Source organism: Heteronotia binoei, chromosome 9 (genome assembly GCF_032191835.1).
Source record: "Heteronotia binoei isolate CCM8104 ecotype False Entrance Well chromosome 9, APGP_CSIRO_Hbin_v1, whole genome shotgun sequence".
Classification (NCBI taxonomy): Eukaryota; Metazoa; Chordata; class Lepidosauria; order Squamata; family Gekkonidae; genus Heteronotia; species Heteronotia binoei.
Genome location: NC_083231.1, coordinates 123,074,192 through 123,189,052, shown reverse-complemented (window position 1 = coordinate 123,189,052; position 114,861 = coordinate 123,074,192). Strand labels below are relative to the sequence as shown.

General features: G+C 50.5%; 1 protein-coding gene across 1 annotated transcript; it reads right to left on the bottom strand.

Annotated features, from left to right (window-relative positions):
* Positions 1–514: 514 nt before the first annotated feature.
* ADISSP (adipose secreted signaling protein) lies at positions 515–72,049 on the bottom strand. The gene is made up of 5 exons (XM_060246101.1): positions 71,931–72,049; positions 58,303–58,445; positions 35,348–35,486; positions 3,767–3,889; positions 515–756 (listed from the first exon to the last, which is right to left on the bottom strand). The coding sequence occupies exons 1-5, from the start codon at positions 72,019–72,021 to the stop codon at positions 656–658; spliced, it is 597 nt and encodes a 198-aa protein (XP_060102084.1). The 5' UTR covers positions 72,022–72,049; the 3' UTR covers positions 515–655.
* Positions 72,050–114,861: the final 42,812 nt, after the last annotated feature.

Genomic DNA, 114,861 nt, shown 5'->3' with positions numbered 1-114,861 from the left:
CTCCCTACCCCTCACCCCCCCAAAAAGAAAACAGTTTTCACAACTGAAAAGCTGATCTGTTCTGCCCCCAGGTCAGAAGAGCACCCGTTTGCCGTTCTGCACCGGCATTCCCTGTTACACTGTCGAAGCACCGCGCGGCTGCTCTTTCTTCTTCCCACAGCAGCTGCACAAACTTTGGGGGAGGTTTGCAAACAAGAGAGCCACGCTAAAGCAGGAGAGAACACAACTCGGCTCAGGGGACGGTCTCTCTCGACACTGCCTCCCCCCCCCCACTTCCTGAGGTCCGCAGGGACCCAACTCCGGCACGCCGCAAAACGCAGCTCGGAGGCCAAAGAGACGGCAGAGAGCCAGTCTGTGCCTCGCCTGGAGCTGCAACCATCCGTTAAACCAAAGGGGGAACGGTGCAGAGTTTGGACGTGAGGGGTTGAGAAGGCGGAGGAGGGTGGAAGTAAACAGAGCACCCAAACCCACAAGACAAGCTCCATGAGGCCGGCACAAAACGAGGACGCCCTGCGATTGGCAGCCCGTAAACAGCTGAGGCGGGGCTTATATATATTTTTAAACTTCAAGCTGAACTGGAAAATATAGATGTAGATATGTATAGAAAACCCTAGAAAGTCGACCGGGCTTTGCAAGGGCAGGGCGGAGATCCAGCCTAGTCGAAGCCGCGCCATTCGCTTTGCTCCGAGTCGTACTCCAGCTCCGCCCCGATGCACTTTACGCCTTCCAGTAGCATCGGCGTGCCGTGGTGGCGATCTGAAAGAGAGGAAAGGAGGGGGGCCGGAATTAGAGGCAAGCCCTTAGGGGCACAAAAGCAGCAGCAGCAGCAGAAGAGGTGGCTTTTCTACCTCACTTTTCTCTACCCGAAGGAGTCTCAAACCGGCCTGCTATCACCTTTCCTTTCCCCACAACAGACACCCTGGGAGGGAGGTGGGGCTAAGACAGCCAGTTTGGTGTAGTGGTAAAGTGTGCGGACTCTTATCTGGGAGATCCAAGTTTGATTCCCCACTCCTCCCCTTGCACCTGCTGGAATGGCTTTGGGTCAGCCAGAGCTCTCTTATCTGGGAACCCGGGTTTGATTCCCCACTCCTCCACTTGCCCCTGCTGGAATGGCCTTGGGTCAGCCAGAGCTCCCTTATCTGGGTGAACCGGGTTTGATTCCCCACTCCTCCCCTTGCAGCTGCTGGAATGGCTTTGGGTCAGTCATAGCTCTCTTATCTGGGAGAACCGGGTTTGATTCCCCCCTCCTCCACTTGCAGCTGCTGGAATGGCTTTGGGTCAACCAGAGCTCTCTTATCTGGGAGAACCAGGTTTGATTCCCCACTCCTCCACTTGCAACTGCTGGAATGGCCTTGGGGCAGCCAGAGCTCTCTTATCTGGGAGAACCGGGTTGGATTCCCCCCTCCTCCACTTGCAACTGCTGGAATGGCCTTGGGTCAGCCAGAGCTCTCTTATCTGGGAGAACCGGGTTTGATTCCCCCCTCCTCCACTTGCAACTGCTGGAATGGCCTTGGGTCAGCCAGAGCTCTCCTATCTGGGAGAATCGGGTTTGATTCCCCACTCCTCCACTTGCAACTGCTGGAATGGCCTTGGGTCAGCCAGAGCTCTCTTATCTGGGAGAATCGGGTTTGATTCCCCACTCCTCCACTTGCACCTGCTGGAATGACCTTGGATCAGCCAGAGCTCTGGCAGAGGTTGTCCTTGAAAGGGCAGCTGCTGTAAGAGCCCTCTCAGCCCCCACCCACCTCACAGGGCATCTGTTGTGTGGGAGGAAGGGAAAGGAGATTGTGAGCCGCTCTGAGACACTGCGATTCAGAATGAAGGGCAGGCGACAAATCCAGTATCACCATCTTCTTCCTTTTTTGCTCTCAAACATTTGACATTTGTTCTATGCGGCTCTCGCATTAAGCAAGTTTGGCCACCCCGCTCCGAAGCATCCATTTTCCCCCAGGGAAACTGATCTCCATGGTCTGGAGATCAGGTGTGATTCTGAGATATCTCCAGACCCCCTCTGGAAGTTGGCAACCCTACCCCACACCCCAGCGGAGCATCCCCATGGCAACGGCTAGCATCCCCTCCTTCGAGGGCGTTTTGTGATTCCCCCTTCTCCTTTTATTGCAATCCGTTGCCCGTTTGCACTTAGGAGGAACAATTAACGTCTCTCAGCAGCTCTTCCTTTTAATTTTGAGCTTCGGTCTCCCCCCCGTGGGTGGAGACCACCAGCTTATCACTGCCGCCAATACACCTACCCACCATCTCTGGCTTCAACAAATTGACAACCAGCAAGATTTAATTTCCTGGGCACCGGAGACACTTCACTGCGGCCGGATATTAAGCCAGATGCCAAGATAGCCAGAGCGTCTCCAGGCTGGGGAGTGTGTGGGCGGGGGCCAGCAAAGCAGCTGTTTGTATGAGCAAGCATCAAGGGCCTCCGCCCCCCTCCCGGACACCCCCTCCCCCAGCCTGCACAGCCGCAAGAGGCGAGTGGTGCCCAGCCCCACCTGAGGCACTCAGCCAGCTGTCAGGGAAAGGAGAACTCCTGGAGTTGCCAGACCTTGAGGCAAACGCAAATAACTTTGGATCTATTGGTTGCTGTAGGTTTACCGGGCTTTGTGGCCGTGGTCTTGGCATTGTGAGACCTGACGATTTGCCAGCAGCTGTGGCTGGCATTCTCAGAGGTGTAACCCAGAAAACTGGAGTTCTCTCTAGGTCAGACTGAGAAGAAGATGGTAGGCAGGTAATTTATATCTACTCAACAACCAATGGACTCTGGCTGTGAAAGCCTTCAACAACATATTGACTTTGGGTCTGTTTGTACAACTTGATCAGCAGGGGATCAAAAGTTGCCTAGGAGGAGGAGGAGTGTGACGGTATACCCTATCCTTCGCTACCCAAAGAAGTCTCAGAGCAGCTTACAATCTCCTCCAAACAACAGACACCCTGTGAGGTAGGTGGGCTCTGACAGAAACTGCTCTTGAGAGGAAAAGCTCTGCGAGAACTTGTGACTGACTCGAGGCCATTCCAGCAAGTGGAGGAGTGGGGAATCAAGTGGAGTGCAGTGCAAGTGGAGGAGTGGGGAATCAAACCCAGTTCTCCCAGATTAGAGTCCGTGCCCTTAACCACTACACCAAACTCCTTTAAACCCTGTGGAGAAATGGCGGGAAATACCTTTTCAATCAAAGGGAATGCCCGAATGAAAGGTCTCCAACCTTTTTCAGCCTGTGGGCGCTTTTGGAATTCTGACACAGTGTGGCAGGCTCAGCCGCAAAATGGCTACTGTAAGAGGCGGAGCCAGACACAAAACGGCTGCTGTAAGAGGTGCAGTCAGACACAAAATGGTTGCTGTAAGAGGCGGAGCCAGACACAAAATGGCTGCTGTAAGAGGTGGAGCCAGACACAAAATGGCTGCTGTAAGAGGCAGAGCCAGACACAAAATGACTGCCGTAGCTGACCTTCAGTCACACACTGCAGGTCCTTGTGCTGGGGTGGCAGCTGCTACCAGGGCAACATTTCTAAAAATTGACACAGCCAATCAAATCTCCAATGGCCAATCAGAACCTTTGCTGGGCAAAAGCCCCACCTACTTTCTTAAAAACACATGATGTCAGTGGGCGTTGGGGCACCCTTGGGCAGCAGGTTGGGGGCCCCTCGGTGACAGAGAGGATGGGACGGGGCCCCTTCTATGGGAGAAGGGGGGCGTCTCTCAGGGGCCCCCTGGAAGCTCTTCAGACCCTGAAAGGCAGGCAGCAGAGGGGGGGGGACTCACCCATCACCCTGGCCTGCACCACCACCCTGACGGAGGCACTGTTGTTGGCCACGCTGCAGAGCTCCAGCTCCTCCCGCAGGACCCCTTCTCGGTGGGCCGTGTACTCGCACTTGAGGTTGTAACCTGGAGCCAGGAGAGAGAAGCAGGCGGGGTCACGGAAGCATGCGAGTCGGAAGGGACTTTCACGGTCATCCAGCCCAACTCCCTGCACCGTGCAGGAACTTCACAAATCCCTCCCGCCCACCTTCAGTGGCCCCTGCTCCATGCCCAGAAGATGGCCAAAACCTCCAGGGTCCTTGGCCTAGAGAAAAACTGCTGCCTGACCCCAAAGCGGCCGTCAGCATTTCCCTGGGCATGTAAGAAAGGGGGAGGGAGGGAGGGAGGGAGGAAGGAAGGAAGGAAGGAAGGAAGGAAGGAAGGAAGGAAGGAAGGAAGGAAGGAAGGAAGGAAGGAAGGAAGGAAGGAAGGAAGGAAGGAAGGAAGGAAGGAAGGAAGGAAGGAAGGAAGGAAGGAAGGAAGGAATAATAATAATAATAATAATAATAATAACTTTTAATTTCTATCCCGCCCTCCCCGCCAAAGCAGGCTCAGGAAGGAAGGAAGGAAGGAAGGAAGGAAGGAAGGAAGGAAGGAAGGAAGGAAAAAAAGAAGGAGGAAGGAAGGAAAATGGAAGGAAGGAAGGAAGGAAGGAAGGAAGGAGGAAGGAAGGAAGGAAGGAAGGAAGGAAGGAAGGAAGGAAGGAAGGAAGGAAGGAAGGAAGGAAGGAAGGAAGGAAGGAAGGAAGGAAGGAAGGAAAAAAAGAAGGAGGAAGGAAGGAAAATGGAAGGAAGGAAGGAAGGAAAAAAAGAAGGAGGAAGGAAGGAAAATGGAAGGAAGGAAGGAAGGAAGGAAGGAAGGAAGGAAGGAAGGAAGGAAGGAGGAAGGAAGGAAGAGAAAGGAAGGAAGGAGGAAAGAAGAAGGAGGAAGGAAGGAAGAAGGAGGAAGGAAGGAAAGAAGGAAGGACAGAAGGAAGGAAAAAAGGACAGAAGGATGAAGGACAGAAGGAGGAGGAAGGAAGAAGGAAGGAAGGAAGGAGGAAGGAATGAAGGAAAGAAGGAGAAAGGAAGGAAAGAAGGAAGGAAGGAAGGAAGGAAGGAAGGAAGGAAGGAAGGAAAAAAGAAGGAGGAAGGAAGGAAGATGGAAGGAAAGAGGAAGGAAGGAAGGAAGGAAGGAAGGAAGGAAGAAGGAGGAAGGAAGGACAGAAGGAAGGAAGGAAGAGAAAGGAAGGAAGGAGGAAAGAAGGAAGGAGGAAAGAAGGAGGAAGGAAGGAAAGAAGGAAGGACAGAAGGAAGGAAAAAAGGACAGAAGGAAGAAGGATGAAGGACAGAAGGAGGAGGAAGGAAGGAAGGAAGGAAGGAAGGGAGGGAGGGAGGGAGGAAGGAAGGAAGGAAGGAAGGAAAAAAGGAGGAAGGAAGGAAGGAGGAAGGAAGGAAGGAAGGAAGGAAGGAAGGAAGGAAGGAAGGAAGGAAGGAAGGAAGGAAAAAAGGAGGAAGGAAGGAAGGAAGGAAGGAACGAAGGAAGGAAGGAAAAAAAGAAGGAAGGGAAAAAAAGAAGGAGGAAGGAAGGAAAATGGAAGGAAGGAAGGAAGGAAAAAAGGAGGAAGGAAGGAAGGAGGAAGGAATGAAGAAAGGAGGAAGGAAGGAAGAGAAAGGAAGGAAGGAGGAAAGAAGAAGGAGGAAGGAAGGAAGAAGGAGGAAGGAAGGAAAGAAGGAAGGACAGAAGGAAGGAAAAAAGGACAGAAGGATGAAGGACAGAAGGAGGAGGAAGGAAGAAGGAAGGAAGGAGGAAGGAAGGAAGGAAAGAAGGAGAAAGGAAGGAAGGAAGGAAGAAAGGAAGGAAGGAAGGAAAGAAGGAGAAAGGAAGGAAAGAAGGAAGGAAGGAAGGAAAAAAGAAGGAGGAAGGAAGGAAGATGGAAGGAAAGAGGAAGGAATGAAGGAAGGAAGAAGGAGGAAGGAAGGAAGGACAGAAGGAAGGAAGGAAGGAAGAGAAAGGAAGGAAGGAGGAAAGAAGGAAGGAGGAAAGAAGAAGGAGGAAGGAAGGAAAGAAGGAAGGACAGAAGGAAGAAGGATGAAGGACAGAAGGAGGAGGAAGGAAGGAAGGAAGGGAGGGAGGGAGGGAGGGAGGGAAGGAAGGAAGGAAGGAAGGAAGGAAGGAAGGAAGGAAGGAAGGAAGGAAGGAAGGAAGGAAGGAAGGAAGGAAGGAAGGAAGGAAGGAAGGAGAAGAAGAAGAAGAAGACGATGATATTGGATTTATATCCTGCCCTTCACTCCAAATCTGAGAGTCTCAGAGCGGCTCAAAATCTCCTTTGACTTCCTCCAGTTTGGAGAGAGCCAGTTTGGTGTAGTGGTTAAGTGCGTGGACTCTTATCTGGGAGAACCGGGTTTGATTCCCCACTCCTCCACTTGCACCTGCTGGAATGGCCTTGGGTCAGCCAGAGCTCTGGCAGAGGTTGTCCTTGAAAGGGCAGCTGCTGTGAGAGCCCTCTCAGCCCCACCCACCTCACAGGGTGTCTGTTGTGGGGGGAGAAGATATAGGAGATTGTAAGCCACTCTGAGTCTCTGATTGAGAAAGGCGGGGTATAAATACAACTAACAGACCACACAAACCATCGAAAATTGCTCAACGGCACATGAATCTCTTTTTAACAAAATGGCAAATAAAAACATTAAACTAATTCATACAGAGCAATCACCGCATAACATCGATTCAGTTGCTCAGAGAGTAAAATGAGCAGGACACCAAATGCGTTTCAGTTGCAGCCTTCCTCAGTGGTGCAATGAAGTATTTCCCAGCTAAAAGCCTCTGATGAATCCCATCGACATCAGATCGTATCTATATACAGATGTCTCCACAAATATCTCATCTACAGGAAGATTTCCTGTTTAGTAGATACTGTAGATACATCACCTGCGACTCCTTGAGCGCTTTCATCAGCGCTGCCTTCGCACCATCCTCAACATCCACTGGAGTGACTTTGTGACCAACACTGAAGTCCTCAAGCGGGCAGAGGTTACCAGCATCGAGGCACTGCTGTTGAAGACGCAGCTGCGCTGGGCAGGGCATATTTCTAGGATGGAAAACCACCGCCTTCCCAAGATTGCCCTGTATGGCGAACTCTCCACCGGCCATCGAAATAGAGGGGCACCAAAGAAGAGGTACAAGGACTCCTTGAAGAAATCCCTTAGCACCTGTCACATCAACCATCACCAGTGGTCTGACCTAGCCTCAGATCGCAAAGCATGGAGGCACACCATCCACCAGGCTGTCTCTTCCTTTGAGAACACACGCATAGCTGGTCTTGAGGACAAAAGGAGATTGAGGAAGAATCGCACTGCTACAGGACCAACCCTAAATCAGACTTTTCCCTGCAGCCGCTGTGGCCGGACCTGCCTGTCCCACATTGGTCTTGTCAGCCACCAGCGAGCCTGCAGCAAACATGGACTATTGCACCCTTCTTAAATCTTCGTTCACGAAGCCAAGCCGAGAGAGAGATACTGTAGACTTGTAACTGGTTAGCAGGAGGAAGTTTGCATGGTCACAGAGTCATAGAGTTGGAAGGGATCTCGAGGGTCATCTAGTCCAACCCCCTGTGTCAGGCTCTGTTCATTCATAACATCATTAAGCAATGCTACTAACCATGATCAAATATGCAGGGGGGATTCTTACTAACCAGAAACGGGGTTAACTAGGAGGGAGGGGGGAAGAGTAGAGAGCCGTTTCCCAGGACTATCAAAGGTTGCCAAGAGTCTTCGAAGCCAACCGTAGGTGCCAGCTTCTCACCTCCTCCCCGGAGGCTCCAAGGCCAGCGCCTCTGGGAAATGTAACCACCAACGGAAAAGATAAGGGGGGAAGCGCTGGGAATGTCTCATATGCAAAAGCAGCCTTTTGTTTTGGGAACTGTAGGGTAGATGTGAACGCTTTGAAGTAGGGGGATAAATAACCATAGATTGAAACAATCCCTATCAGTTCCAATTTACCTGCTTGCTTGGAGTAACGCTGACGCTTCCAATAAATGCAACTTTGTTTAAAATCACTAAGTCTGCGTTCTTGTGATCTTCAATGAACCCACGCCTGACCCCCTGCACAAGGCAGGAAACTCAAAAATCCCTCCACCTAACATCACAGGATCTGCATTGCTGTCAGATGGCCATCTAGCCTCTGTTGAAAAACCTCCAAGGAAGGAGAGCACTGGGATGCCTGCGCATGCCCGTTGGTGCTGAGTGCGAAAAAAATCCCAGGCTTTTTAGGTACCGATCTGAGGATCGGCGCAGGCACTCTATCCCATGAGTGTGAAGCACAGAGACCACGAAGAAGATCGTGCCTTTCTAAGACCACTGGTCTGGCTGCTAAAGCTCTCTGGCCGAGCTGGGTCTCCCCAGGTCCTGTGGCCGGACAACCTATCCCCTGGAGGTGCCGGGGATTGAACCTGGGACCTTCGGCATGCAAATCGGGGCTCTGCCACTGAGCTCCAGGAGGCCCTCCCAACCAGAAGAGGAAAGCAGGTCAGGGGAGGTCAACTTCTGCAAAGCGGCAAAGCCTGAAAAAATGAAAGGCCGTCCAATTCCTGACATTTTGAGAGGTAAACATTTGGAGCCAGGGACTGAATTTCAAGTAGACTGAAAAAATTACACAGCATGTCTGGAGGGGAAGGGAGGGGAGGGGAGGGGGGACTAGCGGGCTCTGCCAAACCGGCACAGAGAAAGAGCCACGACCTTCCCACAGCAATCCAGTTGCAAGTCCTAGCCTGGCTCGAAGGAAACCCACCTCCAGCCGACTGTTGAAGAAAGGCCATTTAGAAGTGCTCCAAATCAACCTTCGAGTGCCCTCCCAGTTCATGGACGAAGAAAGGGCCGGTTATTATCATGAAGAAGAAGAAGACTGCAGATTTATACCCTGCCCTTCTCTCTGAATCAGAGACACAGAGCGGCTCACAATCTCCTTTATCTTCTTCCCCCACAGCAGAGGCGGGTGGGGCTGAGAGGGCTCTCACAGCAGCTGCCCTTTCAAGGGCAACTCCTGCCAGAGCTATTACTGACCCAAGGCCATTCCAGCAGCTGCAAGTGGAGGAGTGGGGAATGAAACCCGGTTCTCCCAGATAAGAGAGCTATGGCTGACCACTGGCCTGATCCAACAGGGCTTCTCTTATGTTCTTCTGTGACACAGAGTGTTGGACTGGATGGGCCATTGGCCTGATCTAACAGGGCTTCTCTTATGTTCTTCTGTGACACAGAGTGTTGGACTGGATGGGCCAGTGGCCTGATCCAACAGGGCTTCTCTTATGTTCTTATGTGACACAGAGTGTTGGACTGGATGGGCCATTGGCCTGATCTAACAGGGCTTCTCTTATGTTCTTATGTGACACAGAGTGTTGGACTGGATGGGCCACTGGCCTGATCCAACAGGGCTTCTCTTATGTTACACAGTGTTGGACTGCGTGGGCCACTGGCCTGATCCAACATGGCTTCTCTTATGTTCTTATGTGACACAGAGTGTGGGACTGGATGGGCCAATGGCCTGATCCAACATGGCTTCTCTTACGTTCTTATGTGACACAGAGTGTTGGACTGGGTGGGCCACTGGCCTGATCCAACATGGCTTCTCTTATGTTCTTATGTGACACAGAGTGTTGGACTGGGTGGGCCACTGGCCTGATCCAACATGGCTTCTCTTATGTTCTTATGTGACACAGAGTGTTGGACTGGATGGGCCATTGGCCTGATCTAACAGGGCTTCTCTTATGTTCTTATGTGACACAGAGTGTTGGACTGGATGGGCCAGTGGCCTGATCCAACAGGGCTTCTCTTATGTTCTTATGTGACACAGAGTGTTGGACTGGATGGGCCACTGGCCTGATCCAACAGGGCTTCTCTTATGTTACACAGTGTTGGACTGCGTGGGCCACTGGCCTGATCCAACATGGCTTTTCTTATGTTCTTATGTGACACAGAGTGTGGGACTGGATGGGCCAATGGCCTGATTCAACATGGCTTCTCTTACGTTCTTATGTGACACAGAGTGTTGGACTGGGTGGGCCACTGGCCTGATCCAACATGGCTTCTCTTCAGTGCCAGATTAAGCCCTGTGGAGGCCCCTAGGCAGTTGGAATTTTGGGAGCCCCCTTGCAAATTATCTCAGAGTCTGAGAACCCACCTCTCCTGCCATGGCCCCCGCTGCAGCCTGCTGGCACCTTCTTAAAAACCCCTTTTATTAAGCTGCAGGGGAGAGGCAAACACGGCAACAATGCCAGTAGCAGCCACACCAGGCAAGTCGAGCAAAGAGCAACAGTCAGAGGGTTTGTAGTGTCCTGGCCCCACTGATGAATCTCCTGATGGCACCTGGATTTTTTGGCCACTGTGTGACACAGAGTGTTGGACTGGAGGGGCCAGTGAACCGATCCAACAGGGCTTCTCTTATGTTCTTATGTGACACAGAGTGTTGGACTGGATGGGCCACTGGCCTGATCCAACAGGGCTTCTCTTATGTTCTTATGTGATACAAATTGTTGGACTGGATGGACCATTGGCCTGATCCAACATGGCTCCTCTTACGTTCTTCTGTGACACAGATTGTTGGACTTGATGGGCCACTGGCCTGATCCAACATGGCTTCTCTTCTGTTCTTCTGTGACGCAGAGTGTTGGACTGGATGGGCCACTGGCCAGACCCAACATGGCTTCTCTTATGTGACACAGAGTGTTGGACTGGAGGGGCCAGTGAACCGATCTAACATGGTTCTCTTATGTTCTTAACAAGAGTAGGGATTCGAACCCAGGTCTTCCGGATCTAGTCTGGCATTCTTAATTACTCCCCGGCTCACTTTCTCTACTAGGCAACAGATTGAAGAGTCGTTTCAAATTGCACGTCTCTTTCGCCCAAATCCCTTTGCCTTCCTCGAACAGCTGGTTCACCCGAGTCGGGAAGGGAAGTGTGGCTCGGAGTGGCAGAAAACCACTTCTTCCTTTTTTTCACAGATGCGCCTGGCCCTCACAGACGGCAGCTGTGGAGAGGATCTCACCACGGGGCCTCGCTGAGGAGGCAGCTCAGAAGACCATCTGGCAGTAACCTCCGGAGGGAGAGGAGGAGGAAAGAGGCTCCTTCGGTGTTGGCACTGCGTGTCCAGGACAGAGCCTGCAAGTAGCAAGGTCACTCTCAGGGCTCCCCGTGAGTCCTCTTGTGCTCTCCGCTACCCATTTGCCGAGGGGAAGGGAAGCAATTCCCTTCTGCCTTTGCTGTCAGGACGGCCCCGTGCAAATGAAGAGGGACCATGCAATGCTAAACAGGTCCGTTGATTGGTGTAGTGGTTTGATGTAATGCAGGGGGCGTCAAACATGCAGTTCGGGGGCCAAATCAGGCCCCCAGAGGGTTCCTATTAGACCCCTGAGCAACTGGCTGTCATCTGCTTCTTTCTCCCTAAATATATCTTGCTTCCTTCTGCATCACAGCTTGCTTTGCAAGGCTTGGTCAATTGCACAGGAGCTGCAGAGCAAAGCTTCTATTTTCTCCATTGGCTGAGGCTCCCCCTCAGTCATCTGGGGAAGGAAGGAAAGAGCCAGAGCTTCCTTTGCCCAGTTCCCTAGATCCCATGGGAGAAATACAAAGAAAGCACCCTTAAGACCAATGAGTGCTAATGTTTTAAGCATGTTTTAAGATTTTTTAAGAAAGAGATTCGTGTTTGTCTGTGTCCTTTATAAAATTTATCTCTGCTACCTAATCTTAAATAGATACACACGTGGCCCAGAAGGTAGGACCAGAACCAACGGGTTGAAATTAAATCAAAAGAGTTTCCGGCTCAACATGAGGAAAAACTTCCTGACAGTTAGAGCGGTTCCTCAATGGAACAGGCTTCCTCGGGAGGTGGTGGGCTCTCCTTCCTTGGAGGTTTTTCAACAGAGGCTAGATGGCCATCTGACAGCAATGAAGATCCTGTGAATTTAGGGGGAGGGGTTTGAGAGTTTCCTGCATTGCGCAGAGGGTTGGACTAGATGACCCTGGAGGTCCCTTCCAACTCTAGGATTCTATTAGGAAGAACTTCCTGACGGTTAGAACGGTTCCTCAGTGGAACAGGCTTCCTCGGGAGGTGGTGGGCTCTCCTTCCTTGGAGGTTTTTCAACAGAGGCTAGAGGGCCGTCTGACAGCGATGAAGATCCTGTGAATTTAGGGGGAGGGGTTTGTGAGTTTCCTGCCTTGTGCAAGGGGTTGGACTAGATGACCCTAGAGGTACCTTCCAACTCTATGATTCTAAGATTCTATGACATGGCTTGGACCAACATGACTTGGTCTGGACCCTCAAGGTCTCATTAATGTCAGATCCGGCCCTCGTAACAAATGAGTTCAACACCCCTGGTGTAGTGGTTGAGTGTGTTGACTCTTATCTGGGAGAACCGGGTTTGATTCCCCACTCCTCCACTTGCAGCTGCTGGTATGGCCTTGGGTCAGCCAGAGCTCTCTTATCTGGAAGAACCGGGTTGGATTCCCCACTCCTCCACTTGCACCTGCTGGAACGGCCTTGGGTCAGCCATAGCTCTCTTATCTGGGAGAACCAGGTTTGATTCCCCACTCCTCCACTTGCACCTGCTGGAATGGCCTTGGGTCAGCCAGAGCTCTCTTATCTGAGAGAACCAGGTTTGATTCCCCACTCCTCCACTTGCAGCTGCTGGGATGGCCTTGGGTCAGCCAGAGCTCTCTTATCTGGGAGAACCGGGTTTGATTCCCCACTCTTCCACTTGCAGCTGCTGGGATGGCCTTGGGTCAGCCAGAGCTCTCTTATCTGGGAGAATCGGGTTTGATTCCCCACTCCTCCACTTGCAGCTGCTGGGATGGCCTTGGGTCAGCCAGAGCTCTCTTATCTGGGAGAACCGGGTTTGATTCCCCACTCCTCCACTTGCAGCTGCTGGGATGGCCTTGGGTCAGCCAGAGCTCTCTTATCTGGGAGAACCGGGTTTGATTCCCCACTCCTCCACTTGCAGCTGCTAGGATGGCCTTGGGTCAGCCAGAGCTCTCTTATCTGGGAGAACCGGGTTTGATTCCCCACTCCTCCACTTGCACCTGTTGGAATGGCCTTGGGTCAGCCATCGCTCTGGCAGAGGTTGTCCTTGAAAGGGCAGCTGCTGGGAGAGCCCTCTCAGCCCCACTCACCTCACAGGGTGTCTGTTGTGGGGGGAGAAGATAGAGGAGCTTGTGAGCCGCTCTGAGTCTCTGATTCAGAGAGAAGGGCGGGGTATAAATCTGCAGTCTTCTTCTTCTCTCTCCCAGTGACAGCAGCACAGTTCAACGAGCTGCCCCACATTCAAACCCCAAACATGGTCAAGGGGGTCTCTCTCTCTCTACAAAGAGCAGGGCAAACATGAGCTGTGTGGTCAGAAGATGATCTGCGTTCTACTCCAGCCCTGTGGGCATAGCACAGCCACACCAGTGGACTGGGGAAACTGGTACAGGGAGGCCAACTTGGCACCTTTTAAAAGCAAGGTTCTAGCCCTCAAGGGCGATACTCCCTCTAAGCTGTGGACTCTTGTGAGCAGAAATTTTACTTTGTGAGCTGCTGGCACTAAAGCTACTGCATAAATTAGTTTGCTCCGGGGCTATCTCTCCTGAGCTAAGACAAAAATGTATGAGCCAGAGGCTGCAAAACTGTGAGCTAGCTCGCACGAACTCAGCTTAGAGGGAACAGTGCCTGTGAGCATCGTAGACTCCCGCCAGCTACAGAACAGCGAGGGGAAGGAACAAAAGGTCTTTTCTTGTAGCAGGAAGAAGAAGAAGAAGAAGAGCAGATTTATACCCCACTCTTCCCTCTGAATCAGAGAGGCTTACAATCTCCTATCAGGGGTGGCCAACGGTAGCTCTCCAGATGTTTTTTGCCTGCAACTCCCATCAGCCCCAGCCATTGGCCATGCTGGCTGGAGCTGATGGGAGTTGTAGGCAAAAAAAAAATCTGGAGAGCTACAGTTGGCCACCCCGGTCCTATATCTTCTCCAGTGGTCCCAGGAGTGGGCCAGTCCTAAGAGTGAGGACTGGACCACAGAGAAGGAAGACTTCACGGTAAGTGAAAAGAATCTTCCGTTCTCCCCCAACAACAGACACCCTGTGAGGTGGGTGGGGCTGCGAGGGCTCTCACAGCAGCTGCCCTTTCAAGGACAACTCCCGCGAGAGCTATGGCTGACCCAAGGCCATTCCAGCAGGTGCAAGTGGAGGAGTGGGGAATCAAACCTGGTTCTTCCAGATAAGAGTTCACGCACTTAACTACAACACCAAACTGGCTCTCTTACAATTAACTTCCCTTCCTCCCCCACAACAGACACCCTGTGAGGTGGGTGGGGCTGCAAGGGCTCTCACAGCAGCTGCCCTTTCAAGGACAACTCCTGCGAGAGCTATGGCTGACCCAAGGCCATTCCAGCAGGTGCAAGTGGAGGAGTGGGGAATCAAACCTGGTTCTCCCAGATAAGAGTTCACGCACTTAACTACAACACCAAACTGGCTCTCTTACAATTAACTTCCCTTCCTCCCCCACAACAGACACCCTGTGAGGTGGGTGGGGCTGAGAGAGCTCTGACAGCAGCTGCCCTTTCAAGGACAACTCCCACGAGGGCTCTGGCTGACCCAAGGCCATTCCAGCAGCTGCAAGTGGAGGAGTGGGGAATCACACCCGGTTCTCTCAGATAAGAGTCCGTGCACTTAACCACTGCTCCAAACTGGACCTCCTTTGCATATTAGGCCATACCCCCCTGATGTAGCCTATCCTCCAAGAGCCTACTGTAAGCTCCAGGAGGACTGGCTGCATCAGGGGTGTGTGGCCTAATATGCAAAGGAGTTCCTGCTACGAAGAAAAGCCCTGAACAGCCCCAGCAGGGTCCTGTAGCTGCAAAACAGTTTTCCCCAAAAGAGCAGCCTGCCGCAGAACACAGCGTTCCCGGCACGTTCGGCCCTCTGCAGAAGATCAATGTCTGTAAGTCAAATGCCAGATGCGAGAGCCTCCAATGCCCATCTCCTCTGCCCCGGGGAGGCTGGAGAACGGCCCGTGCCTCCTTAAGCAGCTCCCATTGGCTTCTGCAGAAGCCGTGCGCGCACACGCACTATTTCTACTGCAAGAAGCCGCACAGAGAGAAAAGCAGCCGCAAGATCAGAGTCACAGTAACTCTCCCGGCCCTCTTTAGGAGCCAAGCAGACCTCCAGCTATGCGGGCCTGATTCTTGATGATGACATTGGGTTTATATCCCACCCTGCACTCCGAATCTCAGAGACTCAGAGCAGCTCACAATCTCCTTTACCTTCCTCCCCCACAACAGACACCCTGTGAGGTGGGTGGGGCTGAGAGAGCTCTCACAGCAGCTGCCCTTTCAAGGCCATTCCAGCAGCTGCAAGTGGAGGAGTGGGGAATCCAACCCGGTTCTCCCAGATAAGAGAGCTCTGGCTGACCCAAGGCCATTCCAGCAGGTGCAAGTGGAGGAGTGGGGAATCCAACCAGGTTCTCCCAGATAAGAGAGCTCTGGCTGACCCAAGACCATTCCAGCAGCTGCAAGTGGAGGAGTGGGGAATCCAACCCGGTTCTCCCAGATAAGAGAGCTCTGGCTGACCCAAGGCCATTCCAGCAGGTGCAAGTGGAGGAGTGGGGAATCCAACCCGGTTCTCCCAGATAAGAGAGCTCTGGCTGAACCAAGGCCATTCCAGCAGGTGCAAGTGGAGGAGTGGGGAATCCAACCCAGTTTTCCCAGATAAGAGAGCTCTTGAAGACCCAAGGCCATTCCAGCAGCTGCAAGTGGAGGAGTGGGGAATCCAACCCAGTTCTCTCATATAAGAGAGCTCTGGCTGACCCAAGGCCATTCCAGCAGGTGCAAGTGGAGGGGTGGGGAATCCAACCCAGTTCTCTCATATAAGAGAGCTCTGGCTGACCCAAGGCCATTCCAGCAGCTGCAAGTGGAGGGGTGGGGAATCCAACCCAGTTCTCTCATATAAGAGAGCTCTGGCTGACCCAAGGCCATTCCAGCAGGTGCAAGTGGAGGAGTGGGGAATCCAACCCGGTTCTCCCAGATAAGAGAGCTCTAGCTGACCCAAGGCCATTCCAGCAGGTGCAAGTGGAGGAGTGGGGAATCCAACCTGGTTCTCCCAGATAAGAGAGCTATGGCTGACCCAAGGCCATTCCAGCAGCTGCAAGTGGAGGAGTGGGGAATCCAACCCAGTTCTCTCATATAAGAGAGCTCTGGCTGACCCAAGGCCATTCCAGCAGGTGCAAGTGGAGGAGTGGGGAATCCAACCCGGTTCTCCCAGATAAGAGAGCTCTAGCTGACCCAAGGCCATTCCAGCAGGTGCAAGTGGAGGAGTGGGGAATCCAACCCGGTTCTCCCAGATAAGAGAGCTACGGCTGACCCAAGGCCATTCCAGGAGCTGCAAGTGGAGGAGTGGGGAATCCAACCCGGTTCTCCCAGATAAGAGAGCTCTGGCTGACCCAAAGCCTTTCCAGCAGGTGCAAGTGCAGGAGTGGGGAATCCAACCTGGTTCTCCCAGATAAGGGAGCTCTGGCTAACCCAAGGCCATTCCAGCAGGCGCAAGTGGAGGAGTGGGGAATCAAACGCTGTTCTCCCAGATAAGAGAGGTTTGGCTGACCCAAGGCCATTCCAGCAGATGCAAGTGCAGGAGTGGGGAATCCAACCCGGTTCTCCCAGATAAGAGAGCTATGGCTGACCCAAGGACATTCCAGCAGCTGCAAGTGGAGGAGTGGGGAATCAAACCTGGCTCTCCCAAATAAGAGTCCGCACACTTAACCATAACACCAAACTGGCTCTCTCCCTCCCCTCTAAGCCCCTAAATGTAGGGCTGGCCCTAGACTGTGTGGCACGCTAGGCAAGGTTAACTTCTGGTGCCCCCAATTTGGCGCCCCCAGAAGACTGGCACTCCAGGCAGTCACCTAGTTTCCCTATTGGCAAGGCTGGCCGGGCTTGGATGCTCAATTTAAGAAGTTTTTTCTTTCCAATGCCGATTTCACAGGAGATGCGGATATCGCTCGTCCTTGAATTCAGCTGGGGAATGAGTTTACAAAACCGGCCCATATCGATTGCTGGTGCAGCTTTGTACGGCATAATCCCTCAGCAGTACTGGACTAAAACTGCACTATAATAGCTACAAAGGAGGTTTATATAACTTCTTCGAGAGCAGTTCTGTTTCTGCGCCTCCCGGGGACAATTTTGGTCCCTGCGATTGCGCGACTCTGCATGAAAGACTCTTTACCATTGAAATATGCGTTTAAGAATCCTTACATTGGCATTTATACAGATATTTGCATTGATTTTATTATAATATTCCGTGCAGGGGTGGTTTTGTGTTGCAGCTACATATTGTGCCCCCCTGGGTTGTGTATAGTTGTTGGTGCAAAGACAGTTGGAAGCTGCAGAAAATGATAAGAGGTTTACAAGGTTGTGCACGGGATAGAGAAGGCAGAGAAAGAAGTCCTTTTCTCCCTTTCTCACGAGACGAGAGCTCAAAGAAATTGCTGAGCAGTCAGGTTAGAACGGAGAAAAGGAAGTCCTTCTTCACCCAAAGGGTGATTAATGTGTAGAATTCACTGCCACAGGAGGTGGCGGCGGCTACAAGCATAGCCAGCTTCAAGAGGGGATTGGATAAAAATATGGAGCAGAGGTCCATCAGTGGCTCTTAGCCACAGGGTATAGATGGAATACTCTCTCCGGGGCAGTGATGGTCTGTATTCTTGATGCTTTGTGGGGGGGCAACAGTGGGAGGGCCTCCAGTGCCCTGGCCCCACTGGCATAAGAACATAAGAGAAGCCATGTTAGATCAGGCCAATGGCCCATCCAGTCCAACACTCTGTGTCACACAGTGGCAATTTTTTTGTGTGGCTAATAGCCACTGATGGACCTCTGCTCCATATTTTTATCTAAACCCCTCTTGAAGGTGGCTATGCTTGTGGCCGCCACCACGTCCTGTGGCAGTGAATTCCACATGTTAATCACCCTTTGGGTGAAGAAGTACTTCCTTTTATCCGTTTTAACCTGTCTGCTCAGCAATTTCATCGAATGCCCACGAGTTCTCGTATTGTGAGAAAGGGAGAAAAGGACTTCTTTCTCTACTTTCTCCATCCCATGCATTATCTTGTAAACCTCTCTCCTGTCACCCCGCAGTCGACGTTTCTCCAAGCTAAAGAGTCCCAAGCGTTTCAACCTTTCTTCATAGGGAAAGTGTTCCAGCCCTTTAATCATTCTAGTTGCCCTTTTCTGGACTTTCTCCAATGCTATAATATCCTTTTTGAGGTGCAGCGACCAGAATTGCACACAGTATTCCAAATGAGACCGCACCATCGATTTATACAGGGGCATTATGATACTGGCTGATTTGTTTTCAATTCCCTTCCTAATAATTCCCAGCATGGCGTTGGACTTTTTTATTGCAAACGCACACCTCCTGATGGCACCTGGGGCTTTGGCCCCTGTGTGACACAGAGCGTTGGACTGGATAGGCTACTGGCCTGATCCAACATGGCTTCTCTTATGTAAATAAAGGGTTTTCAAGGCTTTTTGACTGTCTGTCTACTGATCGGTAAAAGGAGTGCCCAGCTTTCTGGGGGGGGGGAGTGTAGATGACTGGGGAAGGCAATGGCAAACTGCCCTGTAAAAAGTCTGCCGTGAAAACGTGAAAGCAACGTCACCCCAGAGTCGGAAACGACTGGTGCTTGCACAGGGGACCTTTCCTTTCCTACTGCTCTAGCGACCCCATGGCACAGAGCGGTAAAGCAGCTGTACTGCAGTACTGTGGTCTGAACTCTCTGCTCACGACCTGAGTTCGATTCCGGCAGAAGCTGGATTCAGGTAGCTGGCCTGAGGTTGACTCAGCCTTCCATCCTTCTGAGGTGGGTAAAATGAATACCCAGCCTGCTGGGCGGAAAGCGTAGATGACTGGGGAAGGCAAGGGCAAACCACCCCGTAAAAAGTCTGCTGTGAAAACGCTGTGAAAGCAACATCACCCCAGAGTTGGAAACGACTGGTGCTCACATAGGGGACCTTTCCTTTCCTACTGCTCTAGCAGCCCCGTGGCACAGAGCGGTAAAGCAGCTGTACTGCAGTACTGTGGTCTGAACTCTCTGCTCATGACCTGAGTTCGATCCCAGCGGAAACTGGTTCAGGTAGCTGGCCCGAGGTTGACTCAGCCTTCCATCCTTCTGAGGTCGGGAAAAGGAGTCCCCAGCTTGCTGGTGGGAAAGCGTAGATGACTGGGGAAGGCAATGGCAAACCACCCCGTAAAAAGTCTGCTGTGAAAATGTTGTGAAAGCAACGTCACCCCAGAGTCGGAAACGACTGGTGTTCGCACAGGGGACCTTTCCTTTCCTACTTCTCTAGCAGCCCCGTGGCACAGAGCGGTAAAGCTGAAGGACTGCAGTCGGAGCCCTCTGCTCACGACCTGAGTTCGATCCCAGCGGAAGCTGGTTCAGGTAGCCGGCCCGAGGTTGACTTAGCCTTCCATCCTTCCAAGGTTGGTAAAATGAGGACCCAGCTTGCTGGGGGGGAAGCGTAGATGACTGGGGAAGGCAACGGCAAACGACCCCATAAAAGTCTGCTGTGAAAATGTTGTGAAAGCAACGTCACCCCAGAGTCGGAATCGACTGGTGCTCGCATGGGAGACCTTTCCTTTCCTACTGCTCTACTGGAAAGAGGCCAGCAGCGGAAGCAGCGAGACCACTAGAGGACAGCCCTTCAAGTCCTTGAGGATGGTGCTCATTTCACCTCTCAGCTGCCTCCTCTCCAGGCTAAACAGGCCCAGCTCCTTCAGCCTTTGCTACGCTGAGTGCGAAAGCCGCCTTGCACAGAATCTGACCCTTGATCCATCCAGCTCAGCATCATGACCTCTGACTGGCTTCAGTCCTTCTGGGTCTTGAGAAGAACTCGGGCTTTCTTTCTGCCCATCAGCAGAAATTCGCAGGTTTGGGACCTCTGGCACACAGAACCCACAAGCGGCCTTTGAGTGGCGGCAAAGAACGTTCTTAAACACATGCGGGATCACCAGGCGCAGATTAGAGAAGGCCACGCTGCAGCCACTGAGTGGGTCTCCTTGCTCGGTAAATGTCACGGAGCAAAGGGACTCGAGCTTGCGCCCGCATGATCAAAGCCAAACGCTTTTTGCTCTGCAGAACACAAAACCGACCCCGTGCCATCTACAGCCTCCGAGTTTAGAAGAAGATGAAGACTGCAGATTTATACCCTGCCCTTCCCCCTGAATCAGAGACTCAGAGCAGCTTACAATCTCCTATATCTTCTCCTCCCACAACAGACACCCTGTGAGGTGGGTGGGGCTGAGAGGGCTCTAGAAGAAGAAGACGACCGCAGATTTATACCCTGCCCTTCCCCCTGAATCAGAGACTCAGAGCAGCTTACAATCTCCTATATCTTCTCCTCCCACAACAGACACCCTGTGAGGTGGGTGGGGCTGAGAGGGCTCTCACAGCAGCTGCCCTTTCAAGGACAGAGTCTCAGAGCAGCCTACGATCCCCTTTATCTTCCTCCCCCACAACAGACACTCTGTGAGGAAGGTGGGGCTGAGAGAGTTCTCACAGCAGCTGCCCTTTCAAGGACAACTCCTGTGAGAGCTATGGCTGACCCAAAGCCATTCCAGCAGCTGCAAGTGGAGGAGTGGGGGATCAAACCAAGTTCTCCCAGATAAGAGTATGCACCCTTAACCACCACACCACTCTTGATGCCACTTTGTTGCTTTTTCATAATATTTCCCTGACAACAATGCACTAAAGAGACAATGCTCTCTCTCTCTCGGCTTGGCTTCGCGAACGAAGATTTAAGAAGGGTGCAATAGTCCACGTCTGCTGCAGGCTCGCTGGTGGCTGACAAGACCAATGCACTCAATGCAGAATAGACATTTGTAAAATTACGCACAGGGCACAGAGAGTGGGCAGAGAACTTTTTCTCCCTCTCCCAAAACACTAGAACTCAAGAGCATCCAACGAAGCTGAGGGGCAGCGGATTCAGAGCAGACAAAAAGGAAATATTTTTCTAGACACTGAGTGATTAAAATATGGAACTGGTTGCCAAAGGATGCAGAGATGGCCCCAGAATCCTGGAGTTGGAAGGGACCTCCAGGGTCATCTAGTCCAACCCCCTGCACAATGCAGGAAACTCACAAACCCCTCCCCCTAAATTCACAGGATCCTCATTGCTGTCAGATGGCCATCTAGGCTCTGTATAAAAACCTCCAAGGAAGGAGAGCCCACCACCTCCCGAGGAGGAAGCCTGTTCCACTGAGGAACAGCTCTTCTTCTTCTTCTTCTTCTTCTTCTTCTTCTTCTTCTTCTTCTTCTTCTTCTTCTTCTTCTTCCTCTTCATAGAATCCTAGAGTTGGAAGGGACCTCCAGGGTCATCTAGTCCAACCCCCTGCACAAGGCAGGAAACTCACAAATATCTCCCCCTAAATTCACAGGATCTTCACTGCTGTCAAATGGCCATCCAGCCTCTGTCTAGCCCAGGAAGGAGAGCCCACCACCTCCCGAGGAAGCCTGTTCCACTGAGGAACCGCTGTAACTGTCAGAAAGTTCTTCTTAATGTTGAGTTGGAAACTCCTTTGATTTAATTTTAACCCGTTGGTTCTGGTCCTACCTTCCGGGGCCACAGAAAACAACTCCACACCATCCTCTCTATGACAGCCCTTCAAGTACTTGAAGATGGTGATCATATCTTAGATCTCCGCTGCCTCCTCTGCAGGCTTAGTCAAGCTTTAAAAGGGGATTAGATAGGTTAATGGAGGAGAGGTCTATCAGTGGCTACCAGCCATGGTAACTAAAGGAAACCTCCACGTTTAGAAAGACATTCAGCCTCTGAATCCCTGTGCTAGGAAGCAACATCAGGCTCTAAGCTTTGCTGTTGACCATCCTACGTGTGTGACAGGATGGACCACTGGTCTGATCCAGCAGCTCTTTTCTTATGCCCTGGACTACTGCCTTGCAGTTCTTAAAGCTGGATTCTTGCACCCAACACTGGCAGCACCTCAGACTCAAAGTCAACCTGCTGGAAGGCCCCTATATGCCAGGGGTGTCAAACCAGGGGTGCCCAAGGGCCAAATCAGACGCCAGAGTGCTCCTACCAGGCCCACGAGCAACTCACTGTCATCTGCTTCCTTCTCTCTCTCTTGCTTCCTTCCGCATCACAGCTTGCTTTGCCAGGCTTGCTCAATGGTACAGAAGCTACAGAGCAAAGCCTCTATTTCCTCCATTGGCTGACCGGCACATGAAGCAACTTATGTACAAAAGTTCGCAGTGCCCAGCCGCTTCACGTTCTCCCCTGGGACTTAGGCTCAAAGCGCTGACCAGGATCAACACCCGAACAGCATTCACGAGATTGCTTTAGCACAGACCATGTCGCCGGATTTTGAGGGGAAAAATCCAGAGCAAGACGTGTCAGTTAGCAGGAACTGTTAAATAAAATACTGCAAAAGTGCCAATCTTTTAAGCGTATTTTAAGTCTCATTTTAAATCTTCAATTGTGTTTGTCTGTGTCGTTTATAAAGTTTATAACTCTGCTACCTGGCATTGCATTTTATGACACACACGGCCCGGCCCGACTAGGTGAAGATCTGGCCCTCCTAACAAATGATTTTGACACCCCTGCTATAGGAACTGGTCACAGGGACTCACCTTGGGCTGGCAAGAATCATGCTGCAGTTTGTGTCCTGGCCTTCACCAGACCAAAGGAAACGCAACCTTTAGCCAAAAAGCGTTACTTACGCAACACTGGTTTCAGCGCGCGAACAATGCCGCTGGCAGGCGAACAAAGAGCATGCCCTGAACTCTGCCCTGCTTGAGGCAGCCTCCACTTGCTACCAGCTGCTGAGGGAAAGGGCAGTGCCAGCCCACGCTTCCCTTTCGTGCCACTCCTGCTCTTCTGCAAGGCAAAAATAATCCAGGGCGGCCAAAGACCACGTCAATCCCTGTCTCAGCTCCAAGGCTGGATTGTCTAGCTGCAGGGCAGGAAAATTCTGTATCACGAGCTGGAAGGGACCTCTAGGGTCATCTAGTCCAACCCCCTGCACAATGCAGGAAACTCACAAACCCCTCCCCCTAAATTCACAGGATCTTCATCGCTGTCAGATGGCCATCCAGCCTCTGTTTAAAAACCTCCAAGGAAGGAGAGCCCACCACCTCCCAAGGAGGAAGCCTGCTAGAATCATAGAAGAGTTGGAAAGGACCTCCAGGGTCATCTAGTCCAACCCCCTGCACAAGGCAGAAAACTCACAAACACCTCCCCCTAAATTCACAGGATCTTCACTGCTGTCAGATGGCCATCTAGTCTCTGTTCAAAAACCTCCAAGGAAGGAGAGCCCACCACCTCCAAAGGAGGAAGCCTGTTCCACTGAGGAACCGCTCTAACAGTCAGGAAGTTCTTCCTAATAGAATCATAGAGTTGGAAGGAACCTCCAGGGCCATCTAGTCCAACCCCCTGCACAATGCAGGAAACTCCCAAACCCCTCCCCCTAAATTCACAGGATCTTCATTGCTGTCAGATGGCCATCTAGTATCTCTTTAAAAACCTCCAAGGAAGGAGAGCCCACCACCTCCCAAGAAGGAAGCCTGTTCCACTGAGGAACCGCTATAACTATAGAAACATAGAGTTGGAAGGGACCTTTAGGGTCATCTAGTCCAACCCCCTGCACAATGCAGGAAACTCACAAACCCCTCCCCCTCAATTCAGAGGATCTTCATTGATGTCAGATGGCCACCTAGCCTGGCCTAAGTCATCTAGATGACCATCAATTTGTCCAGGTCAGTATTGTCAAGGGGCCCTGCAATAAGTATTGTTAGTTCCTAGAATCTAGAGTTGGAAGGAACCTCCAGGGCCATCTAGTCCAACCCCCTGCACAATGCAGGAAACTCACAAATACCTCCCCCTAAATTCACAGGATCTTCATTGCTGTCAGATGGCCATCTAGCCTCTGTTTAAAAACCTCCAAAGAAGGAGAGCCCACCACCTCCCGAGGAGGAAGCCTGTTCCACTGAGGAACCGCTCTAACCATAGAATCATAAGTTGGAAGGGACCTCCAGGGTCATCTAGTCCAACCCTCTGCACAATGCAGGAAACTCACAAACCCTTCCCCCTAAATTCACAGGATCCTCATTGCTGTCAGATGGCCATCTAGCCTCTGTTTCAAAACCTCCAAGGAAGGAGAGCCCACCACCTCCCAAGGAAACCTATTCCACTGAGGAAACACTCTAACGGTCAGGAAGTTCTTCCTAATGCTGAGCTGGAAGCTCTTTTGCTTTAATTTATACCCATTAGTTCTGGTCCTGCCTTCTGGGGCCACAGAAAACAATTCCACCCCATCCTCTCTAGGATAGCCCTCCAAGAACTTGAAGATGGTGATCCTATCACCTCTCAGCCGCCTCCTCTCCAGGCTAAACATGCCCAGCTCCTTCAGCCTTTCCTCATAGGACTTGGTCTCCAGACCCCTCACCATCTTCGTCGCCCTCCTCTGAAACATGAGAAATGCCAAGCATGGGCACTGCAGCGGCTGGCAGCAGCGAAACAAGAGGCACCAGGTGATGCCCACAGGGGAAGCAGGACCGACTGCAAGGGACAAGATCCCCACAGGTCCCCCTGGTTGATTTTCCACAATGCGCAGCCTGGTTGCAACGCATTCCCACATGCTTCCCCGAAACTGCTGATCTAAGAGCACAGATGCAATGAGGCTAGGGAAGGGGCCGTGGCTCAGTGGAAGAGCTTCTGCTTGGCAGGCAAAAGGGTCCAGGTTCAATCCCCAGCATCACCAGTAAAAAGGACCAGGTAGGTGATGGGAAAGACCTCAGCCTGAGACCCTGGAGACTAATTTTATTTTATTTATTTATTATTTTATTACTTTACATTTATATCCCACCCTCTCCGCAAGCGGACTCAGGGCGGCTCCATGGAGAAGGGCTGCGGCTCAGTGGCAGAGCCTCAGCTTGGCATGCAGAAGGCCCCAGGTTCAATCCCCGGCATCTCCAGTTAGAAAGACCAGGAAGGAGGTGATGGGAAAGACCTCAGCCTGAGACCCTGGAGACTAAATGGAGAAGGGCTGTGGCTCAGTGGTAGAGCATCTGCTTGGCATGCAGAAGGTCCCAGGTTCAATCCCCAGCATCTCCAGTTAAAAGGACCAGGCAGGAGGTGATGGGAAAGAGCCGCTGCCAGTCTGAGCAGACAATACTAACCTTTCAGGGGTCTGGCTCAGTATAAGGCAGCTTGGTTTTGTGTTCAGTTCTTAAGAACATAAGAGAAGCTATGTTGGATCAGGCCAATGGCCCATCCAGTCCAGCACTCTGTGTCACAGAAGAACATAAGAGAAGCCATGTTGGATCAGGCCAGTGGCCCATCCAGTCCAACACTCTGTGTCACAGAAGAACATAAGAGAAGCCATGTTGGATCAGGCCAGTGGCCCATCCAGTCCAACACTCTGTGTCACAGAAGAACATAAGAGAAGCCATGTTGGATCAGGCCAGTGGCCCATCCAGTCCAACACTCTGTGTCACAGAAGAACATAAGAGAAGCCATGTTGGATCAGGCCAGTGGCCCATCCAGTCCAACACTCTGTGTCACAGAAGAACATAAGAGAAGCCATGTTGCATCAGGCCAGTGGCCCATCCAGTCCAACACTCTGCATCACAGAAGAACATAAGAGAAGCCATGTTGGATCAGGCCAGTGGCCCATCCAGTCCAACACTCTGTGTCACATAAGAACATAAGAGAAGCCATGTTGCATCAGGCCAGTGGCCCATTATGTTCTTATGTGACACAGAGTGTTGGAGTGGATGGGCCACTGACCTGATCCAACATGGCTTCTCTTATATTCTTATGTGACATAGAGTGTTGGACTGGATGGGCCACTGGCCTGATCCAACAGGGCTTCTCTTATGTTCTTATGTGTCACAGAGTGTTGGACTGGATGGGCCACTGGCCTGATCCAACAGGGCTTCTCTTATGTTCTTATGTGACACAGAGTGCTGGACTGTATGGGCCAGTGGCCTGATCCAACAGGGCTTCTCTCATGTTCTTATGTGACACAGAGTGTTGGACTGGATGGGCCACTGGCCTGATCCAACAGGGCTTCTCTTATGTTCTTCTGTGACACAGAATGTTGGACTGGAGGGGCCATTGGCCTGATCCAACAGGGCTTCTCTTATGTTCTTATGTGACACAGAGTGTTGGACTGGATGGGCCATTGGCCTAATCCAACATGGCTTCTCTCATGTTCTTATGTTCATCAAGGTCAGTATTGTCTACTCAGACTAGTTGCAGCTCTCCAAAGTCTTAGGTGGAGGTTTTTCACATCACCTGTCGCCTGATTCTAAGGTAACCAATCGTCAACTAAGGGCAAGGGATCCCCTGGTTTGGAGGCTCTCCCCCCACTTCAGGGTTTTCAGAAAGCAGGGGGAGGGAATGTCTGCTGAGCACTCTATTATACCCTGTGGAGAACGGTTCCCATAGCGTATAATGGAGAATCGATCTGTGAGTATCTGGGGCTACGGAGGGGCATGTTTTTTGAGGTAGAGGCACCAAATTTTCAGCATAGCATCTGGTGCCTCTCCTCAAAGGGGGAAAAAAACCAAGCTGCAAAAGACTTGATGAGGGGTCCAATTCTATAAGTCCCCAAAGAATATGGAGCAGAGGTCAATCAGTGGCTATTAGCCACAGTGTGTACATATATATATATGTGTGTGTGTGTGTGTGTATATATGTATATATGTATGTATAAAAAAATTTTGGCCACTGTGTGACACAGAGTGTTGGACTAGATGGACCACTGGCCTGATCCAACATGGCTTCTCTTATGTTCTTAGGAGACACAGAGTGTTGGACTGGAGGAGCCACTGGCCTGATCCAACATGGCTTCTCTTATGTTCTTAGGAGACACAGAGTGTTGGACTGGATGGGCCATTGACCTGATCCAACAGGGCTTCTCTTCTGTTCTTATGTGACACAGAGTGTTGGACTGGATGGGCCACTGGCCTGACCCAACAGGGCTTCTCTTCTGTTCTTCTGTGACACAGAGTGTTGGACTGGATGGGCCACTGGCCTGATCCAACAGGGCTTCTCTTATGTTCTTATGTGACACAGAGTATTGGACTGGAGGGGCCACTGGCCTGATCTAACAGGGCTTCTCTTATGTTCTTAAGGTGCCCCTATCTTACATTATTTCCAGTGGAGGGAAGGCGTTTATAAGGAGTGCGGTCCCTTTAAATTTGATAGCCAGAGCTCCTTTCAGAGTTCAATCACGGCTGTCACACCCTTGCTTCTGGCTCCACCCCCAAAGTCTTCTGGCTCCTCCCCCAAAGTCCCCAGATATTTCCTGAGTCGGACTTAGTAACGCTACCTGATTTGTACTGGAGTTGCCAGGGACTGAACCTATGACCTTCTGCACACCAAGCAGATGTCGTATCACTGAGCCAAGGCCCCTCCCTAACTAACTGCAAAGTTTGAGTCCAGTGGCTCCTTTAAGACCAACGAAGTTTAATTCTGGGTAGGCACACTACTAAAGTGTGTGTACAAAAGCTTCTGCCGGGGTGGCCAAACTGTGGCTCAGGAGCCACGTGCGGCTCTTTCACTCATATTGTGTGGGTCTCAAAGCCCCCACCACCCTGTTGGCCGACTTGGAGAAGGCATCGCTCTCTTTAAATCACTTCTCCGAGCCAAGCCAGTCAGCAGCTTGGAGAATGCGTTTTAAGTTAAAATTGCTTTCTTTCCACCTCTCCCTCCCCCATCTATTTGCCTACCTTCCTTGCAGCTCTCAAACATCTGACATTCGTGTCTTGCGGCTCTCAAACTCCTGATGTGTATTCTGTGTGGCTCTTTGATTAAGCAAGTTTGGCCACCCCTGGCTTATATGAAGAATGAAACATTCTTGGGTCTTACAGGTGCCCCTCGACTCAACCTTTGTTCTGCTGCTTCACACCAACGTGGCAACCCACCTGAGTCAATCTTCATGGACTGCAGAAACACACACACACATACAAATACACACAGAGAGAGAACAACTCTGGGTTCCTACTGGGAGATGAGGGTTCCCCACCTTGTTAGCAAAGAATGCAGAGAGGAGAGAGAGAGAGAGAGAAGAAGAAAAAGATGATGAAGAAGAAGATAATGAAGAAGATGATGACGATGATATTGGATTTATATCCCGCCCTCCACTCCGAATCTCAGAGTCTCAGAGCGGCTCACAATCTCCTTTACCTTCCTCCCCCACAACAGACACCCTGTGAGGTGGGTGGGGCTGGAGAGGGCTCTCACAGCAGCTGCCCTTTCAAGGACAACCTCTGCCAGAGCTATGGCTGACCCAAGGCCATTCCAGCAGGTGAAAGTGGAGGAGTCGGGAATCAAGCCCGGTTCTCCCAGATAGGACTCTGCACACTTAACCGCTACACCAAACTGGCAAGAGAGAGAGAGACATAGAGACAGAGAGACAGAGAAAGAGAGAGACAGACAGAGACAGACAGAGACAGAGAGGAGCAGGCAGAGGATTAACTCAGAGATTAACTATTCCAAGAAGCCCTGGCAATTTTCGCTGGCAGAACATGCACGCCTCGTGCCATAGCTGCAGCACGTCCATCAGCCACGCGGGGGATAAAGAACGGTGCCGCAGCAGCCCCCGCCTGCCGCTGTGAGGAGGCTCTTGGTAGCTGCAACAGAACTGCCTGCCAGCAGGAAGCTGGAACAGAGCAGGGAAATGCAAACACCTTCTCCTTGCCTCCTCCCAGCCAGTATCCTTCCCCTGGGGCCGATTATTTGGGTCATCAGAATCCTCTTGGGAGCAGGCAGCCGCCCATGGGGAACTGCAGCTCAGTCAGCGTTCGCAACCGAAGATATTCTGAGACTGAAAAGCCCAAATCCATCAGGATGACAACTTTGATTGGCAAATTCCTGGAGATTTGGGGACGGAGTTTAGGGAGGGTTGGGGGGGGGGGTCGAGAAGGGGAGGGACTTCAGGAGGGTGTAATTCCACGCAGCCCACCCTTCAAAGAAGACAGTTTCTCCAGGGGCACGGATCCCTGTAGCCTGAAATCCCCAGGTCCTGCCTGGAGGTTGGCAACCCCACCGCTAGCTGCAGACTGAGGGGGCAGAGCGCTGGAAAACAACACTTAAAACCAAGCAAAGTGTGTTAAATAAAAACCAAGAGAAAACCAGAGAGATGACAGGGGGGGAAAATACATTCCCTGATTCTGCCTCATTTTGGGCAGCGGCTCACAGGAGCGAAGCTCTGAAACCTCTAAATTTTGTTGTGCTCTTTTGTTTCTTAATCCCCTTCCCGCAAAAATACTTGCTTCTGGGCTCCATGGCTTAAACCCCCCCCCCCCCGTGAGAATTTTGCTGGACTCTAAAATTTGACATACTTTCTAATATGTCCCCCCACAACAATGGGGAAATAACCCAAACATAAAGCAAGGCAGATGGAAATCTTCCTCCTGCCACTGTGGCCACAGAAGAGAAAGCAATTTTAAAAGTATGATGGGAGAAAGGTTTTATGATGACAATTCTAATTCGAGAATATTTTTAAGGGAGATGCTGAGCTGATAGAATTTAGTCCACCTTCCGGTGATGTCAAGGGTGTGCGGCACACACAAATGCAAAAGAAAGCCAGTTTAGTGTAGTGGTGAAGTGTGTGGACTCTTATCTGGGAGAACCGGGTTTGATTCCCCACTCCTCCACTTGCACCTGCTGGAATGGCCTTGGGTCAGCCATAGCTCTCTTACCTGGGAGAACCGGGTTTGATTCCCGTCTCCTCCACTTGCAACTGCTGGAATGGCCTTGGGTCAGCCATAGCTCTTATCTGGGAGAACCAGGTTTGATTCCCCTCTCCTCCACTTGCAGGTGCTGGAATGGCCTTGGGTCAGCCATAGCTCCTATCTGGGAGAACCGTATGGGATTCCCCACTCCTCCACTTGCAGCTGCTGGAATGGCCTTGGGTCAGCCATAGCTCTCTTACCTGGGAGAACCGGGTTTGATTCCCCTCTCCTCCACTTGCAACTGCTGGAATGGCCTTGGGTCAGCCATAGCTCTTATCTGGGAGAACCAGGTTTGATTCCCCTCTCCTCCACTTGCAGGTGCTGGAATGGCCTTGGGTCAGCCATAGCTCTCTTATCTGGGAGAACCGGGTTGGATTCCTCATTCCTCCACTTACAGCTGCTGGAATGGCCTTGAGTCAGCCAGAGCTCTCTTATCTGGGAGAAACGGGTTGGATTCCCCACTCCTCCACTTGCAGCTGCTGGAATGGCCTTGGGTCAGCCAGAGCTCTCTTATCTGGGAGAACTGGGTTGGATTCCCCCACTCCTCCACTTGCACCTGCTGGAATGGCCTTGGGTCAGCCATAGCTCTCTTATCTGGGAGAACCGGGTTGGATTCCCCACTCCTCCACTTGCAGCTGCTGGAATGGCCTTGGGTCAGCCAGAGCTCTCTTATCTGGGAGAACCGGCTTGGACTCCCCAGTCCTCTGCTTGCAGCTGCTGGAATGGCCTTGGGTTAGTCATTGCTCTCACAGAGCTGTCCTTGAAAGGGCAGCTTCTAGAAGAACTCTCTCAGCTCCACCCACCTCACATGGTTTCTGTTTTGGGGGAGGAAGGTAAAGGAGATTGTGAGCCGCTCAGGGTGGTGGGCGGAATATAAATCCAATGTCTTCTGATGCTGAGCTCCAGCACCTCTTCTTCTACATAATGACCCCCAGCCTGACTGACCCCCCCCCCAACACCCCCAAAGCACGCCAAGAAGGATGAGACTTAAGGGATGGGCTTCATTCTTAGTATCTCCCACTCTTTGGGGGAAGCTGTAAAACGGGCTGCAGTCTGGAACACCCCAAACTGGACTCTGCTGCCCCACAACACTGGATCCCTAGGGGTGGGGAGGGGGCAAGGTCAACCACCAAACTCAGAGGCATTCTCATGTACAAGGGAACGCCCCCTGCACAGCATTCCTTTGCCGGATGCATAAGAGGCCGATCATCGGCGGCTCTCACGCCACCCCCTTCTGCATTCTATGGGGCTGGCAAGCCTCTTGGCTCAGAGGAAGCGCCACCTGGATTGCCCCTGTCCGTCAACAAGTCCTGCCTGTCATAGCTTCCCCCTTGAAGAAAGGCTGGCCCACCACCAAGTATTTCCATCCAGGAACAGCCGGGCGAGTGCTTACTGAGAAATGCATAAGATATGCACCTCTTTTTTTGCACTGAACTTTTGCGTCCTGACTCCCTTTCTCTGCATCCTCCCCGCCCCAGTCTTCAGATGGGGCAAAAAGGGCTGAGGGATCCCCATCCCAACTTGTCTCTGCCAAAGGCAGTTTGAACATATGAACATATGAAGCTGCCTTCTACTGAATCAGACCCTCTTTGGTCCATCCAAGTCAGTCTTGTCTACTCAGACTGGCGGCGGCTCTCCAGGGTCTCAAGCTGAGGTTCTTCACGCCTACTTGCCTGCACCCTTCTTAGTTGGAGATGCTGGGGATTGAACCTGGGAACTTCTGCTTGCCAAGCAAGTGCTCTACCACTGAGCCACCATCCGCTTCTGCTCTCCTAGCTCATGCCCCCCCCCCCAAAAAAAATCTTGCTGGTCTTGATTCTAGCTTTTCTCCTGCAGACCTTTCACAGCTATATGTTGATGGTGATGCTATTGGATTTATATCCCACCCTCCACGCCGAATCTCAGAGTCTCAGAGCAGCTCGCAATCTCCTTTATCTTCCTCCCCCACAACAGACACCCTGTGAGGTGGGTGGGGCTGAGAGAGCTCTGACAGCAGCTGCCCTTTCAAGGACATCTCTGCCAGAGCTATAGCTGACCCAAGGCCATTCCAGCAGCTGCAAGTGGAGGGGAGGGGAATCCAACCCGGTTCTCCCAGATAACAGAGCTATGGCTGACCCAAGGCCATCCCAGCAGCTGCAAGTGGAGGAGGGGGGAATCCAACCCATTCTCCCAGATAAGAGAGCTATGGCTGACCCAAGGCCATTCCAGCAGCTGCAAGTGGAGGAGGGGGAAATCCAACCCATTCTCCCAGATAAGAGAGCTCTGGCTGACCCAAGGCCATCCCAGCAGCTGCAAGTGGAGGAGTGGGGAATCCAACCCATTCTCCCAGATAAGAGAGCTATGGCTGACCCAAGGCCATTCCAGCAGCTGCAAGTGGAGGAGGGGGAAATCCAACCCATTCTCCCAGATAAGAGAGCTCTGGCTGACCCAAGGCCATCCCAGCAGCTGCAAGTGGAGGAGTGGGGAATCCAACCCGGTTCTCCCAGATAACAGAGCTATGGCTGACCCAAGGCCATCCCAGCAGCTGCAAGTGGAGGAGGGGGGAATCCAACCCATTCTCCCAGATAAGAGAGCTATGGCTGACCCAAGGCCATTCCAGCAGCTGCAAGTGGAGGAGGGGGAAATCCAACCCATTCTCCCAGATAAGAGAGCTCTGGCTGACCCAAGGCCATTCCAGCAGCTGCAAGTGGAGGGGAGGGGAATCCAACCCGGTTCTCCCAGATAACAGAGCTATGGCTGACCCAAGGCCATCCCAGCAGCTGCAAGTGGAGGAGGGAGGAATCCAACCCATTCTCCCAGATAAGAGAGCTATGGCTGACCCAAGGTCATTCCAGCAGCTGCAAATGGAGGAGTGGGGAATCCAACCCGGTTCTCCCAGATAAGAGAGCTCTGGCTGACCCAAGTCCATGCTAGCAGGTGCAAGTGGAGGAGTGGGGAATCCAACCCGGTTCTCTCAGATAAGAGTCTGTACACTTAAGCACTACACCAAACTGGCTCTCCTGTAAGTCATAAGGAGATATCAAAGTTGGTTCCGAGCTAGGCTTGCCATTCCCCGGGCCTGTGAAACCAGAGAGCTCACGGGTATGAGTAAGGTATATAACTTAGAACATTTAACTAATACATAGATTGAAAACAAAGTTTTAATCCACAGTATTTTTCATATATTAATTTAGAATTATTTTACAGTCCACTTTACAATATACAATGTTTTCTCTTCATTTGCAGGACGTCCTGAAGTCCAACGCAGTTGCGACTGCAGTTCCCAAACTGGTGTGCCTGCTGCTGGACTGCTGCTTCCGTCAGCTTTCGGAGTGAATCCTTCCTCAGGCAGCTCACCAAGGGATTCAAAATTTCAACTTGGAGCTGCGCAGTCTTGAAACCGGCCCTTTCAAGAGAAGCCAAGGACACACAGAAGTGTGAGCCGAGCTTGATCCTTTGGTGACAGACAGAGCAGCACCAAATTGAAATTGGATCCCTTGGTGAGCTGCCTGAGGAAGGATTCACTCCGAAAGCGGACGGAAGCAGCAGTCCAGCAGCAGCCACACCAGTTTGAGAACTGCAATCACACCTGCGTTGGACTTCAGGATGAACTGCAAATGAAGAAGAAGAAGATACTGGATTTATATCCCGCCCTCCACTCCGAAGAGTCTCAGAGCGGCTCACAATCTCCTTTCCCATCCCCCCCCCCCCCACAACAGGAACCCTGTGAGGTAGATGAAGATATTGGATTTATATCCCGCCCTCCACTCCGAAGAGTCTCAGAGCGGCTCACAATCTCCTTCACCTTCCTCCCCCACAACAGACACCCTGTGAGGTAGATGAAGATATTGGATTTATATCCCGCCCTCCACTCGGAAGAGTCTCAGAGCGGCTCACAACCTCCTTCACCTTCCTCCCCCACAACAGGCACCCTGTGAGGTAGATGAAGATATTGGATTTATATCCTGCCCTCCACTCCAAAGAGTCTCAGAGCAGCTCACAATCTCCTTTCCCTTCCTCCCCCACAACAGACACCCTGTGAGGTAGATGAAGATAGATTTATATCCCGCCCTCCACTCCAAAGAGTCTCAGAGCGGCTCACGATCTCCTTTACCTTCCTCCTCCACAACAGACACCCTGTGAGGTGGGTGGGGCTGAGAGGGCTCTCACAAAAGCTGCCCTTTCAAGGACAACCTCTGCCAGAGCTATGGCTGACCCAAGGCCATTCCAGCAGGTGCAAGTGGAGGAGTGGGGAATCAAACCAGGTTCTCCCAGATAAGAGAGCTATGGCTGACCCAAGGCCATTCCAGCAGGTGCAAGTGGAGGACTGGGGAATCCAACCCAATTCTCCCAGATAAGAGAGCTCTGGCTGACCCAAGGCCATTCCAGCAGCTGCAAGTGGAGGACTGGGGAATCTAACCCGGTTCTCCCAGATAAGAGAGCTCTGGCTGACTCAAGGCCAGGACCCCTAGCCAAATTGGCCTGGAGAAAAACTGCTGACTGACCCCAAAGTGAAGTCAGCATTTCCAACCCGTTGTTTCTGGTTCAACCTTCCGGGGCCACAGAAAACAATTCCACACCATAAGAACATAAGAGAAGCCATGTTGGAACAGGCCAGTGGCCCCTCCAGTCCAACACTCTGTGTCACACAGTTGCCAAAAAACCAGGTGCCATCAGGAGGTCCATCAGTGGGGCCAGGACACTAGAAGCCCTCCCACTGTACCCACCCAAGCACCAAGAATACAGAGCATCACTGCCCCAAACATAAGAACATAAAGAAGTCCTGCTGGATCAGGCCAATGGCCCCTCCAGTCCGACGCTCTGTGTCACATAGTGGCCAAAAAAACCAGGTGCCATCAGGAGGTCCACTAGTGGGGCCAGGACACAAGAAGTCCTCACACTGTTGCCCTTCCCAAGCACCAAGAATACAGAGCATCACTGCCCCAGACATAAGAACATAAGAGAAGTCCTGTTGGATCAGGCCAAAGGTCCATCCAGTCCGACGCTCTGTGTCACACAGTGGCCAAAATACCAGGTGCCACCAGGAGGTCCACCAGTGGGGCCAGGACACAAGAAGTCCTCACACTGTTGCCCCTCCCAAGCACCAAGAATACAGAGCATCACTTGCCCCAGACAGAGAGTTCCAACAATATGCTGTGGCTAATAGCCACTGATGGACCTCTGCTCCGTATTTTTATCCAATCCCCTTTTGAAGGTGGCTATGTCTGTAGCTGCAACCACCTCCAGTGGCAGTGAATTCCACCTGTTAATCACCATCCTCTATATGACAGCCCTTCAGGTACTTGAAGATGGTGATCATATCAGTCGCCTCCTCTCCAGGCTAAACATGCCTTCTAAATGTCCCCTTCTCAAAAATGGCTACATTTATTTATTTTGAACCCCCACCTTTCTCTCCAGTGGGAACCCAAAGTGCTCTCCTCCTCTGTTTTATCCTCAGAACAATCCTACAAGGTAGGCTAGGCTGAGTGGGTGCGGCTGGCCCCAGCAAGCTTCCATGGCACGAGCGGAGGTTTCGCACCAGGGTTTCCCTGGTCCCCGTACAACACTTTTTCCCACTACACCACGCTGGCTCTCCTCTGCGCAATTCAAAGAGGCTGGGATGGAGGAGAGAGAAATGGCAGCAGAGGGGCAAAAAGGGACAAACACCTCCAAAGGTTTGTATGGTCTGGGGGGGTGGGGGTGAGGGTGTTTTGGTAACCGATTCTCTATTGCAGGCCAGCCAAGGAGGAGGCAAACACCTGGACAACATCCTTCCCCATTGCACCGCGGAGCAACCGACCGCAAGAGGGGAGCGCTTACCTTCGGATGCTGGCGTGATTTCGATCACTCGAAGGTTCGGGTTCGGCAAGGGCGTGGCAGAGACATCACTCCCCAGATGCTGCACGAAAGGCAGGAGGAACGTGATTTCGTACTTGTGCAGGATCTTCAGGAAGCCAACCTGAAAGGAGAAGGAAGGCCAGGCCCAGTGTCAGACCAGCACCATTGCGAACACACCAGGATCCAGAAGCGCGCGAAACGAAGCGGGCAAGACAGAACCCAAAGGCAGCTACTGGTGCTGCAGATTACGAAGGGCATTCGCCACCTGAGAATGAAAAGGGAAAGGCACTCACGTGCCTGCCTCGAGACTGTTGCCCTATAAAAATATTGCAAGAGTGCTAATCTTTTAAATATATTTTATAGGTTTTTTTAAAGAAAAATTAATTGTGTTTGTGTCCTTTATAAACTTATGTACAAAAGCTCGCAGTGCCCAGCCGCTTCATGCTTTCCCCTGGGTCTTAGGCTCAAAGCACTGACCATGATCAACACCTGAACAGCATACACAGGATTGCTTTAGCACAGACAATGTCTCCGGATTTTGATGAAAAAATTCAGAGCAAGACGTGTCAGTTAGCAGAAACTGCTAAATAGAATACTGCAAGAGTGCCAATCTTTTAGGCATATTTTAAGTCTCATTTTAAAACTTCAGTTGTGTTTGTGTCCTTTATAAAGTTTATATCTCCGCTACCTGGCATTGCATTTTATGACACATACGGCCCAGCCCAACAAGGTCTCATCTACGTCAGATCCAGCCCTCAGAACAAATTAGTTTGACACCCCTGGCTTAGAGGGAACACTGTGATATTGATGATATTGGATTTATATCCCACCCTATACCCTGAATCTCGGAGAGGTCACAATCTCCTTTACCTTCCTGCCCTGCAACAGACATTCTGTGAGGTGGGTGGGTCTGAAAGAGCTCTGACAGAAGTTGCCTTTTCGAGGAAAGCCCTGCGAGAGCTATGGTGACCCAAGGCTGTTCCAGCAGCTGCAAGTGGAGGAGCGAGAAATCAAACCTGGTTCTCCCAGATAAGAGTCTGTGCACTTAAACACTACACCAAATTGTCTGGGGCAGGGATGCTCTGTCTTCTTGGTGCAAAACATTGGGAGGGCTTCTGGAGTTCTGTCCCTGTTGCTGGGCCTCCAGATGGCCCCTGGGTTTGGGCTACTGTGTGACACGGACTGGATGGGCCACTGGCCTGATTCAACATGGCTTCTCATGTCCTTCTGTGACACAGAGTGTTGGACTGGATGGGCCATTGGCCTAATCCAACAGGGCTTCTCTTATGTTCTTATATGACACAGAGTATTGGACTGGATGGGCCATTGGCCTGATCCAACATGGCTTCTCTTATGTCCTTCTGTGACACAGAGTGTTGGACTGGATGGGCCACTGGCCTGATCCAACATGGCTTCTCTTATGTTCTTCTGTGACACAGAGTGCTGGACTGGATAGGCCACAGGCCTGATCCAAAATGGCTTCTCTTATGTTTTTATGTGACACAGAGCGTTGGACTGATCCAACAGGGCTTCTCTTATGTTCTTATGTGACACAGAGTGTTGGACTGGAGGGGCCACTGGCCTGATCCAACAGGGCTTCTCTTATGTTCTTATGTGACACAGTGTGTTGGACTGGATGGGCCATTGGCCTGATCCAACATGGCTTCTCTTCTGTTCTTATGTGACACAGAGTGTTGGACTGGATGGCCATTGGCCTGATCCAACATGGCTTCTCTTATGTTCTTATGTGACACAGAGTGTTGGACTGGATGGGCCACTGGCCTGATCCAACAGGGCTTCTCTTATGTTCTTATGTGACACAGAGTGTTGGACTGGATGGGACACTGAACTGATCCAACACAGCTTCACTTACGTTCTCCTGTATAGATTTCTGCCATTTTGTTTCGCTTGGGTCTTAAAGACTCAGGTTCATATCCTCAGTCTGCCAAAGAAACTCACTCAGTGACCTTGGGCCAACCTAGCTTACCTCATGAAGTTGTTGTGTGAGGATAAAATGGAGGAGAGGAGAATGAGGCAAGGCACTGTGAGGGAAAAGGCATAGTCTAAATGAAGGAAGTAAATAAAAACAAGCAGGCAACCCACACGAACGTGTGATGGTCACTTCATTTCCCACTGTATCCCATTCCTACCCTACTTCTTCTCTCTTGACGGTACACAACATCCCTCCCTCCCCTTAAAAAAAAAGAGATTTTAGACTTTATTTACAAGTCCAAGCCTTTTCTCAGGTTTGTAAAAAGATCCATCGTGTCTGTTCATGGCTTCGGTCTCCAGATCTAAATATCCACAGAAAAGGCTTCACTGAGAATTAAATACATTAATAGCAAGCTATACAATTTGCAAGGGAAACTTCATCCATCGTTGAGGTTTTCTGTTTCCTGTCAACCTTCCTTCCTGTTTCATCTTGGTACCTACAGTCTTCAAAGCATAATGTTTTGCTTGTCTCCTGAACACTTCCCCCACCCCCAATCGAGATCCGGGGAGGGGGACTCATTTTTAGACCCAGATCCCCTTTGGCCCTTCCCTTCTGACATTCTCTGAATTTGCTTGCTTTTCACACTCATCCCAAACTTTTCTGCTTATGAACTAACAAAATTTGTGGCAGGGTATGAGCTTTCTTGAGTCGCTGCTCAACAGCCAGTTTGGTGTAGTGGTTAAGTGAGTGGACTCTTATCTGGGAGAACCAGGTTTGATTCCCCACTCCTCCACCTGCAGCTGCTTAAATGGTCTTGGGCCAGCCATAGCTCTCGCAGAGCTGTCCTTGAAAGGGCAGGTCCTGTGAGAGCTCTCTCAGTCTCACCCACCTTACAGGGTGTCTGTTGTGTGTGGGAAAGGTAGAGGAGATTGTGACCGCTCTGAGATTCAGAGTATAGGACAGGATATAAATCCAATATCATCTTCATCTTCTTCTGATACAGCTAGAATGTGAGTCCATCTGTCCTTATATCTCACAGAGTGGAATCACTTCAAATGACAATAGCAGGCATTACTGGATTAGGTAGGTGTAATATGCAGAGTGGTTGTAGGCATGGAGAAATCAGCATTGGTAATGAGATAGGAAACCCAGATCTCAATTCAGACCGGGAGGATGCATTGTCGTGGGATAGGGATAGGTCTCTCTCTCTCTCTCGGCTTGGCTTCGCGAACGAAGATTTAAGAAGGGTGCAATAGTCCACGTTTGCTGCAGGCTCGCTGGTGGCTGACAAGACCAATGTGGGACAGACAGGTCCGGCCACAGCGGCTGCAGGGAAAAGTCTGATTTAGGGTTGGTCCTGTAGCAGTGCGATTCTTCCTCAATCTCCTTTTGTCCTCAAGACCAGCTATGCGTGTGTTCTCAAAGGAAGAGACAGCCTGGTGGATGGTGTGCCTCCATGCTTTGCGATCTGAGGCTAGGTCAGACCACTGGTGATGGTTGATGTGACAGGTGCTAAGGGATTTCTTCAAGGAGTCCTTGTACCTCTTCTTTGGTGCCCCTGGAATGGAACGTCTTGAGCTTCACTACTAGTTGCAATTCAGCAGTCTCTCTTCCTAATCTGAAATCACTCCACTCTCCAAGGTGTAACGACAGATGGACTCACACGCTGGCTGTATCTGAGCAAGTGAGCAGTGACTCACAAAAGCTCCTAACCTGGCCACAAATTTTACTAGTCTTTAAGGTGCTCCTGGAATCTTGCTCTTTAATACTAACATAGCTACCCATCTCACTCCTTGGAAACCCTTTTCCCTTCTCACAAGCAGGGCGCCTCTAGACTGCCTGGCACCCTAGGCTAGGCTAATTTCTGGCACGCACACACACAGTCACGATCCTGGGCCTAGTGAGGCCTACAGGCTCCAGAGAAGCCTGCCTCGGAGTTATACTGAAAAGCCTACATTTCCCAAGATCCCTCCTGTCCCTTTGAGCGGGTGGCAAGGTTTTGGAGGGACATGGGCCCAGAGAGGGGTGGGACCTGGGAAGAGAACATAAAAAGGCCAACCCAAGGCAGGGTGGGTTCTTTTCCTGGAAGGCTGAGCTGGAGGAAGGCTGTAGCCTAGAGAGCTTGCAGCAGGGGAAAGCAGTGAGTGCTGGTTAGTAGTCTAGGGACAGTAATTCCAGACACATTAGGGCATTTATTTATTTTCCCTTCACCCCTTTTACTGTTTAATGCACCTTGATGGTTTATATTGCACTGAACTGATCTTTTAAATAAACCTTTTGTTGTCATCGTTGTTCACTCTGCCTGGTCCTCGAGTCTATTATCTGGCCTAAGCTAAAGGAAGCCTGAAGTTGCCCCATGGTGCAGAGTGGTAAAGCTGCAGTCCTGCAGTCGGAGCCCTCTGCTCACAACCTGAGTTCAATCCTGGCGGAAGCTGGTTCAGGTAGCTGGCCTCAGGTTGACTCAGCCTTCCATCCTTCTGAGGTCAGTCAAAGGAGTCCCCAGCTTGCTGGGGGGAAAGCGTAGATGACTGGGGAAGCCAATGGCAAACCACCCCATAAAAAGTCTGCCGTGAAAATGTTGTGAAAGCAGCGTCACCCCAGAGTCGGAAATGACCGGTGCTTGCACAGGGGGCCTTTCCTTTCCTAGAGTCAGTGTGGTTTGACCTTTTTTTTTTTTAAAAGAAGCTCTGGACCTTCTCAAGGGGAACTCTGGGCCTTCTCAAGGGGAACCCTTGGGCCTTCTCAAGCGGAACCCTTGGGCCTTCTCAAGCGGAACCCTGGGCCTTCTCAAGCGGAACCCTGGGCCTTCTCAAGCGGAACCCTGGGCCTTCTCAAGCGGAACCCTGGGCCTTCTCAGGGGAACTCTGGGCCTTCTCAAGGGGAACCCTTGGGCCTTCTCAAGGGGAACTCTTGAGTGGTGGCAGCAATTGGTAATACCTCCCTGAGTCGTGACACACACACCCTGCACTGATAACATCTCCGATTCACATGGGGGTGCCCAATTTGGCGCCCCCAAAAGGCTGGAGCCCTAGGCAATCCCCTAGTTTGCCTAGGGGTAGGGCCGGTCCTGCTCACAAGGACCTGGGGGTGGGGAGGAGAGAAAAGCAACACACAAATCCTGCCCCAGCAGCTGGAGAGAAGCGGCCAGGATGTAAATTAGGCATAATTGCAGCTAAATGCACAATTATATTCGGAGTCAGTTAGGCAGGGATCAGAATAGTAACATAATTACTCCAAGCAGAGAGCTAAGTTTTCTAGCCAAATGACGCAGAGTTTTAGGGAATGACTCCCCCCCCTCCAAACTAGCTTCAGAGGGTTCAAATGAGGAAGGGTCACAACCCCAGTAAGTTTGGACACTTGTAGATTACAGAAGCTATTCCAGAGAATGACTGTAATATTCAACCAGCAGTGGGAAAATTCTGGGAGTATTTTGTTTTGGACAAAATAACACGTAATTTAGAAGGGAGACATACTTCCTATCGAAGGTCAACTATTTTAGCTAAGTGGTCCCCTTTTCTGGATTATTTTTCTTGCTGGAATTTTGGTTCAACTGCACATAATAAAGTAGTCTGGCATTAATTTGTTTTTAATTTGATTATGCACTGTTTGAACTTGTGGCTCAGTTGGACCACATAAGAGAAGCCCTGTTGGATCAGGCCAATGGCCCATCCAGTCCAACGCTCTGTGTCACACAGTGGCCAAAAAACCCAGGTGCCATCAGGAGGTCCATCAGTGGGGCCAGGCACTAGAAACCCTCCCACTGTTGCCCCCCACCAAAGCACCAAGAATACAGAGCATCACTGCCCCAGACATAAGAACATAAGAGAAGCCATGTTGGATCAGGCCAGTGGTCCATCCAGTCCCACACTCTGTGTCACATAAGAACATAAGAGAAGCCCTGTTGGATCAGGCCAGTGGCCCATCCAGTCCAACACTCTGTGTCACATAAGAACATAAGAGAAGCCATGTTGGATCAGGCCAATGGCCCATCTAGTCCAACACTCTGTGTCACATAAGAGAAGCCATGTTGGATCAGGCCAGTGGCCCATCCAGTCCAATATTCTGTGTCACAAAGTGGCCAACCTCCCCCCTCCCCCCCAAGAACAGGAGCAAAAGCAACACTCTTTTTTGGAAAGGCTAAAATCAGTGTTAAAGCTGCAGTATTGCAGAAGGAGCCCTCTGCTCACGACCTGAGTTCGATCCCGGCGGAAGCTGGTTTCAGGTAGCCGGCTCCAGGTTGACTCAGCCTTCCATCCTTCTGAGGTCAGTCAAATGAGTCCCCAGCTTGCTGGGGGGGAAGCGTAGATGACTGGGGAAGCCAATTGCAAACCACCCCATAAAAAGTCTGCCGTGAAAATGTGAAAGCAACGTCACCCCAGAGTCGGAAATGACCGGTGCTTACACAGGGGGCCTTTCCTTTCCTAGAGTCAGTGTGGTTTAGCAGTTATATTGTTGGACTTTGTGTCTGGAAGACCCAGGTTTGAATCCCCGTTTGTGCCATGAAAACTCACTGGGCACCTTTGGGCCAGTCACACACTCTCATCCTAATCTACCTCATAGGGTTGTTGTGAGGATAAAATGAAGGACAGGAGAACGATGGGAGGAACTGCTTTGGGCTCCCCATTGGGGAGAAAGGCGGTCGGGGTGGTGGCGGGACACATGAATGAAATAAGTGAAAGTAGGTGGATCTTCAACTTCTCAGAACAGCCTGTCAATACACAAGAAAAGTCATGTTGTATCAGGCCAGAAGTCATCCTGTCCAATATTCTGTGTCACACAGGGGCCAAAACCCAGGTTCCATCAGGAGGTCCACCAGCAGGGCCAGAACTCCAGAAGCACCCCCCCACTGTTGCCCTCCCCCCAGAACCAAGAACACAGAGCATCACTGCCCCAGACCAAGCATTACATCTATTTGTTGTTGTTCAGTCGTACAGTCGAGTCCAACTCTTTGCGACTCCATGGACAAAGCCACACCAGGCCCTCCTGCCTGTCTTCCACCATCCTCCGAAGTCTGCTCAAATTCATGTTTGTTACATCAGTAACACTGTCCAGCCGTCTCCTCTTTTGCCGTCCCCTCCTTCTTTTGCCTTCTGTCTTTCCCAGCATCAGGATCTTCTCCAGGGAGCGCTCCCTTCCCATTAGGTGGCCAAAGTATTTGAGCTTCAGCTTTAGCATCTGACCTTCCAGGGAACAGTCTGGGTTGATTTCCCTTAGGACTGACTGACTGGATCTTCTTGCAGTCCAAGGGACCCTCAAGATTCTTCTCTAGCACCACAGCTCAAAAGCATCTATTCTTCTGCGCTCGGCCTTAAGAACATAAGAGAAGCCATGTTGGATCAGGCCAATGGCCCATCCAGTCCAACATTCTGTATCACACAGTGGTCAAATTTTTTTTTATATATATACACACTGTGGCTAATAGCCACTGATGGACCTCTGCTCCATATTTTTATCTAACCCCCTCTTGAAGCTGGCTATGCTTGTAGCTGCAACCACCTTTTGTGGCAGTGAATTCCACATGTTAATCACCCTTTGGGTGAAGAAGTACCTCCTTTTATCCATTCTAACCCGACTGTGCAGCAATTTCATTGAATACCCACGAGTTCTTGTATTGTGAGAAAGGGAGAAAAGGACTTCTTTCTCTACCTTCTCCATCCCATGCATAATCTTGTAAACCTCTATTCTGTCACCCTGTAGTCGACATTTCTCCAAGCTAGAGAGCCCCAAGCGTTTTAACCTTTCTTCACAGGGAAAGTGTTCCAAACCTTTAATCATTCTAGTTGCCCTTTTCTGCACTTTTTCGTATGCTATAATATCCTTTTCGAGGTGCGGTGACCAGAATTGTACACAGTATTCCAAATGAGACCGCACCATCGATTTATACAGGGGCATTATGATACTGGCTGATTTGTTGTCAATTCCCTTCCTAATAATTCCCAGCATGGCGTTGGCCTTTTTTATTGCAATCGCACACTGTCTTGATAGTTTCAGTGAGTTCTCTACCACGACCCCAAGATCTCTCTCTTGATCAATCTCTGCCAGTTCACACCCCATCAACTTGTACTTGTAGCTGGCCTTCCTTATGGTCCAGCTCTCACAGCCATATGTTACTACTGGGAATACCATCGCTTTGACCATACGGACTTTTGTTGGCAGGGTGATGTCTCTACTTTTTATTATACTGCCCAGGTTTGCCATAGCTGTCCTCCCAAGGAGCAAACGTCTTTTAATTTCATGGCTACAGTCACCATCTGCAGTGATCTTGGATCCCAGAAATGTGAAGTCTGTCATTACTTCCATGTCTTCCCCATCTATTTGCCAATGTGTGATGGGGCTGGATGCCATGATCTTAGTTTTTTTGATGTTGAGTTTCAAGCCTACTTTTGTGCTCTCCTCTTTCACCCTCAACTAGAGGTTCTTTAGGTCCTCCTCACTTTCTGCCACTAGAGTGGTGTCATCTGCATATCTGAGGTTGTTGATGTTTTTCCCGGTAATCTTAATTCTGGCTTGTGAGTCATCCAGGCCAGCATTCTGCATGATGTACTCTGCATATAAAATAAATAAGCAGGGTGACAATAGACATCCTTCTCAAACTCCTTTTCCTATTCTAAACCAATCAGTTGTTCCATATCCCGTTCTGACCGTTGCTCCTTGACCCTTATACAGGTTTCGCAGGAGACATGTGAGGTGGTCTGGTACTCCCATCTCTTTAAGGACTTGCCACAGTTTGTTGTGATCCACACAATCAAAGGCTTCAGCATAGTCAAGGAAACAGAAATAGACGTTTTTCTGATACTCCCGCGCTTTCTCCATAATCCAGCAAATGTCGGCAATTGGATCTCTAGTTCCTCTACCTCTTCAAAATGCGATCCACTAGAGAAGGAAATGGCAACCCACTCCACTATCCTTGCCAAGAAAACCTCATAGTAACAAAAGTCTAAAAGATATTGCGCTGGAAGATGAGCCCCTCAGGTTAGAAGGTGCCCAGTATGCTACTGGATACTCAGCTGTGGCCTGTCCATCTTGGGTGGCCCTACATGGCATAGGCCACATCCTCACTGAACAGCACAAGCCCACAGAACCTCCCAATGAAGGCTTCTCTCTCTGCCTCCCTATGACCTTTTCCAACAAAGACTAGTTTGTGTTGATCCTTTGTTATGTATTTAGGGCATTTTTATCCTGGGATTATCCTCAAGCAGCTCAGGGCACCGTACATACGGTTTAGCCCTGCTTGTTTTAGCCTCACAACGATCCTGCGAAGTTGGTTAAGCTGAGAAAGAGCAACTTGTCCAAACTCACCCATGGAGTTTCACAGAGAGCGGCGATCTGAAACTGATTCTCCTTGGCTCTAAGTACAGCACACTGTACCCTCTCCCCACTCACAACAACCTTTTGGAGTTCAGTTCCAAGCCACATGATCCAAGAGCCCAGGCAGTCAACAAACAGGTTCTGCAGCAAAAACCCTGGAGGCTACCCCAGTCTATATACTCTCATGGGACTGGGCTGAAGTGGAGAGCTACTATCCACTGGCGGAGCAGGTGGTTTGCAAGCATGGAGTCCCCAGTTCAGGCCCCAACATGAAAGACCTCCAGTAACAGATGGGAAAGTTCTCTCTCTGTATGAGTCCCTGGACAGCCCCTAATTTAGAATAAAGTGGCCTCCAATGCTCATAGTACATGAAAATGCATGAGGACGCATGAAGCTGCCTCATACTGAATTAGACCATCAAGGTTAGTATTGTCTACTCAAACTGGCAGCTGTTCTGGGTCTCATGTGGAGGTCTTTCACATTGCTTAACACCTGGTCTTTTTAACTGGAGATGCTGCCGGGGATTGAACCTGGGACCTTCTGCATGCCAAGCTGAGGCTCTGCCACTGAGCCACAGCCCTTCTCCATTAGTCTCCAGGGTCTCAGGGTGAGGTCTTTCCCATCACCTCCTGCCTGGTCCTCTTAACTGGAGATGCCAGGGATTGAACCTGGGACCTTCTGCATGCCAAGCAGATGCTCTGCCACTGAGCCACAGCCCTTCTCCATTAGTCTCCTGGGTCTCAGGCTGAGGTCTTTCCCATCACCTCCTGCCTGGTCCTCTTAACTGGAGATGCCGGGGATTGAACCTGGGACCTTCTGCATGCCAAGCTGAGGCTCTGCCACTGAGCCACAGCCCTTCTCCATTAGTCTCCAGGGTCTCAGGGTGAGGTCTTCCTCATCACCTCCTGCCTGGTCCTTTTAACTGGAGATGCTGAGGACTGAACCGGGGACCTTCTGCAAGCCAAGCTGAGGCTCTTCCACTGAGCCACAGACCTTCTCCATTAGTCTCCTGGATCTCAGGCTGAGGTCTTTCCCATCACCTCCTGCCTGGTCCTTTTAACTGGAGATGCTGGGGATTGAACCTGGAACCTTCTGCATGCCAAGCAGATGCTCTACCACTGAGCCACAGCCCTTCTCCATTAGTATCCAGGGTTTCAGGCTGAGGTCTTTCCCATCGCCTCCTGCTGGTCCTTTTAACTGGAGATGCCGGGGATTGAACCTGGGACCTTCTGCATGCCAAGCTGAGGCTCTGCCACTGAGCCACAGCCCTTCTCCATTAGTCTCCTGGATCTCAGGCTGAGGTCTTTCCCATCACCTCCTGCCTGGTCCTTTTAACTGGAGATGCTGGGGATTGAACCTGGAACCTTCTGCATGTCAAGCAGATGCTCTGCCACTGAGCCACAGCCCTTCTCCATTAGTCTCCTGGGTCTCAGGCTGAGGTCTTTCCCATCACCTCCAGCCTGGTCCTTTTAACTGGAGAACCTAGGACCTTCTGCATGCCAGAGACTTTCCCTCTAAGTCACAGCCCCTCCCCACTTGTGGACATAACTTTAATGAATATTTTAGTGTTTGTGAAACTTCATTTAACACCTTTTATGATGGGGGAAAAAAAATCAGAAAGTGCTTTCTAGAGATGCCAAAAATGATGGGACAGTGATGATTTAAGACTAGAGGTGACATTCTAGATGTTTACAGAGCCTTGTCTTGTCATTCTAATGTACATTTTGTGTATTAAACCTTTTGCAAGCTCCGAGTCCGACTGCAGCCCTACCGGCAGAAACACAAAGGAAAGAACTCGCATTTTTGGCTCTTGAATCATGGTGTTGAAATAAAGAAGAAAATGCTAAAAAAAAAAAAAACCTAGCACAGCCAGCTGTCGAAAAGCAGGTTAAAATAGATCAAACTCTTCTGGGGAAAGAAAAGGACTCACGATGAGCTGAAAAAGGGACCGTGAAAATGTTCCAGCTCAGCAGCTGAAAGAAAAGGCAGAGGGCAGAGCGGAGGGGGGGGGGGCAGACCCCCATTCTCCCCCTCCCCCCATCCTCTTCCACCCTCTCGGTTTTTGCGCTTAACAAGAGAAGCCTCAAAGGAGGCCGAGCTGGAAATGGCGGCAGCAGCCAGGCTGTTACTGGAACGCAGCTCAGATAATTGGGTTTTACGTCCAAATCGCCCCAAGTCATTAGGCCTGGCGTAAGCGCCTCGCAGATAAAGACCAGCCAGCTGAGCAAGTGAAAAACGGGAGACTGTTGGATCACAAAGAGCCTCTTCAAGTTCCGGGGCTCTGCCCAAAGGGCATGGCCCTCCAAAGAACTCCTCAACGCAGACTCCCTCCAAGGCTCAAAGACAGACTGACACATCTAGAGACATGGCTTGCTGGGTAATCTGTGGGCACGTCGGTCCTTAAGACAATGACTAGCGCCTTTTCTCCAACCCTCTGGGGGTTCTCACCACTTCACCCTGGTCGTTCCGTTTTAATTTTGTATGATTTTACTCTTTTCAATGCCGGCTTAGGCTGTGAGCGGCCCCGTGGCGCAGAGTGGTAAAGCAGCAGTACTGCAGTACTGTGATCTGAACTTTCTGCCCACGACCTAAGTTCGATCCCGGCGGAAGCTGGATTCAGGTAGCCGGCCCAAGGTTGACTCAGCCTTCCATCCTTCTGAGGTCGGTAAAAGGAGTAACCAGCTTGCTGGGGGGAAAGTGTAAAAGACTGGGGAAGGCAATGGCAAACCACCCCATAAAAAGTCTGCAGTGAAAACGTTGTGAAAGCAACGTCACCCCAGAGTCGGAAATGACTGGTGCTTGCACAGGGGGCCTTTCCTTAGGCTGTGAATAAACAACTGACACACCATTGTTTTGTCTCCCCTTTGGGGAGAGAAGGCAAGACATATTATTGGTTGTCCAGTTTGCTGTAGTGGTTAAGTGCACAGACTTAACCACTACAGGAGAACCGGGTTTGATTCCCGACTCCTCCACTTGCAGCTGCTGGAATGGCCTTGGATCACCCATAGCTCTCTTATCTGGGAGAACCGGGTTGGATTCCCCACTCCTCCACTTGCACCTGCTGGAATGGCCTTGGGTCAGCCAGAGCTCTCTTATCTGGGAGTACCGGGTTTGATTCCCCCCTCCTCCACTTGCACCTGCTGGCATGGCCTTGGGTCAGCCAGAGCTCTCTTATCTGGGAGAACCGGGTTGGATTCCCCACTCCTCCACTTGCACCTGCTGGAATGGCCTTGGGTCAGCCATAGCTCTGGCAGAGGTTGTCCTTGAAAGGGCAGCTACTGTGAGAGCCCTCTCCAGCCCCACCCACCTCACAGGGTGTCTGTTATGGGGGAGGAAGATAAAGGAGATTGTGAGCCGCTCTGAGACTCTTGAGTGGAGGGTGGAATATAAATCCAATGTCGTCTTCTTCTAGGGAAAGCTGAAGGCTGCAGGAAAAGCGAAAGAGCTAACCTGGGACAGTCAGATTGCCTCAATGGAGGAAGCCACAAAGGCCCTCAGCTCGCAAGACCTGAGCAAGGCTGTTAACGGCAGGAGGACACTAATTCGTGGGTGGTATTCATTCAAACGGGCAGTCAGCTGGTCTGAAGCAGCAGAACAACGTTTGAGTCCAGGGGCACCTTGAGGACCGACACAGTTTCATTCAGGGTATCGGCGTTCACGTACAGGCACACGTCTTCAGAGGAACTTCAACGTGTCCCTGAACTTGAGCTTTGTCCTATTCATTCACGGGGGCTCCAGAAGCAACTTTCTGGCTTGCAGCACACACCAAAGTGCATCCCAGCCTGCCTTGAGTCAAGTGAGATATTCTCATTCCCAGAAGCTGCCCCGAGAGCTCCCTGCCCTTGGCTCGTGGGCCCGTTTCCCCTGCAGCCTGCAAGAGCCGGGAGGCGCAAAGAGCCAGACGCTAAAAATGAAACCATTAAACCTGCCGCCAAAGCCTCCCGAAGGGATTCTCGAGCTGGAAACATGACAGGCATTAGCTGCCACAGGGCACCAGGCAGCGTTATCAGAGTGTGTGCCACCTCCCTGGGGATGATGCTCTGGGAAGGAGGCTCAGGGAAAAGCCAGAGCAGAGCAAACCAAAGCAACAATTTAAAAACTGGAGGCCTCTTTGGACAGGAATACACGAACACAAAGGACAGCGAACAGCAAGGGGCGCACTCGGCTTCCTTTTGAATGACTGCCAGGGTGAGAGCAAAATCTGAGTCCTGTGGCACCTTTATGACCAAGGAAGTTTAATTATGGGGTATCAGCTTTGATATGCATGCACAACTTTACGAACAACAAAGTTTAATTCTGGGTTTCAGCTCTCATGTGCATGCACACCTCTAAGACCAACGAAGTTTAATTCTGGGGGTATCACCTTTCGTCTGTATGCACACCTTCAAGACCAACGAAGCTTAATTCTGGGGGTATCACCTTTCGTCTGTATGCACACCTTCAAGACCAACAAAGCTTAATTCTGGGGGTATCACCTTTCGTCTGTATGCACACCTTCAAGACCAACAAAGCTTAATTCTGGGGGTATCACCTTTCGTCTGTATGCACACCTTCAAGACCAACAAAGTTTAATTCTGGGGGTATCACCTTTCGTCTGTATGCACACCTTCAAGACCAACAAAGCTTAATTCTGGGGGTATCACCTTTCGTCTGTATGCACACCTTCAAGACCAACAAAGTTTAATTCTGGGGGTATCACCTTTCGTCTGTATGCACACCTTCAAGACCAACAAAGCTTAATTCTGGGGGTATCACCTTTCGTCTGTATGCACACCTTCAAGACCAACAAAGCTTAATTCTGGGGGTATCACCTTTCGTCTGTATGCACACCTTCAAGACCAACAAAGTTTAATTCTGGGGGTATCACCTTTCGTCTGTATGCACACCTTCAAGACCAACAAAGCTTAATTCTGGGTATCAGCTTTCGTGTGTTTGCAAAAGCTTATACTAAAAATTAAACTTTGTTGCTCTTAAAAGCGCCACTTCAGACCAGCATAGCTACCCACCTGAATCTACCAGAATAAGAGTCTGGCTGTATTCCACAAGTTGCAGGATGCCGGATCCCAACTTCAATTCTGGCTGGTCGAGGTGCAGAATCACTTCCCACGCACTTCAATGGCGGCCAGTCAACATTTTTCCACTCGGCCATTTGGAGACAGTCCCCAAAGACCACAAGCGGTCACTCACCCTTGTCTTTGTGCATTCCAATGGCTGTATGGAAAACATGTATTTATTCCAACAGTGATTCGGAAGGAATCAGTGGGCCTGGATCCAGTGCAGCCTCTTATCATCAGAAGAAGACTCCGAAAGCTGGAGGAGAGAGTGCCACCAAAGGCGGAGTGAAGGTGCCAGATCCAACCTAATGGATGCCAGTGACCGTTCTGTCATTTAGTTTAGTGCCTCCCCTGTCAGCCACTGGCAGCCCTGACCAGGAGTGGAATTCTAGCAGGAGCTCCTTTGCATATTAGGCCACACACCCCTGATGTAGCCAATCCTTCAAGAGCTTACAAAAAAGAGCCTTGTAAGCTCTTGGGAGGATTGGCTACTTCTGTGTGCATGTTTGAAACAGCAGGTGTTGTTCAAGGTCAATGCTTTGAACCTAAGACCCAGGGGAAAACAGGAAATGGCTGGGCATTGTGAGCTTTTGCTCATAAGCTGTACATAAGTTGCTTCATGTGCTCATCGGCCAATAGAGAAAACAGAGGCTTTGCTCTTTAGCTCCTGTGCGATTGAGCAAGCCTGGCAAAGCAAGCTGCGCTGAAAAAGAAAGCAAGAGAGAGAGAGAAGAAGCAGATGAGAGTGAGTTGTTTGCAGGTCTGATAGGAGCTCTCTAGAGGCCTGATTCGGCCCTCAGGTCGCATATTTGACACCAGTCCTTTATAACTGGAGATGCTGGGACAGTTCCACTGCAGCACAAGCTTTCAAGGACAAAAGTGACCTGTCTCTCCCTGAGCTCAGCTATAAAGAAGGGCTTGTTCGTTCCAACCGTCTCATCACCAAGGCTGGGTGATGAGGGAGACTTGTCTTAGCAGTAGTATGTGCGAAAAGGATCTCGGGGTCTTAGCAAACCATACGTTGAACATGAGTCAACAATGTGATGCGGTGGCTAAAAAGGCAAATGTGATTTTGGGCTGTATCAACAGAAGTATAGTGTCCAGATCACGTGATGTGATGCTATCACTTTCCTCTGCTCTGGTAAGACCTCACCTGGAGTACTGTGTTCAGTTTTGGGCACCACATTTTAAGAAAGATATAGACAAGCTGGAACGGGTCCAGAGGAGGGCGACGAAGATGGCGAGGGGTCTGGAGACCAAGTCCTATGAGGAAAGGTTGAAGGAGCTGGGCATGTTTAGCCTGGAGAGGAGGCGGCTGAGAGGAGATATGATCACCATCTTCAAGTACTTGAAGGGTTGTCCTATAGAGGACGGTGTGGAATTGTTTTCTGTGGCTCCAGAAGGTAGGACCAGAACCAATGGGCTGAAATTAAATCAAAAGAGTTTCCATCTGAACCTTAGGGAGAACTTCCTGACCGTTAGAGTGATTCCTCAGTGGAACAGGCTTCCTCCTTGGGAGGTGGTGGGCTCTCCTTCCCTGGAGGATTTTGAACAGAGGCTAGATGGCCATCTGACAGCAATGAAGATCCTGCGAATTTAGGGGGTGGTATTTGTGAGTTTCCTGCATTGTACAGGGGAGTTGGACTAGATGTTCCTGGAGGTCTCTTCCAAATCTTACGATTCTGTGATTCTATGAATCTATGGTCCAGAGGCTGCCTTTCTATCTAGGCCGCTCTCCTGGGAACAAAAGCCCAGAAATAGGTCACAGTTGTCTCCTGTGGGTGCCCGGAAGGAATTCCACTAATGAGGAGAGCAGGCTGAAGAAACCAAACAGCAGCCCAGCTGGATCAGAGCAGCGGTTCATCCACCCCTGCATCCTGCGTCACACTGTAGGCCAACCAGCTGCCCTAGTTTATCGCCAACCTATTCACACAGGACAGGCTGCAGCTCAGTGGAAAAGCCTCTGCTTTACCTGCAGAAGGTCACAGGTTTCACCCCAAGCATCTCCAGTTAAAAACGTCAGGAAGCAGGTGACAGGAAAGCTACAAACTAGAGCTATTCTGCTGAATCGGTTTGGATCCGACGGTCCTGGCCAATTACTGCCCAGTCTCAAATTTACCATTCCTGGGTAAGGTAATTGACTTTCTCGTGATAAGTTCACACAAAGAGTCCTGCTAGATCAGACCATGGAGAGTCCATCTAGTCCATCATCCAATCTCACACAGTGGCCACCCAGTTCCTCTGGAGGGCCAACAACAGGGCAGAGAGGCCGAGACCTTCCTCTGAGAAGAACATCAGAACAGCCCTACTGGGTCAGACTAGTGAGGGTCCATCTAGTCCAGCCTCCTGTCTCACACAGTGGCCAACCAGTTCCTCTGGAGGGCCAATAACAGGTCAGAGAGGCCGAGACCTTCCCCTGAGAAGAGCATCAGAAAAGCCCTGCTGGATCAGACCAGTGAGGGTCCATCTAGCCCAGCCTCCTGTCTCACACAGTGGTAAACCAGTTCCTCTGGAGGACCAACAACAGGGCATAGAGGATGAGGCCTTCCCCTGATCTCACCTCCTGCCTCTGGGATCCATAGGTTTAGTGCCTCTGAATGTGGAAGTTCCCCTCAGTTATGATGACTAGCAGCCACTGATAGACTTATCCTCCATGAATATCAGAAGAGCCCTGCTGGATCAGGCCAGGGAGAGTCCATCTAGTCCAGCCTCCTTTCTCACACAGCAGCCAGACAGTTCCTCTGGAGGGCCAACAACAGGGCAGAGAGGCTGAGGCCTTCCCCTGAGAAGAACCTCAGAAGAGCCCTGCTGGGTCAGACCAATGAGGGTCCATCTAGTCCAGCCTCCTGTCTCACACACTGGCCAACTAGTTCCTCTGGAGGGCAAACAACAGGGCAGAGAGGCTGAGGCCTTCCCCTGAGAAGAACATCAGAGGAGCCCTGCTGGGTCAGACCAGGGAGGGTCCATCTAGTCCAGCCTCCTTTTTCACACAAGGGCCAACTAGTTCCTCTGGAGGGCCAACAACAGGGCAGAGAGGCTGAGGCCTTCCCCTGAGAAGGACATCAGAAGAGCCCTGCTGGATCAGACCAGTGAGGGTCCATCTAGTCCAGCCTCCTGTCTCACACAGTGGCCGGCCAGTTCCTCTGGTGGGCCAAGAACAGGGCAGAGAGGCTGAGGCCTTCCCCTGAGAAGGACATCAGAAGAGCCCTGCTGGATCAGACCAGTGAGGGTCCATCTAGTCCAGCCTCCTGTCTCACACAGTGGCCGGCCAGTTCCTCTGGTGGGCCAAGAACAGGGCAGAGAGGCGGAGGCCTTCCCCTGAGAAGGACATCAGAAGAGCCCTGCTGGATCAGACCAGTGAGGGTCCATCTAGTCCAGCCTCCTGTCTCACACAGTGGCCGGCCAGTTCCTCTGGTGGGCCAAGAACAGGGCAGAGAGGCGGAGGCCTTCCCCTGAGAAGAACATCAGAAGAGCCCTGCTGGATCAGACCAGTGAGGGTCCATCTAGTCCAGCCTCCTGTCTCACACAGTGGCCGGCCAGTTCCTCTGGTGGGCCAAGAACAGGGCAGAGAGGCGGAGGCCTTCCCCTGAGAAGGACATCAGAAGAGCCCTGCTGGATCAGACCAGTGAGGGTCCATCTAGTCCAGCCTCCTGTCTCACACAGTGGCCGGCCAGTTCCTCTGGTGGGCCAAGAACAGGGCAGAGAGGCTGAGGCCTTCCCCTGAGAAGGACATCAGAAGAGCCCTGCTGGATCAGACCAGTGAGGGTCCATCTAGTCCAGCCTCCTGTCTCACACAGTGGCCAACCAGTTCCTCTGAAGGGCCAACAACAGGGCAGAGAGGCGGAGGCCTTCCCCTGAGAAGAACATCAGAGGAGCCCTGCTGGGTCAGACCATCTAGTCCAGCCTCCTTTCTCACACAGCGGCCAGACAGTTTCTCTGGAGAGCCAGCAACAGGTCTTAGAGGCCGAGGCCTTCCCCTGCTGTTGCCTCCTGGCTCTGGGATTCAGAAGTTAAGTGCCTCTGAATGTGAAAGTTCCCCTCAGTCACCATGACTAAGTAGCCACTGATAGACATGCTCAGGGATTTTTTTTTTGTAGCAGGAACTCCTTTGCCACACCCCTCTTGGGTAGCCAATCCTCCAAATAACTTATGGGGCTCTTCTTAAAGGGCCGACTGCAAGCTCCAGCAGGATTGGCTACATCAGGTGGGTGCGGGCTAATATGCAAAGGAGTTCCTGCTACAAACACACACACACATGCTTATGCTCCTATCCCCTTTTCAAATGGTTTACTTCTGTGGCCACCACTACATTCTCTGGCAGTGAATTCCGCATTTCAATCAGTCACTGTCCCCTCCCGTGAAGTGGATACCTCGACCTCCTCGGCACGTCACTCTTTGCAAAAAGTGCCGAAGGAGGAAGCAGAGCAGAGACCCAGTTTGCAAAGAGCCATGGAGGGAAGACTTGGAGTTCCCCAGCAGGTGGTAGCCAGGACACTCCCTTTTGCAGCACCCAAAAACCTCAGAATCATCCCTGCCCCAATCTCATGGGCGGCAATCTTTGCTCCATGACCTGGTGGTAATCCCCATTCAACAGAGTAAACGTACCCTAGGAACGTAAGAGAAGCCATGTTAGATCAGGCCAATGGCCCATCCAGTCCAACACTGTGTCACACAGTGCACAAAAACCCCAGGTGCCATCAGGAGATCCACCAGTGGGGCCAGGACACCAGAAGCCCTCCCACTGTGCCCCCCCAAGCACCAAGAATAGAGAGCATCACTGCCCCAGACATAACAACATAAGAGAAGTCATGTTGGGTCAGGCCAATGGCCCATCCAGTCCAACACTCTGTGTCACACAGTGGCCAAAAACACCAGGTGCCATCAGGAGGTTCACAAGTGGGGCTAGAAGCCCTTCCACTTCCCCCCCCCCCACCCAAGCACCAATAATACAGAGCATCAATGTCCCAGACTGTTCCAATAATATACTGTGGCTAATAGCCGCTGATGGACTTCAACTCCGTAAGAACATAAGAGAAGCCATGTTGGATGAGGCCAATTGCTCATCCAGTCCAACACTCTGTGTCACATAAGAACATAAGAGAAGCCCTGTTGGATCAGGCCAATGGCCCCTCCAGTCCAACACTCTGTGTCACATAAGAACATAAGAGAAGCCATGTTGGATCAGGCCAGTGGCCCCTCCAGTCCAACACTCCGTGTCACATAAGAACATAAGAGAAGCCATGTTGGATCAGGCCAATGGCCCCTCCAGTCCAACACTCCGTGTCACATAAGAACATAAGAGAAGCCATGTTGGATCAGGCCAGTGGCCCATCCAGTCCAACACTCTGTGTCACATAAGAACATAAGAGAAGCCCTGTTGGATCAGGCCAGTGGCCCATCCAGTCCAACACTCTGTGTCACAGAAGAACATAAGAGAAGCCCTGTTGGATCAGGCCAGTGGCCCATCCAGTCCAACACTCTGTGTCACAGAAGAACATAAGAGAAGCCCTGATGGATCAGGCCAGTGGCCCATCCAGTCCAACACTCTGTGTCACAGAAGAACATAAGAGAAGCCATGTTGGATCAGGCCAGTGGCCCATCCAGTCCAACACTCTGTGTCACAGAAGAACATAAGAGAAGCCATGTTGGATCAGGCCAGTGGCCCATCCAGTCCAACACTCTGTGTCACAGAAGAACATAAGAGAAGCCCTGTTGGATCAGGCCAGTGGCCCATCCAGTCCAACACTCTGTGTCACACAGGGGCCAGAAACACCAGGAGGTTCACAAGTGGGGCTAGAAGCCCTTCCACTCCCCCCCCCCCCCCAAAGCACCAAGAATACAGAGCATCACTGCCCCAGACAGTTCCAACAATATGCTGTGGCTATTAGCCACTGATGGACCTCTGCTCCATATATTTATCCAATCCCCTCTTGAAGCTGGCTATGCTTGTAGCCGCCACTACCTCCTGTGGCAGTGAATTTCACATGTTAATCACCCTTTGGGTGAAGAAGGACTTCCTTTTATCCGTTTTAACCTGTCTGCTCAGCAATTTCATCGAATGCCCACGAGTTCTTGCATTGTGAGAAAGGGAGAAAAGTACTTCTTTCTCTACCTTCTCCATCCCATGCATTATCTTGTAAACCTCTCTCCTGTCACCCCGCCGGCAACGTTTCTCCAAGCTAAAGAGCCCCAAGCGTTTTAACCTTTCTTCATAGGGAAAGTGTTCCAACCGTTTAATTATTCTAGTTGCCCTTTTCTGGACTTTTTCCAATACCCTGACCTGGATGGCCCAGGGTAGCCTAGTTTAATCAGATCTCAAAAGCTAAGCAGAGCCAGCCTGGTTAGCACTTGGATGGGAGACTCCCAAGGAAGTTCAGGGCTGCTACGCAAAGGCAAAAATGGGATGGGATGGAGAAAGTAGAGAAAGAAGTCCTTTTCTCCCTTTCTCACAATGATGATGATGATAATGATGATATTGGATTTATATTCCACCCTCCACTCCGACGAGTCTCAGAGCGGCTCACAATCTCCTTTACCTTCCTCCCCCCACAACAGACACCCTGTGAGGCGGGTGGGGCTGGAGAGGACTCTAACAGCAGCTGCCCTTTCAAGGACAACCTCTGCCAGAGCTATGGCTGACCCAAGGCCATTCCAGCAGGTGCAAGTGGAGGAGTGGGGAATCAAACCCGGTTCTCCCAGATAAGAGTCTGCACACTTTACTACACCAAACTGGCTCTCGTGGGCATTCAATGCTGAGCAGCTGGTTTAGAATGGATAGAAGGAAGTCCTTCTTCACCCAAAGGGTGATCCAACATGGCTTCTCTTACGTTCTTATGTGACACAGAGTGTTGGACTGGATGGACCATTGGCCTGATCCAACAGGGCTTCTCTTACGTTCTTCTGTGACACAGAGTGTTGGACTGGATGGGCCATTGGCCTGATCCAACATGGCTTCTCTTATGTTCTTCTGTGACACAGAGTGTTGGACTGGATGGGCCATCGGCCTGATCCAACATGGCTTCTCTTATGTTCTTATGTGACACAGTGTGTTGGACTGGAGGGGCCACTGGCCTGATCCAACAGTGCTTCTCTTATGTTCTTATGTGACACAGTGTGTTGGACTGGAGGGGCCACTGGCCTGATCCAACAGGGCTTCTCTTATGTTCTTATGTGACACAGAGTGTTGAACTGGATGGGCCACTGGCCTGATCCAACAGTGCTTCTCTTATGTTCTTATGTGACACAGTGTGTTGGACTGGATGGGCCACTGGCCTGATCCAACAGTGCTTCTCTTATGTTCTTATGTGACACAGTGTGTTGGACTGGAGGGGCCACTGGCCTGATCCAACAGTGCTTCTCTTATGTTCTTATGTGACACAGAGTGTTGGACTGGAGGGGCCACTGGCCTGATCCAACAGTGCTTCTCTTATGTTCTTATGTGACACAGTGTGTTGGACTGGAGGGGCCACTGGCCTGATCCAACAGGGCTTCTCTTATGTTCTTATGTGACACAGAGTGTTGAACTGGATGGGCCACTGGCCTGATCCAACATGGCTTCTCTTATGTTCTTATGTGACACAGAGTGTTGGACTGGATGGGCCACTGTGTCATGGGTGCTGGGGACCCTGCAGAAGAAGCCGAGCCTGCAGAGCCTGCAGAAGGAACTGTGCCCCTGCCACCTGCACCAGTGCCCCTGCCTCCTGCTGAAGAAGATCCAAGCCCCCCTGCCTCGCCCTCTCGGGTGCATGACCGCCTTCGTCGGGACCTCAGGGATCGGAGGAGGGCAGCACGCTCACAAGCAAGATGCTCCCTGAGCCCTGAGTGTTGAAAGGATTCTGGCCCTTCTAAGTGTGAGGATGTTTAAGTTTCGGCAGGATCCTGCTGCTGCTCTGAGACAGCAATTAGCCCAAATGAGCCACAGGCAGCAGAGGGCTATATAGCTGTGGGCTTTGGGAGGAGGCTTTGTGGAAGCAATTAGTCACATTCCTGACATCCTAGCATCCACTCCGGCTCTTGACTTTGGCTTTTGGATTCCTGACTTTGGCTTGGACCTCTGGACCCCCTGACTTCGGCTTCGGAACCTCTGACCTGTGATACCTGGATTACGATTCTGTTTTGGCGCCTTGGACCCACCTTGCTCACCAGTTGCAGACCCTGGACCGCCCCTGGACTTTGCCTGACTCAGCCCCAGCTCGTGACACACTGGCCTGATCCAACATGGCTTCTCTTATGTTCTTATGTCAGGACTCTTGTTTCTTTGCACCACCCTTTTCTGTTTCCATATTCACTTTAGCACTAAATCCTTGTCACCCACTTATTGTTTTAGAGCACTAATAATAAACTTCTTTTTGTTGTTCTACTGCCTGGGTTCTCACGTCTCCTTGGTCACAATTAGGAGGTATTTATTAATAAGGAAAACAAGGGCGGTTGGATGCTCCAGGCCCTCCATACAGACCCTGACCAGCATGCTGGCAGCCAGTGGAAGGTCCTGCTAGGCCCTGCTGTGTGACAGAAGCCCAGGGCTGCTCTACAGAAGCAGGCAATGGCAAACCGCTTCTCTTCACCTCTGGACTTGAAGGCGCTAATAGGGTCAACTCGCCGTAAGTGAGCTATGACTTGACAGCAAGCTCCCCAGCTCTTACCTTCACCAGGAAGTTCCCATCTGTCTCTTGGGTGACCATGACCACCGAATCGTGGAGCTTCTCGTCGAAGTGGACATGGCTGGAAGGGCCCTCCACCGTCTGGTTTGGGGCAAAGCGGACACCCCCCACCTTGGGCTTGGTGCCTGCGGAAAGGAAAGGAAAGCAATGCTTGGATTTATACGGACCATCTGCAGATTTGGGGGACAGCCTCTTGGCAGGCAGGGGAGACAGCACAGGCAGGTCGAAAGGGCAAGGAACTAACCGCCGACTTGCCCTTGGGGAGAACCACCCAGGAGTCTGACAGGGTTCTAGAGCCAGTTTTGGTGTAGCAGTTAAGCGCACGGCCTCTTATCTGGGAGAACTGAGTTTAATTCCCCAAGGCCATTCCAGCAGCTGCAAGTGGGGAATCCAACCTGGTTCTCCCAGATAAGAGAGCTCTGGCTGACCCAAGGCCATTCCAGCAGCTGCAAGTGGAGGAGTGGGGAATCCAACCCGGTTCTCCCAGATAAGAGAGCTCTGGCTGACCCAGGGCCATTCCAGCATGTGCAAGTGGAGGAGTGGGGAATCCAACCCGGTTCTCCCAGATAAGAGAGCTCTGGCTGACCCAAGGCCATTCCAGCAGGTGCAAGTGGAGGAGTGGGGAATCCAACCCGGTTCTCCCAGATAAGAGAGCTCTGGCTGACCCAAGGCCATTCCAGCAGGTGCAAGTGGAGGAGTGGGGAATCCAACCCGGTTCTCCCAGATAAGAGAGCTCTGGCTGACGCAAGGCCATTCCAGCAGGTGCAAGTGGAGGAGTGGGGAATCCAACCCGGTTCTCCCAGATAAGAGAGCTCTGGCTGACCCAAGGCCATTCCAGCAGGTGCAAGTGGAGGAGTGGGGAATCAAATCCAGTTCTCCCAGATAAGAGTCCGCACACTTCGCCACCACACCAAACTGGCTAAAGTTATTATTATTATTATTATAAAGGGTACGTCCTACATGGCATTATACCACAATGAGTCCCCTCGTCAAACCCCAGGCTCTGTCCCCAAATCTCCAGGAATTTTCCACCACTGAGTTGGCAACCCTAGAGCCTCCGCTGGGCTGCACCCAAGTCACCAGCTGCTGATTCGCCAACAGACTCTCCAAAGGCACTAGAGAGAAAGGCAGGTTGACAAATACCTGAAACGAACAAAATGGCAGGAAAAGGCATTTCCGTTTATTGATTTATATCCCACTTTCTCCCCTGTTAGGACAACAAAAGAACCTTTCAAAACCTTGTTCCACCCTCCTCTATATTCTCACGACGACCGTCCTGTGAGAGGCTAGGCTGAGAGCTTGTGATGGCCCAAGGCCATGCTGTGAAGTTCCATGATAGGAATGGGAATTCAAACTCATGTCCCCCAAGATCCTAGCCCACCATTCATCCCACTACCACACACAGGCTCCCAGGAAGCGATGGAACTATTCCTGGAGGCTACTATTCCAAAGAGTGATAAAGTGGTGCAAAGTGATAAAGCTGCGGTACTGCAGCCCTAAGCTTTGCTCACAACCTTGATCCCGGCGTAAGCTGGGTTCAGGTAGCAGGCTCGAGGTTGACTCAGCCTTCCATCCTTCCGAGGTCGGTCAAAGAAGTACTCAGCTTGCTGGGGGGGGGGGGGAGGGGAGTGTAGATGACTGGGGAAGGCAAGGGCAGAGCCAGGGAGAGCGAGTTTGGGACAGCCAGTTTGGTGTAGTGGTTAAGTGTGCGGACTCTTATCTGGGAGAACCTGGTTTGATTCCCCACTCCTCCACTTGCAGCTGCTGGAATGGCCTTGGGTCAGCCATAGCTCTGGCAGAGGTTGTCCTTGAAAGGGCAGCTGCTGTGAGAGCCCTCTCCAGCCCCACCCACCTCACAGGGTGTCTGTTGTGGGGGAGGAAGGTAAAGGAGATTGTCAGCTGCTCTGAGACTCTTCGGAGTGGAGGGCGGGATATAAATCCAATATCTTCTTCTTCTTCTTCAAACCACCCCTTAAAAATGTTGTCACCCCAGAATCGGAAACGGTTGGTGCTTGCGCAGGGAATGACCTTTACCTTTTTACTATTCCAAAGGGTAGACGGGAATATTTTGAAAAAGAGTTTCCCGAACACAGAACACAAGCTGCCAAGCAGAAGAGCTGCACGCCTCCCCCACCCACCCCCTGTACATATAATTTTTGATGGGGGCCCTCCGGATGCCACCAGACGCTTAGGAGCAAAGCAGGTCAGGGTGAAGACAGGGGCGGAAATGGACTTCAATCTCTCAAGCACTTCAGACAACCAATGCAAAACAAAACCACTGCTGACAAAAGACCGTTTGCTGTGATAGAGCTATTTCCTTCCAACCCATTCTAATTAGCATTCAGCAATGTGTCCCACGCTCTGGAGTCTTTATAGCAGATCCAGAAATCGACCCCAAAAAAGGTTAACCCAAATAAGGCTCCGGGAACGAGAACCGCATGCAAGATGAGCCGTGAAATTTCATTTCTGCAGTCTCCTCAGGACAGCTTGATGTGCGGAGGAAAGGAACATTTCACGGCGACCAAACGCTGGACTGGGTGGATAAGCAATGCTCACAGCTAACTGTGCTTCCAAGGAAATGCAAGTTTCCCCCCACCCCTGCTCCCTGCACAAGATTACAGGATTTTATTTATTAAGCCATTTTTTATATACCACTTTTCTCCATAAAAGGGAGTAAGCAGGCGCATTCCTCCACCAGAAGGCTTCCCAGAAAAATGCCAAAGTACGAATAAACGAACCGTTTGCAAGACACGTGCCCCTTCCTGATTGGGACCTGACCCACTAGGCGAAAGGTTGCCAACCTCCAGGCGGTGGCTGGGGATCTCCTGGGATTACAACTGACCTTCAGACAACAGAGATCAGCTCCCCTGGAGTACATAGCAACGCAGATCCTGTGAATTAATTGATTACAACTGAGAGGCAGTGAACATAAGCCTGTTCTACGGGAAGGGCAGGCTAAAAATCGAATCAAACAAACAAATAAAGAAGAACCAGTGCTTCAAACAGTTAGCAAAACAGCTTCAAACGGTTTGCGAACCGTTGTGCTAAAAGAAACTGACTAGTGACTTTTTGCATATGTAGTGTTTGAAGCACTGGATCCAGGTTGTAATTAATGGTAAGGTGTGGCTTTTGCCGCAATTAGGAGAACCGTTTGTGCCCGACGAATGAAACGGAGTATTGCTTGCATGTAGTATACAAAGCACTGGTTCTAGAAAAGCGATTAATCCTCAGACGAAGGATCGACCAAAACACACCTCATTTTACCTAGGAAGCGTGTCATTTTTAACTTGGAAGCTTGTTCCTATCTTGAAGGAATTGTCTGCACCTGTTTGGAATGGATACCGTTGTGCCGAAGGAAAAGAAAATTTCATCTGTGGACTCCATAGCCTTGAATGACTGAATGTGCATTACCATTCTATTTGTTATTGTAACTGATTTTTGTATTGAATGAATTCAGAAATACGTTTTTGTTAGATGATGTATAATATATGAAAGAGCACTGAACTGTTGCATGCCGCTTTTTTGACACAGTTGTCTCCAGCCTTCAACCCGTTTCCGTGTTTTTCCCTTATTTACTCCCCACCTGGAGGCTGGCACCCCTACCGGCAGCCTCTCAGTCTAAACTGAAGGCCCTCTGGAGAAGACAGGCTTGAATCCGGGTCTCGTTCAGCTCATGGGGGAGCCCTTCCAAGGGGCTGGGGGAGGGGGGGGGTGGAGAAACAGCAGAAGTCCCCCCCAAAAAAGCTCCCAGTCAGCCAAATTACAGTTGAGAATACAGACAGAAACCATCCTTTACGTGCTCAGGGACAAAGTCATGTGTGGAGAAACGCCATTTTGGGCCTGTGTTTGTCTGAGAGTCTCTCAAACTCTAGGCAGGCTTTGGGACCTAGTCTCTTCCTTCAGGGGTGGCCAACGGTAGCTCTCCAGATGTTTTTTTTTGCCTACAACTCCCATCAGCCCCGGCCAGCATGGCCAATGGCTAGGGCTGATGGGAGTTGTAGGCAAAAAAACAACAACATCTGGAGAGCCAGTTTGGTGTAGTGGTTTAGTGTGCGGACTCTTATCTGGGAGAACTGGGTTTGATTCCCCACTCCTCCACTTGCACCTGCTAGCATGGCCTTGGGTCAGCCATAGCTCTGGCAGAGGTTGTCCTTGAAAGGGCAGCTGCTGTGAGAGCCCTCTCCAGCCCCACCCACCTCACAGGGTGCCTGTTGTGGGGGAGGAAGGTAAAGGAGATTGTGAGCCGCTCTGAGACTCTTTGGAGTGGAGGGCGGGATATAAATCCAATATCTTCTTCTGCTGCTGCTAGAGTTGCACCCCTAGGGGTCTCCCAGTTTGCTGGGAAACAGTTTGGTGTAGTGGTTAAGTGTGCGGACTCTTATCTGGGAGAACCGGGTTTGATTCCCCACTCCTTCACTTGCACCTGCTGGAATTGCCTTAGGTCAGCCATAGCTCTGGCAGAGGTTGTCCTTGAAAGGGCAGCTGCTGTCAGAGCCCTCTCCAGCCCCACCCACCTCACAGGGTGCCTGTTGTGGGGGAGGAAGGGAAAGGAGATTGTGAGCCGCTCTGAGACTCTTCGGAGTGGAGGGCGGGATATAAATCCAATATCATCTTCTTCTTCTTCAGCCCTGTTTTATATTAGTTTTTGTTTTTCTGCGGGAAGCCTTCAGTTTGAGTTGGGCTTTGAGTTCAGTCAGTTGGGTTGGGGAATCTGCCTGTGCTGAATGGTATGGCCAGGGCAAGTATGGTGGAACAGGGAAAAAAGGAGCGCTTTCCCCTACTTTGATTTATTTCTTCTGTTCACTATTCTAAAAAGACCTGTATGTGGTTGTACATTTTAAATAAATGTTTTGTCTGTTTAAAAAAATAGTTCCTCTGTGCTACGTGGTTTCCCCAACCGCCTTAGACCACGCTACGGCAAGAGGGGAGTCCCGAGAAGGGGGAAGGCATGCAGTTGGCAAGGGTGCCAATCCTCCAGGGGACTCCCAAAGAAGGACTGTGGTCTCTCTGTGTTAACCAGGTGCTGGGTTGGCAGAGGACCTTGCCTCAGAACTGGAAGGAAGGGGGATTGGGAGTCCTGTTTCTCTCGGACAGGAACCCCTAAATTGAGCAGGTGGTGGCAGCGTGCCCTAGTGGCGGGAAGAAGATTTGCTCCCTTCAGGAGAGGGCAACTCAAAGGGGAGTTGACGCGACCGGGTCTGAAGGCAGAATCGGGCCGGTTCTGCCACATCACGCACAGATTTAAGGGTCAAAATCAGCACCTTGCATGGGGGCATGGACGCAAATTCAAAGCCAAGAGAGACTGCTCTGAGTGAGAGAATGAGAAGGAAGCAGATGACAGCGACTTGCAGGTGGGCCTGTTCGGAGACCTCCAGAGTCCTGATTCAGCCCTTGGGCCGCATATTCGACACCCCTGGTTTATACCTCTTCATGACTTCTGACCTGTCTTCAAGGGCAGAACCACACAAGAGCGTGGTGCAGAAGCCAAGTTACCAAGGCATGGGACGGGTAACTGTGGCAAGGTCTGCTTTCCCCAGGAAGAGTCACAGCTGGCAAACAAGCCTGTGTTCCAGCCAACATCTGGCATTTACTTCTTAAAGAGCCAGTTTGGTGTAGTGGTTAAGTGTGCGGACTCTTATCTGGGAGAACCGGCTTTGATTCCCCACTCCTCCACTTGCAGCTGCAGGAATGGCCTTGGGTCAGCCAGAGCTCTCTTATCTGGAAGAACCGGGTTGGATTCCCCACTCCTCCACTTGCAGCTGCAGGAATGGCCTTGGGTCAGCCAGAGCTCTCTTATCTGGAAGAACCGGGTTTGATTCCCCACTCCTCCGCTTGCATCTGCTGGAATGGCCTTGGGTCAGCCGTAGCTCTCTTATCTGGGAGAACCGGGTTGGATTCCCCACTCCTCCCCTTGCAGCTGCTGGAATGGCCTCGGGTCAGCCAGAGCTCTCTTATCTGGAAGAACCGGGTTTGATTCCCCACTCCTCCACTTGCACCTGCTGGAATGGCCTTGGGTCAGCCATAGCTCTGGCAGAGGTTGTCCTTGAAAGGGCAGCTGCGGTGAGAGCCCTCTCAGCCCCACCCACCTCACAGGGTGTCTGTTGTGGGTGGGGGGGAAGGCAAAGGAGATTGTGAGCCGCTCTGAGACTCTTTGGAGTGGAGGGCGGGATATAAATCCAATATCTTCTTCTTCATCATCTTCTTCTTCTTAAAGAACGAACATGGAGTCCAAAAGGAGCCTCTTAGCTGCTTGCCGAATCTTCCAGGAAGATCATAACCCTATGCCAAACCGGTCGAATCCAACTTTCTGGATCATTTTTGCCCTCACCCCGACCGCTTCCTTCTATTTGCCTGCATTAAGTTCCAGTTTATTAAAACCCTCTTCCAGCCCTTCCCTGAATCCAGACATTTGCTCAGCAATTCTGCTGTCCCCCTGGATTTTGACGGAGAAAGAATCAGAATCGTTTGCCATCAGCATATATTCCTCCAGCTGTCAAGCACTGTCAAGAACAAAATCTTTGCGGCACCCAACGAGGCCCTGAGCACCGTCTTCAAGGAAGGAATGAAGCCAGAGTTACACAGAGCCTTGAGGCAGACAAGGACACTTTGGTTGTTGAGAAACAAAGATGTAAGATAAGTTTTTGGTTTTTTTTAAAAAAGAAAAGGTAAAGGCAGTCCCCTGTGCAAGCACCAGTCGTTTCTGACTCTGGGGTGACGTCGTATCACAATGTTTTCACAGCAGACTTTTTACGTGGCACAGAGTGTTGAAGCTACAGTACAGCAGTCTTAAGCTCTGCTCACGACCTAAGTTCGATCCCCGGCGGAAGCTGGGTTTTCAGGTAGCCAGCTCAAGGTTGACTCAGCCTTCCATCCTTCCGAGGTCAGTAAAAGGAGTACCCAGCTTGCTGGGGGGAAAGCGTAGATGACTGGGGAAGGCAATGGCAAACCACCCCGTAAAAAGTCTCCCGTGAAAACGCTATGAAAGCAACGTCACCCCAGACTCGGAAACGACTGGTGCTTCCACAGGGGACCTTTCCTTTCCTTGCAATTGCCTTCCCCAGTCATCTACACAAGTAAGACAAGTAGGGGCACAGTCCCACCCAGTTCTCACTGAAGGGGTTCCAAGGTCATGGCTCAGCGGTAGACCCCTGGTATGTGGGAGGAGGGGGAGGATACTGGATGCATACTTCACTTTGAATCTCAAGAGTCTCAATCTCCTTTACCTTCCTCCCCCACAACAAACACCCTGTGAGGTGAGTGGGGCTGAGAGACCTCTCCCAGAAGCTGCCTTTTCAAGGACAACTCTGCGAGAGTTGTCTGACCCAAGGCTATTCCAGCAGCTGCAAGTGGAGGAGGGGGGAATCAAACCCGGTTCTCCCAGATAAGAAGAGGAGGAGGAGGAAAAGAAGGAGGAGAAGGAGGAGGAGAGGAAGGAGAAGGAGGAGGAGAGGAAGAAGGAGATATATCCCACCCTTTGCTCTGAATCTCAGAGTGGCTCACAATCTCCTTTACCTTCCTCCCGCACAAGAAACACCCTGTGAGGTGGGTGAGAGAGCTCTCACAGAAGCTGCCCTTTCAAGGACAACTCTGCGAGAATTATGGCTGACCCAAGGCCATTCCAGCAGCTGCAAGTGGAGGAGTGGGGAATCAAACCCGGTTCTCCCACATAAGAGTCCATGCACTTAACCACTACACCAAACTGGAAGGTCCCAGGTTCAATCCCTGACACCTCCAAGTAAAAGGCTCAGAAAGTAAATGATGTAGAAAACCCTGGAGAATAGTTGTTAGTCAGAGCAGACAATACTGACTGTGATAGACCACAGACATGGTTTATGGGGGTATTGAGAGACATTGGAAAACAGAGAGTTAGATTTGAAGCCACCTTCTACTGAATCAGACCCTTGGTCCATCAAGGTCAGTCTTGTCTACTCAGCCTCGCAGCAGCTCTCCAGGGTCTCAGACAGAAAAGGGTCTTTCCCATCACCTCATCATAGAATCACAGAGTTGGAAGGGACCTCCCAGGGTCATCTAGTCCAACCCCCTGCACCATGCAGGAAACTCACAACTACCTCCCCCTAAATTCACAGAATCTTCATTGCTATCAGATGGCCATCTAGCCTCTGTTTAAAAACCTCCAAGGGCGGAGAGCTCACCACCTCCCGAGGAAGTCTGTTCCACTGAGGAACCGCTCTAACGGTCAGGAAGTTCTTCCTAATGTTGAGCCGAAAACTCTTCTCAATTTCAGTCCCTCGGTCATGGTCCTACCATCTGAGGTCACAGAAAACAATCCCACAACATCCTCTATGTGACGGCCCTTCAGATACTTGAAGACAGCGATCCTATCACCTCTCAGCCGCCTCCTCTCCAGGCTAAACATGCCCAGCTCCTTCAACCTTTCCTCCTAGGACTTGGTCTCCAGACCCCTCACCATCTTCGTCGCCCTCCTCTGCTTCACTATAAAAGGCATAAGGATATGCTGGGAACATGGGGCATGAAAAGATATTCTCTTGAGGACATGATTCCAATTAGAAGAAAGGTCAAAGCATGATTTTTACCAGTTGAGAATTAAGTGGCCATGGGAAAGACAGACATTTAAGTTATTTGATTCTGCCAGCTATTTCTGCTTCCCCACCAAGTATGTCTCGAGTACATCTCACCTATGAAGAAATAAATCAGAAAAAAAAAATAATGACAGAGTAAGATAAAAGCCAGACTGACTGTCAATGCACGCAAATCAGCTTGTCTATGTCCTTCTTAAAATGGGGTGCCCAAAACTGAACACAAGACTCCAGGTGAGGTCTTACCAGAGCAGAGCAAAGCGATACCATCACTTCACATGATCTGGACTTCTGTTAATACAGCCCAGAATTGCATTTGCCTTTTTAGCCACCGTATCACACCACTGACTCATGTTCAGTGTATGGTCCACGAAGACCCTGAGATCCTAAGGACCACCCTTGCTGGTTATTAGGAACTGACCCTGCAGAGGAAGGTATGCCGAGCATCGCCTGCCGTTGTGTGTTGCAAACAAAGATGACAAGATGACATCGAGGCCCCAAGACGCAGGGCGTTTTCATTACAACAAAAGAGTAGCTATCAGGGGGCGCCGGCTCCAGCTTTCACCAGCTGAAAGCTAGCGTTGGCTGATAAGATGGGTGCCTAGGAGACGGCAGGAGAGGAAACAAAAAGATGCCCCGCTCCCAAGCGAAGGAGAAGCGCGTCAGATGGAATCCCATTTCCAGCATGCAAAAAGCTCAGCCGTCTCTGGCTTTGGGAAGGGAAGGGAAGGTTTATCTCTGCTCGCCACTGTTTTCTACCATGGAAACTTGATTATACAAAAAGAACTGGGGGGGGGGGGGTGTTGTTTTTTCTGCTTTTGAGCAAACTTGTCCTGGTTTGTAGCTGCAGCACAAAGGGACAGACCGCTCTGCAGCACACGAGCAAGGTAACAAAATAACTGTGCCTGAAAAAGAACTTTTATACGATTTCAATGGAAATCATAGAATCCTAGAGTTGGAAGGGACCACTAGGGTCATCTAGTCCAACCCCCTGCACAATGCAGGAAACTCACAAACACTTCCCCCTAAATTCACAGCATTGCTGTCAGATGGCCATCTAGCCTCTGCTTAAAACCCTCCAAGGAAGGAGAGCCCACCACCTCCCGAGGAGGAAGCCTGTTCCACTGGAACACTGTTCCACTGTTTCTACCAGTCCAATTGCACACTGCCTATTGGCCTGTTGATTATATTGACTTACAGCTGGAGCAACCTGCCCAGATCAGGCTGGACTGAATGCAGAGGACCTCATAGAATCAAAGAGTTGGAAGGGATCTCCAGGGTCATCTAGTCCAACCCCCTGCACCATGCAGGATACTCACAAACACCTCCCCCTAAATTCACAGGATCTTCATTGCTGTCAGATGGCCATCTAGCCTCTGCTTAAAAACCTCCAAAGAAGGAGAGCCCACCACTTCCCGAGGAAGCCTGTTCCACTGAGGAACCACTCTAACGGTCAAAAAGTTCTTCCTAATGTTGAGCCGTAAACTCTTCTGATTTAATTTTTTTGGGGAGGGACAGTGGCTCAGTGTTAGAGCATCTGCTTGGGAAGAGGAAGGTCCCAGGTTCAATCCCTGGCATCTCCAAAAAAAGGGTCCAGGCAAATAGGTGTGAAAAACCTCAGCTTGAGACCCTGGAGAGCCGCTGCCAGTCTGAGAAGACAATACTGACTTTGATGGACCAAAGGTCTGATTCAGTATAAGGCAGCTTCAAATGTTCAAATGTTCAATTTCAACCCAATGGTTCTTGTCCTACCTTCTGGGGCCACAGAAAACAATTCCACACCATCCTCTAGATGACAGCCCTTCAAGTACTTGAAGATGGTGATCATATCACCTCTCATATCAAAAGTTTCTTAACAGTGAACAATCACAGAAATAATATCAGTAATACCAGTACAAAACATACAAGCACAGTATCCCTTATAGCAAAAGTCAGAGCTTCTGTGTGACTCCTCTAAATTTTTTGTCATTAAAAAAAAACGTCACAGAGGATCCAATATTCAAATCCGAAAGAGGAGTCTATCCACAGTAATCGGCTGAAAAGGATAATTTCCCTTCACTTGATCGCCCGCTTGAAGATTCACATTGCGCTGAGCAGAGCTTTTTCCACGAGCCGATTAGAATATTTACTATAGAAAACCTCTTGCACTCGCCAATTTCTCAAAACATTCTTTTGAGAAATTTGTTGAGAAAACGTTTTGAGAAATCGGCCAGTGCAAGAGATTTTCGACAGTAAGCCAAGTTTGATTCTGTGTCTAAGCTTTCGTGTACAGCCAGAATTAAACATTGCTGGTCTTCAACGTTCCCCAGTACTTTTTGTTGGTCTTTAAGGAGCCAACATGAAGCCGGCGCCTCCCCTCCCATCTCCAATGCCAAACGGGGACGTTTTCCTGGCAGCTCACTCCCTCAATTAAAGAACCGGGTGGAAAATATCTCCACATATGTGACAAGCGTGGAGTGACAGCTGGTAAGACTTGCTGTTTTGCATATGCAACTCCGACCCACTCGACAAGAAAGAAGACTTAATTGCTGGCGGGAAAACAGCACAGCTGCAGTTCTTCTTTTCTGAGCTCAGGGCCAGGCAGGTTGGGGCCAGCTCTGGCTCCAGAGACCCCCAAAGCACACTGGGTCTTTTGAACACCCAGGAAGTGGCTGTATATTCATAGAATCATAGAGTTGGAAGGATCGGAGAGCCAGTTTGGTGTAGTGGTTAACTGTGCGGACTCCTCCACTTGCACCTGCTGGAATGGCCTTGTGTCAGCCATAGCTCTGGCAGAGGTTGTCCTTGAAAGGGCAGCTGCTGTGAGAGCCCTCTCCAGCCCCACCCACCTCACAGGGTGTCTGTTGTGGGGGAGGAAGGTAAAGGAGATTGTGAGCTGCTCTGAGACTACTAATGTTTTAAGTTTTTAAAAATATATATATTTGTGTTTGTGTTCTTTATAAAATGTACATATCTTAAATAGCTACACACACGGCCCAACCCAACATGGCCTGGCCCCGGAAGGTCTCATTTGTGTCAGATTCCGCCCTCATAACAAATGAGTTTGACCCTCCCGCTCTAGATGACAGCCCTTCAAGTACTTGAGGATGGTGATATCACTTCTCACTCCTCTCCTCTCCAGGCTAAACATGCCCAGCTCCTTCAACCTTTCTTCAACTTTCCTTCACAGATAGTATCATAGAATCCTAGAGTTGGAAGGGATCTGCAGAGTCATCTAGTCCAACCCCCTGCACAATGCAGGAAATTCACAACCCGCCCCCCCCCCCTAAATTCACAGGATCCGCATTGGTGTCAGACGATGATATTGGATTTATATCCCCTCCCTCCACTCCGAATCTCAGAGTGGCTTACAATCTCTTTTATCTTCTTCCCCCACAACAAGGCACTCTGTGAGGTGGGTGGGGCTGAGAGAGCTCTCTCAGAAGCTGCCCTTTCAAGGACAACTCCTACAAGAGCTATGGCTGACCCAAGGCCATTCCAGCAGCTGCAAGTGGAGGTGTGGGGAATCCAGAAGAAGACTGCAGATTTATACCCCGCCCTTCTCTCTGAATCGCAGACTCAGAGCAGCTCACAATCTCCTATATCTTCTCCCTCCACAACAGACACCTTGTGAGGTGACAGAAGCTGCCCTTTCAAGGACAACTCCTGCGATAGCTATGGCTGACCCGAAGCCATTCCAGCAGGTGCCAGTGGAGGAGTGGGGAATCAAACCCGGCTCTCCCAGATAAGAGAGCTCTGGCTGACCCAAGGCCATTCCAGCAGGTGCAAGTGGAGGAGTGGGGAATCCAACCCGGTTCTCCCAGATAAGAGAGCTCTGCCTGACCCAAGGCCATTCCAGCAGGTGCAAGTGGAGGAGTGGGGAATCCAACCCGGAGAGCCAGTTTGGTGCAGTGGTTAAGTGTGCGGACTCTTATCTGGGAGAACCGGGTTTGATTCTCCACTCCTCCACTTGCACCTGCTAGCATGGCCTTGGGTCAGCCATAGCTTTGGCAGAGGTTGTCCTTGAAAGGGCAGCTGCTGTGAGAGCCCTCTCCAGCCCCACCCACCTCACAGGGTGTCTGTTGTGGGGGAGGAAGGTAAAGGAGATTGTGAGCCGCTCTGAGACTCTTTGGAGTGGAGGGCGGGATATAAATCCAATATCATCATCATCATCATCATCATCATCATCATCATCATCATCATCATCATCATCATCTTCTTCTTCTTCTTCTTCTTCTTCTTCTTCTTCTTCTTCTTCTTCTTCTTCTTCTTCTTCTCCTCCTCCTCCTCCTCCTCCTCCTCCTCCTCCTCCTCCTCCTCCTCCTCCTCCTCCCCCCAGATAAGAGAGCTCTGGCTGACCCAAGGCCATTACAGCAGCTGCAAGTGGAGAAGTGGGGAATCCAACCCGGTTCTCCCAGATAAGAGAGATCTGGCTGACCCAAGGCCATTCCAGCAGCTGCGAGTGGAGGAGTGGGGAATCCAACCCGGTTCTCCCAGATAAGAGAGCTGTGGCTGACCCAAGGCCATTCCAGCAGCTGCAAGTGGAGGAGTGGGGAATCAAACCCGGTTCTCCCAGATAAGAGAGCTGTGGCTGACCCAAGGCTATCCCAGCAGGTGCAAGTGGAGGAGTGGGGAATCAAACCCGGTTCTCCCAGATCAGAGTCCGCACACTTAACCATTACACTAAACTACGTGGGATGGTTGTCCTTGGACAAGAAGTAGGAACTGTGCTCTGGGTGCAGTCTGCTCAATATTAGCAATATGCTGGAAATTGCTTTTAACAGCTAATTTATAATCAGAGTTATAATCACTGTTTTTTATTCTTTTGTTCCCCACCCAGAGCCCTGCTGTGCAGGGAAGGGCAGGTTATACATCTAATAACCTAAATAATTAAAGGAATACGATTTGGGGGGAGAAGGGATAGTGAGCATGGCAGCCGCTGCCTACGGACCAAGCCTGGAGTGACACAAAAGGAGGAATTACTCAGGTGAGACCACACGGGATGGATGCTCAGGTCGCTATGGTGACGAGCATCCAGAGACCCACTTGAGGACCACCCAGGTCTCAACACACCTTTGTTTGCCGTCGCCATCTCTCCCGCCAACAGTTGCTGCTCCGGTGACGGGTAGAACTTCTGCCGGATCAGCAAGAGGCCATCCTTCATGGGTACGCAGCAGGCTGCCTTTGAGGACAAGGAGGTGCAGAAAGGGGGAGAGAAAAGAAGAAGCCACAGTGAGACTTCCTAAGCAAGAGCAGAATCACACCAGCATCCCTGATCAGCGAAGAAGGAGAAACACTGGATGGGAAGCACCCATGTAAACATTCTCCCTGGGTCCTAAGGGCAGACATATCCTCAACCTCATGAATGTTTTAGGACAACATATGAAGCACCAACGGGTCCATCAAAGTCAGCAGCTCTCCGGGGTCTCCAGCTGAGGTTTTTCACACCTACTTGCCTGGAGATGCCGGGGATTGAACCTGGGACCTTCTGCTTACCAAGCAGATGCTCTGCCACTGAGCCACCGTCCCTCCCTCGAGGCGGAGACATAAGTGTTCACTTTTGACACAGCACTTCTGGTTTGTTTGCTCTGGTTTGATTTCGAGGGTCTCAGGCAGAAATCTTACACACTTGCCTCCCACCTGGTCCTTTCAACTGGAGATGCCGGGGATTGAAGCAGGGACCTTCTGGATGCCAATCAGATGCTCTACCACTGAGTCACAGCCCTTCTCCATTAGTCTCCAAGGTCTCATGCTGAGGTCTTTCCCATCACCTCCTGCCTGGTCCTTTTCACTGAAGATGCCGGGGATTGAACCTGGGACCTTCTGCATGCCGAGCAGATGCTCTACCACTGAGTCACGGACCCTTCCTGAATTCTACTGTCTTAACTTGAGTACATCAAGGCCATAATTGTCTGCTCAGACTGACAGCCACTCTCCAGGGTATCAGGCTGAGGTCTTTTCTATAACCTCCTGCCCAATCTTTTCAACTGGAGATGCTGGGGATTGAACCTGGGACCTTCTGCATGCTGAGCAGAGGCTCTGACCCTCAGCCAAAGCCCTTCTCCATTACTCTCCAGGGTCAGGTAGAGGTCTTCCCCCATCACCTCCTGGCTGGTCCTTTTAACTGAAGGTGCTGGGGACTGAATCTGGGACCTTCTAAATGCCAAGCAGAGTGAGGCCAAGAGCATACCACTCTTTAAGCTTGGTCTGGGAAAGGAAGAGCAGAGCCACCAATCTGCCTTTGAGACCACATTCTTTAGTAGCATGCACATTTCATTTTGAACTTTGGCAGAACTTTGGACAGGGTTCCCCCCACCCTCCTGTTGGCAACTCAAAAACATCTGAAGCTGTCTTCTGACTCAGGTGGGTAGCCATGCTAGTCTCAAACTTTGTTCTGTCTTCCACTGAGTAACTCAATCTGACCGTCCCCGCTGAGGACCCATCTTCTCTTCCCAACTGCAGCTCTCCAGGGACTCCCACCAAGAACGGGTCTTCTCCCTCCCCAGCACCTGAAGCAGCCTTCAGATCACGTGTCAATCTCACCCAGCATCTCTTATCAATAGCAGCTCTCCAGGGACTCCCACCAAGAACGGGTCTTCTCCCTCCCCAGCACCTGAAGCAGCCTTCAGACCACGTGTCAATCTCACCCAGCATCTCTTATCAATAGCAGCTCTCCAGGGACTCCCACCAAGAACGGGTCTTCTCCCTCCCCAGCACCTGAAGCAGCCTTCAGACCACGTGTCAATCTCACCCAGCATCTCTTATCAATAACAGCTCTCCAGGGACTCCCACCAAGAATGGGTCTTCTCCCTCCCCAGCACCTGAAGCAGCCTTCAGACCACGTGTCAATCTCACCCAGCATCTCTTATCAATAACAGCTCTCCAGGGACTCCCACCAAGTACGAGTCTTCTCCCTCCCCAGCACCTGAAGCAGCCTTCAGACCATGTGTCAATCTCACCCAGCATCTCTTATCAATAACAGCTCTCCAGGGATTCCCACCAAGAACGGGTCTTCTCCCTCCCCAGCACCTGAAGCAGCCTTCAGACCACGTGTCAATCTCACCCAGCATCTCTTATCAATAGCAGCTCTCCAGGGACTCCCACCAAGAACGAGTCTTCTCCCTCCCCAGCACCTGAAGCAGCCTTCAGACCACGTGTCAATCTCACCCAGCATCTCTTATCAATAACAGCTCTCCAGGGACTCCCACCAAGAACGAGTCTTCTCCCACCCCAGCACCTGAAGCAGCCTTCAGACCATGTGTCAATCTCACCCAGCATCTCTTATCAATAGCAGCTCTCCAGGGACTCCCACCAAGAACAGGTCTTCTCCCTCCCCAGCACCTTAAGCAGCCTTCAGACCACGTGTCAATCTCACCCAGCATCTCTTATCAATAACAGCTCTCCAGGGACTCCCACCAAGAACGAGTCTTCTCTCACCCCAGCACCTGAAGCAGCCTTCAGACCATGTGTCAATCTCAACCAGCATCTCTTATCAATAGCAGCTCTCCAGGGACTCCCACCAAGAACGGGTCTTCTCTCTCCCCAGCACCTTAAGCAGCCTTCAGACCATGTGTCAATCTCACCCATCTCTTACCAATAGCAGCTCTCCAGGGACTTCCACTTAGAACAAGTCTTCTCCATCCCCAGCACCTGAAGCGGCCTTCAGACCACGTGTCAGTCTCACCCAGCATTGCCTCCTTGTTAGGGCCTTCCCAAGCACTGACTAATAGAGATCCAATAACTACCCTACGCTTGATCTTGTCAGACTTTGGAAGCTAAGTAGGGTTAGCCCTGGCTAGTACTGGAATGAAGGGCCACCAAGGATGACTCTGCAGGGGCAAGAAATGGCAAACCACTTTTGTTCATCTCCAGCTGAAAGAGAAGGTAGAGAAAGAAGTCTTTTTCTCCCTTTCTCACAATACAAGAACTCGTGGGCACTCAATGAAAATGCTGAGCAGTCGGGTTAGAACGGATAAAAGGAAGTCCTTCTTCACCCGAAGGGTGATTAACATGTGGAATTCACTGCCACAGGAGGTGCTGGCGGCTGCAAGCATAGCCAAGATGGGACTGGATAAGCATACGGAGCAGAGGTCCATTAGTGGCCATTAGCCACAGGGTATAGATGGAACTCTCTGTCTGGGGCAGGGATGCTCTGTATTCTTGGTGCTTGCGGGGGTGGGGGCAACAGCGGGAGGGCTTCTAGCCCCACTGGTGGACCTCCTGATGGCACCTTTTTTTTTTGGCCACTGTGTGACAGAGTGTTGGACTGGATGGGCTACCGGCCTGATCCAACATGGCTTCTCTTATGCTCTTAAAGATGGAACTCTCTGTGTGGGGCAGTGATGCTCTGTATTCTTGGTGCTTGGGGGCCCCACAGTGGAAGGGCTTCTGGTGTCCTGGCCTCACTGGTGGACCTCCTGATGGCACCTGGGTTTTGGGAGCCCCTGTGTGACACAGAGTGCTGGACTGGATGGGCCATTGGCCTGATCCAGCAGGGCTTTTCTCATGTTCTTAGCCATGACCTGGACAACCTAAGTTAACCTAATATCAGATCTTTGAAGCTTTAACTCTGGTTTGTACTTGGGCAGGAGACCACCCAGGAAGTCCAGGGTTGCAGATCACTTCTGAGTGTCTCTTGCCTTGACTTGGGACGGCCCAGGCTAGCCTAATCTCATGAGATCTCAGAAGCTCAACAGGGGCGGCTCAGGTTTGTACTTGGACGGGAGACCACCACAGAAGTCCACAGTTGCTATGCAGGGGCAGGCAATGGCAAACCGTCTGTGAATGTCTAGAGCAGGGATGTCAAACATACAGCCCACGGGCTGAATCAGGCCCTCCGAGGGCTCTTATCAAGCCCCCGAGCAACTGGCTGCCATCAGCTTCCTTCTCTTTCTCCCTTGCTCCCTTCTGTCTCACAGCTTGCTCAATTGTGCAGGAGCTACCAAACATAGCCTCGATTTTCTCTATTAGCTGAGGCTCCTCCCTTGGGGAGGAAGGGGGGGAGGAATAGCTTGCTTTGCTAGGCTCTCTCAATTGCACAGCAGAGCTACTGAGCTAAGCCTCTCTTCCTTCTATTGGCTGAGGCTCCTCCTGGTCCCCTGAGGAAGTAAGGAAAGAGCCAGAGCTTCCTTTGCCCAGTTCCCTGGATCCCATGGGAGAGATACAAAGAAAGCACCTTTAAGACCACTGAGTGCTAATGCTTTAAGTGTTTTATTTTTAAATATATATATATTTAATTGTGTTTGTCTGTGTCCTTTATAAAGTTTATATCTCTGCTACCTAATCTTAAATAGGTACATAGATGGCCCGGCCTGAGATGTCCTGGCCCTACGAGGTCTCATTGATGTCAGATCTGGCCCTCGTAACAAATGAGTTTGACATCCCTGGCCTAGAGCCTTGAAAATTGGGTGTAACTTGACAGATTATATATAGGACACAGCAGCTCAGGGACCTTTTGCACAGTGCAAAGTGTGCGTCATTGCTGCAACATCAATGCCCTTCACAGGCCAAAGAGAACTCTATGCAAAACTCAAGGGCCCGCCACAGATTAAATATTCACTGTGCACTACCTCCGTCCTCCGCCAACACGGCACCGTCCTTACCCCACAGCCCCAAAGCAATCTGCACATGCCTCCCTCAGACGCTCAAGACTCAATGAGAATGTTTCGGGGGGGGGGGGCCCTTCCAATATTCCAGAAACAAGGATTTCATTAGCGCCTTTCCTCGCCCTGTTTCTCCTGAGCTTCAGCGCTCGATGCCTCGCACAAGATGTCACAAAACAAGCCTTTGGTGTCAATTTCGGGGGAGGGAGAGGATGGCTGAGTCGGGCTCGGAAATAAAAATAGAGGCCTGTAGCCCCTCTCACTCCTGGCCAGCGAACAGCATGATCGTTTCTGTGCAATCTCGTCTGAGACGTTTTTTTAAAAAGCAAGGGACGAGAGAAGTGCGAATGATCAAGATTGCAAAGAAAAACAAAACCACAGAAAGGTGTGGTGTGTGTGGTGGTGGTGGAGGGGAGAGTGTTAAAGAATCCAGACTAATCCAGTGGAAACATCTCCAAGCAGCCCAACCATCACATGCAACACAGCTCTCAGGTCAAAACCAAGCAAACTCTCCCTTGGAAGAAGCTGCAGATCTCTTGAGCTTTCTATGTCCGGTTTGTTTCTGTTTGTCATCCTGGTCTTTAACTGGAGCAGACACTTAAGAGCACATGAAGAACCCTGCTGGGGCACATGAACCCACAAAGCTGCCTTCTATAGAGTCAGGCCTTTAGTCCAGCGGTGTCAAACATGCAGTTCGGGGGCCAAATCAGGCCCCTGGAGGGCTCCTATCAGGCCTACGAGCAACTGGTTGTTATCTACTTCCTTCTCCCTACATCTTGCTTCCATCTTCCCCCAGGTTAAAACGCTTGGGGCTCTTTGGCTTGGAGAAACGTCGACTGCGGGGTGACATGATAGAGGTTTACAAGATTATGCATGGGATGGAGAAAGTAGAGAAAGAAGCACTTTTCTCCCTTTCTCACAATACAAGAACTCATGGGCATTCAATGAAATTGCTGAGCAGTCAGGTTAAAATGGATAAAAGGAAGTCCTTCTTCACCCAAAGGGTGATTGACATGTGGAATTCACTGCTGCAGGAGGAGGTGGCGGCTACAAACATAGCCAGCTTCAAGAGGGGAATGGATAAAAATATGGAGCAGAGGTCCATCAGTGGCTATTAGCCACGGTATGTGTATATTTGGCCACTGTGTGACACAGAGTATTGGACTGGATTGGCCATTGGCCTGATCCAACATGGCTTCTCTTATATTCTTTTGTTCTTATCTGAAAACAGCTTGTTTGCAAGGCTTGCTCAATAGCACAGGAGCTACAGAGCAAAGCCTCTATTTTCTCCATAGGCTGAGGCTCCTCCTCTGGGAAGGAAGAAGGAAGGAATAGCTTGCTTTGCCAGGCTTTCTCAATTGCGAAGCAGAGGTACTGAGCCAAGCCTCTATTCCTTCTATTGGCTGAGGCTCCTCCCCGTCCTGGTCCCCTCTGAATGTGGAGATTCCCCTCAGTCACCATGGCCTGTAGCCGCTGAAACGCCTCTCCTCCACAAATATGTCTAATCCCCTTTTAAAAGTCTGAGCCTATCACTGCATCCCCTCACAGTGAAGTACACATTTTAAACACTCGTGTAAAGCGGCTCACAATCTCCTTTACCTTCCCCCCCCCCCACAACAGACACCCTATGAGGTGGGTGGGGCTGAGAGGGCTCTCACAGCAGTTGCCCTTTCAAGGACAGAGTATCAGAGTGGCCTACAATCTCCTTTCCTTTCCTCCCCCACAACAGACACCCTGTGAGGTGGGTGGGGCTGAGAGGGCTCTCACAGCAGCTGCCCTTTCAAGGACAGAGTCTCAGAGCAGCCTACAATCGCCTTTCCCTTCCTCCCCAACAACAGACACCCTGTGAGGTGGGTGGGACTGAGAGGACTCTAGAAGAAGAAGACCGCAGATTTATACCCTGCCCTTCTCTCTGAATAAGAGACTGTGAGCCGCTCTGAGTCTCTGATTCAGAGAGAAGAAGAAGAATTGCAGATTTATACCCCGCCCTTCTCTCTGAATCAGAGACTCAGAGCGGCTTACAATCTCCTATATCTTCTCCCCCCACAACAGACACCCTGTGAGGTGGGTGAGGCTGAGAGGGCTCTCACAGCAGCTGCCCTTTCAAGGACAACTCCTGAGATTGCTATGGCTGACCCAAGGCCATTCCAGCAGGTGCAAGTGGAGGAGTGGGGAATCAAACCCAGTTCTCCCAGACAAGAGTCCACACACTCAACCACTACACCAAACTGGGCAGGGTATAAATCTGCAGTCATCTTCTTCTAAAATTTGGGCGAGGAGAATGGGCCTATGACAAAACCGTCTGGAGTAGAACCAAACTGGTTCTGTCGGCCCTTTAAAAGGGAAGGAGACGACATTCCAAGCCCCCGGGGGCATTCAGAACGCCCTAATGGATGCTCCTGTTTTTGACCACCTTTGATGTCCAGAACGCCATGACCTCAATGCTGCACGGAGGGGGGGGGGGAATTGGATTCAACACCAAAAGCTCCTTCTCGCCTGCCCGTTCAGAAGCCTTCCCTCTCAGGCTGCCTCGCAAATCCAAACAAGAGCAAGTGGGCAAAAAAAAAAGCCCTTTTAACTGCCAGAAAAGTTATCGTTTGCAGATTCTTTAGATTCCAGCATAAAACTTTCCCAAAGGTCATGCACGCTTTTAAAGCTGGGGGGGGGCGCGGGGGGGTGGAGGGAAAGAATAGGAACAGAGAGAAACAGAAGACAACTTGACCCAGAACAGACAGCCAGACGAGGAGCCTGTGGAACAGAACAGGCACATCATTTGTGCCTTTTATCAGAAAGAGAACGTTCCTCGTAAGCCGAAGCCGGCGGCTGCTTCCTCAGTCTTCATTCAGCACAGCACTGCACGAGCTGCCCAATTTTGCCATCCAAAAATAAGTTTCAGAGTACTCCCCACCATAAGAACATAAGAGAAGCCCTGTTGGATCAGGCCACTGGCCCCTCCAGTCCAGCACTCTGTGTCACAAAAGAACATAAGAGAAGCCATGTCGGATCAGGCCAGTGGCCCCTCCAGTCCATCACTCTGTGTTACATAAGAACATAAAAGAAGCCCTGTTGGATCAGGCCAATGGCCCCTCCAGTCCATCACTCTGTGTTACATAAGAACATAAAAGAAGCCCTGTTGGATCAGGCCAATGGCCCCTCCAGTCCATCACTCTGTGTCACATACGAACATAAGAGAAGCCCTGTTGGATCAGGCCACTGGCCCATCCAGTCCAGCACTCTGTGTCACATAAGAACATAAGAGAAGCCCTGTTGGATCAGGCCAGTGGCCCTTCCAGTCCAACACTCTGTGTCACATAAGAACATAAGAGAAGCCCTGTTGGATCAGGCCACTGGCCCATCCAGTCCACCACTCTGTGTCACATAAGAACATAAGAGAAGCCCTGTTGGATCAGGCCAATGGCCCATCCAGTCCAGCACTCTGTGTCACATACGAACATAAGAGAAGCCCTGTTGGATCAGGCCAATGGCCCGTCCAGTCCAACACTCTGTGTCACATAAGAACATAAGAGAAGCCCTGTTGGATCAGGCCAGTGGCCCTTGCAGTCCAACACTCTGTGTCACATAAGAGAAGCCCTGTTGGATCAGGCCACTGGCCCATCCAGTCCAACACTCTGTGTCACATAAGAACATAAGAGAAGCCCTGTTGGATCAGGCCAATGGCCCGTCCAGTCCAACACTCTGTGTCACATAAGAACATAAGAGAAGCCCTGTTGGATCAGGCCAATGGCCCATCCAGTCCAACACTCTGTGTCACATAAGAGAAGCCCTGTTGGATCAGGCCAATGGCCCATCCAGTCCAACACTCTGTGTCACATAAGAGAAGCCCTGTTGGATCAGGCCAGTGGCCCATCCAGTCCAACACTCTGTGTCTCCTAAGAACATAAGAGAAGCCCTGTTGGATCAGGCCACTGGCCCATCCAGTCCAACACTGTGTGTCACACAGGGGCCAATATATGTGTGTGAATATATACATACACGCACACACATATACATACACACACACACACACAAATATATAGTGTGGCTAATAGCCACTGATGGACCTCTGCTCCATATTTTTATCCAATCCCCTGTTAAAGCTGGTTATGCTTGTGGCCGCCACCACCTCCTGTGGCAGTGAATTCCACATGTTCATCACCCTTTGGGTGAAGAAGGACTTTCTTTTCTCCATTTTAACCTGACTGCTCAGCAATTTCATCGAATGCCCATGAGTTCTTGTATTGTGAGAAAGGGAGAAAAGGACTTCTTTCTCTACTTTCTCCATCCCATGCATAACCTTGTAAACCTCTATCATGTCACCCCGCAGTCGACGTTCTCCAAGCTAAAGAGTCCCAAGCGTTTTAACCTTTCTTCATAGGGAAAGTGTTCCAGCCCTTTAATCATTCTAGTTGCCCTTTTCTGGACTTTCACCAATGCTATAATATCCTTTTTGAGGTGCGGTGACTAGAATTTCACACAGTACTCCAAATGAGACCGCACCATCGATTTATACAGGGGCATTATGATACTGGCTGACCCCTCCCCCCGGGATACCCCAGCCTGGCATCTGGCCAGCACTTCACTTTCACATCGGGTTGCCAAGTCCAACTCAAGAAATATCTGGGGACTTTGGGGGTGGAGCCAGGAGACAATGGGGGTGGAGCCTGGAGCAAGGCTGTGACAAGCATCATTGAACTCCAAAGGGAGATCTGGCCATCACATTTCAAGGGACCGCACACCTTTTAAATGCCTTCCCTCCCTTGGAAATAATGAAGGATAGGGACACCTTCTTTTAGGGCTCATAGAATTGGACCCCCTGGTCCAATCCTTTTGAAACGTGGGAGGTATTTTGGGGAGAGGCACTGAATGCTATGCTGACAATTTGGTGCCTCTACCTCAAAAAGCAGCCTCCCCAGAACCCCAGATACCTGAGGATCCATTCTCCATTATACCCCATGGGAATCGTTCTCCATAGGGAATAATGGGGTGCCCAGCAGACATTTCCCTCCCCACCCCCTGCTTTCTGATGACCCTGAAGTGGGGACAGGGACTCCAGACCAGGAGATCCCCTGCCCCCACCTGGGGATTGGCAACCCTACTTTTGCAGAAATCTTGCCAAAGGGCGATGCCTTCACCTCAAGTAACAGGGAACATCCTGATGAAAAAGGAAGAAGAGGGGAGTCTTCTTTACACCTCCAAGGAAGTGTCAGGTTAAGAATCAGGGGTCAGAAGAGTGTCACACAAGGAAATGGGGGATCCGGGTTTTAATCTCCGCTTTCCCCTTGATGCTTTGCTGGGTGTTCTTGGGACAGTCACACACTCAGCCTATCCTATCTCACAAGGCTGTTGTGAGAATAAAGCAGAGTTTAAAGAAGTAAATCAATCAAAGATAATCACAAGAAGACTCCCCCACCCAAAGCTTCACTTCTGTGCAGTTCACAACATGCTACAGAGATGCCCCCACAACTAATTTGAGCCAGTTTGGTGTAAAGGTTAAGCGCATGGACTCTTATCTGGGAGAACCGGGTTTGATTCCCCATTCCTCCACTTGCATTTCCTTTCCCACCAGGTTTCTTCTGGAACATAACAAGATCAAAAGAGCCCTTCTGGATCAGATGTGATCCTGAAGGGCTCTCTTTATGCTGATGTGCTAATGTGACCTTGAGCCAATCACAAGCTCATTTAGAGCTGTTCTCTCTGGAGCAGTTCTCTCCAAGCTCTCTCAGCACCACCCGCCTCACAGGGTGTGGGGAGAGGAAGGGAAGGAGATTGTAAGCCTCTCTGAGACTCTGAGCGAAGGGCAAGGAATAATCCAATCTCTTCTTATCTAGGAGAACCGAGTTTGATTCCCCACTCCTCCACTTGCAGCTGCTGGAATGGCCTTGGGTCAGCCAGAGCTCTGCCAGGAGTTGTCCTTGAAAGGGCATCTTCCGGGAGAGCTCTCAGCCCCAGCCACTTCACAGGGTGTCTGTTATGGGGGGGGGGGAGAAGATATAGGAGATTGTAAGCTGCTCTGAGACTCTGATTCAGAGAGAAGGGTGGGGTATAAATCTGCGGTCTTCTTCATTTTCTTCTTCTCCTTTTCTAATCGACAATGCCCCCAAGAATAAGGAAGTTAAGTGTTCCTTCTTGAGCACACACCAGTTTCAGCCACAGGACTCTTAGTTACTCACTTTTTTAGCGATTCAGCTATATAAAAGCAGGGCTGCCAACCTCCAGTTGGAGCCAGGAGATGTCCCAAAATTACAGTCCAGACAAAAGGGATCAGTTCCCCTGGAGAAAATGGCTGTTTTGGGGGGTGAACTCTGGGGCATCAGAACTCACGGAGGTCCCTCCCTTCCCCCAACTCTGCACTCCCCTGACCCCACCCCCAAAGCTCCAGGGAGTTCCCCACCCAGAACTGCCAGCCCTACAACAGAAGGAAGGGCACACCAACCAAGACAGGCTGTTGCTCATGCATAGGGAAGGAAAGGAAAGAACACTGCATTTTAAAGATGGAAACCCCTCTGAAGACTATGTAAGGCAAGGGTGTCAAACTCATTTGTTATGGGGGCCGGATCTTACATAAATGAGACCTCATCGGGCCGGTCCGACCACAGCGCAATTGAGGGAGCCTGGCAAAGCTGCTGAGCCAAGCCTCTTTTCCTTCTATTGGCTGAGGCCCCTCCCGGTCGCCTGAGGAAGGAAGAAAAGAGCCAGAGCTTCCTTTGCCCAGTTCCCTGGATCCCGTGGGAGAAATACAAAGAAAGCACCATGTTAGACCGGGCCGTATGTGTACCTATTTAGATTAGGTAGCAGAGATATAAACTTTAATAAACTTTAACGCTTCCACATTAGATCCATTCCAGTCTGGCTTCCGCCCGGGCCATGAGTGCTTGTCGCCCTCATGGATGATCTCCAGCAGCATCTGGATCGAGGTGGTTCAGCGGTACTGTTGTTGTTAGACCTATCGGCCGCGTTCGATATGGCCGACCACCAGTTGCTGACCCGCCACCTCGTCGACGTAGGGATTCAGGGGCTGGCCTTGCAGTGGCTCTCCTCTTTCCTTGAGGGTCGGGGACAAAGGGTGGCGATTGGGGGAGAACTTTCCCAGAGACACCTACTTAATTGTGGGGTGCCTCAGGGAGCGGTCCTCTCCCCGATGTTGTTTAACATCTACATGCGCCCCCTTGCCCAGATTGCCCGGAGATATGGGCTGGGTCGTCACCAGTATGCTGATGACACCCAGCTCTATCTATTGATGGACGGACGGACTGACGATGTCCCTGAGAATCTGGACCTGGCGTTGCAAGCCGTGGCAGGCTGGCTTAGGCTGAGTGGGTTGAAGTTAAATCCAGCGAAGACAGAGGTCCTTTGCCTGGGCCGTGGCGGTCTGGGAGAGGAAATTCCCCTACCAGCTTTTGATGGTGCGCCACTGGAAGCAGTGTGCAGGGTCAAAAGCTTGGGGGGTGCTACTGGAGCCTTCTCTGACAATGGAAGCCCAGATAGCAGCCACTGCTAAATCCGCCTTTTTTCATCTTAGGCGGGCGAGGCAGTTGGCTCCCTTCCTGGAGAGTGACGACCTGGCAACAGTGATCCATGTAACGGTCACCTCGAGGTTAGACTACTGTAATGCCCTCTACATGGGGCTGCCCCTGTGCTGAACTCGGAAACCACAGCTAGTGCAGAACGCGGCAGCTGGGCTGTTAATGGGACTCTCTAGGCGGGAACATGTGCAGCCTGTGCTGCGGGAACTGCATTGGCTGCCTATTGTGTACCGAGTTCGTTACAAGGTACTGGTTTTTACCTTTAAAGCCCTATATGGCCGAGGACCTGTCTACCTTAGGGACTGTCTCTCCCCATATGTTCCCCAGAGAGTACTGAGATCTAGCTCACAAAATCTGCTGAAAATCCCTGGGCCAAAGGAGGCCAAACTAAAAGCGACAAGGGAGCGGGCCTTCTCGGTAACAGCACCCCAATGGTGGAACCAGCTACCAGAGGAGGTACGGGCCCTACGGAGCCTTAATCAGTTCCGTCGGGCTTCTAAAACCGTCCTCTTTCAACTGGCCTTTTAAGGTGGAACCATTGCACCATCACTACAAAAACTGTGTTCCTATGCATATTAAGACTGTGGCACCATTTTATGTTATATTGTAATTTAAATTATTCATGCTGTTTTTACGTAATTGTACTTTAATTGTAAATTGTTTCGAATTTTATTGTTGTATCATGGTACAATGTACTATGTCTTGTAAGCCGCCCTGAGCCTGCTTTGGTGGGGAGGGCAGGATATAAATTAAAATTTATTATTATATTATTATTATTATTTCCTTCCTTCCCCAGAGGACCAGGAGGGGCCTCAGCCAATAGAAGGAAAAGAGGCTTGGCTCAGCAGCTCCGCAGTGCATTTGAGAGAACCTGGCAAAGCAAGCTTTACCTCCCCCCATTCCTCCCCGAGGGAGGAGCCTCAGCCAATGGAGAAAATAGAGGTTCTGCTCCATGGCTCCTGTGCACTTGAGCGAGCCTGACAAAGCAAGCTGTGATTCAGAATGAAGCAAAAGAGAGCGAAGGAAGCAGATGACAGTCAGTTGTTCGGGGGCCTGATAGGAGCCCTCCAGAGCCTGATTTGGCCCCCAGGTCACATGTTTGACACCCCTGCTAAGGTTTACATTCCCCTTTTTGACCAAATAAACAAAACACAGAGAACGCCAAACAACATTTCAAAAGAACAAAATAGGAATCGATTGCACCTTTAAGACCAACTTAGTTTTATTCAGAACGTAAGCTTTCATTTTGTTTTGTTTCTTTTCGTTTCGTTTCATAAACATTTTAAAAGCTTAGTTATAGCATTGTGAGGAGCAGATGACGACGATGCGGAATGGTTAAGACATGGAGATACAAACCAGGAAGTCCTGGGTTCAAATTTCCCCTCTAGTGTGACCACAGCAAAGTTGTCTTGGGCCGGCCTCTTTCTCTCACCCCATCTCCTCGATTAATCCTGGCTGCAAGGTGAGTTGGCATTCTAGCGGGATTATGCATGCAAGACACTTGGAACCTTCGAAAGTGCTCGGCACATGCAAAGAATTAATAAAATGATACCCAAAATATACCAGCTACAGAGGAAGGGAAGGGAAGGAAAGGAGAGGAGGGACCAATTTGCAACATGTGCTAATAGCGGAGTTTCAAATTCTGATGCAAAGGACGGTCAGAGAATTAGCATAAAGTTCAGCTCCGTCCTTCTGCTGTAGCAACAGATTGGCACGGAGAGAGCTCCATCAAAGCCCAGTGCAATCTTGGATCTTTGTGCACCCAAAGCTGAAGGGCAAAGGAAGCAGGATGCTGATTATGCCAAATTCCTTGGGCTCTGGATGCAAGTCCTCCGTTGCAGCAGTCCCCAACCTTAAGAACATAAGAGAAGCCCTGTTGGATCAGGCCAATGGCCCATTCAGTTCAATACTCTGTGTCACATAAGAACATAAGAGAAGCCCTGTTGGATCAGGCCAATGGCCCATCCAGTCCAACACTCTGTGTCACATAAGAACATAAGAGAAGCCCTGTTGGATCAGGCCAATGGCCCATCCAGTCCAACACTCTGTCACAGAAGAACATAAGAGAAGCCATGATGGATCAGGCCAATGGCCCATCCAGTCCAACACTCTGTGTCACACAGTGGCCAAAAAAATTATATACACACACACACACACACACACAGAGACACTGTGCCTAATAGCCACTAATGGACCTCTGTTCCATATTTTTATCTAAACCCCTCTTGAAGGTGGCTATGCTTGTAGCCGCCACCACCTCCTGTGGCAGTGAATTCCACATGTTACTCACCCTTTGGGTGAAGAAGGACTTCCTTTTATCCGTTTTAACCTGACTGCTCAGCAATTTCATTGAATGCCCATGAGTTCTTGTATTGTGAGAAAGGGAGAAAAGGACTTCTTTCTCTACTTTCTCCATCCCATGCATAATCTTGCAAACCTCTATCATGTCACCCCGCAGTCGACGTTTCTCCAAGCTAAAGAGCCCCAAACATTTTAACCTTTCTTCATAGGAAAAGTGTTCCAACCCTTTAAGCATTCTAGTTTCCTTTTTGGCACCAGGGACCGGTTTTGTGGAAGACAATTTTTGCACAAACCAGGGGAGGGGAGGATGGTTTCAGGATGATACAATTGTGCGCTTTATTTCTAAAGTGTTTGCTGTGGTGGTTAAGTTTGCGGACTCTTATCCGGAAGAACCAGGTTTGATTCCCCACTCCTCCACTTGCAGCTGCTGGAATGGCCTCGGGTCAGCCATAACTCTTGCAGAGCTGTCCTTGAAAGGGCAGAGCTCTGGGGAGAGCTCTCTCAGCCCCACCTACCTCACAGGGTGTCTGTTGCGGGGGGAGGAAGGCAAAGGAGATTGTGAGCCGCTCTGAGACTCTGAAATTCAGCGTGGAGGGCGGGATATAAATCCAATGTTGCCTTCTTTTTCTTCATTATTATTATTACTACTGCTACACTGTAATATATAATGAAATAATTATACAACTCACGGCCCAGTTGCTAACAGCCCATGGACCGGTACTCGTCCACAGCCCAGAGGTTGAGAACCCCTACTCTACTCTACTGAATTAAAACTAGTTCGAACCTACAAGATCTAGGTTCGAATCTCCAATCTTACATGAAAGTTCAGTGGATGACTTGGGGCCAGTCCCATGCACTCAACTTCACCTACCTCGCAGGGCTGTTGTGACGACGAAGGGGAGAGTATTATAAGCTACTGCAGGCGCTCAGTGAGAAGGAAAGTGGAGTAGAAATAAATGAAATGAATGCAAATGAGATCCATCCACAGGAACAAGAAAAGTGTGACTCCAGGGGTATCTTTAAGACCAGCAACGTTTTATTCTGTATAAAAGCTTTTGTGTGCATGTCAGATCCGGCCCTCATCCTCATATAGAAGACAGTGTGGAATTGTTTTCGGTGGCCCCAGAAAGTAGGACCAGAACCAAGGGGTTGAAATTAAATCAGAAGAGTTTCCGGCTCAACATTAGGAAGAACTTCCTGACCGTTAGAGCGATTCCTCAGTGGAACAGGCTTCCTCCTCGGGAGGTGGTGGGCTCTCATTCCTTGGAGGTTTTTAAACAGAAGCTAGAGGGCCATCTGACAGCAATGAGGATCCTGTGAATTTAGGGGGAGGTATTTGTGGGTTTCCTGCATTGTGCAGGGGGTTGGACTAGATGACCCTGGAGGTCCCTTCCAACTCTAGGATTCTATGAAACATCAGGGGGGAGCTATCCTCATCATGCACAGACTGCCACTTAAGTCACATGAACAGGCTTCCTCGGGAGGTGGTGGGCTCGCCTTCCTTGGAGGTTTTTCAACAGCGGCTAGATGGCCATCTGACAGCAATGAAGATCCTGTGAATTTAGGGGGAGGGATTTGTGAGTTTCCTGCATTGTGTAGTGGGTTGGACTAGATGACCCTGGAGGTCCCTTCCAACTCTAGGATTCTATTAGGAAGAACTTCCTGACCATTAGAGCGGTTCCTCAGTGGAACAGGCTTCCTCCCTGGGAGGTGGTGGGCTCTCCTTCCTTGGAGGTTTTTCAACAGCGGCTAGATGGCCATCTGACAGCAATGAAGATCCTGTGAATTTAGGGGGAGGGATTTGTGAGTTTCCTGCATTGTGTAGTGGGTTGGACTAGATGACCCTGGAGGTCCCTTCCAACTCTAGGATTCTATTAGGAAGAACTTCCTGACTGTTAGAGCGGTTCCTCAGTGGAACAGGCTTCCTCCCTGGGAGGTGGTGGGCTCTCCTTCCTTGGAGGTTTTTCAACAGCGGCTAGATGGCCATCTGACAGCAATGAAGATCCTGTGAATTTAGGGGGAGGGATTTGTGAGTTTCCTGCATTGTGTAGTGGGTTGGACTAGATGACCCTGGAGGTCCCTTCCAACTCTAGGATTCTATTAGGAAGAGCTTCCTGACCGTTAGAGCGGTTCCTCAGTGGAACAGGCTTCCTCCCTGGGAGGTGGTGGGCTCTCCTTCCTTGGAGGTTTTGAAACAGAGGCTAGAGGGCCATCTGACAGCAATGAAGATCCTGTGAATTTAGGGGGGGGGGGGGGGGGGGTTGTGAGTTTCCTGCATTGTGCAGGGGGTTGGACTAGATGACCCTGGAGGTCCCTTCCAACTCTGTGATTCTATGATTCTATAACAAAGAGCATTTCCTTTGCAAATTTCTGCCTGTTGTGTGCAGACCACCCAGTTTGGGCATAGAGATGTCACGAGGGCTGTGCTGGCGCTGGAGCTACGTTTTAACCCCCAGGAGTCGTTCCTTTGTGCTCAGCAAGTCGTGGGCCTATAGAAATCACCTCTGGACAACACGCCAGGAAACGCTGCCAAGACACTTCGTTTCAGGCCACTAATGCGCAGCACGCGGGCAAAATATTTCAGCGGATTGAGAAAAGCAGCCTTATGCTATTCTGGCGTGGTAAGCGCACCGATCCCTTTGGAACAGACAGACGGAAAGGAAACCCAGCGCGGAGCAGCAGGCTCTTTCCCCGCAGGGAGGAAAGGGAAGGACCGGAGGTGGCAAAGGCGGCTTCCTGGACTGGAACACCAAGCGGAGGGTACAAAAAGCAGACGCAAACGACACCCTCCAGAAAGGCAACGTTCGCTTCTCCCTGCGGTGGCTTCGTTCCACCCAGCCGAACAGGCGAGAAGCCAAAAAAAAACACACCCTTTATGCAGGCAGGCGCAGCTGCAGAGAGAAAGAAGCCAGAAGTTCAGGTCTGGGTGGGAGACGCCCAAGGAAACATCGGAGACAGGGAGAAGGGAGGCTTGGAACCCCCCCCCCCACCGGCACGCCAGGCAACCTGGATCTGGGTTCCACTGCCAGCATGGCAAGATAAGAGCGGTGCGACAGAGAGCCTGAAGAAATCCCAAAAATGAAAGTAATGCAAGATTTTTTAACTCAGCCCAAGCAAAATCTCATGTTATCAGGGAGCACAAAGCTTCCAAATCTGCAAGAATTAAGAACACAAGATCAGGCCAGTGAGGCTCCATCCAGTCCAGCCTCCTGACTCACACAGAGGCCGACCAGTTCCTCAGGAGGGTCAACAACGAGGCAGAGAGGCTGAGGCCTTCCCCTGAGAAGAACATCAGAAGAGCCCTGCTGGGTCAGACCAGTGAGGGTCCATCCAGTCCAGCCTCCTATCTCACACAGTGGCCAACCAGTTCCTCTGGAGGTTCAACAACAGGGCAGAGAGGCTGAGACCTTCCTCTGAGAAGAACATCAGAACAGCCCTGCTGGATCAGACCAGTGAGGGTCCCTCTAGTCCAGCCTCCTGTCTCACACAAGGGCCAACCAGTTCCTCTGGAGTGCCAACAACAGGGCAGAGAGGCTGAGGCCTTCCCCTGAGAAGAACATCAGAAGAGCCCTGCTGGGTCAGACCAGTGAGGGTCCATGCAGTCCAGCCTCCTGTCTCACACAGTGGCCAACCAGTTCCTCTGGAGGGTCAACAACAGGGCAGAGAGGCTGAAGCCTTCCCCTGAGAAGAACATCAGAAGAGCCCTGCTGGATCAGACCAAGGAGGGTCCATCTAGTTCAGCCTCCTGTCTCACGCCGGGGCCACCCAGTTCATCTGAAGGGCCAACAACAGGGCAGAGAGGCCAAGACCTTCCTCTGAGAAGAACATCAGAAGAGCCCTGCTGGATCAGACCAGGGAGGGTCCATCTAGTTCAGCCTCCTGTCTCACACAGAGGCCAACTAGTTCCTCTGGAGGGCCAACAACAGGGCAGAGAGGCTGAAGCCTTCCCCTGAGAAGAACATCAGAAGGGCCCTGCTGGGTCAGACCAGTGAGGGTCCATCCAGTCCAGCCTCCTGTCTCACACAGAGGCCAACTAGTTCCTCTGGAGGGCCAACAAAAGGGCACAAAGGCCGAGGCCTTCCCCTGAGAAGATCAGAAGGGCCCTGCTGGATCAGACCAGTGAAGGTCCATCTAGTCCAGCCTCCTCTCTCACGCAGTGGCCAACCAGCTCCTCTGCAGAGAGGCCGAGGCCTTCCCCTGATGTTGCCTCCTGGCTCTGGGATTCAGAAGATGAGTGCCTTTGAATGAAGAGGTTCCCCTCAGTCACAGTTGCCAGTAGCCTCTGACAGAATTATCTTCAGCCGGCTGGCTATTTGTTTTATTTACTTCACTTATACCCTGCTTTTGTCCCCCAATGAGGATCCAAAGAGGCTTACATTGTTCGCCTGTCCTCCATGTTATCTTCACAACAACCCTGTAAGGTAGGTTCAGCTGAGAGTGCGTTACTGACCCAGTGTCCCCCAGTCGGCTTCCAAGGCAGAGTGGGGATTTGAATGCAGCTCTCCTAGATTCTAGTCAGACAGCCTGACCGCAATACCATGCTATGTCCATGAAAGACAAAAAGGTGGTAGAAAGAAGACAGGGGGGATGTCTCCGGGAACTTTGGAAGATCCCAAAATCTGTAGCAAATGTAACCAACAGCCTTGTGAAATGGGTCAGGCTGAGTGGCCCAAAGTGCCACATCTCTCTCTCCCCCCTCCACATTGTCCCCCCATCTTTGAAAAAATAGTACCAGGCTATCTTGAGTCACGACACAGTTCACGGGGACAAGTTGGCTGCCATTTAAAAGCTCCATGGAAAACCAGCCTGCAAGCCAAAAAAGTTGACGGGCAGACACAAGACATCCCGTTCAACGGCCCTCAACCAACCAGCCTCAAACGCAACAACAGAAGAGCCCCCAAGGTTTGCCTTCCTCCCACCATACCTGGAGCTTGTCGCATGGGAAAGAGTCAAGAGGTTCGATGTGGAAATGCACGGGTCCCTTTTGGGGATGGCTCGATGACCCCAAAGATTTCTCCCTTGCCAGGCACCATCCTTCTGACCTTGGAGAAAGACGGTTATATGACTTTTCCTCAGCAGGGTTTCAGCTTAAAGCCCCTCGACATGGGTCAGGAATCATTCGCACTGGGCTCCGACAAGGGTTTCCAGATGTCTGCAACTGCAGCTTTCCATTTCAGATTTCTCACCTTCTGAATAACAGGTTACCTTGGCTCAAAATAATATTGGGGCTCATTTACTTGCTAGTTATACTTTGCAGCTCAGTTCCTTACTTTACTTTCGGGTGCATCTTTAAGCAGGAGAGAAATCTTTGCACACACACCTCACCCCCACCTTGGTCTTCAAGGAAAGAGCACAGAGCAATACCGCCCGCCACAAAAGTTCACTGCCCCAGTGGCTGCTGGTCCCCCTTCACCTGACAACAGACAAGGGGGTCACTCTCCACCCCCGCCCCCCCATAGCACAAATGCTACCAAGAAGGCGGCGGGGGGGGGGGGGGGAGAAACAGCCAGCATTTGATCAGAAGGCTGCAGAAAAAGACCGCAGATTTATACCCCAGAGGTCCATCAGTGGCTATTAGTCACAGCTTATTGTTGGAACTCTCTGTCTGGGGCAGTGATGCTCTGTATTCTTGTGCTTGGGTTGGGGGGAGGCACAGTGGAAGGGCTTCTAGCCCCACTGGTGGACCTCCTGATGGCACTTGGGTTTGTTTGTTCTTTTGGCCACTGTGTGCCGTAGAGTGTTGGACTGGGTGGGCCACTGGCCTGATCCAACATGGCTTCTCTTATGTTCTTACCCTGCTCTTCTCTCTGAATCAGAGACTCAGAGCGGCTTACAATCTCCTTTATCTTCCTCCCCCACAACAGACACCCTGTGAGGTGGGTGGGGCTGGAGAGGGCTCTCACAGCTGCTGCCCTTTCAAGGACAACTCCTGCCAGAGCTATGGCTGACCCAAGGCCATCCCAGCAGCTGCAAGTGGAGGAGTGAGGAATCAAACCCGGTTCTCCCAGATAAGAGAGCTCTCGCTGACCCAAGGCCATTCCAGCAGCTGCAGGTGGAGGAGTGGGGAATCAAACCCGGTTCTCCCAGATAAGAGAGCTCTGGCTGACCCAAGGCCATTCCAGCAGCTGCGAGTGGAAGAGTGGGGAATCAAACCCGGTTCTCCCAGATAAGAGAGGTCTGGCTGACCCAAGGCCATTCCAGCAGCTGCAGGTGGAAGAGTGGGGAATCCAACCCGGTTCTCCCAGATAAGAGAGCTCTGGCTGACCTAAGGCCATCCCAGCAGGTGCAAGCGGAGTAGTGGGGAATCAAACCCGGTTCTCCCAGATAGGAGAGCTCTGGCTGACCCAAGGCCATCCCAGCAGCTGAAGTGGAGGAGGGGGGAATCCAACCCGGTTCTCCCAGATAAGAGAGCTCTGGCTGACCCAAGGCCATTCCAGCAGCTGCAGGTGGAGGAGTGGGGAATCCAACCCGGTTCTCCCAGATAAGAGAGCTCTGGCTGACCTAAGGCCATCCCAGCAGGAGCAAGCGGAGTAGTGGGGAATCAAACCCGGTTCTCCCAGATAGGAAAGCTCTGGCTGACCCAAAGCCATTCCAGCAGCTGCAAGTGGAGGAGGGGGGAATCCAACCCGGTTCTCCCAGATAAGAGAGCTCTGGCTGACCCAAAGCCATTCCAGCAGCTGCAAGTGGAGGAGGGGGGAATCCAACCCGGTTCTCCCAGATAAGAGAGCTCTGGCTGACCCATGGCCATTCCAGCAGGTGCAAGCGGAGTAGTGGGGAATCAAACCCGGTTCTCCCAGATAGGAGAGCTCTGGCTGACCCAAGGCCATTCCAGCAGGTGCAAGTGGAGGAGGGGGGAATCCAACCCGGTTCTCCCAGATCAGAGTCCGCACACTTAACCACTACACCAGACTGGCTCTTAGCGATTGATTCTGCAGCTGAAAATTTCATGCCAGCCAAGGGAGCTCAGAAGCACATCTGGACCAAAATTGCTCCCAACTTTGAAGCTTGATTCTTTTTTGTAATGCAACTGCCGAAGATTAAACCAATTGCTTATCCTTCCCCTCCCTCCAAACAGCGCTCTGTGTTATTCCCTCCGGCAAGGCCCCTTCAAGCGTGCACAAAAAAATATTAAAAATTCAGCTTCTGCCAGCTGTAGAGAAAGGCTGTTTCAAACGCAAGAAGTTTCCATCTTTCTTCCAGGCATGGGGAAATTATCGACGCTAAAAGAAGATCTTTTTAAAAGCCGTTCTGTGCCTGCTGCTGGCGTTTGGTACCGGCTGTGCACCTAGGATTGCCAAGTCCAATTTAATAAATATCCAAGGCTTTTGGGGGTGGAGCCAGGAGACTTTGGGGGTGGAGCCAGGAGACATTGGGGTAGTGCCAGGAACAAGGCTGTGACCAGCATAACAACTCCAAAGAGAGTTCTGGCCATCACATTTAAAAGGACCGCACACCTTTTAAATGCCTTCTTTGGGGGCTGATAGAATTGGACCTCCTAGTCCAATCTTTCTGAAACTTGGAGGGTGTTTTGGGAAGAGGCACCAGATATTATGTTGAAAATTTGGTGCCTTTACCTCAATAAACAGGTCCCCCCAGAGGCCCAGGTACTCGTGAATTAATTCTGCAGTATACCCTATGGCAGGGGTGGCCATACTGGCTGGGGCTGATGGGAGTTGTAGGCAAAAAAAATCTGAAGAGCTACCGTTGGCCACCCCTGCCCTATGGGAATCGTTCTCCATAGGGAATAATGGAGTGCCCAGCAGACTTTTCCTTCCCCCCCACCTTTCTGATAACCTTAAAGAAGGGGGAGGGCCTCCAAACCAGGGGATCACCTGCCCCACCTGAGGACTGGCAACCCCATATGCCCCCCCCATAAGACGGAGCAACATCAGGGCGCTTCCATCGCCAAAGATTGATAGCACTGAATGTGTCAGCTTGGCGTAGGATGCTGGGGAGGAATTGGCGGTTTGGCTAGTGTACCGTCCGCCTAATGCACCAGTCAGCGCCTTACCGTCCCTGATGGAGGCCATAACAGGCTGGGCATTGGAGCACCCAAGGCTTTTGATCCTGGGTGATTTCAATGTCCATGCCGATGACCCGACCTATATTCAGGCGGCAGACCTAGTGTCATCCGTGGCGACACTGGGACTCTCCCAAGTTGTTACAACACCCACTCACCAGGCGGAACACATGCTGGATCTGATCTTTGTAGTTGACTGGGTTCATGTGGAAGTGGTGCCATGGTCGCACCACTATGCCCTAAAGACCCGTGTGAATGTCCCACCTCAAGCCCATTTGTGGGGATTCATTCAGTTTAAGTACAGAGAAGTACAGAGAGTGTTGGAATGCAGGCTAGAAGACATAAAGAGATAAGAACTTGGATGGGATGTTTTGCAGCCTAACTTGATTTATGGTCTCAAAGAAACTTGTTGTGTTTTTATTGTACGCATGTGTGAGCTACCGTCTCTGGGCAGAATGCACAGGGTAATTAATTGGCTGGTACAGGTGGCATGTTATGAAGTCATGAAAGATATAAAAGGCAGCCCTCGATATTGGGAGGGTTCTCCTTTTGTAGCGTCTTTGGTCTTTGGTCTTTTGTCTTTTGTAAGGCTTTTTGGAGGAACTAAGAATGTGCCAAGAAGATAATAAAGAGTTTTTGAGTTATGAAGAAGCTTCTGACTGATTTGCGCAGCACTAGATAACTTTTCCAGGCGCCTCCTTGTGTGCATGTGTGTGTGTTTTTCTTTTGGTGTAAATCTTTCTCTCATCACCAGTGCGTGGGCTGGATCTACGCACTCGGTCCCAGCTTCTGCATTACGACACTTGGTGCTCCGCGCGAGGCTCAGAAGAGATAGCATGACAAGATAACCTGATTTATTGATCATCACTCACCTCCCGCCCGGCGAGGGCTGACGACGTCGAATTTACCTGCTCAAGGTTTCAGGCGGTGAGTTGGCTTGTCAAGTTAGACCACACACACACTGTAGTGAAGATGGGGTCTACGTTAAGTGCCGCTCAGGCTGATTTAGTGCTTGAAAATCACTCCACTCCGCTTCAAAGACACTTTATTCATCCGGACAAGGATCCCATCAGTGGGAGTGATTTGTCAAGTAAAGAGCACACAGACCCTGAAAATATGGGTTGTTCCTTATCAGCTGGCCAAGCCAGCCTCAGAAAATATTTACACTGTCTTCTTTCCAAAGAAGGACTTGTTGTTAGAAAATCTGATGTTTCTGATTTGGTGAAAACTATAACAGAAATTTGTCTGTGGGTTCCTGAGAGTAAAACTTTAACAATACAAGACTGGCAAAAAATAGGGAATGCTTTTCAGGATCATCCAAAGATCACAGCCAAAGTTCTGTGCACCTGGGCCAAAGTGAAAGCTTGTTTAGAAGGGCTTAAGCCCACCAACATTCTATTTAATCAGCAGACAAAGGCTGAAACAATGCTTTCTGGTTTTTTACCTCAAATTTTGCCCCCATTGCCTTCAGGGTCATTTGCCACAACCCCTGGGAACGATCAAACTTACCATTTACTCCCTAAATCATCAGATGGCTCAAATGAGCAGCTACTCAACAGCATTGCTCTTGTTCCAAAAATGCAGAGGCCAGCACAATTAACTACAGATCTCCAAGCTGCTGTGCTGGAGGAGGGGGATGAAAATATCAGAGGAGGCCCGAATACAGAACATCAAGGCCAAACTGAAGTTGTTTTTCCAGAAGGCTCATGTGAGGGAGGACAGCTAGCTGTTTGTGGCAGATTTGATACATTCCAGACTCTGAATGAGCTGGAAGAATCAGTACCTGGTTTCGCAGCCGTACAGCAGGCAGTGCTGACGGATAAAGCACTCTCTCAATTGTCCTCACTTGTTACAAAAGCCTATAAAAAAATCCCAGAGGCTGATAAGAATTCCTTGGCTAGTTTTGCTAACACACGCCAAGGCATCACAGACCCCTATGCTGAATCTGTTAATGGACTTATGAGGGCAGTGCAGAGGCAGATTGACAGTGCTGGGGCTGGAAAGCAATTGTTTTTTGAAAATGCTAATGAGGATTGCAAGGCAGCTTTGACACCTATCTACAGCAATCCAACCACTGATATTCAATCTATGCTCAAAGTGTGCCAAAATGTGGGGTCTTGCCTCTTGGCAGCTGCAGTTCACGCTGCTCAAGGATCATTAAATCCAGCAGTGTCATTACATGCCCTGCCTATACACTGGAAATATGGATGACATTCTGCTGGCTGGAAGTGGACATTAAGTCATCATATGGATTTTTTTTAGTAACAAGTGTTTCAAGAATATGGCTTATGATTGCACCAGAAAAAATTCAACGTCAAAGTCCTTATATGTATTTAGGGCACAAATTTTCTACAACTTCATTAATTCCAGTTTTTCTACAAGTACAGCTTTTAAAAAGCATTGACAGTTATACAATTACAAAGTACACTGGGAAATATTAATTGGGCTAGGCCTTCCTAGCGTTTACAACCATGGAACTGTCACGTTTATTTTTAGCACTTGCTGGACATTCATCTCCTGCAGAAAAGATTGAAGTCTACCTTTGAAGAAATTGCTGTCGTGGAATGGATTCATCTATCACATACTTTTTCAAAGAACTTGTACTCAAAGATTATAGCAATCTCTGACTTGTTTCTTAAATCCAGAAGTAATCCAATCCAGTTAACAGAAAAAGATATTAATCTTGTTTATTTTCCCTTTTCACAGGTTGTTGCAGACTACTCCAGAGTTCCAAATAGCTTTTGAGGGTTTTCTAGGAACAATCCTTTGTAACACCCCCCCAAGATAAATGTTTGTTATTGTTTTCCCAAATGCCTTAAAACTAACTTGTGTTTCTCCATATCCTTTGCAAGACGTGTTAACTCTTTTTACAGATGGATCTCCAGAGTGTGGGAAGTGAACTTTACTGATTTACAGTCATCAGCCCAGTGGTCAAAATTGGCTGCTGTAATTTTAGCATTTCAGTTGTTTAGAAAATAATGATATTACTCTTGTAGTAGATACTTAATATGTGTTCTGATTAATGATGCATTTACTTTTGTTTTATTTGGTTTCATCTATTGACAAAGAGTTGTATGAAATGTTTTGTCAGTGCAGTTTTTATTACAGGAAAGAAGAGCTTTCTGTTTTGTCACGCACATTCGTTTCTGCTCTGGCCTACCAGGGATGTTGGTGAAAGAAAATGCACATGCAGATGCATCTCTTCAGAATAATGTTTTTTCCTTATTTGACAATCCTATTCAGTCACATGCTGCATTCCATCAGTCTGCTAAGACCTTGCACAGAATGTTTTTCACCCAGATGTTACAAGCAAGAGACATTGTATCTGCGTGTTCTTCTTGTTGTAAGACTTCTATTAGTTTTTTTTTTTTTGATGCAGTGAATTTTCGAGAAGCTCAGGCCAACCAGGTTTGGCAATTGGATGTGACTCCTGTGTCAGCATTAGCTCGTCTCAACACATTGCATCTCACAATAAACACATCTTTGGGTTTTATCTGGACTATGCCCATGAAAGAAGAAACATCATGTCATGTCATTCAACATTGTATTTGAGCTTTTGCAGTTATGGAGGCCAGGATGTTTAAAAATGGACAATGTGCCTGGCTATGTTTCTATAGCATTTGCAGATTTTTGTCAATTGTGGGGAATGAAATTAACTCATGCTATTCCTTTCAATTCAACAGGTCAAGCTATTGTGGAGAGAGCTCATTTGATTTTTATATTGCTATTGTATTGCCAGACGGAGGGGAAAGAAATTCCAACAGCAGATATTCCCACAGTCATGGCTAAAGTGCTTTATGCTTTAAATTTGTGTTTATTTCCCATAACAGGGTCTCATATTCCTGTTGAGCTTTATTTTAGGTCAGAAGAACAACTGTCTAGATCACTTGTCACCTATCAGAAGTTTCCTTATCCTGAATGGAAAGGTCCTGTCCTCCTGATCACCTGGGGAAGAGAATATATTGCAGTAGCATTAAAGAAAGCATTTTTATGGATTCCCCCAACGTGGCAGGGTGTTCTATGGATCCCTGCTCGATGTGTCAAACCATGGCATAGAGAATTTGGATTGTTTTTATAATCTCAATGTTAAGAGTAACAGTTGGAGATGGAAATGTAATTCTGAAATGAAAGACAAACGTGGAAACAACTGAAAATTATAGTTATGGTTTGAAAGATGGTATTTTTGTTTGTAAACATAGTGCTTATAAGATTTTGTTTTCTTATTAGAGAAGCAAATGTACTCTAATTGCTCTTAGTTCTTATGACATGTATACTGTTAAGCATTCTGATATTATGGTATCATATAATCCTCACACACACATATATATGTATAAGCAAGCACTGAATAAGTTACAGATAGTATTATTGGATATTGCAAGTTTTTATTCTTACTATGATTTTTGTTAGTAATGATTTGATATTGTTAACCATTTCTAAAGATATAGAACTATTTACTAATGCTTTAAAAATAGCTATTGCTGCTTTGCTGATTGAAATGAATTTTGTAATGAATACTGTTTTTTAGAATTGTCTTGGTTTAGATTTCTTATTTTTATATAATGAGGTTTTATATCTTTTTAAATCAATCTTGTTGTTTTTATATAAGTGAATCAAGGGTTATAGAGGAAGCCATGGGTAAAATATGATCCTGGTTTCAAAATTGGGAGTAGTTGGGAAATTTTGTAATAGCAGTGATTATGATATTCATATTACTAATAATTTGTTGTTGTTTTATACAATGTATTTTTTCATTAATCAATGTATTTAGGTTATGTAGTTAATGTTTTCCTTTAGCCTTAATAGCTGATAAAATAAATAAAAACAGAGGAGATGTGGGGATTCATTCAGTTTAAGTACAGAGAAGTACAGAGAGTGTTGGAATGCAGGCTAGAAGACATAAAGAGATAAGAACTTGGATGGGATGTTTTGCAGCCTAACTTGATTTATGGTCTCAAAGAAACTTGTTGTGTTTTTATTGTACGCATGTGTGAGCTACCGTCTCTGGGCAGAATGCACAGGGTAATTAATTGGCTGGTACAGGTGGCATGTTATGAAGTCATGAAAGATATAAAAGGCAGCCCTCGATATTGGGAGGGTTCTCCTTTTGTAGCGTCTTTGGTCTTTGGTCTTTTGTCTTTTGTAAGGCTTTTTGGAGGAACTAAGAATGTGCCAAGAAGATAATAAAGAGTTTTTGAGTTATGAAGAAGCTTCTGACTGATTTGCGCAGCACTAGATAACTTTTCCAGGCGCCTCCTTGTGTGCATGTGTGTGTGTTTTTCTTTTGGTGTAAATCTTTCTCTCATCACCAGTGCGTGGGCTGGATCTACGCACTCGGTCCCAGCTTCTGCATTACGACACCCATTTAGGCGGCGAGCGTATTTTAGGTCGCCCACAGAATCTAATGCACCAACCAGCGCTTTACCATCCCTGATGGAGGCCGTAACAGGCTGGGCATTGGAGCACCCAAGGCTTTTGATCCTGGGTGATTTCAATGTCCATGTCGATGACCCGACCTCCATTCAGGCAGCAGACCTAGTGTCATCCGTGGTGACACTGGAACTCACCCAGGTTGTTACAACACCCACTCACCAGGCGGGGCACCTGCTAGATCTGATCTTTGCGACGGGGGTTGTAGTGGACCGGCTTGCTGCGGAAGCAGTGCCATGGTCGGACCACTATGCCCTAAAGGCCCGCGTGGATGTCCCACCTCAAGCCCGTTTAGGTGGCCAGCGTATCTTGGCTCGCCCGCAGAGCCTGATGGACCCAGAGCAGTTTTATTTACTTTATTTATTCCTCACATTTCTAGCCCGCCCTCCCCGCCGAAGCAGGCTCAGGGCGGCTCACAACAATCAAGCCCAAACAATTGGAGAAACGTCGACTGCGGGGTGACATGATAGAGGTTTACAAGATAATGCATGGAATGGAGAAAGTAGAGAAAGAAGTACTTTTCTCCCTTTCTCACAATACAAGAACTCGTGGGCATTCGATGAAATTGCTGAGCAGACAGGTTAAGACGGATAAAAGGAAGTACTTCTTCACCCAAAGGGTGATTAACATGTGGAATTCACTGCCACAGGAGGTGGTGGCGGCCACAAGTATAGCCACCTTCAAGAGGGGTTTAGATAAAAATATGGAGCACAGGTCCATCAGTGGCTATTAGCCACAGTGTATGGAGCACAGGTCCACCAGTGGCTATTAGCCACAGTGTATGTGTGTATATAACATTTTTTGCCACTGTGTGACACAGAGTGTTGGACTTGATGGGCCGTTGGCCTGATCCAACATGGCTTCTCTTATGTTCTTATGTTCTTAATAAAACAGTAAGCAAACAATTAAAGTGAACGATCACTACCAATTAACAATTTAAAACAGTTTAAACATTTTTTAAAACAATTTTTGGTGCTAGTGTTGGTACCATTACATTCAGTGATATTGGTAATCTACTTATACTGTAGTTCAACTAAAGGCAAGTCGAAATACAGCTGTTTTACAGGCCTTGCAGAACTCGGCAAGGTCCCACAAGGCCCTTCTATCTTCTGGGTGTTGGTTCCACCAATGGGGGGCCGCAATTGAGAAGGCTCTTTCTCTGGTAGCCTTCAGTCTCGCCTCCCTCGGCCCGGGGATTGACAGTAAGTTCTGCGATCCAGATCTAAGTACCCTCTGGGGAGAGTACCCTGTGGGGAGAGACGGTCCCTAAGGTAGACAGGTCCTCGGCCATATAGGGCTTTAAAGGTAATAACCAACACCTTGTAGCGAATCCAGAATACTACTGGCAGCCAGTGCAGTTCCCACAGCCTTGGCAGTATATGCTCCCGTATAGAGTGACCCAATAACAGCCTGGATGCTGCGTTCTGCACCAACTGCAGTTTCCGGATCCGAGACAGGGGCAGCCCCATGTAGAGGGCATTGCAGTAGTCTAGTCTCGAGATGACCGTTGCATGGATCACAGTTGCCAGGTCGCTGCGCTCAAGGAAGGGGACCAACTGTCGTGCCCTCCTAAGGTGGAAAAAGGTGCATTTCGCAGTGGCTGCTATCTGGGTTTCAAATGGCTCTTCGGGGTTCCTGGCCCCCTGGCAACTCTCTAGATGACTTGGTAGAGTCGTGGCATGATTGACTGTCCAGGGCCATCGACGAGATTGCAGCACAGTGCCCTCTACACCCCCGTTCTAAGCTTGCACCGTGGTATACCCTGGAAATGCGGCTGATGAAACGGGGGCTCAGACGGCTAGAGAGGCAGTGGCGGCCGACCTCGAGACGAAGCAACCAGAACATCTTGTAGAGAGCGTATGAGATCCTATGAGATGGCAGCCAAAGCCAGAAAGAAAGCTTTCTTTGCGGCTAGTATTGCGTCTGCGACATCGTGCCCGGCACAACTGTTTAGTGTAATTCGGTCACTTACCGTACTGCCACGAGGCAGGCCAAATTGTAGAGAATTAGATATTGGCTGTGAGGCTTTTGCAGTTTTTTTTCACAGACAAGATCTTGTTGCTCCGTCAAGACCTTCCCGCTACAGTTGAAACAGTAAGCGAACTCGAGGCTCCATGCCTGTCTTCCAGATCAGTTTTGGATCACTTTAAAACGCTCAGTTTGGAGGAAGTTGACAGAGTACTCGCCACTGTACGCTCAACAACGTGTGATCTGGACCCATGCCCATCCCGGCTGATTAAAGCGTGCCAGGGAGAACTCCGATATCCTATACGGGATATCATAAGCAGATCTCTGTCAGAAGGGCTTTTTCCAATGTCTCTTAAAGAGGCAGCGGTCTGCCCCCTCTTGAAAAAGTCCAGTTTAGACCCGGCCAAATTGGCACACTATCGACCGGTCTTGAATTTACCCTTTTCGGGGAAAATTTACGAGAGAGCAGTAGCGTTACAGTTACAGAGTTTTCTGGAGGACGCTTCCGTCCTAGATTCCCACCAGTCCAGCTTCCAGCCTGGTCATGGGATGGAGACAGTTCTGGTCGCCCTAGTGGATGACCTCCAGCGACATCTGGATCGAGGCGGATCAGAGGTACTGATGTTGTTAGACCTATCGGCTGCATTCAATACGGTCGACCCTCAGTTGCTAGTTCACCGCCTCGCCGACACAGGGATTCAGGGGCTAGCCTTACGGTGGCTTTCCTCTTTCCTATGCGGTCGGGGACAAAGGGGGTCAATTGGGGAAGAATTGTCCCGGAGACACCCACTTAATCGCGGTGTGCCTCGGGGTGGTTCTATCCCCGATGTTGTTTAACGTCTACATGCGACCTCTTGCCCAGATTGTCTGAAGGTATGGGCTGGGTTGCCATCAGTATGCCGATGACACCCAGCTCTGTCTACTGATGGACAGCCGGCCTGACAATGTCCCAGAAAGCATGGATCAGGCGTTGAAAGCTGTGGCTGGTTGGCTTAAGCTGAGCCGACTGAAGCTGAATCCGACAAAGACAGAGGTCCTTTGCCTGAGTCCCGGCGGCCTGGGAAGGGAAATTCCCCTACCTCGACTGGGCGCCACTGTCAATGGTGCCCAAGGTCAGAAGCTTGGGGGTGCTGTTGGAAGTCTTCCTGTCAATGGAGGCCCAGATAGCAGCAACTGCGAAATCAGCCTTTTTTCATCTGAGGCGGGCAAAACAGTTGGTTCCCTTCCTCGACCGTCGCGACCTGGCAACTGTGATCCATGCAACGGTCACCTCGAGATTGGACTGTAATGCCCTCTGCTTGGGGCTTCCTTTGTCGCGAACCTGGAAACTCCAGCTAGTGTACAATGTGGCTGCTAGGCTGCTATTGGGGATGCCCAAGTGCGAGCACATACAGCCAGCGCTGCAGGAACTGCACTGGCTACCAATAGTGCACTGGATTCGTTACAAGGTGCTGGTTATTACTTTTAAAGCCCTATATGGCCGAGGACCCGTTTACCTGAGGGACCGTCGGTCTCCACATGTTCCCCAGAGGGTACTAAAGATCTGATCCCCACATCTCTTAGTGATCCCCAGGCTGAGGGAGGCGAGATTAGTGATCACCAAGGATCCGGCCTTTTCAGTCGCAGCCCCGTCCTGGTGGAATCAACTGTCAGAAGAGGTTAGGGCCTTGCGGGACCTCGTCCAGTTCCACAAGACCTGTAAGACCATTCTCTTCCGGCAGGCCTTCAACCTACCGTAGGAGAATTCTGGAATAACCGCCATCCTGGAACTATGAGCAACATCTAATGCGGTAGCAGCAAGCTGTATATTGTTTTAATCTACCGTATTTTTCAGTCCATAAGGCGCTCCGGACGATAGGACGCACCTTCCTCCTGGGGGGCGATCCGCTGCCTCTGCCTCCGATCCGGTGCTTCCCCCGCGCCTGCCTGCCTGGCTCCATCTTTTTCAGGTAAGCGCTGGGATCGCTCCACGTGGCCCCACCGCAAACCCAGCGCTTCACAAGCGCCGGCTGTGGAGGGGGCAGCGTGCTTCCTCCGTGCCTGTCTGCCTGGCTCCACCTCTGATGTTTAACGCAAGCACTGGGATCGCTCCCTCCGACCTCCAGTCCCAGCGCTTGCTTTAAACATCAGAGGTGGAGCCAGGCAGACAGACAAGGAGGAAGCACGCTGCCCCCTCCGCAGCCGGCGCTTGTGAAGCGCTGGGTTTGCGGTGGGGCCACGTGGAGCGATCCCAGCGCTTGCCTGAAGAAGATGGAGCCAGGCAGGGAGGTGCGGGGGAAGGGCCGGATCGGAGGCAGAGGCAGCGGATCGCCCCCCCCCCCGAAGGTACGTACCTTCGGACCATAAGACGCACACACTTTCCCCCCCCCACTTTTTTTTGGGGGGAAGTGCGTCTTATGGTCCGAAAGATACGGTATGTGTTTTAACTTATATTTAAGTACTTTTATTGTTTTTATGACTGGGATCATAGCACGCTATGACTTTGATGCAAGCTGCCCTAAGCCTGCCTCGGTGGGGAGGGCAGGGTATAAATCGAATTATTTCTACGGTCACCACGTAGAAACATTTCTACGGTCACCACGTAAGACATTGGATTTATATCCCGCCTTATACTCCGAATCTCAGAGTCTCAGAGCAGTCACAATCACCTTTACCTTCCCCTCCCCCCACAACAGACACCCTGTGAGGTGGGTGGGGCTGAGAGGGCTCCCACAGCAGCTGCCCTTTCAAGGACAACCTCTGCCAGAGCTATGGCTGACCCAAGGCCATTCCAGCAGCTGCAAGCTGAACACGAGTCAACAGTGCAATGCGGTGGCTAAAAAGGCAAATGCAATTTTGGGCTGTATCAACAGAAGTCTAGTGTCCAGGTCACGTGAAGTGATGGTATCGCTTTACTCTGCTCTGGTAAGACCTCACTTGGAGTATTGTGTTCAGTTTTGGGCACCACATTTTAAGAAGGATCTAGACAAGCTGGAAGGGGTCCAGAGGAGGGCGACGAAGATGGTGAGGGGTCTGGAGACCAAGTCCTATGAGGAAAGGTTGAAGGAGCTGGGGATGTTTAGCTTGGAGAGGAGACGGGTGAGAGGATCACCATCTTCAAGTACCTGATGGGCTGTCATCTAGAGGATGGTGTGGAATTGTTTTCTGTGGCCTCAGAAGGTAGGACCAGAACCAATGGGTTGAAATTAAATCAAAAGAGTTTCTGGCTCAACATTAGGAAGAACTTCCTGACCGTTAGAGCAATTCCTCAGTGGAGTAGGCTTCCTTGGGAGGTGGTGAGCTCTCCTTCCTTGGAGGTTTTTAAACAGAGGCTAGATGGCCCTCTGACAGCAATGAAGATCCTGTGAATTTAGGGGGAGGCATTTGTGAGTTTCCTGCATTGTGCAGGCGGTTGGACTAGATGACCCTAGAGATCCCCTTCCAACTCTATGATTCTAAGTGGAGGAGTGGGGAATCAAACCCCGTTCCCCCAGATAAGAGTCCACACGCTTAACCACTACACCAAACTGGCTTTCCATCCCCTTTCCCCTTCCATTTATTGTCTGGACTCCTTTGGGTTACGGTGGAACCCCCGGGTGAGAAAAACCAAAGCACCCTCCTCAGTGCAAACAGCGGCAAAGCCAGGCTTCCCCCTCTCTTGTGCACTCGGCACAAAACCAAGATATTTATCCTGTTACCATGGAGCCGGCGAAGAGAAAATTATACGTTATTGCACTACTGTATCTGTTTCTGCAAAAACAGATTTCCCCCACCCCCGGGGGGGCAGGTAAGATATATGAAGGGGGTCAGCAGTGCAGCAACAACCAAGCTGTAATGCAGGTCGAGGCCAATCTGGCCAGACAGCTGCTCAACTTCCGCAGCAGCGCAAGGGAAACATTCATGCGTACTCTGCACACAATGTAATGCGTCGCTCTATACACTGCGGCGGGATTGGAGAGATTCTTCTTGTGAGAAAAGGAGGGAGTCGAGGGGGGGCAAGGGGGGCAGAGAATGTGCATCAGATCTCTACGCACCTCACTCCCCTCCCCTCCCCTCCCTGCAATGCTATTATGTGCCCGACTGGAGCGAATTATGAGAGAGAGAGAATTTCCAGAAATTTCAAAGGGCCAAGAGAAAAGGTTGCTTTCTTTCAAGGGGGAGAAAGAAACCAGCAGATGTACGCATTGTGTCGCTCTCTTCCCGAAGCCGGGCTTTCTTTTAATTTAGAACTTTCCAGTCCCGCACACTCTGTCGTAAGACGTCATGACGCGGCGGGTGACGTTATGGAAAACGAGGCCCTGCGAAAGTGAAACGGACGCGGGAAAGCCTTTTTAAAAGCAGTGCCGACCGACTCAACGGTCACCCGACTAAAGAGCGGCAACCACAAAACAAAACAGAAAAAACCTACGGGAAGTTGGCAGCCACCAAGAGAGAGACAGTGCGGTGGTTAAGAGTGTGGGCCTTGGATATGGGACTGCCGCATTTCAATCCCCACTCTGCCACAACAGCTCCCCTGGTGAACTTGAGCCTGCCCTCTATGCTCCGCCTCACTTACCCCACAGTGCAGATGTTACCTGCTTTGGGTCTCCACTGGGGAAAAGGGCAGGGTATAAATCAGAGGTGGCCAAACTTGCTCAACGTAAGAGCCGCACAGAATAAATGTCAGCTTTTCGAGAGCCACAAAACAGGAAGGGAGGGAGGGAGGGAAAGCAACTTTAAATGCCTTCTCCAAGCTGCCAGTTGGCTTGGCTTGAAGAAGCGACTGAAAGAGAAGAAATGCCTTTTCCAAATAGGCAGACAGGGCGGTGGGGGCTTCGAGAGCCACACAATATGTGTGATGCGAAAGAGCCACAGTTTGTCCAACCCTGGAATAAATGCAGTAAATAAATGAATCAAAATAGGCAGGAGTAGAGTAACAGCAGAAAGGCTTAGAGGAAGCAAAGTGTCTTTGCTTGATGCTTAGAAGGCTGCAAATTGGGCGTCAGGTGAGCCTCTGCAGAGAGGAAGCTCCAAAGGCCGGGTGCCACAACAAGGAAGGCCCCGTTTCGGATGCTTACCGCCTTGCCTGGGATGGGGGGGGTGGGGAGGGGGCTCCCCGTAAGATGTTAACTGGAAAGTTCAGAGGGCATCATCCCATGGGAAATTCTCCCGCATACACCCCACTGGAATGAATGGAGGTTGGGCAAGAGATCTACCCACTGTTCCAGCAGGGCTCCAGCAGAAGAATCAGGGGTGGCCCCCTTTGCATTCACAAAACCAACCAGGGCCCAGTGACTGTAATTTGGCTGCTCAATATTGTCTGCTCTGATTGGAAGCGGCTTTCCAGGGTCTCAGGAGCCCCGTGGCGCAGAGTGGTAAAGCTGCAGTCCTGCAGTCCAAGCTCTGCTCATGACCTGAGTTTGATCCTGGGAGATGCTTGGTTCAGGTATCCAGCTCAAGAGAGAGCCAGTTTGTTGTAGTGGTTAAGTGCACAGACTCTTATCTGGGAGAACTGGGTTGGATTCCCCACTCCTCCACTTGCACCTCTACTGGAATGGCCTTGGGTTAGCCATAGCTATCACAGGAGTTGTCCTTGAAAGGGCAACTTCTGGGAGAGCTCTCTCAGCCCCACCTACCTCACAGGGTGTCTGTTGTGGGGGAGGAAGGGAAAGGAGCTTGTGAGTAACTCTGAGATTCAGAGTGTAGGGCGGGATATAAATCCAATATCTTCTTCATCTTCTTCTTCAAGGTTGACTCAGCCTTCCATCCTTCCGAGGTCGGTCAAAGGAGTCCCCAGCTTGCTTGGGGGTAAAGTGTAGATGACTGGGGAAGGCAAGGGCAAACCACCCTGTAAAAAAGTCTGCCAAGAAAACGTCATGATGTGACCTCACCCCATTGATCGGTAATGACTCAGTGCTTGCATAGGGGACTACCTTTACCTTTCCCCCCCCCACACCCCAGGGTCTCAGGTCTTTCCCATAACCTGTTGCCTGGTCTTTTTTCAATTTGGAGATGCCAGGGATTGAACTTGGGGCCTTCTGGGCTCCAAGGAGATGCTCTACCACTGAGCCACAGCCCCGCTCTCACTGGAAAGCTGACGCCGACCTCAACCACCTCCCCTGGTCCTACATGGTGCTGACGGATTCCCTTGAACGAGACCCAGTTCTCCTGTGATCACCTGGAAAATGTTTGTAACAGAGGCTCTGCTCACAGGACAAGCACCCTGCCAGGCTATTAATACCTTCAGTCGTTTCTGCGCAGTTAGCACCCCTCGCAGGGGCGTCAAACTCATTTGTTATAAGGGCCAGATCTAACATAAATGAGATCTTGTTGGGCCGGGCCATGTTAAGAACATAATAATAATAATAATAATAATAATAATAATAATAATAATAATAATAATAATAATAATAATAATAATAATAATAATAATAATAATAATAATAATTTTATTCTTATATCCCGCCCTCCCCCGCCAAAGGCGGGCTCAGGGCGGCTCACAAGCATGGAAATCCATGGTTCAATAAAACAATACAATACAACAGCAATTTTAAATCAATAACATAATAAATAAGTTAGTTAAAATAGATAAAAGGTGCTACATTACTATGGGTCATAATATCCACAAGATGGCTGGATGGCTACACATCAATTTCATCAGTTTAGCCAGGTTCTGTTTCGAAAGCCAGCTGAAAAAGAAATGTTTTACAAGCCCTGCGGAATTGATTCAAGTCCCGCAGGGCTCGCACCATCTCTGGTAGATGATTCCACCATCGAGGGGCCATTGCGGAGAAGGCTTGCTCCCTGGTTGCCTTTAATCGAGCCTCTCTTGGCCCAGGGATTATTAGAAGATTTTGCGAGCTAGATCTCAGTGCTCTCTGGGGAACATATGGGGAAGCCATGTTGGATCAGGCCAATGGCCCATCCAGTCCAACACTCTGTGTCATACAGTGGCAAAAAATTTTATACATACACACACACTGTGGCTAATAGCCACTGATGGACCTCTGCTCCATATTTTTATCTAAACCCCTCTTGAAGTTGGCTATGCTTGTAGCCGCCACCACCTCCTGTGGCAGTGAATTCCACATGTACTTCATCACCCTTTGGGTGAAGAAGTACTTCCTTTTATCCATTTTAACCTGGCTGCTCAGCAATGTTGGGCCAGGCCATGTGTGCACCTATTTAAGATTAGGTAGCAGAGATATAAACTTTATAAAGGACACAGACAAACACAATGAAAGATTTAAAAAAATAAAAAAACCCTAAAAACATGCTTAAAACATTAGCACTTGTTGGTTTTTAAAGGTTCTTTCTTTGTATTTCTCCTATGGGATCCAGGGAGGTGGGCAAAGGAAGCTGTGGCTCTTTCCTTCCTTCCCCAGAGGACTGGGGGGGGAGCCTCAGCCAATAGAAGGAAGAGAGGCTTGGCTCAGTAGTTCTGCTGTGTGATTGAGAGAGTCTGGGAAAACAAGCTCTGCCTCTTCCCCCCCAAGGGAGAAACCTCAGCCAATGGAGAAAATAGAAATTTTGATCTGTAGCGCTGCTGTGCGCTTGAGCAAGCCTTGCAAAGCAAGTTATGATGCAGAAGGAAGCAAGAGATGGGGAGAAGGATGACAGCCAGTTGCTCTGGGGCTTGATAGGAGCCCTCCAGGGGCCTGATTCAGTCCTCAGGCCACATGTTTGACACCCTTGCCTTACAGGGCACCGTAAGCAAAAGAGAGAGGCACCTGCCCCAAGGAGCTTACAATCTAGTTTTTGAAAAGGCAAAACGACCTAAAAACAAAACCAACAGCCAAGCTCTCCCAAGAACGTGGAAGTCAAAGAGTTCCCAGCCATCCCGTCTGCCGGATAAGTGCATTCATTGCCATGGCGACAGTCTCTCACGCACACACACACACACACCCTCCCACTTTCCACTTCACACCACAATCGCAACTTCACACTCGCAGAGCAAAGGCAGCTGCTTTCCCCTCATGCATTAGATATGCACCTGTGCCAATGAAAGGTCAAGGGGGGGGGGCTCATAGAAGGCGAGACCCCCCCCCCAGGCCACCCAGGGAGTCCTTTGCAGGATTCCCCCCCTCTCGCCAAAGAAAAGGTAGGATTCGTGCCCAAGACCAACCCCGCTTTTCACAACTCCAGAGGAAAGACCCAAGGCCTTGACCCGCTCTAGTTCCTGCAGAAGCAGAGAGCTTTCAGGGAGGACAGAACAGGCTCACCTCTTTTCGGAGTTAGATAGAAGAAGATAGAAGATATTGGATTTATATCCCACCCTCCACTCTAAAGAGTCTCAGAGCGGCTCACAACCTCCTTTCCCTTCCTCCCCCACAACAGACACCCTGTGAGGTAGATGAAGATATTGGATTTATATCCCGCCCTCCACTCCGAAGAGTCTCAGAGCGGCTCACAATCTTCTTTACCTTCCTTCCCCACAACAGACACCCTGTGAGGTAAATGAAGATATTGGATTTATATCCCGCCCTCCACTCCGAAGAGTCTCAGAGCGGCTCACAATCTTCTTTACCTTCCTTCCCCCCAACAACAGACACCCTGTAAGGTAGATGAAGATATTGGATTTATATCCCGCCCTCCACTCTGAAGAGTCTCAGAGGGGCTCACCATCTCCTTTACCTTCCTCCCCCACAACAGACACCCTGTGAGGTGGGTGAGACTGAGAGGGCTCTCTCAGCAGCTGCCCTTTCAAGGACAACCTCTGCCAGAGCTATGGCTGACCCAAGGCCATTCCAGCAGGTGCAAGTGGAGGAGTGGGGAATCAAACCCGGTTCTCACAGGTAAGAGTCCGCACACTTAACCACAACACCAAACTGGCTCTCCAGTTCTGCCAAGGTCATCCTTTCGAGGGGGGAAACTAATTTAACACAATCCCTGTTGATTTAAAGCAGTAGAAATCAAGGAACAGGGGGAAAGGTGGGGGGGAAGGAGGCTCAGTGGATCAATTAAACAGGGCAATAAGGGGGCAGGCGCAGACAAGACTGAGGAAAGAGAGTTGGGCACAGTTTGGAGGCTAAAACGTCTGCGGTTTGGAGAACTTGAACGCGGCGAAGTTCCCCTTTCAGGGAGGTGCTGCGGCTCAGTGTCAAAGCATGCAGAAGATTCCAGGTTCAAGCCCTGCCTTCTCCAGTGAAAACGACCAGGTAGTGATTATGTGAAAGGATCGCAGAGTTCGAAGGGGCCTCCAGGGTCATCTAGTCCAACCCCTTGCTCAGTGCAGGAAATTCACAAATACCTCACTTCTACACACAGAAGACCCCTGCTCCATGCCCAGATAATGGCAAAAAAAAAAAAAAAAACCCTCCAGGATCCATTGCCAAACTGGCTTGGTGAAAAATTGCTACCTGACCCCAGAGTGGCAAAAAGCATTTCCTTGGGCATGTAAGAATCATAGAGTCCTAGAGTTGGAAGGGACCTCCAGGGTCATCTAGTCCAACCCCCTGCACAATGCAAGAAACTCACAAACCCCTCCCCCTCAATTCACAGGATCCTCATTGCTGTTAGATGGCCATCTAGACTCTGTTTAGAAACCTCCAAAGAAGGAGAGCCCACCACCTCCCGAGGAGGGAGCCTGTTCCACTGAGGAACCGCTCTAACGGACAGGAAGTTCTTCCTAATGCTGATCCGGAAACTCTTCTGATTTAATTTCAATTCATTGGTTCTGGGGAATCTAATTTCAACTCATTGGTTCCGACCTTCTGCAGACCGACACGGCCACCCTTTGAAATTATGCACAGCAGTGCCTCTGAGCATACATGAAGTACATTTCAGCCTCAACCCGTCTACTCCTAGGGATTCAGGACCGGGGCAGGTTCAAGGTCAGCAGGTCAGGGGTTCACCCCCAAAAGGGGTGAAGGCATTGCAGCCTTCAAACTCCACTCTGGCATGCCCTTCTGGTGTAGAGAGAGCCAGTCTGGTTTAGTGGTTAAGTGTGTGGACTCTTATCTGGGAGAACCGGGTTGGATTCCCCACTCCTCCACTTGCACCTGCTGGAATGGCCTTGGGTCAGCCAGAGCTCTCTTATCTGGGAGAACCGGGTTTGATTCCCCACTCCTACACTTGCAACTGCTGGAATGGCCTTGGGTCAGCCAGAGCTCTCTTATCTGGGAGAACCGGGTTGGATTCCCCACTCCTCCACTTGCAGCTGCTGGAATGGGCTTGGGTCAGCCAGAGCTCTCTTATCTGGGAGAACCAGGTTGGACTCCCCACTCCTCCACCTGCACTTGCTGGAATGGCATTGGGTCAGCCAGAGCTCTCTTATCTGGGAGAACCGGGTTGGATTCCCCACTTCTCCACTTGCAGCTGCTGGAATGGCCTTGGGTCAGCCAGAGCTCTCTTATCTGGGAGAACCGGGTTGGATTCCCCACTCCTCCACTTGCAGCTGCTGGAATGGCCTTGGGTCAGCCATAGCTCTCTTATCTGGGGGAACCGGGTTTGATTCCCCACTCCTCCCCTTGCACCTGCTAGCATGGCCTTGAATCAGCCATAGCTCTGGCAAAGGTTGTCCTTGAAAGGGCAGCTGCTGTGAAAGCCCTCTCCAGCCCCACCCACCTCACAGGGTGTCTGTTGTGGGGGAGCAAGGTAAAGGAGATTGTGAGCCGCTCTAAAACTCTTCGGAGTGGAGGGCGGGATATAAATCCAATATCTTCTTCTTCTTCTTCTGGCTTCCGCCTCTCTTTCCTCCCCACCGTGCAGCGCTCCCTCCTCCCACACCGTCCCTGGTCTGTAACTAGCGGGCATATTCAAGACATTCCCCAGGGGAGTCATAAAAATTCCATTGGCAAAGGTAGCTTCATTGTGTAAACACATATCAGGAGGGGGTGGAGAGGCTGCAAAAAAACAAGGGATGAAAAATGTAAAGCCCGTCTCTGGCAGCGCTCCTAATGGAGAAGGCTCCGGCAATCCACTTGCCCCGCGTGCCGCTGGCAAAGGGCTGCACGAATCCCCAGGGAAACTGCAGGAGGGGAGGGGAGGGCGAGGGGCTGCAGCCGCAGCCAAGCCATCGGCTGCAGAGGCTGGCACTGCGCCGCCTTGGCACACGCCCTCGCCCCCATCGCTTTTGGCGGAGACACCCTGAACACCGCTCCTCCACGTCCCTTCTGCAGCCTCGCCCCACACGACGGAGAGCGCTCAAAGCAGAGTGCTGAGAGGAGGAGGAACGACAGAGAGAAGTTCGTTCTTCCTGCAGTGGGGCAGAGGGCTCCGTTACCACTAATGTTGCAGGCTGAAATGCTTCAGAGAGGGCAGAGATCACAGTCCTGGACGCCAGAAAAGAGGAGAGCTCAATGGAGCCTCCATAAGAACAGGCGGTATACCTCCACATCCTGGAGACTGGGCAGAGGAGGAGAAGGAGGGAGTCTCAGAGCACCTGACAAATCTCTTTTCCCTTCCCTTCCCCTCCCCACAACACACACCCTGTGAGGTGGGTGGGGCTGAGAGAGCTCTCCCAGCAGCTGCCCTTTCAAAGACAACCTCTGCCAGAGCTATGGCTGACCCAAGGCCATTCCAGCAGCTGCAAGTGGAGGAGAGGGGAATCAAAGAAGAAGACTTTAGATTTATACCCCACCCTTCTCTCTGAATCAGAGACTCAGAGCAACTTAAAATCTCCTATATCTTCTCCCCCAACAACAGTTACCCTGTGAAGTGGGTGGGACTGAGAGGGATCTCCTAGCAGCTGCCCTTTGAAGGACAACTCCTACGAGAGCTATGGCTGACCCAAGGCCATTCCAGAAGCTGCAAGTGGAGGAGTGGGGAATCCAACCAGGTCCTCCCAGATAAGAGAGCTCTGGCTGACCCAAGGCCATTCCAGCAGGTGTAAGTGGAGGAGCGGGAAATCCAACCCGGTTCTTCCAGATAAGAGAGCTCTGGCTGACCCAAGGCCATTCAAGCAGCTGCAAGTGCAGGAGTAGGGAATCCAACCCGGTTCTCCCAGCTAAGAGAGCTCTGGCTGACCCAAGGCCATTCCAGCAGGTGTAAGTGGAGGAGTGGGGAATCAAACCCAGTTCTCTCAGATAAGAGAGCTCTGGCTGACCCAAGGCCATTCCAGCAGTTGCAAGTGGAGGAGTGGGGAATCAAACCCGGTTCTCCCAGATAAGAGAGCTATGGCTGACCCAAGGCCATTCCAGCAGCTGCAAGTGGAGGAGAAGGGAATCAAACCCAGTTCTCTCAGATAAGAGAGCTATGGCTGACTCAAGGCCATTCCAGCAGCTGCAAGTGGAGGAATGGGGAATCAAACCCGGTTCTCCCAGATAGGAGAGCTCTGGCTGACCCAAGGCCATTCCAGCAGCTGCAAGTGGAGGAGTGGGGAATCAAACCCGGTTCTCCCAGATAGGAGAGCTCTGGCTGACCCAAGGCCATTCCAGCAGCTGCAAGTGGAGGAGTGGGGAATCCAACCCGGTTCTCCCAGATAAGAGAGCTCTGGCTGACCCATGGCCATTCCAGCAGCTGCAAGTGGAGGAGTGGGGAGTCAAACCTGGTTCTCCCAGATAAGAGAGCTCTGGCTGACCCGAGGCCATTCCAGCAGGTGCAAGTGGAGGATTGTGGAATCCAACCCGGTTCTCCCAGGTATGAGAGCTCTGGCTGACCCAAGGCCATTCCAGCAGCTGCAAGTGGAGAAGTGGGGAATCCAACCCGGTTCTCCCAGATAAGAGCCCGCTCACTTAACCACTACACCAAAATGTTAAGGGACATTTGGGCTGACCTGTGACCCCCTTTGCCAAACTCGGGAGACAGAGCACAGCACCGGAGAAACATCTGGACAAGTCATCAACATGGAGGGAGAGGCCGGGGCTCTGGGGGAGAGCATCTGCTTGGCACGCAGGAAGTCCCAGGTTCAATCCCTGCCATCTCCAGTTAAAAAGAACCCGGCAGGAGGTGATGGGAAAGACCTCAGCCTGAGACCCTGGAGAGCCATTTGCCAGTCTGAGCAGACGGTACTGATTCTGATGGACCAAGGATCTGATTCATTATAAGGCAGTTTCATGTGGGCCTAATAATTCAAATTAAGGTTCTGAGACTTGATTGTGGAACGATAATGCAGTGTAGTGGCTACAGGCTAGGACTGAGGAGATCCAAGTTCGAATCCCAGGCTAATTCCCTCAGGCTAATGAGCAGTTGGGTTAGAAGGGATAAAAGGAAGTAATTCTTCACTCAAAGGGTGATTAACGTGTGGAATTCACTGCCACAGGAGG

What these genes read in the sequence shown, in the direction of transcription:
- ADISSP (XM_060246101.1), bottom strand. Translation starts at nt 72,021, where the DNA reads ATGAAGGATGGCCTCTTGCTGATCCGGCAGAAGTTCTACCCGTCACCG. An exon ending in AATCACGCCAGCATCCGAAG is followed by an intron (nt 3,890 to 35,347) that starts GTAAGCGCTCCC and finishes TCCTGGCTCCAG; the next exon opens with GTTACAACCTCAAGTGCGAG. An exon ending in GGTGCAGGCCAGGGTGATGG is followed by an intron (nt 757 to 3,766) that starts GTGAGTCCCCCC and finishes CCTCTCTTTCAG; the next exon opens with ATCGCCACCACGGCACGCCG.